Source organism: Pogoniulus pusillus, chromosome 1 (genome assembly GCF_015220805.1).
Source record: "Pogoniulus pusillus isolate bPogPus1 chromosome 1, bPogPus1.pri, whole genome shotgun sequence".
In the NCBI taxonomy this organism is placed as follows: Eukaryota; Metazoa; Chordata; class Aves; order Piciformes; family Lybiidae; genus Pogoniulus; species Pogoniulus pusillus.
In genome coordinates this window covers 2,468,648-2,606,147 of record NC_087264.1, presented here as the reverse complement: position 1 = coordinate 2,606,147, position 137,500 = coordinate 2,468,648, and the positions used below count along the sequence as shown (strand labels likewise).

Below are 137,500 nucleotides of genomic sequence, written 5' to 3'. Positions count from 1 at the left end.
TTCAGGACTAAAATTCTCCCCCAACGCTGCCTTCGAGCCTTTGCTTCTCGCTTGTTCCTTCAGCATCAGTCATGTAATGGTAAAGATTATTCTGAAACCCAAGCAATTGATTGCCCCCATGAGGGTTTGGTTTTGGTTTTTTTTTTTTAAGGGTCTGTTCTTTTCTACCACAAAAAAAAACTAAATTTGTATTCTCTCTGAGTTGCCTGATGCAAAAACAAAATGAAGTTTTATTAATCATACAGTCACAGAATCAGTCAGGGTTGGAAGGGACCACAAGGAGCAACTAGTTCCAACCCCCCTGCCATGGGCATGGATACCCTACACTAGATCAGCCTGGCCAGAGCCCCATCCAGCCTGGCCTTAAACACCTCCAGGGATGGGGTGTTCATTACCAAAGGATTCCATTTTCTCCCCAGCATCTTAGAGCATATTGCAACACTGCAATTAATATTAACCCCAGCACTGACAGTCCTGCTCAACTTGGTAACACAGGCAGTAGATGGTAGGAAGAACTTCTGCCACACTGAGCAGCTACTCTCATTTTCTCCAAAAGCCTAATAAAAAAAGCTTGAATGGACAGAAAAATGTTCAGGTGGTTTCCATGCAGAGGGACCTGAACAGGCTGGATGGGTGGGCAGAGGCGAATGGGATGAGATTTAAAAAGGCCAAGGGCAGGATTCTGCACTTTGGCCACGACAACACCAAGCAGTGCTACAGGCTGGGGCCAGAGTGGCTGGAAAACAGCCAGGAGGAAAGGGACCTGAGAGTACTGATAGATAGCAGCTGAAGATGAGGCAGCAGTGTGCCCAGGTGGGCAAGAGAGCCAATGGCATCCTGGGCTGGCTCAGGAGCAGTGTGGGCAGCAGGACAAGGGAGGTTCTTCTGCCCCTATGCTCAGCACTGCTCAGGCCACACCTTGAGTGTTGTGTCCCATCTTGGGCTCCTGAATTCAAGAGAGATGTTGAGGTGCTGGAAGGTGTTTGGAGAAGGGCAGCAAGGCTGGGGAGGGGCCTGGAGCAGAGCCCTGTGAGGAGAGGCTGAGGGAGCTGGGGGTGTGCAGCCTGCAGCAGAGGAGGCTCAGGGCAGAGCTCATTGCTGTCTGCAACTCCCTGAAGGGAGGCTGTAGCCAGGTGGGGGGTGGCCTCTTCTGCTAGGCAAGCAGCAATAGAACAAGGGGACACAGCTTCAAGTTGTTCCAGGGCAGGTCTAGGCTGGCTGTTAGGAGGAAGTTGTTGTCAGAGAGAGTGATTGGCATTGGAATGGGCTGCCCAGGGAGGTGGTGGAGTCTCTGTGCCTGCAGGTGTTGAAGCCAAGCCTGGCTGGGGCACTTAGTGCCATGGTCTGGTTGTTTGGCCAGGGCTGGGTGCTAGGTTGGACTGGATGAGTTTGGAGGTCTCTTCCAACCTGCTTGATTCTATGATTCTATGTACTTTCACAGAATGTCCATGTGGGATGGTTTGGGTGTAACCTGCCCTCCCCACTTGTGAATAAATCACCCAGACTACACTCAGCCAAGCTGGCAATCAAATGAAGCTTTATACTAACAGCTTAGCACCATCTACAAGCAGATGTTTACAATATATCTGTAGCTATATACAGAAATATGTGAGTTAAAAAGTAGTACAGAAACACAACAGCCCTCCCAGTAACCTGAGTACCCAGGAGGGGGATGGTTGGAAAGGTTAACCCTGGCAAAGAGAGATCTTACAAATCAAAGTGGCTGAGGGCACTCATGCATCAGCTCGTTTGATAAGACTGATAACTGTAACCACCCTTCCACCTTCTTCCCACCCCTCTACCTTGCCCCAGACTTTGCCTTATGTTCAAGATGAGTTTGGAGGGTCAGCCAGGGAGGTTAGGAAGCAGAAGGATTAGTCAGGCAGCAAGTTGGGTTACAGAGAGAAGTTCATGCAGCCCCAGAGCCCAGAGAGCAACTCTGTTATCTATATTTATGTTCTTGTTCTTACACATTTCAGCAAGCCTATGAGTGCAGCACCCATCAGCATTGTTTCCTTTTCCCAGCCTAGCATCTAGTTCTTCTCAACAAAATATCCCACCTAGGCTCAAACCAACACACCATGCCCAGCATATTTGCAGTCATAGAATCAAGCAGGTTGGAAGAGACCTCCAAGATCAGCCAGTCCAACCTAGCACCCAGCCCACCCGGTCAAATAAATGTATTTCATATATGCCACCTTCTACTAAGGCACCTCCTGGCTTGACAGGTTGGGAGCTGAAATTCTGCCTGTCCTATATAAAATTCCTCTTTTCATGCACATATGCCATTGGAATGGGCTGCCCAGGGAGGTGGTGGAGTCACCATCCCTGGAGGTGTTCAAGAAAAGCCTGGATGAGGCACTTAATGCATTGGTCTAGTTGACTGGCTAGGGCTGGGTACTAGGTTGGACTGGCTGAGCTTGGAGGTCTCTTCCAACCTGCTTGATTCTGTGATTAAGCAGTGTCCAAGGACTTTGAGTGGCTTTTAAGAGCAGGTTAGGCAAATATCCATCAGGGGTATTTACCTAGTACTTATCCTGTCTTAAGGGAAGGGATAGGTGATGTGGCCTCATTAAATCCACCTTTCCTGGTGTCCTCTGGCTTTGAGTACTTAGATGTTTCCACTGCAGAGGAAGCTACCATAAAGAACAGGCTGTGGTTATTGCTTTGATGCCATCTTCTTGGTGATGCTTGATGACAGGACAAGGGGCACTGGGTGGAAGCTGAGGCATAGGAAGCTTCATGCAAACATGTGGAGGATTCTGCATAACCCCACCTGTGATATGGAATTGAAGGCTTTCAGCTCCTACTGGATTAAATACTGTTTCAGATTTACTGCATGGAAGTGGAACATAGAATCATAGAATCAAGCAGGTTGGAAGAGACCTCCAACATCATCCAGTCCAACCTAGCACCCAGCCCTATCCAATCAACCAGACATCTCTTGAAGGATATGAGGAGGAAGTTGTTGAGCATGAGAGTGGTGAGAGGCTGGAATGGGTTGCCCAGGGAGGTGGTTGAGGCCCCATGGCTGGAGGTGTTTGAGGCCAGGCTGGCTGAGGCTGTGTGCAGCCTGCTCTAGGGTAGGGTGTCCCTGGGCATGGCAGGGGGGTTGGAACTAGATGATCCTTGTGGTGCCTTCCAACCCTGACTGATTCTCTGATTCTATGTATCCCTTGGGGGGACTATCCCAACAGAACATCCTTTGGGTTGTGGGTTTTTTTGGTTTGGTGGTGGTTTGGGGTTTTTTTTTTGCACTGTGCTAGATGCCTAAAATGTGTTTCTTTTTTTAATCTGCAGCTCAAGCAGTCAACTTCTGGGGGGGGAAAAAAGTCACTGACAGTTGTGGGTTTTATGCAAGTGCTGGCATTAAACAGCATTATTTAAATTTGCCTCTAAATACTTGCTTGATAAGTAGGAATGTGTATGATTTATTCATATCACAATTCACTGAGCCATGTGAGCTTGGGCTGGGGGTTGGTCGTTGCTTCTCATTTCTACCCTCCTCTCCCTTTGCTTTTATATATATTAGTTTTGAAACCAGGAAAAAAAAAAAGCCTTTGCCCAACATAAACAAGAACAATTACAGAATTACAGAGCAGGATTACTACTGGAGGGGGGGGGAGGAAGGGGAAGAGAAGGGGGGGGGGGGGGGTGGAAGGAAAAAAAAGATGAAAAAGAAAACCCAAGCAAATCATGGCTTGTATTCTCCTTGGCTATTCTGTTTGACTTCATCATTAGAGGAAAGTATTTAGAGTGTCTGAAGGGTGAAGAGTGGAGAAGTGTGTTTTCTTTTCGATATGATAGCGGCATTCAAGTTATTCTTCCCTTTACAATAGATTTTACCTAGCTTTATCTTCATAGGAAGCTGCTTTCAGCTGAAAAGCAGAAGTGAATAGGAGTGTCATGACATAGGATTAACAGTACAACCGGGTAGTAAATCAAATGTTTGAGATGAAGAAATGTAGAATGTGACATGCATCAGGAGAGTGAAACCGGCAGCGCTTCGCCGAGACCGGCGAGCAGATCATGTGTAATTATCTGGGGAGGTTCTTGAGACCCAGACTTTAATTCAACTTCCAGAAACACACACGGCCCATTTTAACCACTCAATCTCTGTAATGAATCTAATCACAATGTAAAACATTCCCAGGAACTGCAGGCTTTACAGACTGCTAATTACAGATGAAACTAGCCTAAGCCTTGAAAAAACAACGCGCACGCACACACAAAAAAGAGAAGGCATAAAGAGGGACAGGCAGAGGGGTTTGGCTGGACCTGTGATTCCAATTCAGGGCAAGCAACACATCTAAAGAGAAACCCAACAAGTGCCCAAATTGAAGAAGAAAATTAGCTTGTAAAGTCTGGTCTAGTTTATTATTGGACAAAACCTTAATATCCTTACAATAAGGAGGAATGGTGACCTCTGGCTCCGATCAACAATGGCTATCAGAAAACACGTACTGCCATCAGATTCCTCTGTGACATGGCATAGGAATGATCCCACCCCAAGGATAAATGCATCTGATCTTGCTGTATGGTTTGGATGCGTTTGTGGCTCTCCTTGTGGGTTAAATCCAGCCTAGAGAGCCGCTCGCGACACTTTTCACAGGCTCTAATCTCTGGTTTCAGTTTGAGACCAAGAGAGCCATTTCGTAGCATCAACAGTGGATTTAGACATTGTATGCTCAGGAAAAGAAAGAAATGGATTTTCCAGGGAGTTTAATTTATCAATACCCAGTCCTTATTGGGGAGGGGGGGGGGAGGGATAGTAGCTGGCATAGGAAAAAGGAGGTTAAAGGAAGGTTTAAATTATGTCTCTTAATATTGCCTGAAAACTTTGTACCAAAAATATCCCCTGCCACAAAAGCCCCATTAAATATTCCAACTTTAATATACATTCCTCAGTAACAAATGTACAGTTAGATAACACATAAAGAATTATGAATGGCTAATTATATTTTGCATATTTACAGCAAAGACAATTAGCAAATAGCTTTTATATGCAAAATAAATGAAAAAGTAATTAAGATGCACTAACTAGAGCAGCAATATCAAGTCTGTTGTCTTGTGATTCACTCCTAACAAACATAATAATTATGCATTCATTGTCATATAATTAAAACAGCTCTGTCCTTTAGAAAACTGGTTATTTACTGTATAATAACCTGAAGAGTGGCAGAAGTTCCTCATAATTGTGGGAAGGATAATTAAATAGTTCTTCCCGGTGTCCGTTTGCTCAGTTGAGTTTATCATCTTAAGCTTGTGCCAGAAAACATTTCCTGTGTGGTTCTAAAGCTCACATATTCACCACCAAGAAACTTATGACTTTGCCATGGCCCATTCCCAAGCCAGGTACTCAAAGCCTCCCCAGGCATGGCAGTCAAGCCCATACCAGGATGAGGACGGGGTCCAGCCTAGACACGATATAGTCATGTAGCCTGTGGGGTCCTTTCTCCTCCATGCTATGACCTTGGCTGAACTTCTTCACTGTCACTGCAGGGTAACTTCATTGCTGTCTACAACTATCTGAAGGGAGGTTGTAGCCAGGTGGGGTTGGGCTCTTCTGCAAAGCAACCGGCAACAAAAGAAGGGGACACAGCCTCAAGCTGTGCCAGGGTAGGTCTAGGCTGGATGATAGGAGGAAGTTGTTGTCAGAGAAAGTGATTGGCATTAGAATGGGCTGCCCAGGGAGGTGGTGGAGTTGCTGTGCTTGGAGGTGTTCAAGCAAAGCCTGGATGAGGCACTTAGTGCCATGGTCTAATTAACTGGCTAGGGCTGGGTGATCTTGGAGATCTCTTCCAACCTGCTTGGTTCTATGATTCTATGATTTCATTTTGTGCATGGAAAATATCCTCCAAACATGAACACGTGGATAGGACTAGGTCCTTGTAGGAACCAGAGACTTATTTGTCTCACACCACCCCATCAGCACCACAGGCACCTCTGTTCTCTGTCCTTCCCTATTCCCTTCATTTCCCAGCTCTTATTAGATCTCAGTAACAAATTGTCCAGCCTCAACTGGAACCCTTAATCACTCCTGAACAGAACAGTAATATCCAGCACCACAAAGCCTTCTTTATAATACTAATATCATCAAGCACTGTTTTTATTTGCTTGTTTGTTTTGCTTTTTGTCTTCAAATTCTGCTCTCTGCTAAATCTCAACTGCAGAACCCAGCGAGCTGCTGGGGAGGAAAAAACAATGTAATTGCTTGGCTGCACGTACGGCTGGCCTGGATCAGTAATCGGATTTCCAGGGACTCAATAGGTAAGGAACAGGGCAGAGGGAGCCAGGTTCAACTACACAAGCTGGGGCAGACAGACTTAGCTTGTGCTGCCAGACAGACCTCATAGTCCTTCTCCAAGCCCTTGACATCGGTTCTTGCCCCTGTCCTAGATGCTCACCTTCATGTGGAGGGGAGGGGTAACAGTTCCTTTTAATGCTTCTCCACCAGATGTTATTTACTCTTATTATTTGGGCAAAATGTGGTGTGTTTTGCTGGTAGACGGAGAATTCCCAGGCATGGAAGGATCTGTGGCAGGAATAGAAAGGGTTCTATGGGGCCACAGGGATGATTAGAGGGCTGCAGCAGCTCTGCTGTGAGCACAGACTGAAAGAGTTGGGGCTGTGCAGGCTGCAGCAGAGGAGGCTCCCAGGTGACCTTCTTGTGGCTTTCCAGGATCTGAAAGTCCCTCCAAAAAAGCTGGGGAGGGACTTTTTAGGCTGTTGGGGAGTGCCAGGACTGGAGGGAATGGAGCAAAGCTGGAGATGGGGAGAGTGAGGCTGGAGGTGAGGAGGAAGTTGTTGGTGATGAGAGTGGGGAGAGGCTGGACTGGGTTGCCCAGGGAGGTGGTTGAGGCCCCATGGCTGGAGGTGTTTGAGGCCAGGCTGGCTGAGGCTGTGTGCAGGCTGCTCTAGGGTAGGGTGTCCCTGGGCATGGCAGGGGTGTTGGAACTGGCTGCTCCTTGTGGTCCCTTCCAACCCTGACTGATTCTATGATTCTATGGGCAGAAAAGGACCCAGGACCAGCCACGCATAGCCCTCTGCAGAGGGATCCATAGTGCCTTTTATTGCCTTTGATCCCCATCACTTCGCCCTGATTGCTAGGAGTATTTGAGGTATGCTGATGGGTCAGCTAAACCTTGCTGAAGGAAAGAAATAAAAGGAGCACAGCTTTCAGGCACACTGCAAAGTGCACTGTGCTGTACACACTGAGCCCTCCAGGCAATGGGAGTTTTGTACTGATTTCTTAATACTCTAGGGAGTTAAAAAAAAATAAAAACAGAGTCCTTTTGGACTTTGTTACACAATTAATTTACTCAGACTTTCTCATCTGCTGGCCCCCGTGGCAGCAATGCAGTGGGAATTCACCTGACTTACATGAAGGGACCCCACAACCTCCTGCCAAGTTACTGCCCCACTGTGTGATATATTTATTTTAAGAGAATCGTGCATTCCATGAAGATTGACTCCCAACAGGTCTCCATCCCACCCCACTTCTAATTCAACATCTGGTGTTGAGAACAGGGAAGTGGACAGGTTGTATTTCCTGTGAAATCCTCCAGAGCAGGTCTCTGCTGCTGCAGAGATTTCAGTGCCTTTGGGTTGTATTTACACTCTGTAAGGCTGACCTCTTGCTTAGATGGATTTCTCAACCACTTTGGCTCTCTCTATTACCCCCTGCAAATTGAGCTGAAGCATGATTTGTACCTCTGTTGACCAACAATCCAAGTGAGCATAGCCCATACCCAATCCAACCCTGCAAGTTGATCTGAAGCATGATTTGTACCTCTGTTGACCAACAATCCAAGTGAGCATAGCCCATACCCAATCCAACCCTGCAAGTTGATCTGAAGCATGATTTGTACCTCTGTTGACCAACAATCCAAGTGAGCATAGCCCATACCCAATCCAACCCTGCAAGTTGATCTGAAGCATGATTTGTACCTTGACTAACAATCCAAGTGAGCATAGCCCATACCCAATCCAACCCTGCAAGTTGAGCTGGAGCATGATTTGTACCTGTGTTGACCAACAATCCAAGTGAGCACAGCCCACACCCAATCCAACCCTGCAAGTTGATCTGAAGCATGATTTGTACCTTGACTAACAATCCAAGTGAGCACAGCCCATACCCAATCCAACCCTGCAAGTTGAGCTGGAGCATGATTTGTACCTCTGTTGACCATCAATCCAAGTGAACACAGCCCATGCCCAATCCAACCCTGCAAGTTGATCTGAAGCATGATTTGTACCTTGACTAACAATCCAAGTGAGCACAGCCCACACCCAATCCAACCCTGCAAGTTGATCTGAAGCATGATTTGTACCTTGACTAACAATCCAAGTGAGCATAGCCCATACCCAATCCAGCCCTGCAAGTTGAGCTGGAGCATGATTTGTACCTCTGTTGACCAACAATCCAAGTGAACACAGCCCATGCCCAATCCAACCCTGCAAGTTGACCTGAAGCATGATTTGTACCTTGGCCAACCAGCCAAGTGAGCACAGCCCATACCCAGTCCATTGTTTGAGCTAGAGAAGGGTGGAGGGGAAATAAGTACAGACAATTCAGCTATGATCTCTTTGAGATCCTGACACATTTTCTTGCTTCTGCAAATCATTTCTACTGCACGTGGATGAACTGAGATCATTAGCTACCCTACAGGTTGAAGTAGCCATCTTATGGGGTGCAGTAGCCACCCTATGTGGAGCATTAGCTGCCCTAGGAGGATTGTGAGCTCCCCAGAACCAACGAGGTGTCAGGATAGAGCAGTCTGATGCCCAGCTCTGCACTGAGCTGTCAGGATGACAGACTTAACCTCCCTCTGTCCCTGTTTACCCAAAGTAAGAAGATTGTAAGGCTTAGTTAATGTTTGTAAGTGCCTCAGGGTTCTTATATGATAGGCTCTATGTACATGCAAAGTGTATTATAATACCTGTCATAAGAAGAATTAATAAACCCTAATGTATTAATTTAGAGGTAGCAGACACTTGTGTGTGATGCCTTCCCAGCTGTTTCTTTGCCAGCATCCAGAAACTGACATTTAAGTTAAAATCAGGTTAAAGGGGGAAAAAAATGACAGCAAATCACTACTGAATGCTGCCTCAGTGAACATCAATTACTTAGAACAAGTCACTGATAAGGACCTGGATAAAAGCAGGTAGGGAAAAGACACTTGGAGAACCTGATTTGACTCATGTCTTCGTTTCAGGAGTGAGACTGCTCTTTTTGGAAACCTGGTTTTTATTCTCTGCACTCCTGTTTCCTTCATGGCCTCTCAAAATATTGGGGATCTCCCAAGCAGCTGGGCACAGAACCAAGAGGTTGGCCCTTTTGCCTAAACATTTGGATGGCAGACAAATGTGAACTCCCAGGAAAGAGCCAGGATGTCTTCTATGACCTTACCTGGAATCAACAAAAGCCCTTTAAGCATTTCCAACAGAGGCATACATATGTTTTCAGTACTGGGAGAAGGTAAAATACATGGGAAGTGAGACAGGCTCAGGATGCAGTCATGGTGAGTCCTAGGCTTGTTAAATCAGGGATGGCTCTGACTTCAAGTATGATGGGCTAAGATTTGCCTGTGGCTCAGATTCAGCAGAGTTTCAAGTGCTGGAGGATGCCGTGGAGAGCTCTGGGACCTCGCTGGTGCTTACAGAGGCATGTGCATGTGCTTAAAGACATTCTCAAATGAGAGTCAAGAGGCCAAGCCATTAATAAGAAATGAGTGCTCACATTTAATGTGTTTTGTGCATGCAAGCCAAAGCCACCAAGAAGGTCTCCTGAAAGCAGAGCTGCTGAAATGAAAACGCCACCTCTACCTTGGCAGTGAGCTCTTGCACCTGACGTGAAGATGATGGAGCAAGGCCAGCTCCCTATCCCAGCTTTTTCTTTAGTCTTATCTCAAAAGCTGGTCTCTTTTACCTTTCCAAGGTGTTGCACTCCCTCTATGCCTCCTGCTGCTGAAGTCATCCCCTGGCCACAACCTACAAAAAAGCTGGGGAGGGACTTTTGAGGCTGTCAGGGAGTGGCAGGACTGTGCTTATGAATAAAGATGTAGTGTTTCAGGTGTGGAAAGGAAGGGGCAAGATTTGGGTAATAGGTTGGATGTGATGATCTGGAAGGTCTTTTCCAACCTGGTTAATTCTGTGATTCTGTGACTGGGGGGAATGGAGCAGAGCTGGAGGTGGGAAGAGTCTGCCTGGAGGTGAGGAGGAAGTTGTTGAGCATGAGAGTGGTGAGAGGCTGGACTGGGTTGCCCAGGGAGGTGGTTGAGGCCAGGCTGGCAGAGGCTGTGTGCAGCCTGCTCTAGGGTAGGGTGTCCCTAGGCATGGCAGGGGGGTTGGAACTAGATGCTCTTTGTGGTCCCTTCCAACTGATCCTATGATTCTAACTCTCTGGGCACAACCTCAGCATGGCAATGGGCCCACAGCTGGGCTTTACCTACAGTCTAGGTATATATAGCTAGTCCTACTTCTGGGTGAGGATAAGAGGCCTTTGATAAAAGAACAAAATGAGCTCATTCTCTCTCTCTCTGCATAAAAGAAAGAGAGTAAACAAAATTCCAGCAGCTACAAGCTGGCAACATTATACTGTCATAATCCAGAAATGAACACTGATTCTGAAGAAGTCTCTTCTTCAAACTTTAACGCAACAATTAAGTATTCCATTGTCATGGCTCAATTAAATGGTATGGCCTGAGAAAATTGGGGATTGTAAAGTGAGGATGGAATGTGCTTTGATCCTCTTTCCAGGGTTATTGTTTCATTAATAAATGAACATGTCATTTGTCTCACCAGAGGGAGCTCCTGCCCTCCAGGCTTTTTCCCTTTTTTGTTCAGGTTTTATAAAGATGAATTTCCAGTGCTCTGAAATACCATGGATTAGTAGTTAAGCCTGACAGCACTTCGGGGAGTAGTGGGCTTAAAGTGCCTCACACAGGTCTCCAAAGCACTTGTTTACTAATAGAGGAAATCAGCGACCGTCTGCAGCTGCTGATATCGCATTACCATTTGGAAAGACAGTAGCTGAGATAACAAATCACACAGTTTTAATAATTACTCCTACATTCCAGGTCTTTTTTTTTTTTTTTTTTTTTGTTTCCTGCATAACTGCAAAGGCTGGATGGCTTCCAAATAAACAGATAAAAACAGTATGGAACTTTTATCTTTTAATGATAATGACAGCACATCATGTTGCACTAAAAGTTTCCTGCTGGATTTTTTTTTGGTGGGGTTGGGTGGTTTGTTTTTTTTTTTTTGAGCCTCCTGATTTCTAGAGTTTCAATAAAATGTAATTATACTTTCTAATTTCACTCTTTTAATCTTCACTTCAAAAAAAAAATAAAAGAGAGAGAGAAAAACTATTCAGTTAGCAAGTTTGCTAGGCACGGGGAGAGAGAAAGAGAGGAGGAGAAGGGGATGAAGAGCAGGAGCGGACTTCCCCCCACGTCGCGCTCTTCATCAATTCTTGTCTGGGGGTAAACCTGTCATTGAAACGGCACAAACTGAGCTGCTTTGCATTCAAATTAATACCTAGTTTAATTTGAATATAAAATAGCTCCATTTACGGGGTTATTAAGAAAAAGTAACAAAACCATTTGGCAATGAATGGGATGGTTAAGATAGGATACACTTGCAAGCTATTTCTTTTCCCTTCTTGGAGGGTTGGGGTGGTGTTTTTCCCCCCCCCCCCCCCCCCCTTCCCCTTCTTTTTTTAATCCTTTGGCTACTTTGGTGTCAGGATGTTTTCCTAGTGCCTAATAAGGCTTTTGAAGGCTAATTTAACAGGCTGTTTTAAAAACAAAACCAAACTTATCCAATCTGAATAGCTAATATATACTCCGGGCGTCAAAAAGTTCCCATTATCCCCCCCCCTCTAGAATTAGACTTGATGGTTTTTGGTCGTGTACATCTTCCCCCCCCCCCAACCTTGCTCTTTGCTGTGCTCAGTGAAAAGTGGTTTCAGTAAAAGGCTTTGCTTACTAAATAATTTCATGGACTTGTTTAGGAGAGAAGTGGAGAAAGAGAGGAATACCGCAGCTGTACCTTCCCCCTCCAGCTCAAAATGTTCAGGCTGAAAGGTAAGGTAAAACTTTTCTCACAGCTTTTAGTTTGCTTACCATCAGCCCATGTTCCACTGGGTGATTAAAGAAAGCTTTTTAAAAGCATTACTTCAGAATGATCTTAATTGGTGCAAGGTTGAGCCCTTTCTAGGAGGGGAGGGAAAAGGTTGAATAGCCTTTTCAAGTCACATGAAAGTTTCTAGGATGAATGTACGATAATTAGATTAATAAGTAGCTTAATTTATCACAGCTAAGGATTTCAACAGCCACACATTAGAGCAAGGGAGGGGGGAAAAAAAGAAAGATTAGTGTGATTCCAGTTTGTTCAAAAAAAAAAACTGTACTGAAACTTGATTAACCTTAAATACAAAGTGCTTTTCTTTTTGAGTGTAAATTCAGTAGTTGGAGGGGAAGGGGGGGGGAGGAGGAACAAAACCCCAAACACCCAACATTAAAATAATCAGAAAAGTCCTGCTCCATTCCTTTGTGTTTGCTAGCTAATGAGAGGTGTCGGGGGTTATACAAAACAACTTTTCCCCCGTGAGGTTATTCTTCCTGGAACACGGATTTAAATGGAATCTACAATTCCTGCCACTGTTGCAGACCCAGATGATCCGTGTGGAGTGCAGGGTAACCTATGCAAGGGTTTAAAAGCATCTCTAGCATCAGCCATGTTCATCTTAAAAGCAAAGGAGGAAGAAAGAAAACAGGTGAAAGAGACGTTTTGGCGCGACGCGAAGTCGAATTCACCTCAGTCCTGGTGATGGGAAAGGAGCGAACAGGAGCCTGTGCGCCAGGCAGAGGTGTGGAAAACAACTGTAGACAAAGCTAACATGGAGAGTGTGCAATTAGGGATGACAATTAGCCCCGCAAGATTCCCTGAGCACAGTGTCTACCACACAGCATCTTTTCGACAGCGCTCTCCATCACCGGCGTTAGCCTAAAATCAAACGTGGCAAAGGCAGGAGCAGAGCAGCAACTACGACTACAGTGAAAGAAAAAAGCCAGGCTCAGCGTTGGGAGATTTGTGTTAAATACTGCCAGACCATCCAGCTTTTCCCCTGGCCACCATCTCTGCTGCCTTACAGGACAATCCCTTAATAGAGAGCGAAATCTGATGTGCTGTTTGATGTTGCCATCCACCGCCGAGGTTGCTTTCGGTGGTGTCATTATTTATCAGCGCCAACGTCAGATTTCATTAATGTAGCTCCTTAGCACTTGTATCAGAGCAGACAAAAATTCCCAGTGCTTTGTATGAAGGTGGCTGGCAGCAGGGCTAGCACAGCCCGTGGAAAGGTCTGAAGGATGGCTGGTATGGTTCCTGTCAACGCTCAACAGCCATCATCATTCTGAGGAGGCCTAATGCAAACCCAGCGGTTGCAAGATGCGAGCTGCCGGGTTTGTGACTCCTTGTCCTGAATCCCTCGCTGGGAAGGGGATGGGAAGGGGGAAGGTTGGTGGGGAAACCACAAATGAAACTGCTCAGAGTTAACTGCTTGAAATAAAATTGAAAGAAAAAAAAAAAACAAACTCAAAAAAGTCATGAAATGAGGAAGGAAGGAAGGAAGGGAGGAAGGGAGGAAGGGAGGGAGGAAGGAAGGAAGGGAGGGAGGGAGGGAGGGAGGGAGGAAGGAAGGAAGGAAGGAAGGAAGGAAGGAAGGAAGGAAGGAAGGAAGGAAGGAAGGAAGGAAGGAAGGAAGGAAGGAAGGAAGGAAGGAAGGAAGGAAGGAAGGAAGGAAGGGAGGGAGGGAGGGAGGGAGGGAGGGAGGGAGGGAGGAAGGGAGGAAGGGAGGAAGGGAGGAAGGGAGGAAGGGAGGAAGGGAGGAAGGGAGGAAGGGAGGAAGGGAGGGAGGAAGGAAGGAAGAGAGGGAGGGAGGGAGGGAGGGAGGGAGGAAGGAAGGAAGGAAGGAAGGAAGGAAGGAAGGAAGGAAGGAAGGAAGGAAGGAAGGAAGGAAGGAAGGAAGGAAGGAAGGGAGGGAGGGAGGGAGGGAGGGAGGGAGGGAGGAAGGGAGGAAGGGAGGAAGGGAGGAAGGGAGGAAGGGAGGAAGGGAGGAAGGGAGGAAGGGAGGAAGGGAGGAAGGGAGGAAGGGAGGAGAAAGATAGACAAGAAAGGAAGGGAGGAAGGAAGATAGGAATGAGAAAGAAAGATAGACAAGAAAGGAAGGAAGGAGAAAGAAAGACAAGGAAGGAAGGAAGGAAGGAAGGAAGGAAGGAAGGAAGGAAGGAAGGAAGGAAGGAAGGAAGGAAGGAAGGAAGGAAGGAAGGAAGGAGGGAAGGAAGGAGGGAAGGAAGGAGGCTTCTTTCCTTTGGCACTTAAGAGATGAGTAATAGCGCTAATGAAAGGCAGCGTAATTAGAGCCCCGCTAGCGCCTATTGCGCACGCCGTAACGTCGGAAAGGTTAACCCTGGCAAAGAGAGATCATACAAATCAAAGTGGCTGAGGGCACTCATGCATCAGCCCGTTTGATAAGATTGATAACTGTAACCAGTAGCTTAGGAGAATCGATTTCCACTTCTCTCTGGACACTCTCATCTTCTTTTCTTCTGTTTGTATGAAAGTGAAGCTTTAAAGATGGGTTGGGTTTTTTATTTCCTCCTCTGGTGTCGCATGTGACACAGAGTTACAAATGGAATCTTTAGTTTTTTATCTCAGAAGGGAAAATTTAAGCAGGGCAGCGATTCCCTTCAATTATGTACATTGAACAAATTTGAAGAGATGAGAAGAAACTTGTTTTTCAGCCCACTGAACCCAAGTGCTTGCCTGTAATCTAAAATGGGCATCTCATTATTGTTCAACATTATTTATTTAGGAGGAGTTACGACCTCTAATTTGCCTTTAAATGATTAATTTAGTGTTTAAATAAAGCTCCTTTTATTTAATAATGTTTTCTTTAAGCAATCTTCACTAATGTCAATAAACTCTTTGTTTAACCTTCTTAAAGGAAACATTTTCTCAGCGCTGAGACAATTATGAATTGCCAAAACCCAGACAGAAAAAAAATGAGCTAAGTAATTATCTAATATTATTGCAGTGTGCTTAAGAAGAGAATATTCTGCACCAATAAGGCAAGAGAGAGGAAACAAGCTTCTCTAAATACTGAGCATTTGAAGCAGTCTGCCTCTTTACGAGGTGATAAGGCAGCAGAGAAATTCCTCAGCTGAAAAAAAACTTCACTTCTAGTAGCATCCCTAAGTGGTGCTTGGTTCAGGGCCCTGGCACAAACCAAGCAGCAGAAACATCCCTGCCCCATATGTAGAAAGATGATCAGATGAAATGTGTCTTCATACTGTGCCCAGCCTTCAGCAGAGCACTCTCACCCATGGTGATTTTGCACCCCTATGGTGTTCCCTCACTATCCAGGACCAGAGGGGATGAGCTCAGATATCACAGTATCAGAGTATCACAGTATCACAGTATCACCAAGGTTGGAAGAGACCTCACAGATCATCAAGTCCAACCCTTTACCACAGAGCTCAAGGCCAGACCATGGCACCAAGTGCCACATCCAGTCCTGCCTTGAACTGCCCCAGGGACGGCGACTCCACCACCTCCCCGGGCAGCCCATTCCAGTGTCCAATGACTCTCTCAGGGAAGAACTTTCTCCTCACCTCCAGCCTAAATTTCCCCCAGTGTAGCTTGAGGCTGTGTCCTCTTGTTCTGGTGCTGGCCACCTGAGAGAAGAGAGCAACCTCCTCCTGGCCACAACCACCCCTCAGGTAGTTGTAGACAGCAATGAGGTCTGCCCTGAGCCTCCTCTTCTCCAGGCTAACCAATCCCAGCTCCCTCAGCCTCTCCTCGTAGGGCTGTGCTCAAGGCCTCTCCCCAGCCTCGTCGCCTTTCTCTGGACACGCTCAAGCATCTCAATGTCCCTCCTAAACTGGGGGGCCCAGAACTGAACACAGTACTAAAGGTGAGGTCTAACCAGTGCAGAGTACAGGGGCAGAATGACCTCCCTGCTCCTGCTGACCACACCATTCCTGATGCAGGCCAGGATGCCACTGGCTCTCTTGGCCACCTGGGCACACTGCTGGATCATGTTCAGGACCCACAATACCCACTGGAGTCCTCTGAAAGTTAGAAGATGAGAAGATAAAAAGTGAGAAGGTGAGAAGATGAGAAGAGGAAGCTCAGAGAAGAACTCATTGCTGTCTACAACTACCTGAAGGGAGGCTGTAGCCAGGTGGGGTTGGGCTCTGCTGCCAGGCAAGCAGCAACAGAAGAAGGGAACAGAGTCCCAAGTTGTTCCAGGGCAGGTCTAGGCTGGATGTTGTTAGGAAGTTGTTGTCAGAGAGAGTGATTGGCATTGGAATGGGCTGCCCAGGGAGGTGGTGGAGTCTCTCTGGCTGGAGGTGTTGAAGCAAAGTCTGGATGAAGCACTCAGTGCCATGGTCTGTTTGCTTGGCTAGGGCTGGGTGCTAGGTTGGACTGGATGCTCTTGGAGCTCTCTTCCAACCTGGTTGATTCTATGGTTCTATGATTCTATGACATGGCTTGACCCAGCAGACAGGGAAGAAATCTTACCAAGAAAACACTGAAAAACTTCTTCTGTGACCTCCAGGAGGCAAATCACAGAACCATAGAATGGTTTGGGTCGGAAAGGACTTTGAAGTATTCTCCAGTCCAATCCCCAAGTCCTCTCTGTCAACCTATGTTCAATCCAAGAGGTATAGGCCACATCAAGCTTTTTTTTTTGTTGTGATGATATCCAACCCATGGCATTGCAACTGCCTTTGAATCCCAGAGGGCTAAGAACAAAGCAAAGGATTTCTTGCACCACCTCTTTAGACAAAACTTGCACTGCACTCCCACCTGCTAGAAAGCCTTTCTAAACTAAAATGAACTAAAACTTTATCAGTCTAATTAAAACTACTGGGTAGGAAAGAATTCATTGTGGATTTTTTTAAAGCTTCTATCCAGTAGTTTTAATTAGATTGATAAAGTTTCAGAATCATAGGATCAGTCAGGGTTGGAGGGGACCACAAGGATGCTGGGTTGAAAGCAGCATCAGCAACTCATTTCCACACAGGTAAGTGTTGCCAGTATGGAAATAAGGTGGGAAATGAAGCATAGAATCAGTTAGGGTTGGAAGGGACCACAAGGATCAGCCAGTTCCAACCCTCCTGCCATGGCCAGGGACACCCTACCCTAGAGCAGGCTTGCCAAAGCCCCATCCAGCCTGGCCTTAAACACCTCCAGGGATGGGGCCTCCCTGGGCATATTTACTATTATAGAAGGAAGAAGCAGGGTAATAAGTAGGTGGTGGTTGGACTGGATAATCTTGGAGATCTTTTCCAACCTGGTTGATTCTATTCTATTCTTTTCTATTCCAACCCTGGAGTTCTGCTGGGCTAACTTTGTACTCTTCAGAGATATACTTGCAGGAATCTCTTGGGCTAAGGCTGTAGCTGGTAAAGGAGTCTGAGAAAGTTGGTCAGCTTTTAACTGCTGAATGAAAAGGCAGCTCTGAGAACTGAGGATGAAGAAAAGGCAGTTGCTAAATATGGGTTGCCTCCCTGGGCAGCCCAGTCCAGCCTCTCACCACTCTCATCACCAACAACTTCCTCCTCACATTCACTCTGAATCTCCCCACCTCCAGCTTTGCTCCGTTCCCCCCACTCCTGTCACTCCCTCACAGCCTCAAAAGTCCCTCCCCAGCTTTTTTGGAGGCCCCCTTCAGATCCTGGGAGGCCACAAGAAGGTCCCCTGGAAGCCTCCTCTGCTCCAGCCTGCACAGCCCCAACTCTTTCAGTCTGTGCTCACAGCAGAGCTGCTGCAGCCTCTGAACATCCTCCTGGCCCTGCTCTGGACACACTCCAGCATCTCCACATCCCTCTTGTTCCCCCCCAGTCCTGGCACTCCCTGATAGCCTAAAAAGTCCCTCCCCAGCTTTTCTGGATGCCCCTTTCAGATCCTGGAAGGCCACAAGAAGGCTCTCTAGCAGCCTTTCTAAACTAAAATATGTGGAACTTGTATCATTGTGGGTTTTTAAGCTTCTGCTTGCTCTCAATCAGCCCTACAGAATTCCCCCTTGCTCTCATGGTTTGGAATAGGTAATATTGTTTGATGAATGAATAAAATATCAGGTAGGAAGTGTCTTGTTTGTCTGTGTCTTCATTATCTCTTTCCCCATCCTGCTGAGGCAGTGCATAGATTGTGTGTGTCTGGACCAGTATGTTCTTTACTTGGTCATTCACTGTTTGGTTTGTACTAGCAGCTACCAGCTGGGAGCTCCAGGCATAGGTTAAGATCGAAGGTGTTTGACACTGTCCAAATAACAACTGAAAAGAGATAATCCTTTGGGAATAAGTTGAGAGTTTTGCCTGATTGGGGGGGTATTGCTGAACACCTTTCCCTTGCTTGAGCCTTCATAAAGGTTTTTAATCTAAAGCAGGGCACAGTCTTGCTAATAACTCATTGCTTGTCTCTTTTCCCCCTTCTGTAATCATTTAAAATGCCAACATTATGGATTGTTCTCTGGGGCTGTTGGTCAGCTTTGACAGAGAAGTGCAGAATTTGGAGTTGTTCTGGGGAAGGGCAGGGGGAAGGGGAGGCAAAAACCAAATCCAGCTGCAGGAGTGAAAAAATTGATAGAAAATATCAAAAGAGAAAGCCTTTTTTTGGATGGCCTGCAAAAATCCCTTGGGAATTCTACACCACTCTCACTGGAAGAGGTGAAGGAGCATCCTTTGTCTGGATTCCCTGTGTACCCCCTTCCTTGGCTAGCAGGTTATTTACCACCACCTCATTTCCAAATCATAACAAATGCCTCAAAGGCAGGGAGGGGGGGGACGAAAAATGACTCTCCCTCAGCCTGTTTTTGTGTTTTGCTCTCATTGTTTATTTTCATCTTAACATTAATTGCCCCCATAATGTCTGCTTGGTTTTATCAATTAGCCTTTGCAGTGGGAAAATATTTTAGCTCCTAATACAGCATAATGATTTTTTTCCCCTTATTTGCCAAGGGGGTTATTAATAAATGTCCCCACTGGGGTTACAACTCTGGTGCTCTGCTGTTTGCTTTAGGGGAAATGAGGGATTGGAGGAAAATCCTAACCAAACTGAGCTATAATTAGAGTGAAAGCAGCTGCAATTAGAAGTATATATTCAATGACACCCACAGCACTGGGGGACAAACCTCCCCTCAACTCAGGCGCGGGTAGCAGCACAAACTCTGTTGCTTGCATCAGGGGAAAGCTTTTGGGTTTCCTGCTTTTCCAGGTGGTGCAGCACAGATTTGCATCACATGCTGGGCATATTTCTCTGTTGAGGAAGGGTATTTTTTTTTCCAGTAGAAGAGTGATGGTCCAACAAAGCCAACGGCAGACCAGGATTTCACCCTGATCTCATAGAATCAATTAGGGTTGGAGGGGATCACAAGGAGCAGCCAGTTCCAACCCCCCTGCCATGCCCAGGGACACCCTACCCTAGAGCAGGCTGCACATAGCCTCAGCCAGCCTGGCCTTAAACACCTCCAGCCATGGGGCCTCAACCACCTCCCTGGGCAACCCAGTCCAGCCTCTCACCACTCTCATGCACAAAAACTTCCTCCTCACTTCCAGGCTGGACCTAACCACCTCCAGGTTTGCTCCATTGTCCCCAGTCCTGTCACTCCCTCACAGCCTCAAAAGTCCCTCCCCAGATTCTTTGGAGGCCCTCTTCAGATGCTGGAAGGCCACAAGAAGGTCCCCTGGGAGCCTCCTCTGCTCCAGCCTGCACAGCCCCAACTCTTTCAGTCTGTGCTCACAGCAGAGCAGCTGCAGCCCTCTGAGCACCTCTTGCTCCTCACTGTTTATTTGGCCTGAACCACTGCCACCAGGGCTGCTGGGCTTTCTGTTTAGCTGCCAGTCAAGCAGGCCTTTCCAATGACACATCTCAGTGCACATCAGACATTCCCATGGAGTCCACTCCTGTGGCTGCAGGTATTCCAAGGCAGGATGGTGAAGCCTGGCAAGCCTTGGTTTCCTCCCCACTGCAGCAACAGACTCTGCTCATGGAGGATAAATCAGGCATTTATTTTGGCTTTTCTTTCTGCAACAAATCTACATTCTGCATCACTGGGAAAGGAAGCAACTAAGAGGCTGTGCTAGGAAAATTCAATCCTGCCTTCAACGGCAAACCAAGTGATTGGCATTGGAATGGGCTACCCAGGGAGGTGGTGGAGTTGCCATCCCTGGAGGTGTTGAAGCAAAGCCTGGCTGAGGCACTTAGTGCCATGGTCTGGTTAATTGGATAGGGCTGGGTGCTAGGTTGGGCTGGATGCTCTTGGAGGTATCTTCCAATCTGGTTGATTCTACGATTCTTAGTGCCATGAACTAGATCACAGTATCACAATATTATTAGGATTGGAAGAGACCTCACAGGTCATCAAGTCCAACCCTTTACCACAGAGCTCAAGGCCAGACCATGGCACCAAGTGCCACGTCCAGTCCTGCCTTGAACAGCTCCAGGGACGGCGACTCCACCACCTCCCCGGGCAGCCCATTCCAGTGTCCAATGACTCTCTCAGTGCTTCAATAAGGCTGGATGCTAGGTTGAACTGGATGAACTTGGAGGTCTCTTCCAGCCAGATTGATTCTATGATTCTTAGTGCCATGATATTGCTGATTGGGCAGGGCTGGGTGCTAGATTGGACTGGATGAGCTTGGAGGTCTCTTCCAACCTGATTGATTCCATGATTCTATGATTAAACACAAGTTTCTGGAAAGCCAAACTGGAAGGAGTTCTGCAGCCTGAGTTAAAATATTAGGGTTTGATGCTACCAATTAGCTGAGCAACACATTTCACCATAAACACTTTTGATCCAGCAAGGACACATACAGGATTTTAAAATGCAACAGATGTGTAATGCTGCTTAATAGGGCTTTTAGCTTAATTCATCTCATTGCTGAAATCTGTCATTCTCATGGCGTGGCTTCTGAATGATAGCTACTGAGGTAACCTTTTGTCTTTCCCTGGGATTTTTTGGGGTCAAAACAAATAACCCCCCCCCAAACAATTACTATTATAGGACTATTAAATTTGAGGATTTACATTTCAAGGCAGAGCTCAGAAGTAATAGAATTTGCTCTGGGAAATCTTTCAAGTCTCTGTGGAGTTTTATTCCTATTGGGGTCTTGTATGGACATCCCATACAGCCCTGTGTAGGAAACAGGTTACTGCCAGCATAAGCTGCATGGTTACTGAGGGCTGTGTTGGAGGGTAGGAGAGCCCTGCAGAGGGACCTGGCCAGGCTGCATGGGTGGGCAGAGGCCAATGGGATTTAACAGTCAAGTGTAGGGTTCTGCACTTTGGCCACAACAACCTCAAGCAGCACTGCAGGCTGGGGCCAGAGTGGCTGAGAGCAGGCAGGCAGAGAGGGACCTGGGGGTGCTGGGAGAGAGGAGCTGAAGGTGAGGCAGCAGTGCCCAGGTGGCCAAGAGAGCCAGTGGCATCCTGGGCTGGCTCAGGAGCAGTGTGGGCAGCAGGACAAGGGAGCTTCTTCTGCCCTTGTACTCAGCACTGCTCAGGCCACACCTTGAGTTCTGTGTCCAGTTCTGGGCTCCTCAATTCAAGAGAGATGTTGAGGTGCTGGAAGGTGTCCAGGGAAGGGTGAGAAAGCTGGGGAGGGACCTGGAGCAGAGCCCTGTGAGGAGAGGCTGAGGGAGCTGGGGGTGTGCAGCCTGCAGAAGAGGAGGCTCAGGGCAGAGCTCATTGCTGTCTACAACTACCTGAAGGGAGGCTGTAGCCAGGTGGGGTTGAGCTCTTCTGCCAGGCAAGCAGCAACAGAAGAAGGGGACACAGTCTGGAGTTGTGGGGGGGGGGGAGGTCTAGGCTGGATGTTGTTAGGAAGTTGTTGTCAGAGAGAGTGATTGGCATTGGAATGGGCTGCCCAGGGAGGTGGTGGAGTCTCTGTGCCTGGACGTGTCCCTCGATGAGGCACTTAGTGCCATACTTCACTAGGGCTGGGTGCTAGGTTGGACTGGATGATGTTGGAAGTCTCTTCCAACCTGCTTGATTCTATGCAATTAGGAAGTACATCTTCAAGTAGATCAGGTTACTCAGAGCCCTATCCAACCTAATCTGCAACGTTTCCAGGGTTGGGTTATCTACTACCTCTCTGGGAGACCTGTGCCAGTGTCTCACCACCCTATTGTTAAAGAAAAAAACCCACACAACGAAACCCAAAGTCTTCCTTACATCTAGTCTCATAGCTAGTCAGTGTCACTATGCCTACATGTACACAGATGCACACTATAAACATCCGAGTCCCTGTGTAGCTAACCACAGAGCTCAACACTGTCCCCTTTCCCCACGATGCTTAAGGATCTAAAACCACCTCCAGCCTTCTAAAGTGACTTTTCTTACCTTACTCCCACCAGAAACAGCCCAACCTCGGGCAGCTGCTTTGACACAGACGTTAATTTTCACTTGCAGCTGTGGCAATTAGAAAGTGTGCTTAATAGAGTGTCATGTTAATTGTTGCAGAGTTAACCAATTTCTCCATTTAATTGTCAATTGATTAACCTATTGAAATGGTAAGTGACTCAGTTTCCTTCCCGAACAAACAGCAGCCACATACTGTAGCTTCATCCAGCTGGAGGGGGTACTCTGTGATTTGCTCAGCCTCAATGTGCTGGTATTTTTCTACACCTCCCTGAGCTTTTAATTAGATGAGCCAATTTTACATGTATTTGTCTGCTGGAAAGGTTATCTGCGCTGGGGCTGACCTGCAGAGACAAGGTTGAGCCTAGCAGTCTTAATAGAAAAGGATTTCAGCTATGACTGCTGTACTTGATTGCATTGTAATGGTAATTAACTTGAGACTTTGCCTCCCTCAATGTTTTTTTGTAGCTTTAACTATGCAATGAGATGTTTCCTCTGTCATATATATGCACTTATTAAGCTCTCATTGGATTCTAATATGCATGCAAATAGTCAGGAGTTTCTTAAGGCTAATACTACACTATGTAGATTGTAGAACCATTAAGGCACTACAAAGATGTTGCCTGCAGCAAACTTAGAAGTGGGGTTTTTTTTTCCTTCTTTCTTCCCCCCCCCCCCCCCCCCCCCCCCCCTTTTTTTTTCCCTGTCAAGGTTTGATTTTCCATTTTCATGCCTTCCCACCCCACCTTAAAGGAGGAAGAATCCTCTCTCCATCCTTTCGCTCCTTCATTTTTGATTAGCTGAAGGATTCTGCACACGAGAACCCGCTTGAAGGACCTCATCCCCGGCGAGAGTGGGAAAAAAACCTGCTCGCCTTGCAAAAGGAAGATCCCGATGTCCTTCATTCGGGTTTTTCAAGGCGGGTTGTAATCCATCCTCGTCCCTAGCCCTTCCTCTGAGCGGCTGGTTTGAAAGCCCTCTCAATCTCCTGCCTTCCCTCGTGTTCTTTTACAGCGCGGCGCTGCCGCTTCATTACGAGACAACCCCCCGCAACCCAGCGAGCATCCTTGCTCATGTTGGTCGCAGGCAACTGAAGACAAAACGATTACAAACCTATGTTGTGCTCAACAGTCCTTTAGAGGATTTCTCTCTTAATAGTCCTGCCTCATTCACGTTTGGTTGGGTACATTTGTTCTTTAATAACCACCTCCCCACCACCCCCCCCAAAAAAAAAGAGGCATAGATTAGAAGAGTTTCAGGGTAAGGTTAATAACTCAACTGAAAATGGCTGCTTGCATTGTCCAAGCCTGTTCCTGCAGTTGCCTGGTGCTTTCTTCAGTTCTTCCACACTGCAGCTTTGGCCCAGTTGGTAAACAGCTTAAGTCCAGACATCCTTTCATTCTCCACGCAGCGGATTGAAATCAAAATGCATATAAGTGGCGACTGACTGGCGCTGGGCTGACAATAGCCTGGAACATTATGCAAGGGTATTTACATAGGAATAAGGCCTGGGTAAAAGAAGGCAGGGGCAATTAATGACCAGGGCCACACATAGAAGGAAAGTTTGTCCGATCTGTTCCTTCAATAAAGGTCTTTTGTAAAGTGCTATGGAAAACTTCGTGGGGGCCTCCCAAACAGAGTTAGGAGAGGGATTTTGGTGGTGGGTTTAAAAAAAAACCCATCATTATAGTTGTTGTTATTATTATTATATTTATTATTATTGCTTCATGTTGTGGGTTTGGTTTTCTTTTTTCTCCTCCCCCCCACCCCCCCTAAAATTTGATTTGAAAGGGGCTGATTTTGGGAAGGTAGAATGTAATTCATCTCTGGGGTTGACTTTGTATAATTGTGATTTTTTTTCCCCTTTTTCCTGCCTCTCCCCCACCCCAGAGGAATTGTTTGGTTTTTGGTTTTTTTTTTATGTGGCTTTTTCCTCTAGGAGAACCCATGGAATAAAGGAGTAAAGTGATGTGCCTCAGCCAGGCAGAGGCAAAAGTCTCAAGTTGGGCCAGGGGAAGTCTGGGCTGGATGTTAAGAGGAAGTTGTTGTCAGAGAGAGTGATTGGCATTGGAATGGGCTGCCCAGGGAGGTGGTGGAGTCACTGTCCCTGGAGGTGTTGAAGCAAAGCCTGGCTGAGGCACTTAGTGCCATGGTCTGGTTGCTTGGCCAGGGCTGGGTGCTTGGTTGGCCTGGATGCTCTTGGAGGTCTCTTCCAAGCTGGTTGATTCTATGATTCTATGACTCAAAAGGGTTTGGAGGTGACCTGTCACAGCACTTGTCTCCTGCTAGCACGGGTTTGGAATTTAAGCTAATTTGTAAGTGTGTAGGACCTGATCCTGATCTCTCCTACAGCCCAGCAGCTCTGCTAGGGCTGTCGCAGCATTCCTGGCAGATGGAAAACAGGCAACTCAGCCTTCCAAATCCTGCTTTTTCCTTCGTTTTGTCCTGGTGAATTTAGGCATGAGTGATTTTGACAAACGCAGAAAGCCTCCCTCTCTGGCTCTCAGTTGTGATGCCGACGGCAGAGCATCACCACCAGCAGCAGCAGCAGCAGGTCTTGCAGAGACATAGCCCAGGGCAGAATTTAACCCCAAGACTCCATCCTGCCAGATGGGATGCACTCCCTAGGGCTTGCAGACACAAATAACGATCCCATCCTCCTGGGGCAGAGCATCTCGCATCCCCCCGGGGCGAGGATGGCAGAAAAGGGTCACAGCTGATGGTGCCTCTTGCACCTGCTGGGAACCTGGGTGGGTGAGTTTGCACATCTTGATGCAGTATGGACATGTCACTTCGAGTCTGAAGCCCTTGCCACCACGATGGTGCTCCTGAGGCCTTCTTCATCATGCACATTCCTTTGGTGTCTCCTTTTCCTTCTCAAGAAATTTAAGCCACTGCCTCTTAAGTTTCACCTGGAAGTGTCTCAAGACTGTGTTTTTTGAGGGCTGCCACGACACATCTGTTGAGGTCAGCTTGAATATCCCCTGCCAAGTGAGCAATTTTAGTTTCAGATTTATTTGATGATAATGATGAAGGAAGTCTCCTTGATTTTTGCTTGATGTTGTAACTGTTTTGACAGACTACTCAGAAAGCTGCAGGTCTCCATCTCGAAAGCAGAACAGGGATTCTACTGCTCAATGCATTGTATGTGTTCAGGAAGTCAGTTCTTTGGCAGGCATGAATAAGGAAAGACCCATGCATTCCTTACAGTCTTGCCAAACTTGGCACCTGAAGGAAGGTTGTACCCAGGTGGAGGTCAGGCACTTAGAGCCATGGTCTAGTTCATTGGACAGGGCTGGGTGCTAGGTTGGACTGGATGAGCTTAGAGGTCTCTTCCAATCTGGTTGATTCTATGATTCTCCCAGGCAAGCAGCAATAGAACAAGGGGACACAATCTCAAGTTGTGCCGGGGGAGCTATAGGCTGGGTGTTAGGAGGAAGCTGCTGGCAGAGAGAGTGATTGGCATTGGAATGGGCTGCCCAGGGAGGTGGTGGAGTCACCGTGCCTGGAGGTGTTCAAGAAAAGCCTGGATGAGGCACTTGGTGCCATGGTCTAGTTGACTGGATAGGGCTGGGTGCTAGGTTGGACTGGATGAGCTTGGAGGTCTCTTCCAACCTGGCTGATTCTATGATTGATTTCACAGAACCATTAAGGTTGCAAAAGACCTCTAACATCATCATGTCCAACTGTCAGTCCAACTCCACCATGACCACTAAACCATGTCCCCAAGTTTCATGTCTGCCTGATTTTTAAGCACTTCCAGGGATAGATGATTTCACCATCTCCAATGTTCCAATGCTTGACCACTCCTTCAGCAGAGAAATCATGATCATAGAATCACAGAATGCTCTACTACTTTCCTCCTGGACAGAGCTTTTTGTAACAGAATGGATGGTCAAGAAAAGACTGGATGAGGCACTTAGTGCCATGGTCTGGTTGACTGGCTAGGGCTGGGTGCTAGGTTGGACTGGATGATGTTGGAGGTCTCTTCTAACTGGATTGATTCTATGATTCTAAGAGAAGAGCACATTTAAAGGAGGTTATTCTTTATGGGAGGTTATTCTTCCCTTGTACTCAGCACTGGTCAGGCCACACCTTGAGTGCTGTGTCCAATTCTGGGCTCCTCAATTCAAGAGAGATGTTGAGGTGCTGGAAGGTGTTCAGAGAAGGGTGACGAAGCTGGCGAGGGGCCTGGAACACAAACCCTGTGAGGAGAGGTTGAAGGGTGATCTCATTGCTGTCTACAACTCTCTGAAGGGAGGCTGTAGCCAGGTGGGGTTGGGCTCTGCTGCCAGGCAAGCAGCAACAGAACAAGGGGACAGAGTCTCAGTTTGTGGCAGGGCAGGTCTAGGCTGGATGTTAGGAGGAAGTTGTTGGCAGAGAAAGTGATTGACATTGGAATGGGCTGCCCAGGGAGGTGGTGGAGTTTCTGTGCCTGGAGGTGTTGAAGCCAAGCCTGGCTGAGGCACTTAGTGCCATGGTCTGGTTGACTGGATAGGACTGGGTGCTAGGCTGGACTGGACGATCTTGGATGTCTCTTCCAACTTGGTTGATTCTATGATCCTAAGAGAAGAACATATTTCCCAGGACTGCCTGTTGTACCAATTATTTCCTTCCAAGTAATTAAAAAAAAAATCAACTCTCCCATGGAAATTGGTTCCTAAAATACTTGCTGGATGTGGGAGAGGAGGAAATAAATGTTAACAGCACAAATGCATGGTTCCTATGAACGAAGCGTGTGCAGAGCAGAGAATGTGTTTCTGCTGCCTGGAAAGCTGCAGAAATCAATGCTTCATTCAAGGCTATTGATCAGTACTAAATTAATTAGACTTCAAGGCTTATGGCAGTTGATAAGGCAAGTTGTTAATTTAGTCAATGATAGTGTTTTCCCTAAAGCAGCAAATACCCTCTTTCTCAGAAAAGACATTTCTAGCACTTGCTACTCAACTTTCTTTTATTCCACCCTCTTTTATTAAAAAAAAAAAAAAAAAAAAGAAAATCACTTTACATTTAAATTAAGATAAGAATTGGAGGGGGAGATACTTTCTGTTTACCCCTATTTTCCTTCTAACATGGAAGCAGGGTGTCGATAGCATCTGATGTAATTTAATAGGATGGCAGCGTAACATTTAGCTTCTTCGACCCTGGCCCATCGATGGCAACGCTTGTTTGGAGGAGCTGGTGGGGAGACAAGGGTGGGAGGGAATAAGGCCACTTCCTACATCTGGAGGGGAGGCAAGGGTGGGAGGGAGAAGAGCCACTTTCTACATCTGGAGGGGAGACAAGGGTGGGAGGGAGAAGAGCCACTTTCTACATCTGGAGGGGAGACAAGGGTGGGAGGGAGAAGAGCCACTTTCTACATCTGGAGGGGAGACAAGGGTGGGAAAGAGAAGAGCCACTTCCTATATCTGGTGGAGAGACAAGGGTGGGAGGGAGAAGAGCCACTTTCTACATCTGGAGGGGAGACAAGGGTGGGAAAGAGAAGAGCCACTTCCTACATCTGGTGGAGAGACAAGGGTGGGAGGGAGAAGAGCCACTTTCTACATCTGGAGGGGAGACAAGGGTGGGAAGAAGAAGAGATATTTTCCACATCTGGTGTATTGAGAAGGGTGGGAGGGAGAAGAGCCACTTTCTACATCTGGAGGGGAGACAAGGGTGGGTGGGAGAAGAGCCACTTTCCACATCTGGAGGGGAGACAAGGGTGGGTGGGAGAAGAGCCACTTTCCACATCTGGTGTAGAGAGAAGGGTGAGAGGGAGAAGAGCCACTTTCTACATCTGGTGTAGAGAGAAGGGTGAGAGGGAGAAGAGCCACTTTCCACATCTGGTGTAGAGAGAAGGGTGGGAGGGAGAAGAGCCACTTTCTACATCTGGTGTAGAGAGAAGGGTGGGAGGGAGAAGAGCCACTTTCCACATCTGTTGTAGAGAGAAGGGTGAGAGGGAGAAGAGCCACTTTCTACATCTGTTGTAGAGAGAAGGGTGGGAGGGAGAAGAGCCACTTTCCACATCTGGTGTAGAGAGAAGGGTGAGAGGGAGAAGAGCCACTTTCTACATCTGTTGTAGAGAGAAGGGTGGGAGGGAGAAGAGCCACTTTCCACATCTGGTGTAGAGAGAAGGGTGAGAGGGAGAAGAGCCACTTTCCACATCTGGTGGAGTGTTTTCAAATGGCAAATGCAGAGCTTTCACATCCCAGGCAAGAGGGATGCTCATGGCTACCGACAAAGACACAGGCGCTGCTGGTCCTGCGAGCAGTGAATGAGATGAAGGTATCCCAGAATACCCTGGACATGAGGCTGTACTTCCTGCTGGCTGGCTGGGAAGGACAATAGAGACAAAACCCAATGGAGTGCCAGGGTCCCACCACCACCACCAGCTCTTGGAGGCACCAGTCTGCTACCAGCAGCACTCCAACCCTCAGAGAATGCTAATAAGCCCCTGAAGAGCTCGGCTTTCCTGCCATAATTCTATAGCCCTGTGGAGGACCCCATAGTGTTCACTAAATAAAGACAACTAATTGAGAATTTTTTGCACATTTTGCTCAGTGGACTTTGTTGTTCAGGAGGTTGGTTGGGGAGAATGTCCCCTACTGACAACAGGCCCTGATTGTTTTGGCAGCCGCCGGGTTAGCGCCATTTCCCGGCTCGCAGGCTGACTTTCAAAGTATGACAAAAATGTTTCAGTTTGAACCACAACCAAAAAAAATACTTTTATTATTATTATTATTTAATTATGTGCCTGGGAATGCTTTGGGCTTCGTAGAGAAGAAGTGGTCAGGTGTTGGCTGAAAGAAACCATATCAAAAGCAAAACTCTGGCTGGCGGAGTTAGTCGGAAGCAAAGCTTTGGGTTTTTCTCTCTCTCTTTTTTTTTCCTTCTCGCCCTCTCTTTTCCCCAGCTCTGTTTTGCTGTTGTTGGGGTGTTTATTTTTGTTTGGTTTTGGGGGGGGGGGGTGGGGGTCGGGGGGCTTGTTTGGGGTGGATTTTTTTGCACTGTGCGGTGTTTGGTTTGGGGTTTTTTTTTTTTAACGGCATTTTCTGTCGTGTGTGTCTGCAGGTGACGCTTTGATTGAAACTAAAATTAATAAATCAGCTGAAAAGCTCACACCTACAGCTCACAGCAGGGCCTTGAAAACACGTTTATAAAGGGAGCTTTATGCCCTTGTGTATAGAAGGAATAAATTACAGAAGCACTTGTTGCCCTTGGACTCGATTTTGCTTTGCAGGCTGGTATCTTATTTTTGGAGCTTATTGTTAATCAACAGGTTCCTTGTAGGTTTAGCAGGTGACTTTGCTATTAATCTCCTATTTGACCACTATAGCATATTAATGAGGTAGGCTTCTGGATGTGGCTATGTCCCCAGACCAAGGAATTAGTTTTAAAAGGTGCACTCTTTACTCAATTGCTCACAGTTAACGATGCTGCAGCCCAAATGCAAAGCAGCGTTTTCTAAAGCTTGTGTAGCATTAAGAGTGTTTTACTAACATTATGTTCCTCACTGTGCTTTTCTTCTGTTGTATACTTATTTCTTCTCCGTGGAGGGCTATTATCAGGCTTACTGGTCCTTCCTTTTCTTTGTATTTTTGGAGGCTTTCTTCATTTGATTTTGTTTTTTTTTCCCCCTATCCCCTTAACAGAAGAAAGAAATTACATAGAAAATGGCCAAAAAAATGATATCCTTTCTTATTAATGTGCACTTTGGTTTTAATTAAACAATTCCAGAGCTCTTTGGAGGTACCACAGGATTTAAATGAAACACCCTGCTCAACATTTTCTCTTCAAAATCCATTAAAAAAAAAAAAAAAGCTTAATAAATATCATTATAAAGTGCAGGAATTCAACCAGCCTCATTTCACCTTGTATTTTGGGTCTGATTTAAGCTTGGAGTGAGGATACCTATAGGGGTACTTTAAGAACATAAAGAAAAGCCGAGGATTTAAGACTTAAATTTGTAATTACAAGGATCTGCTGAAATCCATAATATTATGAGCCAGGCTCCAAAACACCCTGGTGGAAACAACAGCTTTGTTGTAATACAGTAATTTCCACATTCCAAGGAACGTGCTCTGCCATAGATGGTTATTATTGGTGTTTCCTTTCATAACTTTCAGCTGTGTGGTCTACCTCCCAAACAGATACATTTTCCTGCTCAAATTAGCACTGTCAGGCTTATGCCTGCAGATTCCCAGCATTTTCATAGAATCAAGCAGGTTGGAAGAGACCTCCAAGAGCATACAGTCCAACCTAGCACCCAGCCCTATGCAGTCAACCAGACCATGGCACTAAGTGCCCCAGCCAGGCTTGGCTTCAACACCTCCAGCCATACAGACTCCACCACCTCCCTGGGCAGCCCATTCCAATGCCAATCACTCTCTCTGACAACAACTTCCTAACAACATCCAGCCTAGACCTCCCCTGGCACAACTTAAGACTGTGTCCCCTTCTTCTGGTGCTGATTGTCTGGCAGCAGAGCCCAACCCCACCTGGCTACAGCCTCCCTGCAGGCAGCTGCAGACAGCAATGAGCTCTGCCCTGAGCCTCCTCTGCTGCAGGCTGCACACCCCCAGCTCTCTCAGCCTCTCCTTATAGGGTTTGTGGTCCAGGCCCCTCCTCAGCCTTGCTGCCCTCCTCTGGACACCTTTCAGCACCTCAACATCTCTCTTGAATTGGGGAGCCCAGAACTGGACACAGGACTTAAGGCGTGGCCTGACCAGTGCTGAGCACAGGGTTGTTGGGTTTTGGGTTTTCTTAACAAGGACTCTTACACACAACAGCATATATGTGTGAGGTTAAATGTCAGCCTTCAGTTTTAGCCTGAACTGTAAAAGATCTCTCTTTTATGGATTAAGGTCAAAGTTATCATGTTACTTTAGCTTGGTATTTTGGTATTCCTCTTACTCCTCTCTTTTAATTGGGATTTTCTTTTTCACTTTGATAAACTCTCCAAAACTAGGGAAAAAAAACAGCTGTTAGAGCAACTTTTAACTTTAAGTGCAAAGACATTTAGGATATTAGTAATACATCTACCATAGGCAGAAGCCAATGGCATGAGATTGAACAAGGCCAAGGGCAGGATTCTGCACTTTGGCCACAACAACTCCAAGCAGGCTGGGGCCAGAGTGGCTGAGAGCAGCCAGGAAGAAAGGGAGCTGAGGGTACTGGGAGAAAGGAACTAAAGCTGAGGAAGCAGTGCCCAGGTGGGCAGCAGAGCCAATGGCATCCTGGGCTGGCTCAGGAGCAGTGTGGGCAGCAGGACAAGGGAGGTTCTTGTGCCCCTGTGCTCAGCACTGCTCAGGCCACACCTTGAGTGCTGTGTCCAGTTCTGGGCTCCTCAATTGCAGAGAGCTGTTGAGGTGCTGGAAGGTGTTTGGAGAAGAGCAGCAAGGCTGGGGAGGGTCCTGGAGCAGAGCCCTGTGAGGAGAGGCTGAGAGAGCTGGGGGTGTGCAGCCTGCAGCAGAGGAGGTAGAGGAGGTTCAGGGCGAAGCTCATTGCTGTCTGCAGCTGCCTGAAGGGAGGCTGTAGCCAGGTGGGGTTGGGCTCTGCTGCCAGGCAAGCAGCAACAGAACAAGGGGACACAGTCTCAAGCTGTGCCAGGGGAGGTCTAGGCTGGATGTTGTTAGGAAGTTGTGGTCAGAGAGAGTGATTGGCATTGGAATGAGCTGCCCAGGGAGGTGGTGGAGTCTCTGTGCCTGGAGGTGTTGAAGCCAAGCCTGGCTGGGGCACTTAGAGCCATGGTCTGGTTGCTTGGCCAGGGCTGGGTGCTAGGTTGGACTGGATGAGCTTGGAGCTCTCTTCCAACCTGCTTGATTCCGTGATTCTATATATTTATATTTTATCCTGTTTTCCCTTCCCTATACCTCTTTGTAACTCCCCTACCTCAAATACCTTTTATTTATAGTTAAAGTTTTCTCTTTTAACTTCCACATCGAAGTGAGACTCTTTATTTGGATGTGTTTTATCTTTTCCTCTCTATATCTAATTCCTTTTCTTTGAAAAAGGAGGGGTTGAGTGAAAAGCATCCTATAAATTGTTATTGGTTCTATTAACTATATTTGAGTCTCTGGGAAATTCAAAGCAGAACTGAGACATTGAGTTTGTTGTTGTTGTTCAGAGGGGTTTTTGTGTTGTGGTCTTGTTTGTCAGGGTTCAAGGAAGAGTGATTTTTTCCTGCACAGGCACAAACCCCTGTAGATCAGGGTTGGTCGTTAAAGCACTAGCAAACCCTTCACTGAAGTGCTGTTAGCAGGGGCTGCCCTACAGCAGATTTCTAAGGAGGAATAGTTAATGCAACACAGTTTGGGAGCCCTTCCCATCCCCCAGCCCCCATCTCCCCCAAACTACTTACAGCACAAGGAGGGTTGAGCTTATTTTTGTCTTTTCACAACTTAGCAAGATCAGACACATTGCTTCAATGCATATGCAGATTTTACCTCTTGTTACTTTCTCTAATGAGCTTTCACTTAATCAATTTGACAGTAGCCTTTCTTCCTTTTCCCTTGGTATCCACTAGGAAAGTATTCAGGAAAAGTGTTAACAGTTTCAAGGGGTATTAGAGAAATGAAATGGTGGCACAGCCAAATTTAGGAAGATGGCAAGAGGGTTTTGCAAAAAAAAAAGGAAGGGAAAAACAACCTTAAAAGAAGGTAAAGCAGGGGATGTGGATTTAACAGGGATGTTTGCCTAGGAAATGAGCTGGGCTGCAGACACTGCTTTTAGTTCCCTGCAAATGATTTTAGAGCTATGCTAATAAAGGGGAGAGAAACCCTGATTTTATGTCATTATCTGGCTTATGGAAACAAGAAGATCATGGAGCAGATCCTCCTGAAGGCACTGCTGAGATAGGGGAACAGTGAAGAGGTGATTGGCTACAATCAGCACAGCTCCATCGAGGGCAAATCCTGCCTGACAAACCTGGTGGCCTTCTATGAAAGGGTCACAACGTTAAGAGATGAGGGGTGAGCAACTGATGGCATTTACTGGGCCTGAGCAAGGCCACACCATATCCTGGTCTCCAAGCTGGTGACATGTGGGTTTGATGGGTGGAACACGAGATAGGTACAGAAGCGGCTTGATGGCTGCACCCAAAGAGTGGCTGTCAGTGGCTCCGTGGCCAAGTGGAGGTCAGTGACAAGCAGAGTCCCTCAGGGATCAGTCCTGGCACCAGTCTTGTTCAACATCTTTGTGGCTGCCGTGGACAGAGGCACTGAGTGCAGCCTCAGCAAGTTTGCTGCCCACACCAAGCTGCAGGCAGGCTGGAGGGCAGGGATCCATCCAGAGGCACCTGGAAAGGCTGCAGAGGTGGGCACAAGCCAAGCTCAGGAGGGTCAACAAGAGCAAGTGCAAGGTCCTGCAGCTGGGTCAAGGCAATGCCAAGCACAAATGCAGGCTGGGTAGTGAGTGGCTGGAGAGCAGCCCTGAGGAGAGGGACTTGGGGGTGCTGCTGGAGGAGAAGCTCAAGAGGAGCCAGCAGTGTGCACTTACAGCCCAGAAAGCCAAGCAGAGCCTGGGCTGCAGCAGCAGAAGTGTGGCCAGCAGGGACACGGAGGGGATTCTCCCCCTCTGCTCTGCTCTACTGAGACCCCACCTGGAGTACTGCATCCAGTTCTGGAGCCCCTGGGACAAGAGGGATGTGGAGGTGCTGGAGAGTGTCCAGAGCAGGGCCAGGAGGATGCTGAGAGGCTGCAGCAGCTCTGCTGTGAGCACAGACTGAAAGAGTTGGGGCTGTGCAGCCTGGAAAAGAGGAGGCTGCAAGGTGACCTTCTTGTGGCCTTCCAGCATCTGAAGACAGCCTCCAAAGAAGCTGGGGAGGGACATTTTAGGCTGTCAGGGAGTGCCAGGACTAGGGGGAACAGAGCAAAGTTGGAGGTGGGGAGATTCAGACTGGATGCAACATCTTCAGGCACTTGCCCACTAAAATGTACATGCAGAGACAGAAGTCAGTATGGAAAGTAAAATGATGCCAGGGAATTACTCCCAAGTGGAAGTGTTGCATCTTTCTGAGTCATTGCTTGTACACTCAATGGCATCACTAAGCTGTGTCATCTCTGAGGACATCACTGAGGCATTAAGTTCATAACAGCAAAGTGCCAAAGGACTGCTGACACATCCTTACTGGCAACAGTCTCAAAGCCTTATCTGGGGCTTTCATGAGAGGTGTATTGCCAGGGCTCCTTTGCACTCCTCCTATGGACACCTTCCAGCACCTCAACATCTCTCTTGAATTGAGGAGCCCAGAACTGGACACAGCACTCAAGGTGTGGCCTGTGCAGTGCTGAGCACAGGGGCAGAAGAACCCCCCTTGTCCTAATTTTCTTAAATTACTCATGTGGACTTTTAAGAGGGGAAAAGAAACTACAGGTCCATTTAACAGAAGGCATGGACTTGTTGGAGCAGGTCCAGGACAGCCACTAAAGTAATCTGAGAGTTGAAACCCCTCTTCTGTATGAACAGGCCAAGGCAGTTGAGGTCATTCTGTCTGGAGAAGAGAAAACTCCAGGAGGATCTTGCTGTGGCCTTACAGGACTTAAAGGGAGCCCTGAAGAAAGATGAGGACAGACTTTTTTGCAGGGCCTGTTGCAACAGAACAAGGGATACTAAATCAGCTTTACTAGTTTGTTTGTTTGTTCCAGGTTGGAAGAGACCTCCAAGCTCATCCAGTCCAACCTAGCACCCAGCCCTAGCCAGTCGACCAGACCATGGCACTAAAGCTTCATCCAGGCTTTGCTTGAACACCTCCAGGCATGGCAACTCCACCACCTCCCTGGGCAGCCCATTCCAATGCCAATCACTCTCTCTGCCAGGAACTTCCTCCTAACATCCAGCCTAGACCTCCCCTGCCACAACTTGAGACTCTGTTTCCTTCTTCTGTTGCTGCTTGCCTGGAATGATGCTTTTAAACTAAAAGAGGGGAGATTTAGACTAGGTAGAAAGTTTTTGCAGCAAGGGTAGCAAATCACTGGAACAGGTTGCCCAGAGAGGTCATAGATGCCCCATCCCTGGAAGCATTCCGAGTCAGGTTGGAAGGGGCTCTGTGCAACTTGGTCTTGCTGCAGATGTCTCTACTGACTGCAGATGGGTTTGAGTAGATGACCATTAAAGGTCCCTTCCAATCCAGAATGTTCTATAATTCTAAAACCTGCAGTAGGTTTGTGTTACTCTTCCCAAGGAATTGAGTCTCCAGTTCCATTCTCTCCTCTGCCAGTTTAAATCCATTACCCTTCCTCATGTCCTTACAAGACCTTGTAAATAGTCCCTCCCCAGCCTTGCTGTAGGCCCCCTTCAGGTACTGGAAGGCTACTACAAGTTCTTCAGAAAGTCTTCTTTTCTCCAGGCTGAAGAGCCCAAACTCTTGTAGCCTGTCCTCAGACAGAGCTGCTGCAGCCCTCTGAGCATCTTCATGGCCTCACTCCAATAGTTCAATGTTCTTCTTGTGGTGGGGGCTCCAGAACTGTACACAGTTGAGTCTCTTTGCATCCTTTTCTCATTTCAAAACAAAGACAATAATTTTTTCCTGCCTTTTTGAGATATGAAAAACAAGTGTGGACACAACAAGGTGGTTGCAGAAATAGGTATCCGAGCCATTTAGTCTGAAACTAAGGAAAGGATGCTTGTGTTGGATGTGTTTGTCTCCATGCTTGAAAAGCAGTGACATTTCTAAAGGAATGGACTGAGGTGAGGACCAAGTTGTTCAACATGTGGGTGGTGGGAGCCTGGAATGGGTTGCCCAGGGAGGTGGTTGAGGCCTCATGGCTGGAGGTGTTTGAGGCCAGGCTGGCTGAGGCTGTGTGCAGCCTGCTCTAGGGTAGGGTGTCCCTGGCCATGGCAGAGGGGTTGGAACTGCCTGCTCCTTGTGGTTCCTTCCAACCCTGACTGATTCTATGATTCTAAAGTGCAAGGCCATCCCCTCCTTCTAACTGATATTCTGTTTCTTCTCTAAAAGAGATTCCTCCTTGCCCTCCCAATGCACAAAAGGATCATTTTCCCACCCAACACTGACCAGCTCCATCTTGAGACCCACCCAATCTAGCAAAACATGAATTTCCCCACTGGCAAAGCAAGCTGCTGTGCCCAGAGAACTGGTACAAAAACCTGGCTGTCATTAGTTGACACTGAATCTAGCTTTCAGCATCATTGCCTACAAACTGAAGGATTATGTCCCAATAAATGCTCCAAGTGTCTGCTTCAGTAAGCGGGACACTAATGGCATTGCCTTTACATATTTTCACTGAATCACAGACTCAGAGTTTCTTAGATTGGAAAAGACCTTCAAGATCATCGAGTCCAATCATTAGCTTCACCCTGACAAGTCCTTGGCTACACCAAATCCCTCAGCACAACATCTAATCACTGTGAATCATAGAATCAGTCAGGGTTGGAAGGGAGCACAAGGAGCAGCCAGTTCCAACCCTCCTGCCATGCCCAGGGACACCCTACCCTAGAGCAGGCTGCACACAGCCTCAGCCAGCCTGGCCTCAAACACCTCCAGCCATGGGGCCCCAACCACCTCCCTGGGCAACCCACTCCAGCCTCTCACCACTCTCATGCTCAACAACTTCCTCCTCACCTCCACTCTCAATCTTCCCACCTCCAGCTTTGCTCCATTCCCCCCATTCCTGTCTCTATCTGATAGCCTAAAACCACTATAGTTGGAAAGGACCACCAGGATCAGCCAGTCCGACCTTCATCCCAGCAGCCTTCATCAGTTCTTCACAGAGAGAGTGATTTCCCATTGGAATGGGCTGCCCAGGGAGGTGGTGGAGGCACCGTCCCTGGGGGTCTTCAAGAAAAGACTGGCTGAGGCACTTAGTGCCATGGTCTGGTTGATTGGATAGGGCAGGGTGCTAGGTTGGACTGGATGATCTTGGAGGTCTCTTCCAACCTGGTTGATTCTGTGATTCTATGATTGATCACTAGACCAGAGCCTCAAGCACCACATCCACTCTGCTTTGAAACACCTCCAGGGATGGCAACTCCACCACCTCCCTGGGCAGCCTGTTCAGTGCCTGACCACCTGCTCAGGAAAGAACTTCCTCCCAACACTCAACCTAAACCTCCCCTGATGCAACTTGAGGCCATTACTATCATTAGCAATTTGGGAGAAGAGACCCAGTTATAACTGAAGAGTAGTATTTGGACAACATTTGCTCAGCAGGAGAAACAACTCAGCATTGAGGCACCATGCAGGTCTGCAGAGCAAAGAGCAGCCCAGACCTGGTGGGGGTTTTTAGCTAGGCTTTGCTTTCCTGGCCCTATTTCCATCCCAAAAGAGGGGAGCAAGAGAATGCACTCCACTTTGGCTTTTGCAAAAATCACTCTTTTCAAATATTTCTTTCCCCACCTTACTTTTAAGCTGGGGTCCAGACCCTTTAAATCAGAGGCAATTTTGTTTTCCTAGCTGTCAGCAATATTTTGGCTATTTTAAGAATGTAGGACAGGGTTAAGGATTAGTCCCAGCATTTCTTTTCTGTGTATCAGAGCTGCTTAGCAGTAATTAATTAGGACATTGGGTTTTGTACTCTTGGTTCAGGTCATTTGCCTATGAGCAGCTCAAGCCTTTTACAAAGGCACTCTGCATATGTTTCTGGGTACCTTTTTGAGAGAAGATTTAAATTGGCCAGATGAATAATACTTTGCTACAAGTGTTTTGCCCTAGGCAAAAAGGTTTTCTTCATATTATCATTGCCCGGAGCTGGAATCCTCCAGCTTGATGTGACTGGTGTTACACTGTCACATGGCAATGATGTAAGAACAGGAGCTCTCTGTGTCAGACAAATCTGGATTTAAGGGAATTATAGCAGATGTTGCAAAATGGCAACAGTTTAGCAAGTTCCTTTCATCCCGAGGTTGAGAGGCAGGTCCACAAAGTAGACCCAGACAGAGAAGAATGTTATCTTTGATCCCTTTCACTCCAGGGCAAGGAGGCTCCAGCAGATGAGAGACAAAACGAATTGACAGTAGGTTGTTTATTTAGCAGTAGGGAAATAGGTCATTATTTATTCATACCCTTTGGCCAAAGAGGTAGAAAAGATTTTTTTTTTTATGGGGGAGTAGCACTTATTGTGGGTTGTAAACAGATTAAAGCACTGGAAATTGAGAGTAGTGGCACGGAAAAACATTTGGATGCTTGCGCCTGGTTCAGTTAGAATCAGAGAATCAGGCAGGTTGGAAGAGACCTCCAAGCTCATCCAGCCCAACCTAGCACCCAGTCCTGGCCAATCAAGCACTAAGTGCCTCATCCAGGATTTTCTTGAAGACCTCCAGGCACAGCAACTCCACCACCTCCCTAAGCAGCCCATTCCAATGGCAAATGACTCTCTCGAGAAGCTCACAAGAAGGACTTGTAAGCTTCTTTCCATCACACCACAGTGGATGATGGCACAGGAGTAGTCTCATGCTGAGGAAGGAATGAGGGCCAGGAGGATGCTCAGAGGCTGCAGCAGCTCTGCTGTGAGCACAGACTGAAAGAGTTGAGGCTGCGCAGGCTGGAGCAGAGGAGGCTCCCAGGGGACCTTCTTGTGGCCTTCCAGCATCTGAAGGGGGCTCCAAAAAAGCTGGGGAGGGACTTTTGAGGCTGTGAGGGAGTGCCAGGACTGGGGGAAATGGAGCAAAGCTGGAGGTGAGGAGGAAGTTGTTGAGCATGAGAGTGGTGAGAGGCTGGAGTGGGTTGCCCAGGGAGGTGGTTGAGGCCCCATGGCTGGAGGTGTTTGAGGCCAGGCTGGCTGAGGCTGTGTGCAGCCTGCTCTAGGGTAGGGTGTCCCTGGGCATGGCAGGGGGTTGGCACTGGCTGCTCCTTGTGGTCCCTTCCAACCCTGACTCATTCTGTGATCTTCTAGTCAGGGCAGCTGACGGTCTCACTTCTTCCTCTCATCTCCAACAGCACCTAGCCAAGGGGCTCCTAATAATGCAAGATGTAAAAGCCATTTATGCCAAACGATGGAAGCAGTTTAGCCATGTCAAGAATAGAATTGCCTCTGATACAGTGATGGAGAACAGCCCTTAAAAACAAAGGGGTGCATGAAGGTTGGACCTACTTCAAGAAAGAACTCTTGAAGGCACAAGGACAGGCTGTTCCATTGTGCTGGAAGATGAGACCATTCCAATGCCAATCACTCTCTCTGACAACAACTTCCTCATCACATCCAGCCTAGACCTCTCCTGCCACAACTTGAGACTGTGTCCCCTTGTTCTATTGCTGCTTGCCTGGCAGAAGAGATCAACCCCACCTGGCTACAGCCTCCCTGCAGGTAGCTGCAGACAGCAATGAGCTCTGCCCTGAGCAGGCTGCACCCCCCCAGCTCCCTCAGCCTCTCCTCACAGGGCTCTGCTCCAGGCCCCTCCCCAGCCTTGCTGCCCTTCTCCAAACACCTTCCAGCACCTCAACAGCTCTCTGCAATTCAGGAGCCCAGAACTGGACACAGCACTCAAGGTGTGGGCTGATCAGTGCTGAGCACAGGGGCAGAAGAACCTCCCTTGTCCTGCTGCCCACACTGCTCCTGAGCCAGCCCAGGATGCCATTGGCTCCCACCTGGGCACAGTGCTGGCTCATGTTCATCTGCTCTCTCCCAGCACCCCCAGGTCTCTCTCTGCCTGGCTGCTCTCCAGCCACTCTCTCCCCAGCCTGTGTCCTACACACAGACAACAGTCCTGTCCACCTGGGCACACTGCTGGCTCATTGCTAATTCTTCTCATGAGTTTCAATCTGATTAGAATTTGCTCAGAATATACAGGATTTTTCTAAAAATGGCCAATTCATTAAAAAAGCAAAATATCCATTTGGCAACAGGCACAGAAGAAGCATCCCAACACCCCAACACCCCAGCCTTTGAGTAGATTTGCATAAAGGATCCCTCTCACCATCTCACAGTAGCAGGGACTCAGAGTTTTCTGACACAGACACAGCTGCTCATGTTGCACTGATGAAGCACAACCCCTTCATCCAATGTCCTGTGGCCATAGAATCAGCCAGGTTGGAAGAGACCTCCAGGCTCATCTAGTCCAACCTAGCACCCAGCCCTGGCCAATCAAGTAGTCTCATCACTCAAATCCACCTTACCCCAGGCTTCCATGGGCAGTCATACTGAGTTTGCATCCCCAGAGGAGATGAACTGGAGTGCTTTATGCACATGCACAATAACAGCTGTGCTTTGTATCGAGGTGAGCCTTGCCTGAGCAGAAGCCCATTTGGATTCAGTTCAGGAAGGTATTTAAAGGCATGCTTAGATTTAAATATTGGAGCCAAGACACCATGTTTCAGGTCACACACGAGCTTAAAATCTCCCCATCCTTTCATGCCTGCCTGAGTTTGTGATTCACCATGTTTGATCCATACAGAAGACAATGATGGAGAGGAAATAAGACAATGATGGAGAAGACAATATCAATCTTCTGATGCACCTTTTCCAGGAGTGCTCCCAGTCATCTGGGCTCCTTCCAAGTGTGAGAGATGTGACAGGACTGAGGTATAAAGACAACTGCAAAAGAGGAATTTCAGGGATGACCTCGTTACTGTCTACAACTACCTGAAGGGAGGCTGTAGCCAGGTGGGGTTGGGCTCTTCTCCCAGATAACCAGCAACAGAAGAAGGGGACACAGTCTCAAGTTGTGCTGAGGGATGGCTAGGTTGGATGTTAGGAGGAAGTTTTTGGCAGAGAGAGTGATTGGCATTGGAATGGGCTGCCCAGAGAGGTGGTGGAGTCTCTGTGGCTGGAGGTGTTGAAGCAAAGCCTGGCTGGGGCACTTAGTGCCATGCTCTGGTTGATTAGATAGGGCTGGGTGCTAAGTTTTGCTGGATGATCTTGGAGGTCTCTTCCAACGTGGTTGATTCTATGATCCTGTAACTGTTGTGTCCACCATGCACATTTGTGACCTTTCAATACCATCTTGGGGAAAGCAGACCCAGGTAGTTCTCCCAGGAGAACAAAAATGTTCTTCACCATCTCCATGCCCACTTTGAATGCCCCAGGCCAGAAAAGACCTGCAGAAGCCAAGCCAAAGCAATCTCAGCACCTTCTTTTTTCTGTCTCTGTGCTGGCCTGCACACTGGGATGTCTCCTACTCTGGTCCTTCAGACCAAGGTTTTTTTGCAAAGCAAAGTCATAACTTTTGTCATCCCAGAGGAAATATCTGCCCATTAAACTGCTTGCATGGGCACTTCTGCTCAGAGAGAGCACCACAGAGCCCATGCAATCAGTAAACCTGTTTTGCAGGAGACTCTTGGAGCAACCTTGTGACACAGTATTGATCACTCTGTGTCTTCTACATCCTCTACTAGTACCAAAATACTACAAGTGTAAGGCTGCAATGAACATTTCACCAAGCAGGAGAGACCAGCTGAGAAAAAGCCATCAGGCAGATATTGATTAAAGCAGCTCAAGGGTACCATTACAGCACGGCCACAAAAAATGATACCAGGCACACAACACTCAGTTGCCCAACTTAGAGTCCCAGCCTTGTGATCTGGGAATCAGAGGTGTTACAAGGAAAACATGGGATCAGCACAGATTCCCATTCAAGATGCCTAATCTTGTCTACACTCAAAATGGTACTGGCTAAAATTGGTTTTCAATTGATTTAAGTTCACTGGCACAAAGCCTTGTGTAGACATTCTTAAATGGGTTTAAAAATGGCTTATCAATTTAGCTTAAGACACTTAGTAGCTAAACTAAGCTAAATAGGCATAAGCCAGGTTTAAATTGATTTATGATGTCCACAAAGAGTTTTGCACTGGTTTAACTAAATTGCTTTAAAAACACACCACCACTTTAGCCTTCAAAAGTGAGTGCCTATGAGTGTGAGGATTTAGGGTAAATGTCTTTAAAAGTGCCTAAATATCTGAGGAGCTTAGGTCCCTTTTTCCCTAAACAGACTTAGTCTTGTCAAAACCAGAAACTGCCCTTTGTAAATTCTACTCTAAAGTACTGAAGATAAAACATAAAATAAAAAAAAAAAAGAGGAAGAAAAATAAAAGGAAAAAAAATTAAAAGAATAGGAAAAAAAGAAAAGAAAAAAAAAGAAGGGGAAAAAAGAAAAGAAAAAAAGAAGAAAAAAAGAGAAAAAAGAGGGAAAAATAAAATAAAAAAGAAGGGAAAAAAAGAAAGGGGGAAAAAGAGAAAAAAAAAGAAGAACAAAAAGAAGAGGAAAAAAAGAAGAAAAAAAAGAAGAGAAAAGAAGAAAAAAAGAAAAAATTAAAGAAAAAAGAAGGGGGAAAAGAAGGGAAAAGTGAAGGGGGAAAAAAGAGAAGAAAAAAAGAAGAAAAAAAAAGAAAAAAGAGGGAAAAATAAAGGAAAAAAGAAAGGGGGAAAAAGAGAAAAAAAAGAAGAACAAAAAGGAGAGAAAAAAAGAAGAAAAAAAAGAAGAGAAAAGAAGAAAAAAGAAAAAATTAAAGAAAAAAGAAGGGGGAAAAGAAGGGAAAAGTGAAGGGGGAAAAAAGAGAAGAAAAGGAAGGAAAAAAAGAGAAAAAAGAATAACAAAAAGAAGAGAAAAGATGGGAAAAAAAGGAAAAAATAAAGATAAGAAAGACAAATAAGAGGAAAAAATGAAAAAATAAAAAAGAAGAAAAAAGGCAGAAAAAAAGAAGAAAATATAAAAAGGAAGGGAAAAAAGAGAAAAAAAGAAGGAAGAAAGAAGACAAGAAGAAAAAAACAAAGGAAAAAAGAAGATACAAGAAGAAGGAAAAAAAGAAGGAAAAATAAGGATGGGAAGAAAAAAGAAGGGGAAAGAGAAAAATTTAAAAGAAGAGAAAAGAAGGAAGAAAAGAATAAAATTTAAAAAAGGAAAAAAGAAAAATAAGAAAACAGAAAAAAAAGAAGGGAAAAAAGACAAGGGAAAAAAGAAAAATGAATGGAAAAAAAAGAAAAAGGAAGGGAAAAAAAGAAGAGGAAAAAAGAAGAGAAAAAAAGAAGAGAAAAAAGAAGAGAAAAAAAAGAGAAAAAAAAATTAAAAAAAAAGAGAAAGAAAAGAAGGGAAAAAGAAGGGGGAAAAAAAGAAGAAAAAAGAAGAGGAAAAAAAGGAAGGAAAAAGAAGAAAGAAGGGGGAAAAAAGGAGGGGGGGGGGAAAGGAAGAAAAAAAAAGAGAAAAAAATAAAAACGAGAAGAAAATAAGAAGGGAAATGGCCATATCCTCCATGGAGTAAATTTAGGAGGTATCCCATTTTCCATTAGCTGGAGGAAAGCCAAGCTCTGCCTCAAATTATTTTAAAGGGAAAGCAAAGCCATCTGAAATCCCAGGATTCAGAGGGGGTCGTTCAATTCTTTTTCTGCTGGATTCGTCGTGTTTTGGGGTTTGGTTTGGTCTGGTTTTAATTAACCTCCTTAGGTGCGCAGCAGCGAAGTACGGTACCCACACACTGAAATGCTCACATCACTACTCACAGCATCCCTCGCACATGACGGCCATGGAGGCTTTTATGTCGACGTGCATAGCTAGAGTTTGGAAGGTATTTCAAGTGATGGTAGCCACATCTGTTGTTCTGTCTCTTAATGATTTGTAGGTAGCCAAAACAACAGAAAGCAGGCAGAGGCTTTGCGCTATTGGCTTGCCTGACATGAGCCCGTCTTAGTCAAAGCGTTCATTCTGCGGCGCACCCGCTAGGCTCTGGAAATTCATGTATCTAGATGTGTTTGCGTGGTTTGCTTGGCTGGGCACAAATTATGCTCTCAACTGGAAATATCACAAGTGTAAATAATTTGGAGACGTAAAGTGCCCGAGCGAAAACTCGTGTAAAAGCTATTTGTTTTATGGATTTTGATCTCCAAAGTTTAAAATATGAGCAAACTTTTCATTAAGGGTTTTGCCATTTGTTTGAACACTCCTGTAGTAATTGGAAATGCAACAATTGTTTAAAAGTGGCATTGTCCATGAAAAGATTTAGTGAGGGATGAAGAAATTTCTTGAACCTAAAGACATAATCTGGTGATCCAATTCTCCCCACTGTGTCCATTCCCGTGAAACTCCATTTACTTTCTCCTATCCGTCACCAGCTCCCCCGCATCCCACCTAGCCAATCCTCTAGGTTTCCCACATTGTTTCCCCTTTTGTCTTTTCAGTCCAAACAGAAGAACAACAGACAAGGTTTCGAAGGGCAGGGAGCATCAGGGGCTGGAAGAGAATGGCTAAGATGAGGGTCAGAGTCCTAGCCCTACTGCCAACAGTTACTAGGGTTTGTGCTGCCTGGCTGGGCAGTGTTCAAAGACTTTGCTGGGCTTTGTTCCACTGTGTAGGGATTAGGCCTGGCGGTCTGAGAATTTGCCTTCTAATTAAAAAGGATAAAAGATAGAAGTAGCATTAGACTAAAACATAGCAGTGATACTTCACAGGCTTTTTTTTTTTTCCTTTTTCCTGCCTTTTTTTTTTCCCCCTCCTTTAGTCACAAGACAACGCACGAACTTGTCAGGTTGGTTTATTTCTTTTGTTTTCTGTGCCTATGGAGAGAAAAAAAAAATATCCTGATAAAGAGAAGGAGGAGGAAAAAGTTTTGAAACTCTTCCCAGCTTGTTCCATATGGTAGAGCTGAATTTCTGTGTGCCCTGGGATGATTTTGCTCGCTGGCTATCGCGTTTATCGACGAGGATTACACCAGCATCCTTTTAACGTTGTACCAAAAGGTGAGGGGAATTCCCAACGTCATCCTCCCTGGCCGAAAGAGCCTACGAGAAACCTGAATTTCTCCTCACACAACCTCTATTCTTTTTTTTTTTTTTTTTCCTTCTCTTTTCCCTTGTGCTTAGCCCTCTTTAAGGGCCATTCAAAAGCAGCCACAAACCCTCCCCTCGAATTAAGCGGAGCATATTATTTTACCCGTGTAATGTGCAAACCGCCGGAGGCTGCACGCAGATAGCCACTGCTTTTAGCATCGCTTTAATTATGCTTTAAAAAAAAACAACAACAACCCCAAAACAACTCTCCTGTGTTTCGAGCAGGAAGGGGAAGCCAAATCCCCGCAAGCTGTTACTCGTGTGAGTAATCCCGGCTCCGGCAAAAGCCCTATTCAGGGCAGCCACCGAGATCCAGCCCCACGCAGGACGTCGAGGACAGGCGTAAATCAAGGGGTCTGCCAGCCCGACAAGGGCTGTTGGAAGAAATCCCTGCCGGTTACAACTTGATCTGCCTTTAAACACATCCTCCGAAGCCATAGCCGGGGCAGGGGGAGAGCGGTGGTGTTTTAGGGCAGCTCTGCCGGCTTCCCGAGACGACTGCTTTTACCCTAAGAGAGAAGCTGAGGTGAGCAGTTGCGTAAGGACTGACGATGATGATGAGATTATATTAATTACTTTTTCAGAGGAAGGGAGGGGGAAAAAGAAAGGGGGGAAAAAAGAAGAAGAGGGGGTAGGAATTTGGTGGAAGACCTGAGAGGCTTTCAAAGACTCTGAGCTCGGGTTGCAGGCAAGGATAAAGGAATGCCCTTTTGTTCCCACACATCTCCTGTTACGTCACGATGAGTCCAATTTCTTCTGAATTCTGGCTGACTTTGCACACAGTAAATAATTTGGAAGCAGGGGAAAATGATTCACAGCAGAGAGTCATGGCACTCCACCGTAGAGGATCCGAAGAGGAAAGGGTTTCTCACAGGAAAGCCTTTTCATTCATGGCCATTTTTGCACAAGTTTGCTTGCACCCGAGCCAGTAAAGATGATGTTTGTCCTGTGCCACAACAGGAGAAGAAAGAAAAGGGGGAGGAAAGCCTTATGAGCATCACCTGGGCAAAAAAGTTGTTGTCTTTAACACAAATAAACACTGTTAGGCTGCTGTGAGTCAGCTCGAAAGCAATACTAATGTGGCAAATTATCCCATTGATTTTAGGCAGGGTTCTTCATTGATTTTTGCTTTAGAAAAGAAAAAAATGGTGGTATGATACAGCTAACTTCTTCATATCAGAGTGTTTGTGAGAGGTTAGAAACAGGCTTCTGCTCCTGCCCTTCTGTTGAGTTTTAAGGGCATGGAAATGTTAATAAAAACCTCTGTGCCACTCTCTGGATGTCAGCGTTTCAAATGAGACCTGCTCTTCTCTTTGGTGGATTTAGAAGCAAATAGATTCAGCATCCCTGTAGGACAATATTCCCAATTCCCTCCAGGCTTGCAGTCAGCTCCTTTCTGCTTCCACCCCAGAGAGCCAGGTGCAGGATCAGGCCATGCTTTGGTGCTGCAAACCCTCTCGTATTGATTGATGTGCTTAGCGTCGTTCCAGGGAGGCCGAAGGCAAAGGTATCCTCTCCCGTTTGGTGTTGCAGAGGACCAGTGATAACCAGGAGGAAATTTCCACTTTGCCCCATGATGGACCTCACTCACCCTCTTGCTTTTTTTTTGGCTGGTTTTGCTGCGAGGAGCAAGGGATGAAATCCCCCTCGGAGGAGCACTGTTCAGCCACTGCACATCCAGACTTCCCCACACCTCCTCCAGCATTGCTCTTTCCGTGGGGCTCATCCTGCTTCCATGACACAAACCGGAGGAAGGATTTCATCCTACATTCCACAGGGGGAAGGGGTGGGGGGGAATTGCAGGGAATATAATATTTTTAAATATAGAATCTGGGAAGAAATAAACCAAACCTATTTCCACGGTGTGACAGCAGCACTTAGCATGAGCTGGGGCATCTTGAATACCCCAAGAGAGGCACACGGGCAAGCGCTGTTTCCCTCTTACCCTTCCCCATACTGGCTGAAGGATGGATATGATCTGAGAAGGGCTTTATGTTGGAAAGAAGGTTTCTAATATTTGCATTACTGTCACTGAAAATATTTTTAAAGGCCAAACGAATATTCATTTATATTTATTTGCTTAATCTAATGATCTATTGTGATTCTCCCTTTCATCTATTCTTCCCTTGATGAGTGTGTGGCACTCCCATTAAGATTAATAGCGGTTTCACATGCACAGTCAGGGGAGATTAGACCCCTGCCCCGGCCTCCTGCCAGCCCCATGTATGTCTTTGGATTCAAGCTCGGAACCCTCACTGATGTCAGTGAAAGCACCATGTGTACAAAAAGGCCCAATCCTGCCTGGGGCTGAACCAGCCCAGGCGTTTAGGAGCGGTAGGGCACAGCGTCTCCCCAAACACATTTATTATGCTGTAAAGTCTGGGTCTGTCTGGGGAGCATATGTTTCTGTGGGGTCACTGTTTTTGTGAGCACGAAGGGGGGGATTTTTTGTGACAGCCCAGTCTAGAATGGCATATGGGGACCAGTGCAGGATGTGCTGGAACCGTTTTCTAGCAACATGAAGCAGGCGAAACCTGCCTCTGAACATGTACTTTGTCATCCTCTTAATGCAAAGTTAATTCCTTGCACTGAAATCACACTGCCTGACCATTTAGATGCGTGCAACATGAAATGCCTTTGCCGTCAGACTGGCCCAGAGACACGTTGAAGCCACCTCAGTTTAAAAATTAGGTGTAGAATACATGAAGCTTCTTTACTAGGAGGGTGGGCTCCACGGGAGCCCTTCAGCAGGATTCAAAGAGAGGTCTTTCCTCCAGTAGCATAAGAAATACTTCCCTTGCAGGCTGGGCTTTGAGTTTGGTAAGAATTTATGGGTTTGAGAGGCAATAATAATAAAAATAGGAAGCATAGAATCACAGTACCATAAAAGCATAGAATCATAGTAGCATAGAAACATAGTAGGATAGAATCACAGTATCATAGAATCATAAAAGCATAGAATCGTAGTATCATAGAATCATAGAATCACAAAAGCATAGAACCATAGTAGCATAGAATCTTAGTAGCATAGAATCAAAGTATCACAGAATCATAGTAGCACAGAATCACAGCATCATAGAAGCATAGAATCACAAAAGCATAGGAGCATAGAATCATAAAAGCACAGAATCATAGAATCACAAAAGCATAGAATCATAGTATCATAGAATCATAAAAGCATAGAATCATAGAATCACAAAAGCATAGAATCACAAAAGCATAGAATCATAGTAGCATAGAATCATAGTAGCACAGAATCAAAGTATCACAGAATCATAGTAGCACAGAATCACAGCATCATAGAATCATAAAAGCATAGAATCAAAGTATCATAGAATCATAAAATCATAGTATCATAGAATCATAAAAGCATAGAATCAAAGTATCATAGAATCATAAAATCATAGTATCATAGAATCATAAAATCATAGTATCATAGAATCATAAAATCAAAGTATCATAGAATCATAAAATCAAAGTATCATAGAATCATAAAATCATAGTATCATAGAATCATAAAATCATAGTATCATAGAATCATAAAATCATCATATCATAGAATCATAAAATCATCGTATCATAGAATCATAAAAGCACAGAATCAAAGTATCATAGAATCATAAAATCATAGTATCATAGAATCATAAAAGCACAGAATCAAAGTATCCTAGAATCATAAAATCATAGTATCATAGAATCATAAAAGCATAGAATCAAAGTATCATAGAATCATAAAATCATAGTATCATAGAATCATAAAAGCATAGAATCAAAGTATCATAGAATCATAAAATCATAGTATCATAGAATCATAAAATCATAGTATCATAGAATCACAGTATCATAGAATCATAGAATCACAGTATCATAGAATCATAAAATCATAGTATCATAAAATCATAGTATCATAGAATCATAGAATCATAAAATCATAGTATCATAGAATCATAGAATCACAGTATCATAGAATCATAGCATCAAAGTATCATGGAATCATAGAAGCATAGAATCATAAAAGCACAGAATCATAGGATCATAGAATCAGCTTTTGAATAGCTGGTGCAGAAAGCTGCTCATAGCTACAAGGCTTTGCAGCACCTCAGCAGATGGAGTTGATGTTGCATGCAGGGCCTGATGCAAGAAAACATTTCTTTTTTTCTGTCACTGCCTGATGAATTTGTATCATCTTTTTATTTGCAGCAGTTTACCACTATCCCCTGCAGCACCCCCATCCTGACCTTGTCAGATTAAGCACACCAGCTGCCTCAGTCCTTCTACCAGGAAAGATTTTTTTCCCCCCTCCTATTTTCATGTTATTTCTGGGGGAAAAAAAGAAGAGAAACATTTGTTAATTGCTAGCACAGAAGCTGAGCCACAGCTTCCATGTGTGACTACCTGAAAATTACTCACACAGCTTTGTGCCTCAGTTTCCCTGAGCATATCTTGAGTGGTGAGAGCCTGGAATAGGTTGCCCAGGGAGGTGGTTGAGGCTCCATCCCTAGAGGTGTTTAAGGCCAGAATGGCTGAGGCTGTGTGCAGCCTGCTCTAGGGTAGGGTGTCCCTGGGCATGGCAGGGGGGTTGGAACTGGCTGCTCCTTGTGGTCCCTTCCAACCCTGACTGATTTGATGATTCTATGGCTCTAAAGTGCAAGGCCATCCCCTCCCTCTAACTTATGCTGATGATTCTATGACTCTATGATGATGTGGGGAGTATGATACCTCTGGCTTTGCAGCAGCAGCACAAGAAGTAAGTGAAATGTTTATAAAGCTTGTTGAGGCTGACAGGAATAAAAAGCATTTATGATGATGTCTATCAGGCTACTTCCCATCTTCATCCAGATTCTCTAATAGCAATACTTATTATTACTGCCTTTACTACAGCCTGCCTATTACTACACTCTGCCTTTACTACATTACTGCCTACACTATTATTGTATCTTTACTTCCTCAAAGCACTGAGAAGTACAAAGATCCAGGCTCAGCAATGTGACTGAGGCAGCCATAAAGAGTAAGGAAGAGCCAGAAAGTGAGCAGGAGTCAGAGGCTAGCATGGAAACCGCTACACCATCTGTCCTCTCGGCTTGCTAGGAAGACATTTGACAATTAGAGTACAACTGAGTAGATGACATTGTTTTCCTGCATTGTATTCAGGCTTCCTTCTCCCTTGTTGCAATGACCTCGTTATTGATTTGTGGGGCTTCCACTTAGAGCTTCTGCAGCTTTCACCAGACGTAGCTTGCATACGTGCTACAATGTGTGAGTTTGAGCTAGCTGGGATGCTTTGGTGAGAAGAATTAGATGCTAGGCTGTGAAAAGGAAACAATGCTGATGGCTGCTGCACTCATAGGCTTGCTGAGGTGGAGAAGAACAAGAACATAAACATAGATAAGGCAGTTGTTTGCTCTCTGGCTTTGGGGCAGCACTTTTTATCTAACCTAACCTGCTGCCTGTGTGACTAATCCATCTGCTTCCTAACCCCCCTGGCCAACCCTCCAAACTACCTTGAACATAAGGCAAAGTCTGGGGTAAGGTAGAGGGGTGGGAGGAAGGTGGAAGGGAGGTTGGGACCCCCTCCAGGGGACTCTGGTTTCTGGAAGGGCTGTTGTGTGTCTGTATTATCATAGAATCATAGAATCAAGCAGGTTGGAAGAGAGCTCCAAGAACATCCAGTCCAACCTAGCGCCCAGCCCTGGCCAAGCAACCAGACCATGGCACTAAGTGCCTCAGCCAGGCTTTTCTTGAAGACCTCCAGGGACGGTGCCTCCACCACCTCCCTGGGCAGCCCATTCCAATGCCAATCACTCTCTCTGTGATTGCAGTGATTGCCTGTCAAAAGCAAGTGTCAGGTCTATTGGGGTGCCAATCACTCTCTCTGCTAACAACTTCCTCCTAACACCCAGCCTAGACCTCCCCTGCCACAACTTGAGACTCTGTCCCCTTCTTCTGTTGCTGGTTGCCTGGCAGAAGAGACCAACCCCACCTGGCTACAATGTCCCTTCAGGTAGTTGTAGACAGGAATGAGGTCACCCCTGAGCCTCCTCTTCTCCAGGCTAAACAGGCCCAGCTCCCTCAGCCTCTCCTCACAGGGCTCTGCTCCAGGCCCCTCACCAGCTTTGTTGCCCTTCTCTCGACATGTTCCAGCACCTCAACATCTCTCTGCAATTGAGGAGCCCAGAACTGGACACAGCACTCAAGGTGTGGCCTGAGCAGTGCTGAGTACAGGGGCACAAGAACCTCCCCTGTCCTGCTGCCCACACTGATGCAGCCCAGGATGCCATTGGCTCTCTTGGCCACCTGGGCACACTGCTGCCTCATCTTCAGCCTACTCTCTATCAGTACCCCCCGGTACCTTTCCTCCTGGCTGCTCTCAGCCACTCTGTCCCCAGCCTGTAGTGCTGCTTGGGGTTGTTGTGGCCAAGGTGCAGAACCCTGCACTTGGCCTTGTTCAATCTCATCCCCTTGGCCTCTGCCCACCCATCCAGCCTGGCCAGGTCCCTCTGCAGGGCTCTGCTGCCCTCCAACAGCTCCACACCTGCTCCTAGCTTGGTGTCATCTGCAAACTTACTGATGCTGGACTCATAGCTGTAGGTATTGTAAAGATCTGCTTGTATATTGTGCTGAGCTGTAAGTATAAAGCTGCATTCCTTAATTCCCAGCTGGCTGAGTCTAGTCTGGGTGATTTTCCAAAGTGTGTGTGGGAGGCAGGTAACACCCAAACCATCACATCTAAGTGTTCTGTTTACGTCATGCTACCTACATCATGACACCCATCACACATTACCATACACCACACAACCATATCCTGGTAGCATTTGCAGGTGTGTCCACATGCAAATATTTTGATAACTCCTGTTTAAATATATCTAGAGCTGTTTACAATATCAGGCTTTTAATCTGTTTGATTGATTAGATAGATATGAGCACATGATGAATATGCATCTTTGTCAAGTGACTTCCTGAACATAGCTCTTCCTCCGGATTTTCTAGCAAGTGACAGTAACAGTTTAAACAGATATGGAAAGGCTGCAATTTACAGTTGTGGCTCAGGAGATGTTTTAATCAGGGAAAATGATAGAATCACAGAATCAACCAGGTTGGAAGAGACCTCCAAGAGAATCCAGTCCAACCTAGCACCCAGCCCTAGCCAGGCAACCGGACCATGGCACTAAGTGCCCCAGCCAGGCTTTGCTTGGACACTTCCAGGGACTGTGACTCCACCACCTCCCTGGGCAGCCCATTCCAATGCCAATCACTCTCTCTGACAACAACTTCCTAACAACATCCAGCCTATACTTCCCCCAGCACAACTTGTGACTCTCCCCTTGTTCTGTTGCTGCTTGCCTGGCAGCAGAGCCCAACCCCACCTGGCTACAGCCTCCCTGCAGGGGGCTGCAGACAGCAATGAGCTCTGCCCTGAGCCTCCTCTGCTGCAGGCTGCACACCCCCAGCTCCCTCAGCCTCTCCTCACAGGGCTCTGCTCCAGGCCCCTTCCCAGCCTTGCTGCCCTTCTCCAAACACCTTCCAGCACCTCAACATCTCTCTGCAATGGAGGAGCCCAGAACTGGACACAGCACTCCAGGGGTGGCCTGAGCAGTGCTGAGTACAGGGGCAGAAGAACCTCCCAATAACCTGTAGAACTTCAGCTATTTCAGTAGATGCTTACAATGTGTATTTTAATCTCTCCAAGTTCATCATCCTCGTTCTAAGCACAAAGTTCCTAAAAAGCCTGTGCTGCGATTTGCTTTTATTTTCAGTTTTGGCTTAAGCAAGAGGCTTGAAAGTGGCAGCTCTGAAAACAGATTTCTTTATCCAGTAGCCAGTTTGGAGAGCCTCCACACAGGCTGCTATTCTAAGGCAGCATTTCGAAGACTGCCATCTCTACGATGGCATATGAGATGTAATTTAGTCTCTGTGCTAATTTAGCCCAGGGTCTCTCCTGAACAGAGAGGATTGGCCATGCCAAATTGTGTTAAACTAGGGATGGTGCTTTTGTGATATGGACAACTGCCTACCAGGGATTGAGCTGAGACCACCAAACTACTTTCATTTAGATTCTCAATTTAGTCTTGAACCAAGGTCAGAAGGTAAATAGCCAGGGCTTTATCTTCCCAGCCAAGTCCCTGGTAGAGGGGCTCTTTGAAGTGGAGTGTGATCACTGGCAGTTTCAGAACTACTGTCCAAGACAGTGATGTATAATACATTTGCTTCCATTTTACATCTGCTGGTATGATTGCAGGTTAATTTAAGTATGCTCTGCCTACAAAGCAGTGTTTCTACTCGCCTCTGGTCTTAAAATCAAACCTGAAATTAACTCAAGATGCCCTCTTGACACCACCCCCTCCCCAGAGCATGCATGTTGGGTTGGTTTTTTTTCCCCACTGCTTTGAATGCCAGTTGCTGTGGGGCTGAGCCTGCTCTTATTCAAGTCAATGGCATCACTCACGTTCACTTCAGTCCATAGAATCATAGAACCAAGCAGGTTGGAAGAGAGCTCCAAGCTCATCCAGTCCAACCTAGCACCCAGCCCTGGCCAAGCAACCAGACCATGGCACTAAGTGCCCCAGCCAGGCTGGGCTTGAACACCTCCAAGGATGGCAACTCCACCACCTCCCTGGGCAGCCCATTCCAATGCCAATCACTCTCTCTGACAACAACTTCCTAACAACATCCAGGATATATCTCCCCTGGCACAACTTGAGACTGTGTTCCCTTGTGTCCAGGGAAGGCACTCTGAAGATGGCTGGTGTCTCTGGCTGCATATCCTCCATGTGGTCAGTGGGAAGGAGATTTCCATTCACAAGGACATTTTCTGCCATGACACTCCAAGACACATCCATACAGTGGTGTTTGGTGGCAGGTACCACTGTGTGGGCAGGCTCTATGCTCACCACTTAAGCCAGTCAAGGCACAAACCTTGAGCACAGGAACACATTTGTGGTCATCTAGAAATCCTAATGTAAGGACTCTCATGATTTTCCTTCTCATGATTTTCCTTCTGTGCCACCCTATTTATTTGTACTAAACATACTGATTTTTAAGGATCTGGATTCAACCTCCTGAACATTTCTGCAAGGTTTACTCCCAGATGAGGTCCCTAAACCATTCATATCACTGCCCTGGAAAGTAAGAGCCTCACTCCTGTGTGGGGCACAGTGAATAGTTTGATGCAAGAAGATGGCCATCAAATATCCTACTTTTTCCACCTGTGGCCTAAAACTCACATTGATTGATTCCCCCTCCCCCTTGAAAGACAATTCAAGAGAGATGCTGAGAGACTGGAACGTGTCCAGAGAAGGGCAATGAAGCTGGTGAGGGGCCTGGAGCAGAGCCCTGTGAGGAGAGGCTGAGGGAGCTGGGGGGGTGCAGCCTGCAGCAGAGGAGGCTCAGGGCAGAGCTCATTGCTGTCTGCAGCTGCCTGCAGGGAGGCTGTAGACAGGTGGGGTTGGGCTCTGCTGCCAGGCAAGCAGCAACAGAAGAAGGGGACAGAGTCTGGAGTTGTGGCAGGGCAGGTCTAGGCTGGATGTTGTTAGGAAGTTGTTGTCAGAGAGAGTGATTGGCATTGGAATGGGCTGCCCAGGGAGGTGGTGGAGTCTCTGTGCCTGGAGGTGCTTAAGCAAAGCCTGGCTGGGGCACTTAGTACCATGGTCTGGTTGACTGGATAGGGCTGGGTGCTAGGTTGGACTGGATGATCTTGGAGGTCTCTTCCAACCTGCTTGGTTCTGTGATTCTGTGACTGCACTTCATGCACTCAGTACAGACACCCAACCACCCTTCTGACAGCCACTTGCACCACTGCTGCATCTGGCCCAGGAAGCCTTTAGACAAGAACAAACAACATCACTATGCTGCACCTCAAAACTGGGGGAGACTTCTGACATCAAAAAAAAAAAATCCTTATGGCTATCTTTCATGCTGATAAAAACCTCTCTGAGAGATCTACCCTGCAGTGGCACGTTCTAGCCAGAGCTAATTTGATGCTGGCATTGTTAGCACATTCACTGCCATGTGTCTGCACACCTCTCACCTTGGCTTAGTTCTTCACATCAGCATCCCCAGGTGCAGGATCAGGTCTTGCATGAAAAGGAAAAGGAATTGCAACCATTTTACCTTTAGTGTTTATGTTTTGCTGTGAAGGGCTGCTACAGAAGGGGATTTGTATCAAAATATCCTTTTTAACCAAAGGCTTTAACTGAATGCACCTGAAAAAATCTTTCTTTTTCTGCCACAATTTCTTGATTAAAATAGAGCCAGGCTTTAACTGACTGAGTCTGAAGTTTTATGGCTAGCCAAGAAGTGGAATAGAAATGAAATAAAGCCCTTCAAGCTCTAACTACTATGCCTAGGCACAGATGTATGGCATGCAACACCCTCTGTCCCCTGCACCCACGCACTGGCAGGCAATTCTGGATATCATATGGCATGGACTTTTGCAGCATTTGAGCACACTAGGCTGAATTTGAAGAGATTCTTTCTTCTCCCTTAGTTATAGAGGTGAATGCAGTAAAAGAGATGAATAAAACAGGTTTTTATGCAGATGAATTCAAACAACCAACCAACCCACAGATAATTTTGCTATACACAATGAAAGGACGGAGGAACAAGGTTGGGAAAGACATCAAGAAGCCATCTAGTCCGTGCTTCTCCCCCAGGGTAGGGTCACCTGTAATTTTCAGACTGATGATTGTGTAACAAGCAGTTAAAAGGCTTCAAGATCCCTCTAGGCAACCTGTCTCAGAGCTGCTCTGTCTCCACTTGTGGGAAGTGTTTCCTAACATCTAAGCTGAACCTCAGGGCGACACCTGATGCTCTTTCCTTCATATAGTCATAGAATCAAGCAGGTTGGAAGAGACCTCCAAGCTCATCCAGTCCAACCTAGCACTCAGCCTTAGCCAATCAACCAGACCATGGCACTAAGTGCCCCAGCCAGGCTTTGATTCAACACCTCCAGGCACAGAGACTCCACCACCTCCCTGGGCAGCCCATTCCAATGCCAATCACTCTCTCTGACAACAACTTCCTCCTAACAGCCAGCCTGTGCCTTCCCCTGGCACAACTTGAGACTGTGTCCCCTTGTTCTATTGCTGCTTGCCTGGCAGCAGAGCCCAACCCCACCTGACTACAGCCTCCCTGCAGGCAGCTGCAGACAGCAATGAGCTCTGCCCTGAGCCTCCTCTGCTGCAGGCTGCACACCCCCAGCTCCCTCAGCCTCTCCTCACAGGGCTCTGCTCCAGGCCCCTCCCCAGCCTTGCTGCCCTTCTCCAAACACCTTCCAGCACCTCAACATCTCTCTTGAATTGAAGAGCCCAGAACTGGACACAGCACTCAAGGTGTGGCCTGAGCAGTGCTGAGCACAGGGGCAGAAGAACCTCCCTTGTCCTGCTGCCCACACTGCTCCTGAGCCAGCCCAGGATGCCATTGGCTCTGCTGCCCACCTGGGCACTGCTGCCTCAGCTTCAGCTTCTCTCTCCCACCACCCCCAGCTCCCTCTCTGCCTGGCTGCTCTCAGCCACTCTCTCCCCGGCCTGTGTCCTAACTCTTTACACATGGAGAACAGTCCCAACCTCCTCACAAGAGCTTTGCATGTGTTTGACAACTGCTTTCATTTCTCTCTTTCAGGACTCTCTGCTCCACATCGAACTCACCAAGACTTCTTCAGTTCTGATGCTCCACTTCAGCTCAGCTGTGAAGCTGGTGTAGCCACTCTCTGTTCCACTGGCTAGAGCAAGGGTTCAAAGCCTTGAAGGCCTCCATGCAGGACAATCTTCCTTTTTAACACTGCTTATAACTTGTTTCTGGTGGAGTTTTCTGGCCATTTCATATGCAGATCACAGCGTTTTCCTTGGAAGGTTATTCCAGTGCTTTGAAATGGTCTATCATTGACTGGAAGAGTTGTCTTTTTTGTATTCTCAGCAGTTCCACCCCATGACTTAGGCATCTGAGAGAGGACATCCCTGCAAAAAAAAAAGAAAACAAAGCCTGATCACAATCACAGAAGAAGATTTCAAGACCTAGTAGGAAATCAGAACTAGTAGGAAAGAAATGCAACCACAGAAGAAGATTCCAAGACCTAGTAGGAAAGAAATGCAATCCCAGAAGAAGATTTCAGAACTAGCAGGAAATAAATGCAACCACAGAAGAAGATTTCAGAACTAGCAGGAAATAAATGCAACCACAGAAGATTTCAGAACCAGTAGGGAATAAATGCAATCACAGAAGAAGGTTTCAGAACTAGGAGGAAATTAATGCAATCACAGAGGAAGATTTCAGAACTAGGAGGAAATCAATGCAACCACAGAGGAAGATTTCAGAACTAGCAGGAAATAAATGCAATCAGAGAAGAAGATTTCAGAACTAGTAGGAAATTAATCCAATCACAGAAGAAGATTTCAGAACTAGGAGGAAATAAATGCAACCACAGAAGAAGATTTCAGAACTAGTAGAAAATTAATCCAATCACAGAAGAAGATTTCAGAACTAGGAGGAAATAAATGCAACCACAGAAGATTTCAGAACTAGGAGGAAATAAATGCAATCACAGAAGAAGGTTTCAGAACTAGGAGGAAATTAATGCAACCACAGAAGATTTCAGAACTAGCAGGAAATAAATGCAATCAGAGAAGATTTCAGAACCATTAGGGAATAAATGCAATCACAGAAGATTTCAGAACTAGCAGGAAATAAATGCAACCACAGAAGAAGATTTCAGAACTAGCAGGAAATAAATGCAACCACAGAAGAAGATTTCAGAACTAGTAGAAAATTAATCCAATCACAGAAGAAGATTTCAGAACTAGGAGGAAATAAATGCAACCACAGGAGATTTCAGAACTAGGAGGAAATAAATGCAATCAGAGAAGAAGATTTCAGAACTAGGAGGAAATAAATGCAATCACAGAAGAAGGTTTCAGAACTAGGAGGAAATTAATGCAACCACAGAAGATTTCAGAACTAGCAGGAAATAAATGCAACCACAGAAGAAGATTTCAGAAGTAGCAGGAAATAAATGCAACCACAGAAGAAGATTTCAGAACTAGCAGGAAATAAATGCAACCACAGAAGATTTCAGAACCAGTAGGGAATAAATGCAATCACAGAAGAAGGTTTCAGAAGTAGTAGGAAATAAATGCAATCACAGAAGAAGATTTTAGAACTAGCAGGAAATTAATGCAATCACAGAAGATTTCAGAATTAGTAGGAAATAAATCCAAAGGAGACTGGTCCATCTCTTTTAGGCTACAAAATAAATGGCAGTGGTATAGGGAAAAAACAACTACTTTGAGGGAAGATTTGTCCTTTACATCTGATCCTGAAGCGAGGAGTATAGGATGCTGCTTGGCGATTGAGGAAAGGACTCCCTCCCTCAGATTCTCTGCCCAATACCTGGGGTTTAAGTTAGCTGCTTAAATTAGATAGAGTGCATATGGCCTGCAACATCCCTGGTGGGAATTCCCCATCTGTAAAAAAGAAAGCAATTTCTACCTAACAGTGGGCTATGAGGGAAGAATTAATAAGCTAAAGAAGATGAGTCACTCCAATAACCAGTCAAACACTGTAAAGGGCTGTGCCAGGTCACTGCTCTCCAGCTGGAGGGACCAATCCCACAGACTCCTCAGCACACTGGGATAACATGTTTGACCAGACCCTTGGCCACTCAGATACCTCTCTTCTTGAGATGTCAAGGTTTGTCACATCTTATAGCTGTCAACAGCAGAAAGATCAATGCTGAAGTTATGACATGTCTACACTGTGGGTGCAAAGCCACCTGAGCCAGCTTCATGCCTACCAAGCCCAGCAGCAGAAGGAGAACACTATAAAGGCTCCAGGGAAGCCTTATTGTGGCCTTTCAGTTCTTACAGGAGGCTTATAAGAATGATGAGGACAGACTGTTTAATAGAGCCTGTTGCAAAAGGACAAGAGGTGATGGGTTTGAAATAAAGGAGAGAACATTTAGGCTAGAAATAAGGACAAAAGTTTGTAGTTTGAGAGTGGTGAAGCACTGCCACAGGTGGCCCAGAGAGGTGGTAGAAGTCACATCCTTGGTAGCATTCCAGGTTAGGTTGGATGGGTCTCTGAGCAACATGATCCATTTGAAGATGTCCCAGCTTATGGCAAGAGGGTTAGGTTAGATGACCTTTAAAGGTCTCTTTCACAGAGTCACAGAATAGTAGGGGTTAGAAGGGACCTTCAGAAATCACCTAGTCCAACCCCCCTGCCAGAGCAGGTTCATCTAAGGCAGGTTGCATAAGACAGCATCAGGTGAGTTTTGAATGACTCTAGAGGTGGAGACTCCACCACTTCCCTGAGCAGCCTGTTCCAGTGCTCCACCACCCTCAACACAAAGAAGTTCCAACTCTTGTTTAAAAGGATAACCCACTCTGGTTCAGAGACCAGAACAAGGCAAAGCATTCTACGATTCCACGAAAAACAGCTTCTTGACATGGCTAAACTGCTTCATAGTTTGACATAAATGGCTTCTACATCTTGCACTAGTAGGAGCCCCTTGGCTAGGTGGTATTGGAAATGAGAGGAAGAAGTGAGACCATCAGCTGCCCTGGCTAGATCACAGAATGAGTCAGGGTTGAAAGGGACCACAAGGAGCAGCCAGGTCCAACCCCCCTGCCATGCCCAGGGACACCCTACCCTAGAGCAGGCTGCACACAGCCTCAGCCAGCCTGGCCTCAAACACCTCCAGCCATGGGGCCTCAACCACCTCCCTGGGCAACCCATTCCAGCCTCTCACCACTCTCCTGCTCAACAACTTCCTCCTCACCTCCCGCCTCACTCTCCCCACCTCCAGCTTTGCTCCATTCCCCCTAATCCTGGCACTCCCTCACAGCCTCAAAAGTTCCTCCCCAGATTTTTTTGTGGCCCCCTTCAGATGCTGGAAGGCCACAAGAAGGTCACCTGAGAGCCTCCTCTGCTCCAGCCTGCACAGCCCCAACTCTTTCAGTCTGTGCTCACAGCAGAGCTGCTGCAGCCTCTCAGCATCCTCCTGGCCCTGCTCTGGACACTCTCCAGCATCTCCACAGCCCTCTTGTCCCAGGGGCTCCAGAACTGGATGCAGGACTCCAGGTGGGGTCTCATCAGAGCACAGCAGAGCAGAGGGGGAGAATCCCCTCCCTGGCCCTGCTGGCCACACTGCTGCTGCTGCAGCCCAGGCTCTGCTTGGCTTTCTGGGCTGCAAGTGCAAACTGCTGGCTCCTGTGGAGCTTCTCAACATGAGATGTATAATGGGATCCAATACCTGAAAACTCATAACCTCACTGACCCTTATTTAGCCTGTCTGAAATTCCTCCTGAATACCTCAAGGCTCTCAGATGCACCAGAGTAACAGACACCTCCAAGCCTAGGGTCTGGTGTGGGAATGGCCTGCTGAGATGAAGAAGGACTTGGGAAGTAACTAATGACTAGAGCAAATGGCCATGTGGAGTCTCCACTGCTGGAGATTTCTGTCACAAGGCTGCATCTCTTTCCAAGGGAGATTCTCCAATTCAAACATACAGTAATCCACAGGCATCCTCTGGACTGAGTTAAACTGCATGGCAGATGACACAAGCACAGTTGTCCCTCTGGGTTTTGAATCTGTGATTGCACATCGACTCACTCCACCACAGAGCCTCACTCTCTCCCAGTGAGTAACAGCAGCCTCACGTGGGCATATTAACACTCTTCTGGAAGACCTCTCAATGTGTCAGGTTTGCAGTCATTGATGGCACACAGACAGACAACCTCACTTCTCAACATCCAGGAGAGGTATATGACAGTTTGATCCCATTTGGCCTATAGAATCATAGAATCAACCGGTTTGGAAGAGACCTCCAAGCTCAGCCAGTCCAACCTAGCACCCAGCCCTGGCCAAGCAACCAGACCATGGCACTAAGTGCCCCAGCCAGGCTTGGCTTCAACACCTCCAGGCACAGAGACTCCACCACCTCCCTGGGCAGCCCATTCCAGTGCCAATCACTCTCTCTGACAACAACTTCCTCCTGACATCCAGGGTATATCTCCCAGCACAGCTTGAGACTGTGTCTCCTTCTTCTGTTGCTGCTTGCCTGGGAGAAGAGCTCAACCCCACCTGGCTACAGCCTCCCTTCAGGTCTAGGCTGGATGTTAGGAGGAAGTTCCTGTCAGAGAGAGTGATTGGCATTGGAATGGGCTGCCCAGGGAGGTGGTGGAGTCACCATCCCTGGAGGTGTTGAAGCCAAGCCTGGCTGAGGCACTTAGTGCCATGGTCTGGTTGATTGCCCAGGGCTGGGTGCTAGGTTGGACTGGATGATCTTGGAGGTCTCTTCCAACCTCACTGATTTTATAATTCTATGGTCAGGCAGCCAGGAGTGGCCCAAGACCCTCCTCTGGGTCACACCATATCTCCCACCTGGACTCGAGTGCCCTTTTTCTAGTCAAGTAAAAGTGGATAAAGGTTCATAAACCTGGTTGGAAGAGGACAGTATGATGCTTAAATAAACTGGCTGTCATGTTTATGAAGCTGAGGTCCTGCATGAGCTTTCCTTCTCATCCCCTACATCCTCAGAGTGTCCTAGTAACAGAATACAACAAGGCTCTGCTGGGAACACTCATCATCCTCCTAAGGGTAGTAGGTCAACATGCAGAGGTGATGGCAGAAGAGGGAAAGTCACTGTCTTTGGTCACAGCTGAGCACATGTGCTGGAGAAGAAAGATCCAAAACTCCTGCATGTGACCTTTTCAGTGCTCTCACATGCATGCCTCTTCCCATCACTCCTAGAATGCCATGCCACCTCTTTTCATTTTGCACCCTGCCACTTTTGAATGCAGCAGTGTCTGATGGTGGTGGGCAAGGGGTCTGGTGTGGATGCAGTAGCTTCCTGCTAGGAGTCATGAATTTGCTTCACCATATGGTGCAAGTAGGGCTGATAGGAGAGCTGATGTCAAATGAATCACAGAATCATAGGATCAACTAGGTTGAAAGAGACCTCCAAGCTCATCCAGTCAAACCTAGCACCCAGCCCTATCCAATCAACCAGACCATGGCACTAAGTGCCTCAGCCAGGCTTTGCTTGAACACCTCCAAGGATGGAGACTTCACCACTTCCCTGGGCAGCCCATTCCAATGCCAATCATTCTCTTGAATGGTTTAAGTTAAGACTGGATGGGTCACTTAGTGCCATGGTCTAGTTGATTGCATAGGGCTGGGTGCTAGTTTGGACTGGATGAGCTTGGAGGTCTCTTCCAATCTGGCTGCTTGTATGGTTCTATGATTCTATGAAGTTCTTTGTGTCAAGCAGGTTCCATCAGCCCACAGCAGGTGAAGAGCTGCCCTTGCATTTTCAAGCAAGTGAGCACAGACCAAGTCAGAGCTGAACAAAAGTCATTTTTCCACTTCAGATCCAGCACAAACCAAAACAGTGGTATGGCTCTTACTCAGGGACAGACTGACCCAAACCCCTGCAATCACCACGACTCTCAAAAAGATTGCTGCTAAATCTGAGCTGTGAAATTGGAACTTGGCCTTAGACCAAGCCAACATCTTGGCTGGACTGAGAAAAGCCACTGAGTCCACACTGAGAAGTGAGTCGTCTCCTGCCTGTCTGCAGAAATCTTTTCCAAGGTCTCAATCAAGACCCCCCAACATTTCAAACCTTCATCACCTGGTATGAAACAGTAATGCATGCAGTAAAAGAAAATAGAATAAAATAAAAGAGAACAGAATAGAATAAAATAGAATAAAAGAGACTAAAGTAGAACAGAATAAAATAAAATAGAATAAAATAAAAGATACTAAAATAGAATAGAATAGAATAAAATAGAATAAAATAGAATAAGAGAATAGAATAGAATAAAATAAAATAGACTAAAAGAGAATAAAATAGAATAGAATAAAATAAGAGACTAAAATAGAAAAGAACATAATAAAATAAAATACAATAAAATAGAATAAAATAAAATAGAACAGAATAAAATAGAACAGGATAGTCTAAAATAAAATAGAATAAATAAAAGATACTAGAATAGAATAAAATAGACTAAAAGAGACTAAAATAGAATAGAATAAAATAGAATAAAACAAAATGGTATAAAAGAGACTAAAATAGAATAGAATAAAATAGAATAAAAGAGACTAAAATAGAATAAAATAAAATAGTATAAAAGAGACTAAAATAGAATAGAATAAAATAGAATAAAAGAGACTAAAATAGAATAGAATAGAATAAAATAGAATAAAATAAAATGGTATAAAAGAGACTAAAATAGAATAGAATAAAAGAGACTAAAATAGAATAGAATAAAATAAAATAGTATAAAAGAGACTAAAATAGAATAAAATAGACTAAAATGGAATAGAATAAATGATACTAGAATAGAATAAGATAGAATAAAAGATAGTAAAACAGTAACATAAAATAGAGTAACATAAAATTGAATAACATAAAATTGAATAGAACAGAATAAAATAGAATACAACAGAACAGAATAGAATAAAACAGAATCAAATAAAACAAAATTAAACAAAATGGAAGGGTAGAGTTATAAAAACAAAGAACTTTTACAGGTGGTACAGAAGCATTTGTACAGATTTTTATTTGGGAGGGGGAAAGCAGACTTGCAGTGAAGCTCTTGGACCCAACCATCTGCACCACCTGTCTTAGCAATTCAACCTTCCTGTGATTCTCCTGCCAGCCCCAGCCTGCCTTCCCATTTGCCCCCCACCCACCAAGGAAAAATTGAAACCTCCTGGAAGGGAACTGCCTGGAGTTAGAGAGTGAGTCCTGTTAGGCAGCCAGGTCCCTCTAGGCACACGCACACAGGCACACAAAGGAAGCCACGGGAGCTTCTTGGGAAATTCATCTGCTCTGCTGCAACGTGTTTACTGGGACGTAAAGATACAACAGCACTAAGGTGCACCCGGGCCACTTTTCAAGCATGCCTGGAAGAGAGGGCAGGGATTTCTCTCCCCAGTGCCGAATCCAAACCCGAGACACAACGTTTGGTGGGGGGGGGGGGGACAAAAAAAGGGATTGCTATTTTTAATACCCCCACACTTGCCTTGTGCAATTCCAGCTCTCTAAGACCCCAAGACCTTTAAATTCCATCTAGTGTCTATCACATGCCATTGAATTGGCATGTTTGCAAATTGCATGCAGCGAGCTCCTTCCATACCAGCAGCTCTGTCTCAGATTCCCCACCATCCCTGCCAAAGGAGTATTGCCTGCACATTTTTTTCCATCTTTTCATTGAGTTCTGTGTGTCAGCCAAGACATTCTTTAGAACAGGCTTCAGTAGGCATGGTAACTGGTTCCTGGTTGCAAGCTGCCTTATGCATTTGCTCCTATTTCCTTCTGGATCATTTCCCCCCCCCCCTTCTTCTTCCTTAGGTGAGGACTTAAAAACGTGGTTAGCGTTATCCATTCCATCTGGTGATAAATAGGCGAGCTGCAATCAAAAACTCCTAATTGAGGTAGTGATGCGGTGAATAAGCAAAGCTCCTTCATTGGGACGGCGAATCTGGACTGGTGCTAGCCGCAGGTACCTCGGGGCTGCTCAGCCTGACTGCTATGTTGACTTTGTCTAATTGCCGGGGAGGAGCTAGGAAAGCAGTGAAGGGCAGTGGCACACACACAGCAGGACGGCTGGAAAACGCTGGCATAGCCACGCAGAGCTAAACAAACTGACTGACAAAGCTCTCGGTGTATTATTAAAGAATCTGGCAAAATGCTCATCTCTCGACAAAAAAAACCAAACACCCATGTAGAAAGACCAGCAATGCATAACTTCAGCCCGTGTTGGATTTTAGAGTGCCTAATGCCAACTTGTCTGTCAAAATTAATAGGGCATCGCTGCTTCTTATGGAATAAGGAGGGAGGGGGGAGAGAGAAAAAGGAGAGATTGCACAGGCATTTTATTCATTTATTCAGCTCTAACCAAAATAATGTATCTGCTCAAAAAAATTTATTTAGGGAGGGCTTGGGGTAGATGCTGAGGTTAATTCTGAGAAAGCAATACTCAAGGAGTGATGCTAGCTTATGCTTAGTGGGGGTTAAGGGATAAAACCTCCCAGTAATATCAAGGAGGGGGGAAGAAGAAAGCCTGGTGTCATCTCAAACCTCAGCACCAGGAAGTTTCAGAGCCCACAAGACAGTGTTACCGTTCTGCATCTCTGCCCAGATGTACATTCTCCTTTTCAGATGATTTTCATTTAAATCCAAGCATTTCATTTCAAAATGTGCTGCTTCAGTAGAATGACATTGATGCTCAGGGTCTTCACAGGCACTAATCCATAAACAGATTTGTTTACCCTCTGCCATAGTTAAACTTACTCTGCTTTACTGTTTGCAAGGGACTTTTAACTCTGCTGATGGAGCTGCAGATACCTGATTCCTGAGCTATGGCCCCCAGAATATTCTTGGGTGGGGAATGGCTGAGAGCAGCCCTGAGGAAAAGGACCTGGGGATGTGGGGTGATGAAAAGCTCCACAGGAGCTGGCAGTGTCTGCACGCAGCCCAGGCAGCCAAATGTGGGCAAGAGCAGTGTGGGCAGCAGGGCAAGAGAGGGGATTCTGCCCCTTGGCTCTGTTCTGATCAGACCCCACCTGGAGTACTGTGTGCAGCTCTGGAGCCCCCAACACAAGAAGGACGTGGAACTGTTAGAGCCAGTCCAGAGGAGGCCACCAAGATGCTGAGAGGGCTGCAGCAGCTCTGCTCTGAGGACAGGCTATGAGAGTCAGGGCATTGCAGTGCAGAGAAGGCTTCGAGGAGACCTTATAGTGGCTTTCCAGGATCTGAAGGGAAGCTACAGGAAGGCTGGTGAGGGACTATTGACAAGGTCTTGTAATGACAGGACAAGGGGTAATGGGTTTAAACTGGCAGAGGGGAGATTGAAACTGGGTGTTAGGAAGAAGTTGTTTGCAGTGAGGGTGGTGAGACACTGGCACAGGTTGCCCAGGGAGGTGAGACACTGGCACAGGTTGCCCAGGGAGGTTGTGGAGCACAGAAGCACCCAACGTGATCAAAGATCACGTTGGGTGCTTCTGTGCTCCACAACCTCCCTGGAGGTGTTCAAGGCCAGGTTGGATGAGCTCTTGAGCAACCTGTTCTAGTGGGAGATGTCCCTGCCCATGGCAAGGAGTTGGAACAGGATGATCCTTGAGATCCCTTCTGATCTAACCATTCTGTGAGAGTGGTGGAAGAACAGAGCAGGTTTCCCAGGGATGTGTTTGGTGCCCCATCCCTGGAGAGACATTGAAGGTCAGCCTTGATGGGCCTCTGAGCAACCTGATCCAGTTAGGGATATCCCTGCTTGCTTCAGGGGAGGGTTGGACTAGATGACCTTTGCAGATCCCCTCCAACCCAGTGCATTCTGTGATTCTGTGACTCTACATTTCTCTGATGCTCATATTTTTTGAAGGAGAATATGCACAGACCTTCTCCAAGCCCTAGTTCCATTGTAAAAGCCTGTCCCCCCAGTTAAGACAAGCCAACAAACACACACAACAACAGAAGAAATTTGCCTCATTTGCTTTGCTGTCTTTCAAAAGACTAATTTTAGCTCCTGAAACTTTATTAAGACTCTCTCTTTCTGTGCAGAAGTCTTGGGTTTAGGATTTAGGGGACAATCCTCTCCTTCCTGCTCAGGATAAGCAGCTGTATTGACTGCAGACCTTGTAGTGCTTCTGCCAATGGTGCAGAGCACCCAGAGCTCTACTAGGAGCACAGGTTACTGTGAAACCAAATGAATGCCAGGATTGGGGCATTCCATTCTGATTCAAGGGATTTCTGTGTAGCCCTAATAGGGTATTGCAACATGCTACTGAAAATAGCCTTGTGTGGTTGGATGCTTCCAGAAGGGACCAATGTCAGGAAATTATTTTATCAGCAGACCCAAATAAAAGAAAATATTTTTTTTTCTGCCTTAAGAAAGTGGTAGTCCAAGTAGTGATGAATTTTCTCTCCTTTTTACAGAGTAGGTTCTGCCTATCACATACATATCTTGTAAAACTGCAGGGGACTCACCAGTCAGCACTGATGAGCTCCTGCACATGTGGGGTGCAGTGCTTTGTGTCCAGAGTTCATCCACTGACAAATATAGAACCATAGAATCAAGCAGGTTGGAAGAGACTTCCAAGAGCATCCAGTCCAGCCCTGGCCAACCAACCAGACCATGGCACTAAGTGTCCCAGCCAGGCTTGGCTTCAACACCTCCAGGCACACAGACTCCACCACCTCCCTGGGCAGCCCATTCCAATGCCAATCACTCTCTCTGACAACAACTTCCTAACAACATCCAGCCTGTACTTTCCCTGGCACAACTTGAGACTGTGTCCACTTCTTCTGTTGCTGCTTGCCTGGCAGCAGAGCCCAACCCCACCTGGCTAAAGCCTCCCTTCAGGCAGCTGCAGACAGCAATGAGCTCTGCCCTGAGCCTCCTCTGCTGCAGGCTGCACACCCCCAGCTCCCTCAGCCTCTCCTCACAGGGCTGTGCTCCAGGCCCCTCACCAGCCCTGTTGCCTTTCTCCAAACACATTCCAGTATCTCAACATCTCTCTTGAATTGAGGGGCCCAGAACTGGACACAGCACTCAAGGTGTGGCCTGACCAGTGTTGAGTACAGGGGAAGAAGAACCTCCCTCATCCTGCTGGCCACAGTGTTCCTGATGCAGGCCAGGATGCCATTGGCTCTCTTGGCCACCTGGGCACACTGCTGCCTCATCTTCAGCCTACTATCCACCAGTACCCTCAGCTCCCTTTCCTCCTGGCTGCTCTCAGCCACTCTGTCCCCAGCCTGTAGTGCTGCTTGGGGTTGTTGTGGACAAAGTGCAGAACCCTGCACTTGGCCTTGTTCAGTCTCATCCCATTGGCCTCTGCCCACCCATCCAGCCTAGCCAGGTCCCTCTGCAGGGCTCTGCTGCCCTCCAACAGCTCCACACCTGCTCCTAGCTTGGTGTCATCTGCAACCCTACTGATGCTGGACTCAATCCCCTCGTCCAGATCATCAATAAAGATCTTGAACAGGACTGTGCCCAGAACTGATCCTTGGGGTACACCACTGGTGCCAGCTGCCAACTGGCTGTGGCACCATTCAGTACCACTCTCTGGGCTCAGCCATCCAGCCAGTTCCTGACCCAGCACAGAGTGCATCTGTCCAAGCCACGAGCTGCCAGCTTGGCTAGGAGCTTCTTGTGGCAGACAGTGTCAAAGGCTTTGCTGAAGTCACGTTAGCCCAGACTTCACTTAGTCTCTTCCCAAGAAGCCTGATAGGCTTTGCTGGTCTGTCCTTGCAGCAGTGAGAGAGAACACATTTGATTTGAAAACACAAGCATTTTCAAGCAGGTAAGGAGAAAAGTCCTGTCCATCCAGCACCTCCAGAAGCCACATTGACCAAGTATTCCTGCAGCCGAGACATGTACATTCAGACTTTGCTGCTACTTGAAGTCACCCTACAGATTTTAGCATTTTAAACCCCTCCTTTTCCAGATGGGACCTGTGTCTCTAGGAGAGTTGAATCCATTCATTGCTAACGAGCCACCCCCTTGGAGGGGTGTGAGTAAACGTTGACACTCCAAACAGACAACACAGAGAGAGAGAGAGAGAGAAAGATGGTGCAAACGTTCTTCAAAGGCTGATGGAATAAACATGTAAATACAAGATGGGCTGATTTCCTACTGTTTGTGTTTGCTCACTGTGAACATTTGGTTCACTTGGCTTTCCTCATTATTTCAGCTGGGGAAAGTCACTATATGAATTAATGGCAGATTTCCCTGCTGAAAATAAATGTTTACCAGTTGGGTGGTGGGGTTTTTTTTTTTCCCCTCTTCCTTTTGGCAGAGACCAGGCTTTCTTTTTTTTTTTTTTTGTCTGACTGCCTCCTTTTTGGCCTGCACATCCCTGAGGTGTGTAATTAAAGTGAGGGAATTTGCACATAGTGCTTTAGGGGCTTAATGAATAGAAAACACAGGGATATTTCATTGATTTGGTGCAGGCGATATTGCACTGCCTTTGTAAGTGGCAAAAAGAGAGGCATAATAATATATGTGCATTCAACCCTGGGAAAGAAGAAAAAAAAAAGGGAAAGATAAAAAATTAAAAACCAAATAAAAAGGACTGGATCTGTTTCCAAATTCTAATATAAAACACATTCAAAAGAGCAATTTAGATTAAACCAGAAAAAGGCAGGAACTTCGACACGGCTCGGAATGAACAACCAAGCTCTACTTTCCTCAAGATATAATTTCACTTAGAGTAGGTGGGAAAAATCTTTGGGAAATTCATTATACAGAGCCTACCATGTGAAAATAAGATTTGTGTTAGTAAAAGATTCTTTGGCTGCTCTTAAAAAAAAAAGGGACTAAGAAGCCTGTTGAACAGCGTGTGTGCGTGTAACGTAGAAAGAGCGTGCAGCCCACGTGGTGAGTAGGCATCTGTGATAGGTCTCACATGTCCTGTGGGTTGTGTGGTGGAATAATGTCATGTGTTGGGGGTAAGAAGGGATAAAGGAAAATAAATTCTCCTTCCTGGAGAGGTCTCTTTCAGGGATTTCTAAACAGTTCACATAGTGGAACTGCCACGGTGGCCAGGTCGCTGTAAACATGTTTTCTTAGTACAGAGAGGAGGTGGATATGCCTGAGCCAGCAACAGAAGAAGGGGACACAGTCTCAAGTTGTGGCAGGGGAGGTCTAGGCTGGATGTTAGGAGGAAGTTGTTGGCAGAGAGAGTGATTGGCATTGGAATGGGCTGCCCAGGGAGGTGGTGGAGTCTCTGTGCCTGGAGGTGTTGAAGCCAAGCCTGGCTGAGGCACTTAGTGCCATGGTCTGGTTGCTTGGCCAGGGCTGGGTGTTAGGTTGGACTGGATGATCTTGGAGGTCTCTTCCAACCTGCTTGATTCTAGGACCCAAGCTGTGAGCCTTTTGGACCTGATGAAAAGGTACAACATCAAGACCTTCGCCCTGAGGAGGAGGATGACAAGAAGCACAGATCACAGCCACAGCCTTTCATGTGACCCAGCTCAACACAACATCTGCCCTACCAGATAATAAGGCACATGGGACATGTTTCCTAGAGTTCCCTGTCCTGTCTCCAAATGCAGCACCAGCTGAGACAAGAAGGCCAAATAGAACTGAAACAGTCCACTCACATCTCCTGAGCATCGTCAGGAGGAGAGCAGCTCCCTAATGTAGTCCTGTATGCTGCTGATGCTGGTTGTGAATACCAGGCATCCAGCCAGAAGTCTCTGCACTGCACAAGTGCCAAAATACACACCAGCTGAGTGCATGGAGCAGAACAGGTTCACCAACCTCCCATTCAGTGGATAGCAAGTCCTGGCCTGCCCAGCACTGAAGAAGGTCCAAGGCAAAGGCTGATGCTGTGATCCTCTGCTCTAACAGATGGATGGTGACACGCTGGAACAGATTATCTGGTGAGATGTTGCAATTTCCAGCACTGGAGGTCTCTAAGGTATCTTCCAGCTCTAATGCTCAATGAATCTGTAATTCATCATTTCATGAGCAAGTCAAGACACTCCCTCAACTCTCAAAACAGCATGCAAAGGACAAATTGCTCTTTTTTTTGCATCTTTTCCCATCCAGCAGAAAGGGAAATAAGATATGGGATAAGAATGAGGGGAGAAAGAAGGAGAGTTCAGCATCTCCCAACAGCTCCATTCTGCCCAGGCTGCAGAGCTTTCTGCATGTTTATTAATATCCCAAAAGATGCATGTGAAAATAGAATATGAAGGTGGGTTTTTTTCTTCTTTCCTTTGACCCTTCTGATATCTTCTTCACAGCAGAAGATTAAGTTCAATTTCAAGAATCCATTGGAGGAGAAATGCATGCAGAATTGAAAAATAAGCATTTTATCATTAAAGGAAGACATCCCCAGGCATGTTAGGTGATGCCAGCAGGGAGAGGTTGTTTTGTTAGGACCTCAGACCTTATCCTCCTTGAATTCCCTGCTCTGTCTGGCACACTAAAAAAAGCAGCTAATTCAAAGAATTTATTTCAGGTCAGTATTTTTATTACAATGCATTTCTCTAACAGGCAGGATTTGAGGAATGGGATTATCAGTTATCTGAACTTCAAGGTATTGATTCTAACTGTAAATGACCTTCCTGACCTCCTCTCATTCTCACTCCATTAATGTGCTGGACTTCATCTTTTAAAGCCAAATCTAACATTACTTAAAGGCCAAAGCAGCACAATCCACTTGTAACAATGTTACTTGCAAACTGCCAAATAAATAGTTAATTAATCCACTGACACCTCATGCTATTATTTCTTTGATCTAGAAAGAGAGAAGTAAAACCCAAGTATATGAACCCTGCTTTCTGTGGGCATTTATTTCTGTCTTGCAGTCATGTTCTAACACTGTATGAGTCATAGAGTCACAGAATCAAGTAGGTTGGAAGAGAGCTCCAAGAGCATCCAGTCCAACCTAGCACCCAGCCCTACCCAGTCAACCAGACCATGGCACTAAGTGCCCCAGCCAGGCTTGGTTTCAACACCTCCAGCCACACAGACACCACCACCTCCCTGGGCAGCCCATTCCAATGCCAATCACTCTCTCTGACAACAACTTCCTAACAACATCCAGCCTAGACCTGCCCTGGCACAGCTTGAGACTCTGTCCCCTTGTTCTGGTGCTGCTTGCCTGGCAGCAGAGCCCAACCCCACCTGGCTACAGCCTCCCTTCAGGCAGCTGCAGACAGCAATGAGGTCATCTCAGTCTCTGCACAGTAGATCCGCAAAGTCCAGCCAATGTCATCTCAAGTTGTGCTGAGGGAAGTACAGGCTGGTTGTTAGGAGGAAGTTCTTCACAGAGAGAGTGATTGGCATTGGAATGGGCTGCCCAGGGAGGTGGTGGAGTCATCATCCTGGGAAGTGGTCAAGAAAAGCCTGGCTGGGGCACTTAGTGCCATGGTCTGATTGACTGGACAGGGCTGGGTGCTAGGTTGGACTGGCTGAGGTTGGAGGTCTCTTCCAACCTGGTTGATTCTATGATGGATGCTAGGATGAAGGTTGAACTGGCTGATCCTGGTGGCCCTTTCCAACCTTAGTGATTCCTAGTGATTAAATGTTGTGAGAGGGATTTGGTTTAGTCAAGGACTTGTCAGTGTGAAGCTAATGCTTGGACTGGAGGATCTTGAAGGTCTTTTCCAATCTAAGAAATTCTGTGATATGTTTTCCATCAGTTTTGGGTAAACTCTCTAGTATCATGGAATCATAAAATGGTTTGGGTTGGGAGGGACCTTTAAAGATCATAGACATAGAGATCATAGACATTTAAAGATCACAGAATCATAGACATAGAGATCATAGAATACAGAAGGGACCACAAGGAGCAGCCAGTTCCAACCCCCCTCCCATGCCCAGGGACACCCTACCCTAGAGCAGGCTGCACACAGCCTCAGCCAGCCTGGCCTCAAACACCTCCAGCCATGGGGCCTCAACCACCTCCCTGGGCAATCCACTCCAGCCTCTCACCACTCTCATCACCAACAACTTCCTCCTCACATCCAGTCTGAACCTACCTAGCTCCAGCTTTGCTCCATTCTCCCTAGTCCTGTCATTCCCTGTTATCTTGAAAGATCATCTAGTCCAACTCCCTACTTAAAGGGAGCAAGAAGACAAAACCAGCACAAGTGTACTCAAAGCAGAGCTGTGCAAGTACAACCATAGAGCTGGAAAGGAGAAATGTCTTTAATCTCTCCAGCTCAAGGGCTTCCTTGCCTGCTGGCCATGCAGCTGTCTTTGTAGGATGTGGGAACTGCCTTGGGAAGGTAGTTTCTTCTGGCAGCCTAAGGACAAGACTAGCAGTGCTCTTCAGCAGTCAGCACACAGGAAAACTTTGCCATTTCTATCTAATGGTTATGTGACATTCCCTGGTCTTAAAATAACAAAGCATTTTAATCACAGAGACTCTGACCTTTTGGTCAAGTGGAACACTTGCTATTTAATTTCTTTACTTTTCATACAACACTTCAGATCCTCCCTGTGAAGTAACTCAGGAGACTGCACAGCAGAGAAAGGCTGGGTTTGTGGTAAAGGCAATGGCAAAAGGTTTAGCTCATGCCTGGCTACAAGCTTCCCTGCTGGATGCAGGCAAAACATGAGCAAATTAGAACAAGGGGACACAGTCTCAAGTTGTGCCAGGGTAGGTATAGGCTGGATATTAGGAAGAAGTTCTTCACAGAGAGAGTGATTGGCATTGGAATGGGCTGCCCAGGGAGGTGGTGGAGGCACCGTCCTTGGGGGTCTTCAAGGAAAGACTGGATGAGGCACTTAGTGCCATGGTCTGGTTGATTGGTTAAGGCTGGGTGCTAGGTTGGACTGGATGATCTTGGAGGTCTCTTCCAACCTGGTTGATTCTACGATTCTATGATATCTGACTCAGTTTTAGCTGCCCAAGGGCTGACACACAAACGTCTACATCCACTGGTGATTAAGTAGAAAGGAAGGAGCATGTCCACAGGATAGCTTGGGCTATCCAGGGCCTGAAGGGTGTCTTAGAGACACCTCTTCCTCCAGCTCCTAATTTGAAGTGGACTATTGGTCCCCTACAGGCAGGAATTTGCTGCCTTGGTTGAATGCATGAAGATTCATGGGATGCTTCTATCTTCCTTTTCTGACCAGAAAAATCCTTCTGAGGGCCAAAAGCAGAAGTGACTTAGAATCATAGAATCCACCAGGCTGGAAGAGACCTCCAAGAGCATCCAGTCCAACCTAGCACCCAGCCCTATCCAATCAATCAGGCCACGACACTAAGTGCCTCATCCAGGCTTTGCTTCAACACCTCCAGGCACAGAGACTCCACCACCTCCCTGGGCAGCCCATTCCAATGCCAATCACTCTCTCTGACAACAACTTCTTAACAACATCCAGCCTAGACCTCTCCTGACACAACTCCAGACTCTGTCCCCTTGTTCTGTTGCTGCTTGCCTGGCAGCAGAGCCCAACCCCACCTGGCTACAGCCTCCCTGCAGGCAGCTGCAGACAGCAATGAGCTCTGCCCTGAGCCTCCTCTGCTGCAGGCTGCACACCCCCAGCTCCCTCAGCCTCTCCTCACAGGGCTCTGCTCCAGGCCCCTCCCCAGCCTTGCTGCCCTCCTCTGGGCACCTTCCAGCACCTCAACATCTCTCTTGAATTGAGGAACCCAGAACTGGACACAGCACTCAAAAAGCCTTCCTGCCAGACATTTGCCCATACAATTCATGGTGCTGATTAGGTTCAAAAACTAATTTGGCAGCAGGGTGGACTAGACACATCCTGACCTCCCTTCAAATCCATGATTCCATAAGAGCATCCAGCTAGGCTAAAAGAAGTATAGGCTGGATGTTAGGAGGAAGTTCTTCAGAGAGAGTGATTTGTCATTGGAATGGGCTGCCCAGGAAGGTGATGAAGTTGCTGTCCCTGGAGGTGTTGAAGCCAAGCCTGGCTGGGGCACTTAGTGCCATGGTCTGGCTGACTGGCCAGGGCTGGGTGCTAGGTTGGACTGGATGCTCTTGGAGGTCTCTTCCAACCTGCTTGATTCTGTGATTCTAAGGCACATATCTACAGCATGTAGCTGTGAATACTCCTCCAATAGAGCCCGATTCTTTCCCAGGAAGAGGATGAACTCACTTCATCTCAAATCAGCAACAGCCTGGTCACCTAAACAGACAAAACCACACAACAAAAAACACCCCACTGTCTGCTCCTCAACTTTCAGCCTTTCACTCTTCCCCTCCTCCTCCTCTCATTGCAAGCCGATCATGTTCCCGAATACCACAGGTCATTGTCTTCCCACAGCCTCAGGAGCCGCAACCTGCTGAGGCTGCAGTGCCAGAAGGCAGCTCTTTTCCTTCGTGTGCTTCGCAGCTTATTTTCTAACCTGTTCCTAAAGGAAAGAGATGCTCAGACAAGATGTTACCACCGTGCACAATTCTCTTTGTCATGTCAAACTGAAATTCATCACACTTCTGCTTTTCCCTGCTCCTTGCTTTCTGGAGAGGGCTGATGAGGAATGGGTTGAGTGTTTGCAGCTCCGTTTTCAAACCTAACCATTGAGCAGAGACTGCCAAATTTCAGCCCACAGCAAATTCTTATCACGGAGCTGTAGCCCTTCAAAACAGAGACTGCTAACATATGGTTGTGTCAGTGGGAGCTTCTGTAATGCAATTTATTGTGGTGTAGGCTCTTTCAAGCTACTACACATGAAAGGTAAACCAGAACAGTTGCTCTTCGATGGGAATTTAATCTTAGATTTCCCTCGTTTGAGACAAACTCAGCATTTGCATCTCTAATATGTAAGCAATCACCTGTAAAGAGTGCTTGTGAATAGAGACATTTCATGGCTGTCATCAGAGCCTTAGTTCCTGACCTGGAGGGGTTTGCCTAAGAAGGGTAACAGAATTCACTCCTCTTTCAGACACTGTGCATAAACTCCACGGATATCCCCTGGAAAACATGAAGTTCAATGAAAGAAAACATGCTCAAGAAGAGCAACAGGTATTTGCAGCTAACATGGAGTTTGTGTTGGGTTCATTCTGTGATTCATTCTCTTGCATGCATATACAATATATAATTTAATTACTCTGTGTGTTGCCTTCCATGCCCTATCTGTATCTAAGCATTATTACAGGGCATGGTTTAGACTTCAAACATTGAATCAACCAGGTTGGAAGAGACCTCCAAGAGCATCGACTCCAACCTAGCACCCAGCCCTGCCCGACCAACCAGACCATGGCACTAAGTGCCCCAGCCAGGCTTGGCTTCAACACCTCCAGCCACACAAACTCCACCACCTCCCTGGGCAGCCCATTCCAGTGCCAATCACTCTCTCTGACAACAACTTCCTCCTAACATCCAGCCTAGACCTCCCCTGCCACAACTTGAGACTGTGTCCCCTTCTTCTGTTGCTGCTTGCCTGGCAGAAGAGCCCAACCCCACCTGGCTACAGCCTCCCTGCAGGCAGCTGCAGACAGCAATGAGCTCTGCCCTGAGCCTCCTCTGCTGCAGGCTGCACACCCCCAGCTCCCTCAGCCTCTCCTCACAGGGCTCTGCTCCAGGTCCCTCCCCAGCCTTGCTGCCCTCCTCTGGGTACCTTCCAGCACCTCAACATCTCTCTTGAATTGAGGAGCCCAGAACTGGACACAGCACTCAAGGTGTGGCCTGAACAATGCTGAGTTGTGCTAGTTTGAAGCTAGCTAGAATGTTTTGGTGAGAAGGAACAGATTACAGGCTGTGAAAGGAAAACAATGGTGATGGCTACTTCCCTCATAGGCTTGCTGAGATGTGCAAGAACAAGGATCAAAACATAGATAACTCACTTCTCCTGCTGGGGAGCTCCGAGCTGCATCTCTCTCTCACCTCATCCTCCATCTCTCTGATTAATCCACTTTGCTTTCTAACCCCCTGGCCAAGCCTCCATTCTTCCCTGGGACTGGGGTAAGGTTGAGAGGAGTAGGGGGAATGTGGAAGGGTGGTTGGGAGCCCCTTCTAGGGACTCAGGTTTCTGGGAGGGCTGTTGTGTGTCTGTATTACCTTTTACCCTGCATATTTCTGTCTAAAACTGTATATACTGTAAATATCTGCTTGTATATTGTGCTAAGCTGTAAATATAAAGCTTCATTCAATTTCCAGAGTCAGCTGAGTCTGGTCTGGGTGATTTTCAAAGTATAAGGGGGTGGGGAACACCCAAACCATCACCCAACCTCCCTTGTCCTGCTGCCCACACTGCTCCTGAGCCAGCCCAGGATACCATTGGCTCTCCTGCCCACCTGGGCACACTGCTGGCTCATGTTCATCTGCTATCTACCATCACCCACAGGTCCCTTTCTTGCTGGCTGCTCTGCAGCCTCTCTGTCCCCAGCCTGCAGAGATGCTAAAACATTGCCTGGTTTTGGTTTGGTTTTCTCAATAGTTTACACTGCTCTCCTCTGATTACCAAGCTCTGAGCGCCCTGGTTACTATAAAAGTCATGCACACATGTCTTCTGCCAGCATGGTGTCATGTCTTCTGTCAGTGTGTTATTTAGTACTCACTGTTCCTATTATCCTCAAACTGGCTCTGGATTTGTTCCAAAGATCACAATGGTATTCATGAAAACTTTGGAGGAGAGTTTGCAGTCACAGTGAGCAATAGGATGAAACAAATGTGGGGTTTGGCAGGGGGAAGACACGAGGATAGGAGTTTGTATCTATAAGGTGTCAATTATCAATCTGAGAGCCCATCTTAATCTGCCTAGATAAAAGAAATTCTAGGTGGTGAGGAAAATGTGAAGCCTTAACCCCCAAAAGGAGGGAAATTGCTCTCCTAGACAGGAATTTTCAGGTGAACTCCACAGCCAGGTTAGGTCTCCTCTCTACTTTCATTATTTGCCAATTTATTACTGAGCCTTTTTCCCAAACTGAGCAGAAAATCAAAACATATCCATATCAGGATATGGTCAGGCCACACCTTGAGTGCTGTGTCCAGTTCTGGGCTCCTCCATTCAAGAGAGATGTTGAGGTGCTGGAAGGTGTCCAGAGAAGGGCAAGGAAGCTGTGGAGGGGCCTGGAGCAGAGCCCTGTGAGGAGAGGCTGAGGGAGCTGGGGGTGTGCAGCCTGCAGCAGAGGAGGCTCAGGGCAGGATTTACATCCATAACTCCTCATAGTACTCATGGGAATTGCATGCAGAAATCACCATTCAAGGAGGTGAATTCTCACAACAATGTGCTCATGGAGTTTTCCCATGTTCCTCATCCATCATGTTCCTTATCACCAGTCTGCTGGTGATAACTGTTACAATCTGCATGTTCCTGGGTGAAATGTTGATATTTCTCCCAGGCAAGCAGCAAGAGAACAAGGGGACACAGTCCCAAGTTGTTCTGGGGAAGGTCTAGGCTGGATGTTGGGAGGAAGTTGTTGTCAGAGAGAGTGATTGAAATGGGCTGCCCAGGGAGGTGGTGGAGTCTCCATCCCTGGAAGTGTTGAATCAAAGCCTGGAAGGGGCACTCAGTGCCATGGTCTGGTTGATTGGCCAGGGCTGGGTGCTAGGTTGGACTGGATGAGCTTGGAGGTCTCTTCCAACCAAATTGATTCTATGATCAAGCCTCCAGAGAAGAAATTAGCAAAACTGTCCTAAATCTCAGTTTTTCAGAGCTCATTTGGCTACTTCTTCTCTCCTCAAATCCTGTCACACTAAATCAGCACAAGAGCTACCTTCCTGGATGGCTCAGTTTCACTATTACCAGAATTATTCAAGCATATTAGCAGCCTTCTAGTCAAGAATACCTTGTGGTTTGATGGGAAGACTTGTTTTCCTTGATTAAACCCCCATTTCTTGTGTTTGTCAGAACAAACAGGCAATTGAATATTTTATTAGGAAGAACATGATTTTTGTTGTTAGTTAATATACTTGCTCCACACCGGAGCCTCGGGGGATGAATACATTACTGCCTCTGCAGCCCTAAAGGGATGACACTCCCAGAGCCTGATCTCAGCCTGTTCTAGCAGTCAGCAAGCAGCAGAGGTTTTGCACTACAGAAGCAAATTTTCAGCTGCTAAGACAACTTTTGCTCATGAAAAAAAAAGCAAAAATCCAAAACCATATAATTTACACCTTCCTACCTAGGTGCTGTAGTTACAGAATCATAGAATCAAGAAGGTTAGAAGAGAGCTCCAAGCTCAGCCAGCCCAACCTAGCACCCAGCCCTACCCAACCAACCAGACCATGGCACTAAGTGCCCCAGCCAGGCTTTGCTTCAACACCTCCAGCCACAGAGACTCCACCACCTCCCTGGGCAGCCCATTCCAATGCCAATCACTCTCTCTGACAACAACTTCCTAACAACATCAAGCCTGTACCTTCCCCTGGCACAACTTGAGACTTGGAGTCCCCTTTTTCTGTTGCTGCTTGCCTGGCAGCAGAGCCCAACCCCACCTGGCTACAGCCTCCCTGCAGGCAGCTGCAGACAGCAATGAGCTCTGCCCTGAGCCTCCTCTGCTGCAGGCTGCACACCCCCAGCTCCCTCAGCCTCTCCTCACAGGGCTCTGCTCCAGGCCCCTCCCCAGCCTTGCTGCCCTTCTCCAAACACCTTCCAGCACCTCAACAGCTCTCTGCAATTCAGGAGCCCAGAACTGGACACAATACTCAAGGTGTGGCCTGAGCAGTGCTGAGCACAGGGGCAGAAGAACCTCCCTTGTCCTGCTGCCCACACTGCTCCTGAGCCAGCCCAGGATGCCATTGGCTCTCTTGGCCACCTGGGCACACTGCTGCCTCATATTCAGCTCCTCTCTCCCACCATCCCCAGCTCCCTTCCTTGGTGGCTGCTCTCAGCCTCTCTGGCCCCAGCCTGTAGCGTTGCTTGGAGGTGTTGTGGCCAAAGTGTAGAACCCTGCACTTGAATCATAGAATCAGTCAGGGTTGGAAGGGACCACAAGGAGCAGCCAGGTCCAACCCCCCTGCCATGCCCAGGGACACCCTACCCTAGAGCAGGCTGCACACAGCCTCAGCCAGCCTGGCCTCAAACACCTCCAGCCATGGGGCCTCAACCACCTCCCTGGGCAACCCACTCCAGCCTCTCACCACTCTCATGCTCAGCAACTTCCTCCTCACCTCCAGTCTGAATCTCCCCACCTCCAGCTTTGCTCCATTCTCCCCACTCCTGGCACTCCCTGACAGCCTAGAAAGTCCCTCCCCAGCTATTTTGGAGCCCCCTTCAGATCCTGGAAGGCCACAAGGAGGTCCCCTGGGAGCCTCCTCTTCTCCAGCCTGCACAGCCCCAACTCCTTCAGTCTGTGCTCATAGCAGAGCTGCTGCAGCCTCTCAGCATCCTCCTGGCCCTGCTCTGGACACTCTCCAGCATCTCCACATCCCTCTTGGAATGAGGGCTCCAGAACTGGATGCAGGACTCCAGGTGGGGTCTGACCAGAGCACAGTAGAGGGGGAGAATCCCCTCCCTGGCCCTGCTGGCCACACTTCTCCTGCTTCAGCCCAGAATCCAGTTGCTGGCCTTGTTCAGTCTCATCCCATTGGCCTCTGCCCACCCATCCAGCCTGACCAGGTCCCTCTGCAGGGCTCTCCTACCCTCCAACAGCTCCACAGCTGCTCCTAGCTTGGTGTCATCTGCAAACTGACTGATGTTGGACTCAATCCCCTGCTCCAGATCATCAGTAAAGATATTGACCAGGACTGTGCCCAACACTGATCCTTGAGGCACATCACTGGTGCCAGCTGCCAACTGCATGTGGCACCATTCACCACCACTCTCTGGTCCCAGCCCTCCAGCCAGTTCTTGACCCATATCAGAGTGAATCTGTGCAAGCCAGGAGCTGCCAGCTGTGCCAGGAGCTTGCTATGGCCCTTGGTGTCAAAGGCTTTGCTGCAGTCCAGGTGGATTACAGAATCTGCCTCCTTGTGACTGAACTCTCACTTTCCCAGGGGTTGTCAGTGAGACAGCAAACAGACAGAGACTTACATATTGGTAGAGACCTTTGGCCCAGGCATAAGTAGGCCATAGCATCTGTACTGTGGAGAAGGTTGGTGTGCAGGCAGGGACCATGACTCAGGTATGGGATGAGAACATCTTCTAATGAGAGATGTGATTTCCCATTGGAATGGGCTGCCCAGGGAAGTGGTGGAGTCTCCGTCCCTGGAGGTGTTCAAGCAAAGCCTGGCTGGGGCACTTAGTGCCATGGTCTGGTTGACTGGATAGGGCTGGATGCTAGGTTGGACTGGATGATCTTGGAGGTCTCTTCCAACCTGCTTGATTCTATGATTCTAATCATTCATTCTTCACCTGAGACCTGTTTCTTGTCTTGCCCACGTACATAGAAGTAAGCAAGAAGAGACCTTGAGTCTCTTTCTCTGGCCAATGCACACTCCACACAGAGGCTCTCTTCTTGCTACTCCACATTCCCTACCTTCGCTCTCAGCTCCTCACCTCCAGCACTTACAACAAAGGGCCAGCATTTTCTTCAGAGCAGATCACCTTGATACCTGTTTTCATAGGATAATTCCTTTATCTCAGCCTAAGCAGTCTGGGCTTTGATTCATATGCATTATTTGGGCTACTGCAGGCAGAGAGTTCATTGAACCTGTGTGTAGTATATTGATCTGAGATAAAATATTGATGCTAAGTTGGATTTCCAATCAGATCAGGACCCTGCTGAGCTGGGTATGATAGAAACACAATGTAGGAGACATTCTGTGTGATGGAGTTTGAAGGGTGACAGCCCAAAACACACAAAGTAGGATGAGAATGGGCTGAGGGCCACATGAAGGTCCAGCAGCAAAGCCAGAAGAAAACCCAATGCCTTCCCTGCTGAAACATCCTGAATCAGCCTATGAACTGAAGAACAAAAGCTGTTAAAAGGGACATAAAGGGGGATCCTAGTCTGGTTCAACCAGCATTTCACTCTGGTACTGTCTCAGCCAGGTCTCAGCACAGAGATGATGCAATCTGTCCATACCCCACTGTGTGGACAGGTAAAAAGGTGAACTACAAGGATGAATGAAGACAGAAACAAGCAGAGCAAGTGACTGAAGCATAGAATGGTTTGGGTTGGAAGGGATCACAAAGATCACCCAGTTCCAACCCCCCACCATAGGCAGGGACACCTCCCACCTGAACAGGTCACTCAAGGCCTCATCCAACCTGGCCTTGAACAACTCCAAGGAAGGAGCAGCCACAGCCTCCCTGGGCAACCTGTGCCAGTGTCTCACCACCCTCACTGCAAACAACTTCCTCCTAACATCCAGTATGAATCTCCCCTCTGACAGTTTAAACCCTTTGCTTCTCATCCTGTCATTACAGGACCTTGTCAATAGTCTCTCCCCAACCTTCCTGTAGGTCCCCTTCAGGTACTGGAAGGCCATTATAAGGTCTCTTCAAAGCCTGCTCTTCTCCAGGCTGCAGAGGCACAACTCTTGTAGCCTGTCCTCGTAGGAGAGCTGCTGCAGCCCTCTGAACATCCTCCTGGCCCTCCTCTGGACTGGCTCCAACAGTTTCATGTCCTACTCATGTTGGGTGCTCCAGAACTGCCCCCAGGACTGCAGGTGGGGTCTGAGGAGAGCAAAGCCAAGGGGCAGAATCCCCTCCCTTGCCCTGTGCCCACACTGCTCTTGCTGCAGCCCAGCACAGGGTTGTGTCTGGGCTGCACTCACACTGCAGGCTCATGCTGAGCTTTGCATCACCCCAGACCCCCACGAACTGTTCCTCAGAGCTGCTCTCAGCCATTCCCCACCCTGCCTGGAGCTGTGCTTGGGATTGCCCCGATCCAGGTGCAGGACCTTACACTTGGTCTTGTTGAATGTCATGAGGTTGGCCTGGGCACACCTCTGCAGCCTGCCCAGGTTCCTCTGGATGGATCCCTACCCTCTAACAAGTCAAATGTGCCACACAGCTTGGTGCCATCTGCACACTTGCTGAGGGTGCACTGATTGCTCTGTCCATGTCACTGACAAAGATGTTACACAGCACTGACCACTGAAGGACACCACTTGTTGCTGGTGTCCAGGTGGACATTGTGCCCTTGATCACCACTCTGTGTGCCACCATCCAGCCAATTCCTTACCCAGCAGTGCTCCACCCATCAAGTCCATGTTTTTCCAGCTTGGTGACCAGGATGTCATATGGGACAGAGCCAAATGCCTCACTCAGGTCCAGGTAGATGATGTCAGTTGCCCTTCCCTTGTCCACTGTTGCTGTGACTTCATCCTAAAAAGCCTCTGGTTTGTTTCAGGCAACTAAGGCAAAGGCCAAGGTCTTTCCCAAGCATTTATGTCAGGCACACACTTCTGGTCTGCACATCAGCTAGTGCCTGATACTGCAAAGTTGACTCCAGAGGCAGTAAGCTCTGCCAAAGTCACTGTTTCGCTGAGGTCTTGCTTCCTGACAAAAGCTATACCAAACAAAAAACCTAGTCCCAAACCTCTCTAAACCCTGGCATGTACACACTGCAGCTGCCTGTTATCTCTGCAATCAGATCTCGAGTCAAAATGCACAGCTCCTGCTTGTCTTTGCTTCCCAGGAATGACACCAGAAGGGAAGAGGCAGAGTATTTAACAAAGCTGTTGTGCAGTTCACCGATTGTGATTATTCAAGGCAAAGGCTTTGAAGTAAGAGCTTAGTGCAGAGTGACAGTAAACAAGATAGAGAGATATACACCTAGATGAGAAGGAAAATAAATGGCAATTAGAATTGGTATTCTAGGTGTAGGAAACGCCAGCAAGACCTCAGGTCTCCAGCAATGACATTCTGCATTGGCCACTGTAAGAGCTCCAGGGTCAATTACAGATGGCAGTCAGATATCACTGAAGCCCCCAGTGGAGCATGGTCATTGGCCAAGCTACTTCATAGCCAAGGCAAATAAAGAACAAAGAAAAGATGAGTCCTATTTAGACCTCCTGTGCTAATAGAACAGAATCAACCAGGTTGGAAAAGTCTTCCAAGAGCATCCAGTCCAACCTAGCACCCAGCCCTGGCCAAGCAACCAGACCATGGCACTAAGTGCCCCAGCCAGGCTTGGCTTCAACACCTCCAGCCACAGAGACTCCACCACCTCCCTGGGCAGCCCATTCCAATGCCAATCACTCTCTCTGACAACTTCCTCCTAACATCCAGCCTAGACACCCCCTGGCACAACTCCAGACTGTGTCCCCTTCTTCTCTTGCCACTTGCTTGGGAGAAGAGCCCAACCCCACCTGGCTACAGCCTCCCTTCAGGTAGATGCAGAGAGCAATGAGCTCTGCCCTGAGCCTCCTCTGCTGCAGGCTGCACACCCCCAGCTCCCTCAGCCTCTCCTCACAGGGCTCTGCTCCAGGCCCCTCACCAGCTTCATTGACCTTCTCTGGACACCTTCCAGCACCTCAACATCTCTCTTGAGTTGAGGAGCCCAGAACTGGACACAGCACTCAAGGTGTGGCCTGAGCAATGCTGGGGGCTGACCTAATCACCTGGAACAGCATTTAAGTTGAAGACAATGATAAGCAATTCAGGCTCACTCTTGGCTCAGAGTCATAGAATATATAGAGCTGGAAGGGATCTTTAAAGGTCACTTAGTCCAACCCCACTGTAGTCAGCAGGGATATCTTCAATTAGAGGAGGTTGGCCTTCCAGTGTCTGAAAAGGGACTACAAAAAGTCTGAGGGACTTTTTGAGCTGTGAAGGAGAGCCAGGACTAGGGAGGATGGAGCAAATCTGGAGGTGAGGAGGAAGTTGTTGAGCATGAGAGTGGTGAGAGGCTGGACTGGGTTGCCCAGGGAGGTGGTTGAGGCCCCATGGCTGGAGGTGTTTCAGGCCAGGCTGGCTGAGGCTGTGTGCAGCCTGCTCTAGGGTAGGGTGTCCCTGGGCATGGCAGGGGGGTTGGACCTGGCTGCTCCTTGTGGTCCCTTCCAACCCTGCCTGATTCTGTGATTCCCCAACCTGACCTTGAACATTACCAGGGATGGAAATCCCTCTCTGGACAATCCACATCCATGTCTCTTCTGTGCTGAGGGCTCCAGAAATAAATCCAGCACTGCCAATGTGGTGTAAAAACTTTCAACAGAGTGAAAGAAGAAGGTCTGGGAACTGTATTCAGGAAGGACACTCTAAGAAGAGCTTTTTAATTGCTACTTCTCCTCATTTGTTGAGCTGGGAACTAGTTCAATGCGTTTGGACTGGAGGAGCTTGGAGCTCTCTTCCAACCTGGTTGAGTCTATGAAAATTATCTGTTTTCTTCTAATCATTTGACACTGTCTCCCACAGCATTCCCCTGCCTAAACTGAGGCAGTGTGGTCTGGATCATCAGGTAGTGAGGTTGACTGGGAACTGGTTGAAGGAAAGAAGCCAGAGAGCTGTGGTCAATGGGATGGAGTCTAGTTGGAGGGCTGCCACCAGTGGGGTCCCACAGAGGTCAGTGCTGGGAACAGTTCTGCTCAATATATTCATCAAGGACCTGGCTGAGGGCACAGAGGGCACTGCCAGCAAGTTTGCTGATGGCACCAAACTGGGTGCAGTGGCTGCCACACCAGAAGGCTCTGCTGCCACTCAGCCAGACTGGAAGAGGCTGGAGGGCTGGGCAGGAAGAGACTGAATGAAATTCAACCAGGGCAAGTGTAGAGCCTGGCACCTGGGAAAGAACAACCCCAGGGAGCAGGATAGGCTGGGGACTGACCTGCTGGAAGGCAGCAAAGTGGAAAAGGCTTTGGGGGTCATAGTTGATGGGAGGTTGAGCATGAGCCAGCAGTGTGCTCTTGTGGCCAGAAGGGCCAAAGTCATTGTAAGGTGTATTTAAATGGCTGTGAGCAGTAGGGCAAGAGACATTCTCCTGCCCTGCTACTCTGCACTGGTGAGGCCACACCTGGAGTACTGAGTCTAGTTCTGGGTCCCCCCAGTTCAAGAGAAACATAGAACTGCTTGAGAGAGTGCAGCAGAGAGCCACAATGATGATTAAGGGAAGGGAACATCTCTCTTATGATGAGACCCTGAGGGAGCTGGGGCTGTGCTTCTGGGAGAAGAGGAACCTGGGAGGTGACCCCATCAGTGGTTATCAGTACGTGCAGGGTGAGTGCCAGCAGGCTGGAGCCAGGCTCTGCTGGGTGATGCCTGATGACAGGACAAGGGGCAAGGGTGGAAGCTGAGGCACAGGAAGCCTGAGGCATGGGAAGCTCTGTGTAAACACAAGGAGAGTTTTTTTCCCTGTGAGGGTGGCAGAACCCTGGGACAGGCTGCCCAGGGAGGTTGTGGAGTCTCCCTATCTGGAGATACTCAAAACCCACCCACAGGCACTTCTATACACTCTGGTCTAGGTGATCCTGCTCTAGCAGAGGGGTTGGACCAGATGACCTTCCAAGGTCCCTTCCAGCCTCTGATCTTCTGTAAGCCCTGCCTAACCGGGGGGCCACCAGGCCCCCCGGCCTTTGTCCCACTCCCACTCACCCAGTGGGCACCAGGGGTACTCACCAGTGATGACAGGAGGAGGATCCCTCTGCCCACTTGGGCCAGCTTGGGGCTGCTGCCTTTCCTGGGGCTGATTATAAAGGGGAGTGGGCAGGGAGGGCAAAGTGGTCACAGCTGGGGTGGGAGGAGACTCAACAGAGCCCAGGTGCTGTGGGCTTGGGGGGAAGGAGGGGAGAAATGCTGGGTGGGGTGGGAGAGGGGCAGGTATTGTGGGAAAAGGGAGGTGGTGCTGAAAGGAAGGAGATGGAAAGGAAAGGAGGAAGGTGAGGGAAAATAGAATCATAGAATCACAGAATCAGGCAGGGTTGGGAGGGACCACAAGGAGCAGCCAGTTCCAACCCCCCTGCCATGCCCAGGGACACCCTACCCTAGAGCAGGCTGCACACAGCCTCAGCCAGCCTGGCCTCAAACACCTCCAGCCATGGGGCCTCAACCACCTCCCTGGGCAACCCATTCCAGCCTCTCACCACTCTCATGCTCAACAACTTCCTCCTCACCTCCAGCCTCACTCTCCTCATCTCCAGACCATGGCATTAATCATAGAATCATAGACTCATAGAATCATAGAATCAACCAGGTTGGAAGAGACCTCCAAGCTCAGCCAGTCCAACCTAACACCCAGCCCTTTCCAATCACCTAGAATATGGCATTAATCATAGAATCATGGACTCATAGAATCATAGAATCAACCAGGTTGGAAGAGCCCTCCAAGCTCATCCAGTCCAACCTAGCACCCAGCCCTGGCCAATCAACCAGGCCATGGCACTAAGTGCTATTCTATTCTATTCTATTCTATTCTATTCTATTCTATTCTATTCTATTCTATTCTATTCTATTCTATGATTCTATTCTATTCTATGATTTTAAGTGCCCCATCAATCTTTTTTTGAATACCTACAAGGATGGAAACTCCACTACCTCCCATTCCAATGCCAATCACTCTCTCTGCCAACAGTTTCCTCCTAACATCCAGCCCAGACCTCCCCTGCCACAACTTGAGGCTGTGTCCTCTTGTTCTGTTGAATGGAATCTTCTGAAGAACAAAGCCATGACTTGAAGAGAGAAGGAGAAGCTCAAACACCAGTGTTTCACAACACCCAGCTTAGTCATTCGTACTTAGATGTGAAGCAACAGTGCCACATTTAAAAGCAAATGGTCTGTGCTTTTAATAAGGCTCTCCACTTGCAGCTCTTCTGATAGAAACTCTGCATTACCCACCACGTTTTCCTCTACAGTATGCTGGCTTTATGGACTGCTGGCTCACAGACATGTATCTTCACAGTATCACACAGTATCACAGTATCATCAGGGTTGGAAGAGACCTCACAGATCATCAAGTCCAACCCTTTACCACAGAGCTCAAGGCCAGACCATGGCACCAAGTGCCACGTCCAATCCTGCCTTGAACAGCTCCAGGGACGGCGACTCCACCACCTCCCCGGGCAGCCCATTCCAGTGTCCAATGACTCTCTCAGGGAAGAACTTTCTCCTCACCTCCAGCCTAAATCTCCCCTGGCACAGCCTGAGGCTGTGTCCTCTTGTTCTGGTGCTGGCCACCTGAGAGAAGAGAGCAACCTCCCCCTGGCCAATCTTTGTACACAAAATGAATGCTGTTTCCATTTGCTTTTATAGTTTTCACTTATAATAGGAAAAAAAAAAAAACACCATTGCTGCTCTTCATTTCATATGGAGAGCCTCTTAAAATGGTCCAAGCATCATCTGCTTTATTAGTGCCTGCTTGATAAAGCTTCCACGTCCTACAGTGAGCTTGCTTCTGAGGATGCTAAGACTTTACAATATGCACTGAGATTTTGATAAAATCTCATCAAAGCCTGCTAAAAGATCTCCTTTATCTATTTTGATTGGCTTGATTACATTGATTAATGAAACACTGGAGGATTTTATGTGATGGGATTAAATAATGCAATTAGTTTTAATAATTTTCCCCCCTTAAAAAAATAGAATTAAGTAGGAACAAAAGGGGGGAAAAAAAAAAGAGAGAGAGTAATGTTCTGCATACAGCATTGATGATAAGTCATAATTCTTTCCCTTGCCCTTTGGAATGGTGATATTTTATAGACATCAGATGCAGGAATGCCCAGGAAGATATATAAGTGAAGAATGTAACATTGAAGTGAATCTGAACTTGGCAGGATTGTACAGGCTGTGACTCATGTCATGTTGGCACCCTGAAGACAGAGGTTGTTTTACTGTACTGGCTACCTCCTTGCTCATCTCTGGCTGTACAGAGGAGATGGAGCTTTCTGGATTAGAAGAAAACATAGGTAATTGTCATAGAATCAGAGAATCAACCAGGTTGGAAGACACCTCCAAGATCATTCAGTCCAAACTAGCACCCAGGCCAACCTATTACCCATACCAACCTAGCACCCAGTCCAACCTATTACCCCTCCCAACCTAGCACCCAGTCCAACCTATTACTCATCCCAACCTAGAACCCAGTCCAACCTATTACCCATCCCAACCTAGCACTCAGCCCTGGCCAATCAACCGGACCATGGCACTAAGTGCCTCAGCCAGGCTTTGCTGAACACCTCCAGGGATGGTATCTCCACCACCTCCCTGGGCAGCTCATTCCAGTGGCAAATCACTCTCTCTGTGAAGAACTACATCTGTGTACTGAAAGCAGTAGCCCTGCTCCACATATGTTGCAAAATTTGACCTGATATGCCTAAAACAACCTCTTCAAAACAGATCTAGAATTGTGATGGAGCAGCTCTGCTGTGAGCACAGACTGAAGGAGTTGGGGCTGTGCAGGCTGGAGCAGAGGAGGCTCCCAGGGGACCTTCTTGTGGCCTTCCAGGATCTGAAGGGGGCTACAAAAAAGCTGTGGAGGGACTTTCTAGGCTGTCATGGAGTGACAGGAGTGGTGGGAATGGAGCAAAGCTGGAGGTGGGGAGAGTGAGACTGAAGGTGAGGAGGAAGTTGTTGTGCATGAAAGTGGTGAGAGGCTGGACTGGGTTGCCCAGGGAGGTGGTTGAGGCCCCATGGCTGGAGGTGTTTGAGGCCAGGCTGGCTGAGGCTGTGTGCAGCCTGCTCTAGGGTAGGGTGTCCCTGGGCATGGCAGGGGGTTGGCACTGGCTGATCCTTGTGGTCCCTCCCAACCCTGCCTGATTCTGTGATTCTATGATTCTATTTTCCCTCACCTTCCTCCTTTCCTTTCCACCTCCTTCCTTTCAGCACCACCTCCCTTTTCCCACCATACCTGCCCCTCTCCCACCCCACCCAGCATTTCTCCCCTCCTGCCCCCCAGACCCACAGCACCTGGGCTCTGTTGAGTCTCCTCCCACCCCAGCTGTGACCACTTTGCCCTCCCTGCCCACTCCCCTTTATAATCAGCCCCAGGAAAGGCAGCAGCCCCAAGCTGGCCCAAGTGGGCAGAGGGATCCTCCTCCTGTCATCACTGGTGAGTACCCCTGGTGCCCACTGGGTGAATGGGAGTGGGACAAAGGCCGGGGGGCCTGGTGGCCCCCCGGTTAGGTAGGGCTTACAGAAGATCAGAGGCTGGAAGGGACCTTGGAAGGTCATTTGGTCCAACCCCTTTGCTAGAGCAGGATCACCTAGACCAGAGTGTATAGAAGTGCCTGTGGGTGGGTTTTGAGCATCTCCAGATAGGGAGACTCCACAACCTCCCTGGGCAGCCTGTCCCAGGGTTCTGCCACCCTCACAGGGAAAAAAACTCTCCTTGTGTTTACACAGAGCTTCCCATGCTTCAGGCTTCCTGTGCCTCAGCTTCCACCCTTGCCCCTTGTCCTGTCATCAGGCATCACCCAGCAGAGCCTGGCTCCAGCCTGCTGGCACTCACCCTGCACGTACTGATAACCACTGATGGGGTCACCTCTCAGCCTCCAAACAGCACAGTCCCAGTTCTCCCAGGCTCCTTGTAAGAGAGATGTTCCCTTCCCTTAATCATCATTGTGGCTCTCTGCTGCACTCTCTCAAGCAGTTCTATGTTTCTCTTGAACTGGGGGACCCAGAACTAGACTCAGTACTCCAGGTGTGGCCTCACCAGTGCAGAGTAGCAGGGCAGGAGAATGTCTCTTGCCCTACTGCTCACAGCCATTTAAATACACCTTACAATGACTTTGGCCCTTCTGGCCACAAGAGCACACTGCTGGCTCGTGCTCAACCTCCCATCAACTATGACCCCCAAAGCCTTTTCCACTTTGCTGCCTTCCAGCAGGTCAGTCCCCAGCCTATCCTGCTCCCTGGGGTTGTTCTTTCCCAGGTGCCAGGCTCTACACTTGCCCTGGTTGAATTTCATTCAGTCTCTTCCTGCCCAGCCCTCCAGCTTCTCTCAGTCTGGCTGAGTGGCAGCAGAGCCTTCTGGTGTAGCAGCCACTGCACCCAGTTTGGTGCCATCAGCAAACTTGCTGGCAGTGCCCTCTGTGCCCTCAGCCAGGTCCTTGATGAATATATTGAGCAGAACTGTTCCCAGCACTGACCTCTGTGGGACCCCACTGGTGGCAGCCCTCCAACTAGACTCCATCCCATTGACCACAGCTCTCTGGCTTCTTTCCTTCAACCAGTTCCCAGTCAACCTCACTACCTGATGATCCAGACCACACTGCCTCAGTTTAGGCAGGAGGATGCTGTGGGAGACAGTGTCAAATGATTAGAAGAAAACAGGTAATTTTCATAGACTCCACCAGGTTGGAAGAGACCTCCAAGCTCCTCCAGTCCAACTTAGCACCCAGCCCTGGCCAACCAACCAGACCATGGCACTAAGTGCCCCAGCCAGGCTTGGCTTCAACACCTCCAGCCACACAGACTCCACCACCTCCCTGGGCAGCCCATTCCAATGCCAATCACTCTCTCTGACAACAACTTCCTAACAACATCCAGCCTAGACCTCCCCACACAATGTGAGACTGTGTCCCCTTCTTCTGGTGCTACCTGCCTGGCAGCAGAAGTGATAAAACTCAAGACAACTTCCTCCTAGCATCCAGCCTAGACCTCTCCTGACACAGCTCCAGACTCTGTCCCCTTCTTCTGTTGTTGCTTGCCTGGCAGCACAGCCCAACCCCACCTGGCTACAGCCTCCCTGCAGGCAGCTGCAGACAGCAATGAGCTCTGCCCTGAGCCTCCTCTGCTGCAGGCTGCACACCCCCAGCTCCCTTAGCCTCTCCTCACAGGGCTCTGCTCCAGGCCCCTCCCCAGCCTTGCTGCCCTTCTCCAGACACCTTCCAGCACCTCAACATCTCTCTTGACCTATTGTTCATACTCCTCTTAATGCCTGGTTGGCATATTAAGTATATAGTATAGTTTCAAAGAAGGGAATGTTCTGCCATCAACAGAGGTTCTTGCTTGTTCCTTTGAGCCATTACAGTCTGAGGATGAGTTCATTACATTAACTGTCTAATTAACCAATATGCTTATGTCATAACTACTGTCATCAGAAGGAAAATAGTTGTTTTACCTCAATATTTGGCCAGTGGAGAAATAAACTCAGAGATCTGGGGCTTGTGGAAAGAGGTTTTCCACTGTCACAGCTTTGTGATACCTTTTTCATTCTGTTGGAATGAGGTTTTGGGCTTAACTTTAAGGTGTTTAGTCAAATCAAGGTGGGGGTGCGGCTTTTGTTTTTAGAAGTCTTTCTTTTTAATGTAATGTAACATTGATAGGGAGGGAAGAAATTCTATTGGGATGCTGGGATCCCAATCATCTCAGCACACCAGGGTGGAGCTCTTTGGACAGCAATCACAAGAGCCCAGCAGCAAGCTGTGGATGAAGGTCTTCCAAGCAGCAGCATCTGGCTTCCTGGCAGGTGGAGCAGGCTGTCACACTGGTTACATGGGAGTTGTCCCTGAGTTTGCCATTTGGGGAAGCTGCTAATGGACTGTGTGTCCTTGCCTCAGTTATGTTTGCTTTAGACACAGGTTTTTGAGGGCACACAAATCCATCAAAACCCTCTGCTGGTGTTTTCACTTCCTTGTGCTTCTCTGTGCACCGTGGTATAATCAAGTAAATGGTGTTTGAGGCCAGGTTGGCTGAGGCTGTGTGCAGCCTGCTCTAGGGTAGGGTGTCCCTGGGCATGGCAGGGGGGTTGGAAGTGGCTGCTGCTTGTGGTCCCTTCCAACCCTGCCTGATTCTATGAAATGTATTTCCCTGTGTCTACACCCAAAGTGCCCTACAAGCCACATCTCATTTCACACAGAAGGTCAACCACAAAGGATGCTGCTGTGAAGCTGCTGGAGCATGTTTGGAGAAGAGCAATGAAGCTGAAGAGTCTAGAGAACAAGTCTAACGAGGACTGGCTGAGGGGACTGAGATGTTCAGGCTGAAGAGGAAGCTGAGGACTGACCTTATTACTCTCTACAACTACCTGAAAGGAGTTTGTAGAGAGGTAGGGGTTTGTGTTTTCTCCCAAGTTACTAGTGATAGCATGAAAGGGAGTGGTCCCAAATTGTGTCAGTGGAGGTTTGGATTAGATAGTATCAAAAAATTCACAGTATCACAGAATCTCTTAGATTGGAAAAGACTTTCAAAAGCATTGACAAATCAGCAAGCTGAGTGTGGCACAGGCTAATATCCTCCCAAGCCCCAGTCTCTGGGAAGAGAGGGACTGTTGCTGTATTTATCCCAGTGGTTGAGGGAACGAAGGGAGAGAATTGGAGAGAAGATAGAGTGGAAGAGGCACAAAATGAGGCAAGGACAGAAAGAATGAGGGGAAGAAATGGCAGGTTTTGCCATCAGTGGCTGGTAGGTGCTGTCATGAAGGTGTCATGGCAAGAGCCTCCCCATTTCACAGAGTCACAGAATTTCCTAGATTAGAAGGATTGGACTCAAGCTCATTGAGTCCAATCCTTAGTTTCACACTGACAAGTCCTTGACTAAACCAAGTCCCTCAGCACAACATCTGATCACTATGAATTGCTGTGGTTGCAAAGGATCACCAGCATCAGCCAGTCCAACCTCCATCCCAGCAGCCTTCAGCACTAGACCATAGCCTCAAGCACCACATCCTCTCTCCTCTCAAACACCTCCAGGGATGGCAACTCCATCACCTCCCTGGGCAGCCTGTTCCAGTGCCTGACCACCTGCTCAGGAAGGAACTTCCTCCCAACACCCAACCTAAACCTCCCCTGATGCAACTTGAGGACATTTCCTCTCATCCTATCATTAGTAACTGGGGAGAAGAGACCAGCTCCAGCCTCACTACAGCCTCCTTTTAGGTTGCTGTAGAGGGCAATAAGGTCCCTTCTCAGCCTCCTCTTCTCCAGACTAAACACCCCCAGCTCCCTCAGCTGCTCCTCATAGCTCATCTTTGCCAGACTCCTCACCAGCCTTGTTCCTGCCAAAAGTTTGTAAAGCCCTGGATGGGATGGAGCCATCACCCAAGGAGATGTCCAAAATGCATATTGACATGGCATATAGAATCAGTCAGGGTTGGAAGGGACCACAAGGATCATGAAGTTCCAACCGTCCTGACATGGGCAGGGGCAACCTAGTGCATCCCATAGTTTAATGTCCAGTGTGGGGTTGGGCTGACAGTTGGGCTTGATGATCTTAGAGATCTTTTCCAACCTAAAGCCTGCAGAAGAGGAGGCTCAGGGCAGAGCTCATTGCTGTCTGCAGCTGCCTGCAGGGAGGCTGTAGCCAGGTGGGGTTGGGCTCTGCTGCCAGGCAAGCAGCAACGGAAGAAGGGGACAGAGTCTCAAGTTGTGGCAGGGGAGGTCTAGGCTGGATGTTGTTAGGAAGTTGTTGTCAGAGAGAGTGATTGGCATTGGAATGGGCTGCCCAGGGAGGTGGTGGAGTCTGTGTGCCTGGAGGTGTTGAAGCCAAGCCTGGCTGGGGCACTTAGTGCCATGGTCTGGTTGATTGGGCAGGGCTGGGTGATTGGGTTGGGCTGGATGCTCTTGGAGCTCTCTTCCAACCTGGTTGATTCTATGGAATTTAAGGCTGTCTCCAAGGATGCTGTCTTCAATGTCTATGCTTGTTCAAGCTTATTCAAAAAAATAACAATTAATAGTGCAAACACAACTCAAACCTGCTCATATTAAAGCAATTAAGGCATTAAGGGATCTCACAGCATGTGGGGACAAGTAAGCTGTTATTTTCTTTCTTGATATATAGTGAGTTCACTGAAAATTTGAGTATTGTGCTACCCAAAATCATTTGTATCTGAAATTTGGAAAATAAATCAATCTTAATTGGTTTGGATGTTCTTGTAAGGAGCACTTTATTTTGAAAATGTCAGAGTTCTTTTAAGTACTAAATTAAGTTTCTGTATTTTTCTTCATTTTAAAGTAATATTCCAGAGAGATGTTGAGGTGCTGGAAGGTGTTTGGAGAAGGGCAGCAAGGCTGGGGAGGGACCTGGAGCACAGCCCTGTGAGGAGAGGCTGAGGGAGCTGGGGGTGTGCAGCCTGCAGCAGAGGAGGCTCAGGGCAGAGCTCATTGCTGTCTGCAGCTCCCTGAAGGGAGACTGTAGCCAGGTGGGGTTGGGCTCTGCTGCCAGGCAAGCAACAACAGAAGAAGGGGACAGAGCCTTAAGCTGTGCCAGGGCAGGTCTAGGCTGGCTGTGAGGAGGAAGTTGTTGTCAGAGAGAGTGATTGGCATTGGAATGGGCTGTCCAGGGAGGTGGAGGAGCCTCAGTCCCTCAATGTGTTGAAGCCAAGCCTGGCTGGGGCAGTTAGTGCCATGGTCTGGTTGGTTGGCCAGGTTTGGGTGCTAGGTTGGACTGGCTGAGCTTGGAGGTCGCATCCAGCCTGCTTGATTCTATGAATTGGTTCTGATTATGGTAACGAGCCAAATGAAGCCCTTGAAGTTCCTTGTTCTCATGCTTACAGCACAGCTCCCTCCAAATCCAGGACCATAAGGTAAAAGCAACTCGGCACAAATGCCTGTGAGGCTCGCGATCGGAATAAGCACCTTACACTTTTGGTCTGCCACAGATGTGTAGCCACAGGAGTTTCTTCACATCCTTCAGTTAGACCTGAGCAAGATTTAGCACTCTGGGACATCCTATGGAGTTGTCCATTTGCCCATTTCTCCATGAGTGTCCAAGCCACATAAACAGTGCTTATTGAGAGGTGTGGAAGGTTTGTTTGAAATTCCTTGCCTAGAATGATAGAAGCAACCAGGTTGGGAGAGACCTTCAAGTTCATCCAGTCCAACCTAGCACCCAGCCCTGTCTGGTCAACCATGGCACTGAGTGCCTCATCCAGACTTTGCTTGAACATCTCTAGGGACGGTGACTCCACCACCTCCCTGGGCAGCCCATTCCAATGCCAATCACTCTCTGTGGCAACAACTTCCTCCTAGCATCCTGGTACTGGAAGGTGTCCGGAGAAGGGCAGCAAGGCTGGGGAGGGGCCTGGAGCAGAGCCCTGTGAGGAGAGGCTAAGGGAGCTGGGGGTGTGCAGCCTGCAGAAGAAGAGGCTCAGGGCAGAGCTCATTGCTGTCTGCAGCTCCCTGAAGGGAGGCTGTAGCCAGGTGGGGTTGGTCTCTTCTGCCAGGCAAGCAGCAACAGAAGAAGGGGACACAGTCTCAAGTTGTGGCAGTGGAGGTCTGGGCTGCATGTTAGGAGGAAGTTGTTGTCAGAGAGAGTGATTGGCTTTGGAATGGGCTGCCCAGGCAGGTGGTGGAATCTCCATCCCTGGAGGTGTTCAAGGCAAGCCTGGCTGGGGCACTCAGTGCCATGGTCTGGTTGGCTGTATAGGGATGGGTGCTAGGTTGGACTGGATGCTCTTGGAGGTCTCTTCCAACCTGCTTGATTCTATGCTTCCCTCAGCACAACTTGAGACTATGTCCCCTTGCATCTAGAGACTGGGATTCCTGAGTGCTGCTCTTAGCAGGAAAGACTGAGGCAAAGAAGGCATTCAGCAACTCTGCCATCTCTGCATCCTCCGTTAACATATCTGCCATATCATTCAGTAGTGGACCAAAATTTTCCCTGCTCTTCCTTTTGTCATTGATACATGGCTGGAGGTGTTTCAGGCCAGGCTGGCTGAGGCTGTGTGCAGCCTGCTCTAGGGTAGGGTGTCCCTGTCCATGGCAGGGAGGCTGGAACTAGCTGCTCCTTGTGGTCCCTGACTGATTCTGGGAATATTAACCAGCTTTCTTGCCCCACCTTTCTTCTACAGTCCTATCCCCCTGGATACTTCACAGAGTTTTGAAGAGGACAAAGTTATCCCTCTTAAAGTCCAGGGTTGAAATTTTGCTTAGCACCCTGCTTCTTTGTCTAGTGATATTAAACTCTAACACACCATGGTCACTACAGCCAAGATTACCCCCAGCCTCAACATCTCCAGTCAGTCCTTCTTTGTTCATACAAGGTCCAGCATCACACTTCTCCTCCTTGGTTGTTCAGCTACCTGCAGCAGAAAGTCATCATCAGTGTACTGTGAGAATCTTTTTGACTGTTTATGCTTGGCTGTATGATCTTTCCAACTAATATTAGAGTGATTGAAGTCACCCTATGAGCACCAGGGCATGGGGCTGCTTCCAGCTGCCTGCAGAAGGCCTTATCGACAGCTGCTTCTTCAGACAACAGATTTGAAGCTTATGTGGGGAGAGGACACAGCTACAAAATGACAAAAAAAATCACCCAGCAGGCATCTATTTTCCCAAGAATCCTCCCACCAAAGCATCTTAGTGCAGGGTTTATCAGGGAGCCTACACGAAAGAAGAGTTTTTGCTCAACAACCTGTTGAAATCAGATTTACCTACCCTGCCAGCATGAGAACAAACACAGAAGGCAGGCATGGAAAATCCTGCTGCACCTGGTTCAAGATCCTGGTTCTTAGACACAGGCATAAACCAGCCTGTCATTAACATCCCCCTGACTTTAGAGAAATAAGGACACCCAGCTGTCTCCAGACAAGGAAATGCAATCACCAGAAACTCCTCTCCTCCCATCAAACCCCCCTCAGAAGCAGCCATCTGAGCAGCCAGGGAAGAGGGGGAGCTGTGGGAAGAGCCATGATCCAGTGAGGGAAGATGAGAAAAAGGAGGTGGGCATGAAGCTGTCCCAGGAGACTTGCATCCTCCTGTACCATTAAGCCCGCGGGCAGATCAGCCGGGGCTCTGGGAGCAGGCAGGGGAGGGAGATGAAAGGCTCCTGGAAGGAATCAGGTGCAGAGGGTGGGCAGATGCTGCTAAAGAGCAAAGAGACCCGTCCAGGCTCATTTGTCTGGAAGGGAACCAGCAGGAACTTTCTTTTTATCTCCGATTGTGGATGTTAGGGTAGTTCCTAAAGGCCACAGCCAGTTTGGACCCCACCGCTCTGCCTCTCTCTGACTCTACAGGGGAGGAAATTGCAGCCTTATTTTTTCCTGCAGGTAGGAGAATCCCCTGCTGTGATGGCCGTGGACCTGTCGTTATCTCTTCTGCCTGCAGGACCTAGTCAGGCTCTTCCTCTCCCAGCAGAAACCTGCCTGGGTGACGCTTGGCCCATCTGTCCAACAACCAGCTGAACATGGCCAGGTGTTTCTGGGCCAAAACACCACCCTGCCAGAGCCAGCCCTGCCTGTCTACACCAGCCACCAGCCCGAGAATTAGCCACGCTCCACTGGCTCTGCCTGGGATATCAGGGGCACCCCTTTGCCAGGCAGGGTGAGTTCTGTTTGTCTGCCTGGGCTGCCCCTGACTCTGCTCACCTGAAATGTCTCTCCTGTGTGGACTGGTGGGCCACAGCTGTCTGTCTGTCTGTCTCTGTCCAAGTGGTTTGGATGGGCACTGCTCTGCCTATCCAACCACCGTGTCTGTCTGTCTGGGAGGGGCAGCTAGACACCTTTACGTCTGTCTGTCTGGTAGGGCAGCCATACACTGGCATGTCTGTCTATGAAAAGACACTGGACACAGCCCGGTCCATCTGTCTGTCTGGGAGGAGAGGCCAGGCATTGCCGTGTCTGTATGCATGTGAGGGGATGCTGGGCACAACCCTGTCCCCTTGTCCATCCGTTCAGGAGGCCGGGCTCTATCCATCCATCCACCCTCCCCCAGCCGTGCCCGGTGCGGGGCTGCCCAACCCTTCTTCCCTCCCCGTGGGGTGGCAGCTGAGTCGGCGGTGGGGGCGGGCCGGAGAGGGGCAGCCCACACCGCTGGGCACCGGCACTGAGGCCTCCACCTTCCCCCCGCCCTCCACCATCACCACCTTCCTTCCCTCCTTCCTTCTCTTTCCCACCCCCGGCAGAGATTAAAAGATGCCGGAGGGGGAATAGCCGGGATTAGACCTGGGGACCGGTGGGGAGGGGTCTCGGGAGCCCTCCCCACCGGGCAACCAGCGGCCTCATTGTCTCCCCATGCCAAGCGCCGGGCGGGACCGCGGGCAGCGCAGGCACAAAACCCCAACCAAAACAACAAACCACCCCAGCAAACCCTGCTCTTGCTCAATAGGAGGCGGCTGGGAGAGACATACCCCCCCCCGCCCCGCCTCGATCCTTCCTGGCCGGCCGGCTACGCGGGATCCCGCTCGGGAACCCTACCCCCAAACCCACCACCACCGTCGTGAGCCTCCCCCCCGCCCCGTCCCCGGGTTACCGGCTTGCTTTTCGAGGCTCGGGGGTGCCCCTTGCTCCGTGCAGGGAAAGTTGCCCGCAGTGATGGAGCTGGTGGAGGGAAAGCGGTTTGAAGGTGGGGTGTGGGGGGAACCGATTCTCGGGATTTAAGGGTTGGAGGTGGTTTGGGTGGGTTTGTTTCTTTTGGTGTTGCATTTTTTGGGGGGGGGGGGTGGTTTGATTTTGTGTGTGTGCATTTGTTTGGTTGATTGGCTTTGGGCTTTTTTTTTTTTTTTTTTGGGGGGGGGGGCTTGGTTTTTCTTTTCTGAGAAGGAAATCCTTTTCGCTGGTTTAATTCTTTGATTAGTGATTATCAACTCGACTTCGCTGCCGGGGGGGAAGGGGGTTTTGAACAAGACTTTGGTAAAAGTCGGATAAAGATGCGAGAGCCTCTCGGCCCCGCTCCGCAGCCGCGGTTCTGGGTGAGCCTGGGGAGCGGGGGGGGGGGGGTGTTCTGCTTGGGAAAGAAACGAAACAAATAAATAACTGCTCACAAAGCAACCCCTCAGCTGCTAGCTCTCGGTGTAAATGTACCTTTATCAGCAAACCGAGCAAATAAATGATTAACTTTTTTTAAGGGGTGCTTAATTTGTTGAGTTGTTTCTTAAGCCCAAAGAAATGCCTCAAGCGAAGGCGTCGCTCGGGCGAAAACTGGTGCTTGGCAGCGCTGGGAATGAGGGGGGTGGGGAGGGTGAGAGGAGGGAATGGGGGGTGGTGGGGAGAGAGGGGGGTGAGGGGGGGGGTAAAGGACTTTTCCCTTGGCTGTGGGGCACGGATTCGTTTGCAAACTGCAGCTTAAGCGCTGCCACCACTCCGCATTGTCATGCTCTTAAATGTCCTAAATTAGGCAGTTCTTAAAAGTCCTTTTAAAAGCGAGCGGCGCGGGCGAGTCTTATTTGCACAACTTTCTGGAGGCTGTGCTGCCGTTAATTTTTCTTCCTTTTTAAAAGGAAAATAAAGTTTTAAAAACCGTAAAAATAGATGATGCTAAGGATGAGGTGAGGGAAGATGCGGGGCGGAGGGGGGGAGCAAAGCGGCTGGGTTGGCGCTGCTAGGTTTTCTCGGTGGAGCCGGCGGCGATACCCGGGTGCCGGTGCCGGAGGAGGAAGGGCAGCTGTGACCGGGCAGGGCGGAGGGGGACCGGAGTGCGTCCCCCCAGCACCTCTCAGGTACGAGCACTTCCATTGACATTGATGTAACTACATTAGAGTTAATGGCAGCAGCCTGGTCCTCATTATTAATTGTCTTTGTGTTTGGATAAAGTATGTAATCTTCTCCTCAACCACACCATTAAAATAGGTTGCCTTTTCAATTAAGAACTGTCTTGAGCACAGCAGTCAATTTTCCTAATGAAGATGCATTATATTTTCACTTATTTTTTTCCCCCCTTTTTTTCCCCTCTTCCCCCCCCCTCCCCTTTTCCCTCTCGTGTTAATAATAGGAAAATCCCACGTTTTCATTAGGCTTGATTACGGAGAAAGTACAAGAGGGGGGTTTGCCTAAACTAAATGTGGCCCGCGGAGTGTATTAACCACCAGGCTTTTAAATAAATTGAAATTTCATACAGCTCAAACGCGAGGTTGGGGTACAAAATACGGCCACGTTCACTTCCTTCAGATTAAACAACATGCCGGGGCTGGACTCTAAAACGCACTTATCAGATGGGGAAAATATATATATATATGATTTAAAACAACTACATTCGACTCAGCTCAAATTACTCGCCTAAACTTTTCATTCAGCCCAGTTTGCTTACATTAAACCTGAGGATGATGCTTTAAAGCAGACTTGCACCTTCCTCTCCCCCCCCCCTCCCCGCTAATGTGCAGCTTTGGGGAGCAAACAGCGCAGTTTAATCATGCAGAAACACACAGCAACCAGAACAGTCTCACAATTAATTTACAAAAAATAAACCCGGAGCTGCCTGCATTGTTTAATATTTCACTTCCACTCCCTCCTTCCCCTGGAGAAAAACAGCCCTTTAGAAAGGAGGACGGTTGGAGGAGCTTGAGGGGAGTTGGGATTCTTTTTCCTTCCTTTTTTCCCCCTTTTTTTTTTTTTTTTTTTTTTTTTTTTTTTGTTCCCCTAAACATTGAAAAATAAATATTCCCATTCCAGAAATGAAAGAGTTAAATTTTGCATAACGTAAAACACTTAGGGAAGGAAGAGAAAAAGAAAGAGAAGGAAGGGAGGAAAGAAAGAAAGAAGGAAAGAGAAGGACGGAAAGAAAAAGAAGAAAAGAGAGGAAGAAAAGAAAAAGAATGAAAGAGAAGGAAGGAAAGAGAAGGAAGGAAAGCAGGAAGGAAGGAAGGAAGGAAGGAAGGAAGGAAGGAAGGAAGGAAGGAAGGAAGGAAGGAAGGAAGGAAGGAAGGAAGGAAGGAAGGAAGGAAAGAAAGAGAGAGAAGGGGAAAAAAAGTGTTAGATTTGCCAAGTGAAGTTGCTGCAGGAGGACTGTGCCTGGATTTCACCGTGGTGTTGTACTTGTGGGATCTTTGTTACCCGGACGGACAGATAGACAGACAAACAGACAGCCCTGGGAGCGCAAGCCAGACCTTTCCCGCATGGAAAAATATCTTTACTACAGACAGCTTAAGAAAACAACAATTAACTGTGGTATTAAGAGCTAGTTTTAAAGTTTCCCGTATGAAAACTGCCTGGGAGCAAGGGAGAATGAAGTTAACGATGAGAGTAATTTCTCAGTCACAGGGTGACAACAGTTGGTTTCTGATCTTTTGCGAGCATCGTGGCTTTGTTTGCTTTGGGCAGGAGGGTGGTTTGCTGCTTTGGTGTTGTTGGTTTGTGTTGGGTGGGGTGGGTTTTTTTTTATCGGGGGGCGGGGGGAGATATTTTTGTAATGAACATTTGTTTCTCCACCAGCCAGCGGCTAAAGAAGATCTGCAAAGAACGGCAAAGAAGATTTTCGATTAAAACCTTAGCCCATCTCCACGGATTACTTTATATCGATTCCTATATATATGGCGGCGATTGATGGGCTCTAATTAAAAATCCAAAAGGGGGGGGAGGGGGGGAGGCAAAAAGTTCTTTCTGGGTCTCGATAAAGGAGCTTTTCATATACGGGAAATAAAGGCTGTAAAAGGTTACAAACGAAAGACTATTTTAAAGCCTCTCTGCGGTTTTCTTCTTTCTTAGAATAACCTTTTCCTGGCTCTTTCTCCCTCTAACTCCTTCCCTCCCCGACTCCAAGTTTGCCAACGCGCGGGATGCGGGTCTGGGACCGTGATTTTAATATCTGGGCTGGGAGCTATAATCTGATTGCTGCAGGAAGCTGCTCATCAAGGTAACTTCATGGCCTGGAGAGAAAAATTATGTAAACTGGCGGTATTAGCGCCTTTCATCAGCACACACACACCCAGGGACACACACACGCACACACTCACTCCTGCACCAGCCCCCAGGGGATGCTCCACATCAGCCCCCCACGCCCGCACTACCCCACGCACAGCTTCCCCCAAAGACTTTTATTTAATTTAATGCTCTTGATTATTTTTTTTCCCCCTCTCTATTTAAGGACTGTCGATTTGTGGTTGTTTGGTTGGGGTTTTTTTTTTGGGCTGTGAGGGGGGTGGGGTGTACAATTCCTCCTTCTCCCGCTGTATATCAGCCCTGACCTCACTTTCCCTGCTCTCAGGAAAACATTTTTAGGGCTTGTCTGGCTCTGTGAAATTACACATCGCCCGTACATGCCTTCATCATCTCCTCCTCTACCTCCCTGGGCCCCAATTATGAAACTTGGTTTTATCAAGGTGAAAATGTTGCCTCTCTCTATATATACACATAGATACGTATAGATATATGTAAATATCATATATGATATGCGTATATATGATATACATATATTTTTCCCCCTAAAGAATGTGACAGCTCTACCATCCCTCTTCCAGACTCCTGGGAAAAAAAAAAAAAGAGGGAGGTTTTAATTTAATTTTATTGTACCATTCCGACATTTCAGGATGAATCTGACCCTTTCTTTAAGCTTCACCAGTGTCTCTGGCTTCCCACCCCTAAAAGAGAGATTTTTTTTGAGGGTGAGGAAAAAAAATGTCAGCCAAAAGAAAACAAACAGAAAAGGGGAAGGGAAGACAAAAAATAGTCACACACCATCACCCCCCAAACTTAAATAAATAAATAAATAAACCCAACCCACAATTGAATTGCAGATAAACTTCAAGGAAATTCGGGAATATTTTAACTAGACACAAATCCGATGAGGGAAAAGCTTAGAAGTGCGTAGCATGCATCGCTTGCCGGAGCCGATCAGAGATACAAAGATGACAAATAATAAATAAGTTCAATTTTTTTGGGTTTCAGGTTTTGGGTTGTTGGGCTTTGGTTTGGGTTTTTTGTTTGTTGTTGTTTTTTTTTTTCCCGATTTGGGTTTTGTTTGTTTGGGATTTTTCTTGCTTCCTTCCTTAACTCGCACTCGACCTGAATAAATGATTATCTTAATTTATTTTTTCCCCCCCCTTGGTCGTGACATCCAAGGGCAGGAGCTAAGTTTGATCAGGCTGGTGAGCGATACACGCGGCAACAAAACCACTGGCGAAACGGTCGCGTTAGGAAGAAGAAAGTCGGAAATAAAATCAGAAGGAGGAATAGTAATGAGAGAGAAAGAGAAGAGACACAGCTATGACCAAGAGAGAGAAAATGGCTCTGTAATACAATCGGCATCGGAAAGTTGGAAAACTTACTTAGAAGCAGAAGTTACAGTTTTCTTTTCATCCCAGAAGCAGATTTTGGTTCTCTGAGCACAAAGTTCTTAGAGGGCAGAAAAATCACACATCTCTACTCACTCCCCGTTAGCCCCAGTTTTAGGCTGGCTCTCTGGGACCGTGCCTGCTCTTAAACGCTTTCCGAATGGACCAGAAGAGATAGAAAAGTTTTGGTGGTTGTTGTTTTTTTTTTTTTTTCCCTTTAAAAAAAATTCATTAAAAAATAACAACAAAAACCTCTCACACACTCAAGTTCCTGAAGCGGCAACAATAATTATTGATTTGGTTGGTTTGTTGGGGTTGGTTTTTTTTGTCAACTTTTCCCCGAAGCTGCAGAAGTCTGAAGGCAAAGACAGCTGCGAAGTGCGTGCAGGATTGCTCCAGGAAAAGAAGGTTCCCCCTTTTTCCCCCTCTCAGATCCAATCTTTGCAAGAGCCATTCCGACACACTGCTAAGCTAAAGGGAAATTCTCTTTGATAAAGCGGTGTTCCCAGCTTCTGGGTTTTAAAACCTAAATCTATATTCAAATCTGGCTGAAGGTGTGTTCTGGGATTTATGAAAGCCTCTTAAAGGGGTAAATTTACCAAACCGTGACAAAATCATCACAATCTTACTTTAGACATCTGAAGTGGATGAGAATTTTAAAGAGACCCTTGTTTATTTAAGTAACACTGTCCATCTCCGCCACTTGTTTTATTGGCCGCGGGAATTATTCCCAGCTTCTGAGGCTGGGGGTGGAAGGGGGGGGAGGGGGGGGGTGGGGGGTGTGAGGGTTGGTGGTAATAGTGGGGGGTGCAGAGGGAAAGGCTGGGATGTCCCTACCGCTCTGGCACGCTGCAGGCAGGGCAGCAGCTTTGCCTGCCCATTGCCCATGGCCAGGCAGAGCGGGCAGATGCAAGCAGGAATGTCAGAAACTGGCGCTGCCAAACCTGCTTTCCCTGGTATTTTCTCCAGGCACTGAATTTTGTTTCTCTTGGTTTGCTCAGCCCTCCTCTGCCACGGTCCGGCTTCCTCCAGACCCCAGACATCCCTTTCTTTCTTTCCCTTTTTTTTCCCCCCTTCCTTTTATTTTTAATCGATTTCGAAAATACCCTCCTGGTCAGGATACACGGGGACGAATTATCTCTCTCATTCTTCCAAGGTGGATTAAGGTTATTAAATAATATGTGGGGGCGGGAGACGATGGCAAAGGCGGAGGGTTGGGGCGCGGGGGAAGGGTTCAATCGGGATATTTATTACTGGTGCTCTGCTAAAGGAGAGGCTGAAGGGTGGCGTGGCCATGCGACATGAGGGGAGGTGAGAGGGAAGGGTTTGCCGGGCAAGCAAGGGTGGGGGTATGCTGCAAAGAGACGACAGGGGGTCTGCAGCTCCCCGTTATCCCTCCCAAAAGAACTCAACTAAGCAAACAAAAGCACAAAAAGTGCCCCCAAAAGACTCTCACGGCTCTTGGAGGAGAGAGCTCAAAACCTAACTCCAAGGAATGCAGGAGCTAGGGGTCCTGGACAGGCTGGATATACCAACTGGGGGTACCCCGGATACTAACTTTCCTCCAAATCTCCTCGCAAAAGAAAAAGAAACTCGAAGCTGCCAAAGTGGGAGTAGATCCCGACGGGCAGGGCTGCGGCTGCTTTTGTGCGAGGGGTTATTTTATTTGTTTGTTTGTTTGTTTAATTTCCCCTCCTCTTCCCTCCCTCCTTCCCTTCTTGCCCCCTCCTTCCTCCTCCTCTCCGGAGAGGAAAAGAAAATCACCACCAAAAAAAACCCAATCCAAACCCACAACACCCAACCCACAACAACCCCAAGCATCCCAAACCTGCTCCTGCAAACCTCCAGCCCGGGCTGCCACCGCCAGCGCTTAAAGTCCAAGGACAAACCACGTTGGATTGCAGGCAGCCAGACTCGGAGAGAGCCACAAAGAGACGAATTAATTGCTATAACTTCATTAACATAGGTCACCCCATTAAAATGATCGAGCCGCCGCATTTTTTCCCCCATTGTCAGAAGTGAGGGAAGTGGTGTGAACGCTGCCTCCCTCCGACTTCAGCTGTCTCCGTCCTCCTGCTTTTGGCCAAACCTTTATTATCGATGTTTCTCTGACCCGGGGAGAGCTGAGCAGGGACGGGAGGAGCGGGAAGCTTGTCCCAGTGCCCGGTCCCGATGTGCCCGTCTGAGGTCTAGTAGGCGGCGGGAAGCTTCCCTTTCCCCGGCCCTCCTCACCTCCCACCCCTCTTTTAGCAGCCCTGAATTTATGCCTATTAAAACGTGTTCCTATTTTGCACATCCAACTTAAAGCCGATGCCTGAGACCCGCTTCTCCCCAGCTCCTCGCCTCACCATCATCCTTACCTATCTTCTAAACAAAAGAGAACATTTAAAATACATTAATACTCCCTCTCCAGGTGACTCATTTCCCCTCGCTCCGGGCATACTTGGGCCTTGGGAGGTGGAAACGGGGGGATGCGGGCTGCTCGGCGGGGGCGGAATGAGGGTACCTGAGGTTGAGAACACCTCGCTCCCCTCTGTCCCGAGGGGTGCGGAGGAGTATCCCCTTTGCTTCCGCGGATTTCCTCTCCTTCAGCTTCACACTGCTCAGCCAAGGGCTGCTGCCAGGCTCTGCGTTTCGCCCTTCTCAAATATTTACTTATATGTTTTAATATCTTTGGTTGTTGTTGTTGTTGTTGTGGTTGTTGTTGTTATCCCCCCTCCAAGCTATCTGCTGCCCCCCCTCCTCCCCCTTCCCTTCTCTTCTCCTTCCCCCCCCCCCCCCCCCCCCCCCCCCCCCCGGGCAACACGCTAACGCCGTGGCTGCTGCTGTCCATCACGTTAATTTCTACAATGACTTCACAAGCTCCGCTCCAGAATGTATATTTTTTTAAGGCGAGCAGGTCCTTTGAATGTATATTCTCGTGTCATTTCGGTGGCTGTTATTTCTCGCTTGATTGTCCCCCCGGTACAGCAGCGGCCTGTTTTTTCCTCCCCCTCTTGTGTGTTTTGATTATTTTCCCCCTGGCTTAGATGTGTCAATCACTCTCTCCCTGCCATTGGTTGGAGAGTTTGCGTCAAAAAGTTGCCAGAGAAGGCGCTTTCTCAGCAAAGCTCCCCGAGAGAGGTAGAGACCTCAGCTCCAACGCACCCTGCCACCAGTATTCAAAATAAAAATCACTTCACCGGCTCCAGCACCGGCCAGCTCTGTATGTACCGAGCCCAGACCCCCAACATCCCTATATTCCTTTTCTCTCCCCTCCCCCGCTTCTTCCTCCCCCCCCTCCCCATTTATTCTTCTTTTTCGAACATTTTTTTTCATCTCCCCCCAACCCTCCCACCCCCTAACCCCCCCCCCCCCCCTCCCCTTCTCTATGTCTTGGGTATGATGTATGAGGCCAGCTCTCTAACCTCCCTCTTTGCGCTTTCTCTCCCAGATCAGCCCGAGTCCTGAATTAGGCGAGGATACGGGCGGCAGGTTTCACCCCTCGCCCCCCAGCCCTATCCGCGGCTTCGGCGAGCCTCGCAGGTAAGTCCGACCCACTGCCTTCTGCTTTCCTCTTTCTCGGTGGGCAGAAATGCAAGGGAAAGGGGCAATGAAAATCATTATTGCGATGATTATGATGATGATTTAAAAGAGTATTTTTGCGCTGGGCAGTGTTGGTAAGGCAGAGGGGTGCAGGCGGCTGCCCGAAGGAGATGCCTGGGAGAGGCAGGGCCAGGCCGGGCAGAGATGCAGGAGGAGTAGGGAAACGGCCCCGGCTCTGTCGGGAGATCAGCGGGGAGCGGGAGCTGCTGGATGAAAAGACGAAAGAGAGTAAATTCAGGAAGATACAAGGCAATTCCCACCGCATCCCTTTCCCGGCCGGGCTGTCTCCCGCGGGCGGGAGCGGTTCTTCTCCGCGATTCCGTTGGATACGTGTTTTATTCCCCCCTCTCCCCTCACTCCCAGTTTTCCAGTGGTTCCTTAGCAGCAAGGTGGACTTTCAAAATTAGAAATAACCGGGAAGAAATTTCTCCCCACTTTTGGCTGCTGCCTGAAGCCGTCCTCTTCTTCTTCCTCCTCCTCCTCTTTGCTATGCGAAGACTCCGCAAAGTAATTTTGCAAAAGGTGTCTTTGAGCTGGAGAACCGGGATGGGAATAATCAGGGAAAGAAACCTTCGAGGCATTTTAGGGCCGGGGTTTCATGGCTCGATGTGGGTGAAATGGATGGCGAGAACTGCATCCAAGTCGGAGAGGGGCTCGAGTCTTTTTTTCACCTCCCGGCTGCATCTGTATCATCTATATCTATATCACCGATGGATGGATGGATGGATGGATGGATAGATAGAAAGAAATAGATTGCCGCGGAAAAGCTCTTCCCAAAGGCAGGGGTCGGGTATAATGCGCACAACTCCGGCCTCTCTCCTTCGAGCCGACAAAGAGAAAGTCGGGAAAGTCCTGGTGCACCGGCACAAGTTTCATTAGATCTAAAAACCATCACCACCGCCCTGATTTATTTAGATTTCCCCTTCTCAGAGAAGTTGGGCATTACTTCCCCCCTCCCCCTTTTTTTTTTCTTTCCTTGCGGGAAAGATGTGTCCCCACTTTAATAATAATTAAGATTAAATTAGGAAGAAAAAGAAACAAGAGGAATACCCCAAGCCACCCCCCCCAAAAAAAAACCCAACAATTAAAAAATGTTGTTGGATGGCGATGGGGAAGTAGAAATGGGTCAACTTGCTCCACGGCGGAGGTCGCTGCCCGACCCTATCGCTTCTGATCGGCCTTTCAGTTGCCCTCATCGACCGCGAAGGGCTCGGATTTTGGGGTGGGGGGAAGAAGAGCAGGGGGCCGCTTAGCAGAGGCAGGCATGAGTCCATCCCTACCTTCTTTGCACAAGGGGGGAAAAAAAAATTATCTATCTATGAATTTCCGCGTTGGGAAATATCAGCTCAAATCCTTCCTGGTGTGTGTGAAATTAGGAATTAAAGCAAAATTAAAATGAGAAAAGCTGAGGAAAGGAGGTGGAGCCCGGTGCGAGCTCTCGTTTGCAAAACAAAACAAAACAACATTCTTTTTCTCTCTCTGCACCTTCTTCAGCTCCGCGGGAGCTTCTCCTCCGTGTTCCCTCCCCACCCCCCGCATCAAGCTTCCCGCATCCCCCCGCAGCGTGGCCAAGGGCAGAGCCCGCAGCCTTGCGCGCCCGGCCGCGGATGGCTGCCTTGCATTAATCAGGCCGGGCGATCAGCGGAGCTGGGGCCGGTGGCCCGTAATTAGGGAGCGTGTGCCGCCCGGATTATCTCGTTAGTTTATCAAGAAAACATTTATTATAATTAATTCTCGGACGGGGTAATTATTATTGAGTGAGGGCAGAGCAACTGGTAGCCGGTTTCTTTGCGAAGCTGGGGATGGGGGTGGGTGGGGGAGGAGGGGGAAAAAAAGTGACAGATTGCGGAGCGGAGCCGTTGCTCCGCGGGCTGCGAGGGCCACCCCGGGATGCGCGGCCGCGGTGGAGCGGCTCCGCGGGCGGCCGCGCTGGGCTGGATGTTCGGCGTGGTGCCGCCGAGTTTAACAGAGCGGAGGAGGTTTGGGGTTATTTTCTGTTGGCTTCCTCTTTTTTTTTTTTTGCTTTGAGACGGTGTTTGGTTTTGGTGGGGTTTGGTTGTTCGGTTGGTGCTTTGGGGTTTTTTTGGTGCTTCCCCCCCCCCCCCCGCCCCTCGTTTTTAAGCAAGTGACTAAATCAGTTTTTCTCCCCCGCGCATCTTGCGCTCGAGAACAAATTTGTGGCCGAACACCCGGTGCGGACCCGGGGTTCCCTCCTCGCCAATCAGCCGCTCTTCAACCTCCCTCTGAGAATGTGGCTTGTTAAAACCGAGGCACGACCCTGCGCTCCCCGCGCTTGATGCGTGCCCACTCCTCGCCAAAGGGGGGAAAGGGGAAACTCCTCAGAGCGGAGAATCGGCACCGACGAAGCCGGGGAGAGGAGGGGGTTTGCACCGGGACCAGCAGTTCCTGCAGGAGCTCTTCGGCAGCTCTCAGCCCTCCCCGTGCTGTTTGTTAGCTGAGACGCGGAGCTGTGAGGTGTTCGGGGCGAAAAGTTGTGCTAGAGTTCTTTCTTTCGACGGCCGCTGGCAACGGAGAGAAGGGCAACATCTTGCCCCAAAAGACCGACATTTAAGAAAGATTTCCCGCTGGAAGAACTGTCTTAACCTTTTCAAGAGCCCCGGGCTGGTCCCTCGTCGGCCATTTTTTGGCGAAATGTGTGTGTGTTTGGGTCCCCTCTCTGCAGAGGGGATTCCCCCCCCCCCCCCAGCGCTGTAAAGAGCCCGGGACACCGAGAAACCCTACCCGGAGTCTGGGGAGACGTTCGCCCACCTGCCGGGGCTCCTCCCGGGGCCGCTCCCCACCGAGATGTTTGTTTTAGCTTCTGCTCCGTCGTCAAGAGTTCTTTTTTTTTTTTTTTTTTTTTGAAAGCTTAATAAATCTGTTACTTGCCTCCAAATCTAATTACCCGGAGTACTAATTAGGTGCAAATGGCCGGTGGAAATTACTGCAGACGTGGACTGATGGCGGTAGAGCAGAAAGTTTGCCTCTTCCCGAGCTGGCATTTGAGCTCTGAATTGCAGCAAGCGTAGAGGGGGAAGGGAAAAGGAGGAGGTGGCGGAGAAGGAGATGGAGTAGGGGGGAGGAAAGGTTTGAATGTTGCCCAAACCTGGGATAATTAAACTCCTTGCAAGAGACTAGGGGAGAGATAGGTTTCTTGAATTGTTTCTTTGTTTCTCACCCTTGGGCTTTGTTATCTGCATTATTTATTTAGCCGAGGGGTTCTTTGTGCCTGCCAATGGCCCCAATCAAGTTTTGCTTGAGACAATTAGCCGGTGCCCGGCCGGGAATCCTATGCAAATGCCCCGGGCTGCTGTACAATGCGGGCAGTTGAAGGCGTGGGGGGGAGTTTTGTTCGGGCAGTAATTACTGGCTGGGATGTGACCCCCCCTCCCCTCCTTTTCCCTCCCCTCTTCACCTTTTTTTCTTTTTTTAAGATGCATTTATCTAGTCAGTCTCTCCCAGCTCCCAAATCCGTCTAGGGTCCGGCTTTACGAGCTGGAGGTTTGAAGGCAGAGAGGGGATAAAAACTGCGAGGGGGCAGCGAGCTGGCCTGACCCCCCTCCCCCCTCGCTCCCCGCGCCAACGGCCCTCCCTCCTCTTCTTCCTTCGCAGGCACCTGGCGGCCCCCCTCACCCGACGGCACCCCCAGGCACCGCCCGGGGCAGGCAGGGCGCTCGGCCGGCTCCCCCTCGCCCGGATTTCGGCCAACTCTCTTCCCCGCCACAACTTTAGCATGATGTCTTATCTTAAGCAACCACCTTACGCAGTTAATGGCCTGAGTCTCACAACCTCGGGCATGGATTTGTTGCATCCGTCCGTCGGTTATCCCGGTAAGCCAAGTTTTTCTTCCCTCTTTCCCTCCGCTTTACTCCCTCTTATATTTTACCCCACGGAGGAGACGCCACCGGGCTTTTAGAAGGCACAAGGACTGTGATGGCTTGGGTAGATGGAGGGTTTCAGGTCCCACTTTCTCCTTTCCTCCTCACTCTCAACTTTTTACCCGGGGAAGCGTCTGCGAAGCGGGGCCACTCTGGACAGATGCCCCAGACCCATCCAGGGGAGATGGGGAAGTGGGATTCCTGCCCGGTAGCAGCTGAGGACTGGGGTGTTGGTCGCCCAGAAAGATGGGGAAATGGAGGTGCCTCGTCTGGGAAAGGGGCCGGAGGGGACGGAAGGGGCTGAGGGGCCGCTGAATGACATCCAGGGCCTCTGGCTCCTTTCGCAGCCACCCCCCGAAAGCAGCGGCGGGAGCGCACGACCTTCACCCGGGCGCAGCTGGATGTGCTGGAGGCTCTTTTCGCCAAGACCCGCTACCCCGACATCTTCATGCGGGAGGAGGTGGCCCTGAAAATCAACCTGCCCGAGTCCAGAGTGCAGGTAGGAATCAGAGTGACCCCGGAGACTCCTGCCCTGTCCCCTATTTCCATCCTGGTGTGAAAGGTTTGGGCTGGCAGGGAGGCAAGAGGGCTGTTTTAGGGAATGGGGTCAGGCTTTGAGGGAGATCAAGCTCCTGTGTGGTGCAGGAGGTTTGTAGACGGATGAAGGTGCAGAGCGATGGCGTGACAATTTTCCTCCCCGTGGCAGAAGTGCGGCCACCCTCTTCCTCCTCCCTGTGCATTGGCAGGGTTTCAGCAGCTCCCAGGTCTCAGCTCCTGAGTCCTCTGCACCCCTCCCCAGCACCCTCGATTTCTGTGATCTGGGCAAGTCTCACTAGCACGCCCCGGGTACCAAGTCCCGGCCTGTCCTGCAGGCTATTTGGGCCCTTGTGGAAGCTGCAAAGGATCCCCCCTTCCCCAGGTATTCCCGCATCCCTGGAGCAAGGCCAGACTGGGATCCCCTTTCACATCAGTACTGACTGAGGACTTCCTCTCTCTTTGAAGGGACTTTGATTAGTGAGGGGATGTCTCGGTGAAGAGGATCCCTCTCCTGGGGCTGGGCTGCATCTCCTCTGCAAGCAACTCACAAGGGCCTAATCCAGACAGCAGTTTGGAGGTGCTACTGGCAGGGCAAGAGCATCCTGACCCCAGCATGGATCCAGGACACCCCTGCAGCCAGGGCTGCTCCAAAGCCATCCCTGCCGCTTGCCTCCTTTTGAGGCTTCCCTGGGTTGTGTGGTACTGGGGAACATGGAGCATGGTCACTGATAGCCCACACCAAAACCTCATCCTTCTCCGTGAAACCTCTCCAGCAATCCTCCCAAGACCCTCCTCGGTCCCTGCTAAGAGAGGGTGAGATGGGTTTGGGTGCCGACCTTGGTCGGGGTGAGGTGGTGAGAGCAGCGAGCCTATTCAGAGGGTCAATGAGACATCTTCACCTTGTTTCCCCAGCCCCTGCCTGTTACTCTAATTGTTCCCTCCTTTTCTGACACTATTGTTTCTAATTAAGGGCTTGACTTCAATAGGCCTTAAATGGGGATTCCTGGGGGTCCCCGACTGTCAAACAGGAACCGCTTCCCACCTCCCCCTCCAACTCTGACATCCCTTTCTCCCCAAAATGACCTTATTAAGCAGTTTGATTTGCCCATTTCCACTTGTTATTACTGCTAATGATCTCAGGGAGGGGGAGCCCCGGAGCTTTTCTTTGCAGCAACCTGCAGCCCTCTGCTTATAGTGCCTCCTCCCCGGAGAGGGCTCCCCGCTACCGGCTCTTTCCCCGCCTTGGAATTGCCTGCACATCCCTAACATCAGGCTTTTTCTCTCTTCCTCCCCATGTCTGGGTCTCAAGGTGTGGTTTAAAAACCGCCGAGCCAAGTGCCGGCAGCAGCAGCAGCAGCAGCAGAACGGTGGCCAGAACAAGGTACGACCTGCTAAAAAGAAGAATTCACCAGCCCGGGAAGTGAGCTCGGAGAGTGGGACCAGCGGGCAGTTCACTCCCCCCTCCAGCACCTCGGTCCCCACCATTTCCAGCAGCAGTGCCCCTGTATCCATCTGGAGCCCAGCATCCATCTCCCCGCTCTCAGATCCCCTGTCCACCTCATCCTCCTGCATGCAGAGATCCTATCCTATGACCTACACCCAGGCATCAGGCTACAGCCAAGGATACGCTGGCTCGACCTCTTATTTTGGAGGGATGGACTGTGGATCTTACTTGACCCCTATGCACCACCAGCTTCCCGGACCGGGGGCCACCCTGAGTCCCATGGGTGCAAACGCGGTCACCAGCCACCTCAACCAGTCTCCAGCCTCGCTCTCTACCCAGGGCTATGGAGCCTCCAGTTTGGGCTTTAACTCCACCACCGATTGCTTGGATTATAAAGACCAAACCGCCTCCTGGAAGTTAAACTTCAATGCTGACTGCTTGGATTATAAGGACCAGACATCCTCATGGAAGTTCCAGGTTTTGTGAAGAACCTTTGTGATAAGGAGTGACATCGCGACCAGAACGAACAGGCTGGGCTGAGCGCTCTAGTTTTAGTCAGGTCTTGGTTAAATTAAAAGAGAGGAAGAAAAAAAAAACCCCACAAACTTAACTCAAAGGACAAACGAACGAACGACAACAGCAACGAAATATTAAACCGACAGCAACAAGAGGGGGGACAGTGTTGGTGTGATGCTGTTCAGACTCATCTCCTGCTCAGACACTCTGGAAAAGGAATAATAAAGAGGAAAAAAAAACCCAACAAAACCCGACCAACAAAACAACTAAGAGAAGGAAGGCCTTAAACGGACAGATCATCTAGCGAGCAGAAAACAGACAGACCCATCTGCGTTCTTTCTAGTTTTAGGCAAATCGTTGGGGGTTTTCTTTGTTTGGAAGATGTGGGAGATCGTCCCACTTAATGGGCCAGTTCTAAAAACAAGAACAAAAACAAAAACAAAACAAAAACCAAACCCACAACCCAACAAAATCAAAATCACCAAACAAAAAAACCAACAACAACGAAAGAGAAAAACGAACGGAAAAAAAAAAAACCCAACGAAAAAAAAAAAGTTTAAAAAAAAAAGTCTAGGTTTTTATTTCTTTTTTTTTTTCCCCCGTGTGTGTGTGTGTGTGTGTGTGTGCGTGGAAAGTTCCTTCACCCAGAGGTTTCCAGCGTGTTGGCCAACCCTCCGTTAAAATGTTCGGAATGGACAACATCTCTCTCTCTCTCTTTTTTTTTCTCCTTCTTTTTCTCCCTTTCTCTTTGTTTCTCTCTCTCTCTCTTGCTCTTGAGCTCATCCAACTGTTTCATGCCCAACTTGCCCAAGTTGGCACCCCGGAGAACTTGGTTCAGGGCTGCGTGGGTTGTGTGACTGATTGTCCTAGCTGCACTACTTTATTTAAAGATAAGAGAACAAAAGAAAAAAAAATAAAGAAAAAGAAAAAAAAAAAAGAAGAAAAAAAAATAATGTTGATAAGGAGTCAATATTGTAGTTTTCAAGAGACAATCAGTGTGTGTCTTATATAAATGGTACATCTGTGGTTTTTAATCTGTGCTAGACTTCAAAACTGTGATCTCCTGTATTGTATGCAACTTATGAACTCCGGCGCCGGCAGGAGTTCGGCTGTGATTTTAAATAGGTTATAATTATAAGTGAAATTCAGAGCGACTGAGTTAACTATTATCATCCTTTTCCTTTCTTTTTTTTTTTTGTTTTGTTTTGTATTATTATTATTTTTTAAAAGGGGGGGGAAAAAGGAGGGGAAAAAAAAAGAGGAGGGAAAAAAAAGAGGAGGAAAAAAAAGGAGAAAAAAAGAGGAGGAAAAAAAGGAGGAGGAAAAAAAAGAGGAGAAAAAAAGAGGAGGAAAAGAAGAGGGAAAAAAGAGGGAAAGAAAAGAGGAGAAGAAAAGAGGAAAAGAAAAGAGAAAAAAGAAAGAGGGGAAAAAAAGAGGAAAAAAGAGGGGAAAAGGAAAAAATGAGGAAAAAGAAAGATAAAAAAAGAGGAAAAAAGAAGAGAAAAAAATGAGGGGAAAGAAAGAGGGAAAAAAAGAAAGAAAATAAGAGGGAAAAAAAGAAAGAAAATAAGAGAGAAAAAAAGGGGGGGATAGGAAAAAAAAGAGAGATAAAAAAGGAGGAAAAGAGAAAAAAAAGAGGAAAAAAAGAGGAAAAAGAGTTAAAAAAAAGAGGGGAAAATATTTTTTAAAAAGAGAGGGAAAATTAGAGGAAAAGAAAGAGAAACAAAAGAGAGGAAAAAAAAAGGAGAAAAACAAAGGAAAAATTTAAATTATATAACAAAAAAAAAAAAAGGAGGTGAAAAAAAATCACAACCCCCCCCCCCCCAATCACCTTTCACCTGAGGTGAACTGCACTGAAACTTTTTACAACCAAATTCTCTCTGAATTGAAAAAGAAAACCAAAACCAACCCCCAAAAATAAAACAATCCACCCCCAACCCCCACCTTTCCCGAGGACATTAAAACTCCTCTGGAGCTCACTTAACTGCTGGCCACGCCGCCGGCGGCAGCCCTCAAATCCGAGAGGATTTTGGGCAGTTGCTCTGGCTGGAGGATGAATTTAAGCTGAGAAATTCGTTGCCGTTTATGCTTGCAGATGTGAAATGGGAAAAGGAAAAAGAGAGAAGAAAAAAATCAGAGATATATGCATCAACTTTTTTTTCCTTCCTTTTTTTTCCTTCCTTTTTTTTCTTCCTTTTTTTTCCTTCCTTTTTTTTCCCATCCTTTTTTTTTTCTTCCACCCCCGCCCTTTTTTTTTTTTTTCTTTCTTTTTTTTTTCTTTTTATTTTTTTTTCTTTATAATTTTTTTTTCCCTGGATTTGGCAGAATATGTATAATTATATTAAAAAATGGTTCTAGCACACTCGATGGTTGTCTTCCATTTCAATCGTATCCGGCGAGCGGCGGCGAAGGGCGATGCCGTCTGCCGCAGGCGGTGCGGGGGGGAACGGGGACGAACGGACACAAGGAAGGTCCGGGCTGCTTCTGCAGGGGTTTTGCTAGCGGCTTCCCCGAGGTGAGGGAAGTAAAACGAAGGGAGGATTATTTTCTTTGTGCTTCCTTTGTTTTTTAAAAGGAAGCATTCGTTGCAAACAAATCTTGGATAATTTAAACTTCTTCCCCACCCTGCCTCCTTCTCCAGCTTCCCCAGATCCCCAGAGGAGGGGATGCGTTTGCTTTGTGCCCTCCTGGGAAGTGCCAGTCCCAGGCTGTATCTGGGAAGAACTTTAAATTTCCCAGGCTGATCCAGAGATGAGGAGTAGGGAAACTGGGAATGATCAGGTCTCTTCTGCCAGGCAAGCAGCAACGGAACAAGGAGACACAGACTGAAGTTGTGCCAGGGGAGGTACAGGCTGGATGTTAGCAGGAAGTTGTTGGCAGAGAGAGTGATTGGCGTTGGAATGGGCTGCCCAGGGAGGTGGTGGAGTCGCTGTGCCTGGAGGTGTTGAAGCAAAGCCTGGCTGGGGCACTTAGTGCCATGGTCTGGTTGCTTGGCCAGGGCTGGGTGCTAGGTTGGACTGGCTGAGCTTGGAGGTCTCTTCCAACCTCCTTGATTCTGTGATTCTATGATCTGTGCAGAGGTGCTGGGGAAGGAGTAGGACAAAAGTTTAACCTACAGTTTGACAAGTTGAAACCACAGCACCCTGTGATGCAGGATCAGGCCCTTCCCAAGCATCCCTGCTCTTGGCAGCTCTCTTTCTGTTGTTCTCCTGTTTTTTCCCTCTCTTCTTCTCCTGCACATCACTGTGATCACTTCAGCTCTAAACTTCATATGGATTTAACACAGCAATCATAAATGGACCTCTGGAAAGAGAGAGTGAGAGATGCAGAAAAACACCCATCACCATCCTGCTCCTTGTCACCAGCTATTACCTTACTGTCTGCAAGTCACATGGAGACACTACCACGGTCCCCAGGACCAGGGAGCACAAACGTAGCAGCAGCAGCAGCAGCACCTCTCTGGTAGTCTGTCAGCTTTGCATCCCCACATCCCAAATGGGGATGCTCCTGACATACACAAGTAAACCCCTTCTCTTTCTCATGATGGCATTTCTGTCCCCTGCCACCCTGAGCAAAGATTAACCTTTAAAATAAAGGTATTAGGCAGCTCTGAAGGCAGAGGAGTTTTCACTCTTCTCCATGCTAGCCTTTGTCACTGGGTGGTTTTCTCATTTACTTTGATTTAAGGGAGGATTCCTGTGAGGGGGGAGTGGAGGCTGAGGCTGCTGGGTGGCTTAGCTGGGTCCCTGCCACTGGCTGCTCCCAGGCAGCAGCGCGGAAAGTTTCATTTCTTTGCTGATTTGGTTCAAGCCAAACAAAGTTTATTCAGCTAAAAAAAAAATAATCATCATGATAAAAAAAAAAAATCTGGCCAAGTGAAACAGGCTCAGAAAGATCAAGTCCTTGTTGGACCAGGATGCAGAATCTCACTTGCATGGAAGGGCTCTTTGTTTCCTGGGATTTTGATTTTGGTTTGGTTTTTTTAAAGCCTTTTTCAGAATATCTTTTTACCATTATGCTTTTCCACATCTTATCTTGCACTTCTCTTTCCTGTTTCCCTGTCTGTTAGGGATGAGCTCCTCTGGCTACAGCTCGTTTTTTTCAGAAAAAGCTGATTCACAGAGTCATAGAATCAGGCAGGGTTGGAAGGGACCGCAAGGAGCAGCCACTTCCAACCCCCTGCCATGCCCAGGGACACCCTACCCTAGAGCAGGCTGCACACAGCCTCAGCCAGCCTGGCCTCAAACACCTCCAGCCATGGGGCCTCAACCACCTCCCTGGGCAACCCATTCCAGCCTCTCACCACTCTCATCACCAACAACTTCCTCCTCATTTCCAGGCTGAATATCCTCACCTCCAGCTTTGCTCCATTCCCCCCACTCCTGGCACTCCCTGACACCCTCAAAAGTCCCTCCCCAGCTTTTTTGGAGCCCACTTCAGATGCTGGAAGGCCACAAGAAGGTCCCCTGGGAGCCTCCTCTGCTCCAGTCTGCACAGCCCCAACTCTTTCAGTCTGTGCTCACAGCAGAGGTGCTGCAGCCCTCTGAGCATCCTCCTGGCCCTGCTCTGCACACGCTCCAGCATCTCCACATCCTTCTTGTAATTTAGGCTCCAGAGCTGGATGCATGGCAGGAATTTCTCTGAATTTCCCCTGGCTTTTGTAATTTCCATGTTTTCTCTACCTGTTTGTTTCTGATTTTAATTTGAATGGGCACTTGTGTGGGCAAAGGGTAAAATCCCAAGGTGAGCTGGCAACACACAAAGTGCTGCACAAAGAACATTTTAACTCCTTTTTAATTTTTCATGTTTTAGATCTCCCTTCTGGCCAAATTAATTTCCTCTGAACTCAAGGTGTGGGAGGCAATTCTGGATCAAATAAAATCAAGGGGAAAACTGGGGAGACCACTTCAGTTTAATGTTGGGAAGCTGGATTTAGGGACAAAGAGCTGATTAAAAGGGCTGTTTGATCTGAAGTGTCTCCTTTCCTCCCTCAAAATTTATTCATACAAGGGAATCCTCTCCCTCTTCTGCAAGGTGACATTTCCCACCAGAGCTTAAAAAACCTCCAAAACTGAAAAAGCAGACAACCAGGGGGGGAAGTTTTGATCTCAACCACAGCCCAGCTGTCTCCTACTTCTCTGCCTGCCCTCTGGCCGATGTCGTGCTTGCACCCTGCCTCCTCCTTCTCTGATCCTCTCCTGCTCTCCTTCCCTGTGTGACCTCCTCTCCATTCACCTTCCTGCAGACTGCCTGCTCCCCTGCCTGCACCTTGCCCTATCTACATTCCCACCCCATGCCTCATCCCTGCCTGTTCCTTGCCAGCAGCAGCCCACACTGCCCAGTTCCTCCTTAGTAACCAGTGTTCACCAGGGTTTGCTTGGCTCCCATCTCAGGCTGAGCCAACCCAGGGAGCCCCTAAACAAGGGCCGTTTTTTGGGGTGATCATAGTTCCAGGAGGAGGCCAGGGCTGGGGATAACTGCTAGTTTCCAAGGAGACAGGGGAGAGTGACTCAAAATAGGTGGATTTAGGGATTTGCAGAATAACTTCCCCACCTGGAGCTGGGAGGGGGGCACATGAATCCCACAACCCCCCCATCACAGTCCTGGCACCGTCTTATCTGGGCTTTGATTTGAGTGGAGAGTTGGGTAAGGGTTTTGAAAGGCTGAGGATTGGAAATTTTGGGGCATGCATATGGGTTTAGGAGGGCTGTGTGTGGTTTGTGCTTGGGTTTGGGCGTTTTTTGGGTCCTGAATTCATCCAGTTTTGAGGACTGAGAGGGAATCTGGGGCACTAAAAGGTCCCCCCACCCTCTTTTGCTCTCTCTGTCTCCCATTCTTCAAAGAGCAGAGGAAGGCAGGTCCTCCAATTCCCTGGGGTCATGCAGGACTTGGGGGGTGATTGGGAGGCAGCCTCCTGCATTTTCAGGGGGCCACAATTTCCCTCACCCCCAGCCCAAGCTGGCGGCTGTCATGTGGGGAGGGGTCACCTCTACTCTGCCAGCCCTGCAGGGTACAGGGACTAAGGGGGGTGCACAGGGCTCAGAGCCTCCACATAGGCACCCCAGTCCCTGCAGAGCCCCATCCCACATACACACAGGCAGGGTGGAGCTGTGCACAGCTGCAGATGCATCTGTTCTCAGCGCATGTGCACACCTGCATCCAACACAGACCCTCGTGCACCTCGCTGAATGCATCCAGCATAACTGCACCTCTCTGGCACCAGGGCATGCAGCAGGAATGCAGACAGCATATCAGAGCTGTCTGTTGCAGCAATGCACCTAGCAGTGCACCTACCGAAATGCACAGAGCAGAGGTGGATATGGCCATGCCTATGCAGAACCAGTGCCTGCAAGTGCAAGGGGTTCTGACAGCGCTGGGCTGAAGGGGCAGGAGCTGGAGGGGGCTGGGAGGGGTCAGCGCTGTGCTGGTGGCTGTGCTGTGTGGCTAAGATGGGAGGGAGGGAAGAGGGAGAAAAGGAAAAATGTAGAAGGAAGGAATTTGGAAAGAAGGAATTTGGAGGGAAGAAAGGGGGGTGAGGGAGGAAGGAGAGAAGGAAGGAAGGGAAAGGAAGGAAGAAAGAGAAAGGAGGGAAAAGGAAGGAAGGGGGTGAGGGAGGAAGAAAAAGGAAGGATGAAAGAGAGAGGAAGGAAGGAAAAGGAAGGAAGAAAGAGAGAAAGGAAAGAAAAGGAAGGAGAAGGAAGGATGAAAGAGAGAAAGGAAGGAAAAGGAAGAAGAAAGATAAAAAGAGAAAGAAAGAGAAAGAAAGAGATAAAGAGAGAAAGAAAGAAAGAGAGAAAGAGAGAAAAAGAGAAGAAAAAGAGAAAGAAAAAATAGAGAAAGAGAGAAAGAGAGAAAGAGAGAAAGAGAGAAAGAGAAAAAAGAGAAAGAAGGAAAGAAAGAAAGGAAGAGAAAGAGAGAGAAAGGAAGAAAGGAAGAAAGAAAGGAAGAAAGGAAGAAAGGAAGAAAGGAAGAAAGGAAGGAAGGAAGGAAGAAAGAAAGGAAGAAAGAAAGGAAGAAAGGAAGAAAGGAAGAAAGGAAGAAAGGAAGAAAGGAAGAAAGGAAGAAAGGAAGAAAGGAAGAAAGGAAGAAAGGAAGAAAGGAAGAAAGGAAGAAAGAAAGAAAGAAAGAAAGAAAGAAAGAAAGAAAGAAATAAATAAATAAAGAAAGAAAGAAAGAATGAAAGAAAAGAAAGAAGGAAGGAAGGAAAGAAAGATAAAAAGAGAAAGAAAGAGAAAGAAAGAGATAAAGAGAGAAAGAAAGAAAGAAAGAAAGAAAGAAAGAAAGAAAGAAAGAAAAGAAAGAAAGAAAAGAGAGAAAAGAAAGAGAGAAGGGAGGGAGGGAAGTGAGGAAGGAAGGGAGGGAGGAAGGAAGTAAGAAAGGAAAGAAGGGAGGGAGGAAGGAAGGGAGGAAAGGAGGAGGGAAAGAACATTTGGAAAGGAGCAGCACCGTTTGGCAGATCAGCTGCTGGGCTGCTTGCTGCTGCTGCACCTCTGCACTGTGTCAGCAGAGAGAGAGACGACGGCAGCGAGGGAGAGGAGGTGAGGAAGAGCACGAGGCACGTCTGGATGCTGCGGTGCCAACTGCCGTGGTCTGCCCCGAGAGTTGATTTTGGCTTCTGGGCTCACGAACCATGAATACAAATCTCCTTAGAGAGCAATGGCTCTCAAATGCCATGGTAGCAGATCACAAACTCCTGATGGAGATATTGGCTGATCAAATATCCTCTGAGCAGCAAGGTCCAACGTTCTAGGGGTGGCCACCTGATTATCAGCTTATTGGCAAATGCTTCTTAGTGTGGGATATGCCCAGAAGAAAGTGTCCTCCTCACTGAGTGCCCTTCCCTCTTCTTCATTTAACCAGATTGGTGACTGGCATTATGTAGTCTGTGGCCCATGGGGTGACCTGTGACAGTGATACCCTCACACACAGGCTTGCATGCTGCAACACTGTGGGGCTCAACCCTCACTTCTGGTCTTTCCCCAACACCTTCCTTCGGTCTCAAATACCTCCTGGTGATGCTCAGCCCTTGCCAGGACCAAGCCTGAAGAGAAGACTCAGGGGTGACCTCATTGCTGTCTACAGTTATCTGAAGGGAGGCTGTAGACAGGTGGGGTTGGTCTCTTCTCCCAGGCAAGCAGCAATAGAACAAAGGGACACAGTCTCAAGTTGTGTCAGGAGAGGTCTAGGCTGGATGTTAGGAGGAAGTATCACAGTATCAACAAGGTTGGGAAAGACCTCACAGGTCATCAAGTCCAACCCTTTAGCACAGAGCTCAAGGCCAGACCATGGCACCAAGTGCCACGTCCAGTCCTGCCTTGAACAGCTCCAGGGACGGCGACTCCACCACCTCCCCGGGCAGCCCATTCCAGTGTCCAATGACTCTCTCAGGGAAGAACTTTCTCCTCACCTCCAGCCTAAATCTCCCCTGGCACAGCCTGAGGCTGTGTCCTCTTGTTCTGGTGCTGGCCACCTGAGAGAAGAGAGCAACCTCCTCCTGGCCACAACCACCCCTCAGGTAGTTGTAGACAGCAATAAGGTCTCCCCTGAGCCTCCTCTTCTCCAGGCTAACCAATCCCAGCTCCCTAAGCCTCTCCTCGTAGGGCTGTGCTCAAGGCCTCTCCCCAGCCTCGTCGCCCTTCTCTGGACACGCTCAAGCATCTCAATGTCCCTCCTAAACTGGGGGGCCCAGAACTGAACACAGGACTCAAGGTGTGGTCTAACCAGTGCAGAGTACAGGGGCAGAATGACCTCCCTGCTCCTGCTGACCACACCATTCCTGATGCAGGCCAGGATGCCATTGGCTGTCTTGGCCACCTGGGCACACTGCTGGCTCATGTTCAGGTGGGTATCAATCAGCACCCCCAGATCCCTCTCTGTCTGGCTGCTCTCCAGCCACTCTGACCCCAGCCTGTATCTCTGCATGGGGTTGCTGTGGCCAAAGTGCAGCACCCTGCACTTGGAGCTATTGAAGCCATCCCCTTGGACTCTGCCCATCTGTCCAGTTGGTCAAGGTCCTGCTGCAGAGCCCTTCTGCCCTCCAACCCAACCACATCTGCCCCCAGCTTAGTGTCATCTGCACACTTGCTGATGACTGACTTGATGAAGTGTTGGCAGAGAGAGTGATTGGCATTGGAATGGGCTGCCCAGGGAGGTGGTGGAGTCACCATCCCTGGGGGTGTTCAAGAAAAGCCTGGCTGAGGCACTTAGTGCCATGGTCTGGTTGATTGGCCAGGGCTGGGTGCTAGGTTGGCCTGGATGATCTTGGAGGTCTCTTCCAACCTGCTTGATTCTATGATTTTATGATTCTAAGCCACTGTGTGTAACATGTAATTACTTGGTAATTAAATTTGGAAGGCTGAGGTAGCATCATTATAGGGAGAGAGGGAGGAAAGGAGGTGCCTCTGAGAGACCAGAGACCTCCTTAACAGAGATCCCTGAGGAGCTAATTGCTGGCAAAACTGGACTGTGTTTCTGCTGTTTTCTGTTTTCAAGGAGGAGCTGGTTCCCTCCCTGCCTCCCCTCACATGTTCACAGGTAGGGACCATGATATTTATTCTTGTGTGGATGCTGGTAACAAGAGGTGTAAGATTTCTGCCAGAGCTGCTGTTGCTTAGAGAATGCATCATCTAACCTCCATGGTGAGGAACTTACCCTGCAGAGCCTTGTGCTCTTGGAGGGTCTGGGACCAATCTGGAGAGGGAGGAGAGGGCATGAGGCAGCAGGGAGGGGGAAAGATACCTCCTTTATGCTTCTGAAAATGTATCCAATAGTCCTTTCTGGTGTATAACCCTTCCAAAATGGACAGTGGTTTGTGTTTGTGTGTGTGCAGCAGTGGGGCTGCTCCCCTCTCTCACTAGTAACAGCAGCTCACAGCCTGCTCAGAGGTTATTTAACTCTCACTTGGCTGAAGTCACAGTGCAAGAGAGTTTTCAAGCCTCCTTTGGCTTTCCCAAAGGAGGTTGTGAGGTTGGGAAGTCAACATCAGGAAGAAGAAAATTCTTCTCTACCTGCACTGAGTTAGTTGTGACTTCTTGGGAAGGCTTGCCATGCACCTTGTGTTTCTAAGCACCAGCCTTGGGATGCAGAGAGAATGCCCATGCTGGGGCTGCCTTTCTTACCCCTTCCCTGTGCAGTGGGTAGAGGCAGCCCTGGTGTCCATGGTGTTTTTCTCACCAGGGCTAGGTCTTTCTCCATTCTCACTCCCTTTAGAAGTGACAAAGTGCTCTGTTTAAAGCACTGTTTAAAGACATGGTTTAAAGCAGAGTTGAGGCTGATCTATTTCATGATGTCCCTTCTGCATCCTCACTCCCTTTAGAAGTGACAGTGTTCCCTTTCAGACATGGTTTGAAGCAGATATGAGGCTGATCTATCTCATGATGTCCCTTCTGCATCCTCACTCCCTTTAGAAGTGACAAAGTGTTCCCTTTCAGACATGGTTTAAAGCAGAGATGAGGCTGATCAATCTCATGATGTCCCTTCTTCATCCTCATTCCCTTCAGAAGCGACAAAGTGTTCCCTTTCAGACATGGTTTGAAGCAGATATGAGGCTGATCTATCTCATGATGTCTCTTCTTCATCCTCATTCCCTTTAGAAGTGACAAAGTGTTCTCCTCCAGACAGTTTAAACCAGGGATGAAGCTGATATATCTCATGATGTTAAGGTTCAAAACACGATGTGCCTTCATCTATGCAAGCTGGTGCCTTTGTGCCATTGTGTTGGAAGGACACCATTGGAGTTGGACTAGATGGTCTCTAAGGGTCCCTTCCAAACAAAGCATTCCATGATTCCATAACAGATATGTCACTCTGCTGTGTCTCATTGATTTTTGGGGACCTCATGGGCCACAGCTCCTCCATAGGATGTGGAGCTGCAGGTTAGAGCCTTTGGAACAAGCAGGCTCTTCTCCACTAGGGAAACACCTGGAGCCACTCAGCAGCAGAGCTAATGGCTGATGTCAGTGAGAGTATTGTCCTGCAGCCTGGAGACCTGTAAATGGTCCTGGCAGGTTGTGAGGGTCTTTGGTCAGCATTCACGGAGGAGACAGCATGGACTTGGCCTGATTTGCATTTTTCATTCACCTTTATTTACATTTTAAATGACAATGTGAAAGAGCATGCAGGGAGCACTGCACTGAATCACTGGAGGTGGTGAAGGGAGAGAAGAGACAGAAAGAGGCACCTAAGATGGAAAGCTTGGTGAGGAAAACCAGGTCTGGATGGCAAAGGGCAAGCAAATGTATTTGGTGAGGGCATAAAGGTGTGTCTTTGGCCCTTTGGTAACAGCACCCAAACTGACAGTGTGAAAATGAGATCATAGAATGATTTGGGCTGGAAGGGACTAGTTCCAGCTCCCCTGCCTTATGTAGGGAAACATTCCACTAACCAGGTTGCTCAAGCTTGCCCTGTGCACCTTGGCCTTGAACACCTCCAGGGAGAGGGCATCCACAACCTCCCTGGGCAATCTGGGGAGATTAATCTAAACTGGACATCAGATTGAAAATTAAAGGGACCTGGCCAGGCTGGATGGGTGGGCAGAGGCCAATGGGATGAGACTGAACAAGGCCAAGTGCAGGGTTCTGCACTTTGGCCACAACAACCCCAAGCAGCACTGCAGGCTGGGGCCAGAGTGGCTGAGAGCAGCCAGGCAAAGAGGGAGCTGGGGGTGCTGGGAGGGAGGAGCTGAAGCTGAGGCAGCAGTGCCCAGGTGGGCAGCAGAGCCAATGGCATCCTGGGCTGGCTCAGGAGCAGTGTGGGCAGCAGGACAAGGGAGGTTCTTGTGCCCTTGTGCTCAGCCCTGCTCAGGGCACCCCTGGAGTGCTGTGTCCAGTTCTGGGCTCCTCAATTCAGGAGAGCTGTTGAGGTGCTGGAAGGTGTTTGGAGAAGGGCAGCAAGGCTGGGGAGGGGCCTGGAGCAGAGCCCTGTGAGGAGAGGCTGAGGGAGCTGGGGGTGTGCAGCCTGCAGCAGAGGAGGCTCAGGGCAGAGCTCATTGCTGTCTGCAGCTGCCTGCAGGGAGGCTGTAGCCAGGTGGGGTTGGGCTCTGCTGCCAGGCAAGCAGCAACAGAATAAGGGGACACACTCTGGAGTTGTGGCAGGGGAGGTCTAGGCTGGATGTTGTTAGGAAGTTGTTGTCAGAGAGAGTGATTGGCATTGGAATGGGCTGCCCAGGGAGGTGGTGGAGTCTCTGTGCCTGGAGGTGTTGAAGCCAAGCCTGGCTGAGGCACTTAGTGCCATGGTCTGGTTGCTTGGCCAGGACTGGGTGCTAGGTTGGACTGGCTGAGCTTGGAGATCTCTTCCAACCTGGTTGATTCTATGATTCTATATACTTAGCCCAGCTAGGAAGTGGGCTAGTAGAAAGGACCACTGATGGACAGGGCAGAAGCAGTTTGCTTTGCAGCCTGTGTTGGCCTGAGGATTAGCCCTGTCTGCACTATGTCTGTGAGCAGTTTTGATGTCAGGATCATAAAATGCCTGACAATAGAGTCTGAAGAGGCTTTGGCTATGGGCATTATATTTGCTCAGTTCTCAACAAGGCATCAGGACCAAACAAGAGGCCTCCCCCCAACCCATCTAGGTGCTGTCACATATGGTCACATGCAGGTGGGTTCCCAGAATCACAGAACTAACCAGGTTGGAAAAGACCCCTAGGATCACTGAGTCCAACCTATCACCTAACCCTTCTAATTAACTCAACCATGCTACTAAGTGCCTCATCCAGCCTCCCCTTAAACACCTCCATCACCTCCCCAGGCAGCCCATTCCAATGGGCAATCACTCTTTCCATGAAGAACTTCTCCATTCTCATGGGCTGGCCCTCACACTGCAGGGGATCTTGGATCTCTCTAATGTACAGAATCAGAGTCACAGAATTGTTTAGGCTGGAAGAGACCTTTAAGATCAAGCACAATTGTTAACCCAGCTCTACTAGCTCACCACTAAACCATGTCCCTCAGAACCACCTTTCCATGGCTTTTAAATCCCTTCAGGTATGAGAACTCCACCACTGTCCTGGGCAGCCTGTTCCAAGACTTGACAGCTCTTCGAATCATAGAATCAACCAGGTTGGAAGCGAGCTCCAAGCTCATCCAGTCCAACCTAGCACCCAGCCCAGCCAGTCAACCAGACCATGGCATAAGTGCCCCAGACAGGCTTTGCTTGAACACCTCCAGGGACAGTGACTCCACCACCTCCCTGGGCAGCCCATTCCAATGGCAAATCACTCTCTCTGTGATTGCAGTGATTGCCTGTCAAAAGCAAGTGTCAGGTCTATTGGGGTGCTGCCTAGCAGCAGAGGTAAACCAAAACATCAGCAAGTCTTCCTGGACTGTACATCTAGGGAGAAAGCATCCCAGCAGCTAAACAGCCTCTCTGGTTGTACTCTGATCCTTGCAGTGAAAGGGTTGGAGGAGGTGAGCCACGAGGTTGGTGTTCCTGTGCCAGACACAGCTCCCCGATGGATGAAATCAACCAGTTGTGTCTGGCACTTGGACACAGGGCACTTGAGATGCTGCAAACTCAGGAGATGGATTGAGCTGCACGGGGAGGGGGAGTGTGAGACAGAAATCAGCTGTCTGGCCCCCTGGCAGCACCCAGACATGTAGGTCTCCTGATAATCAGAGAGTGCTTGTGAGCCCACAACTGGCCATCTGTGATGGCAACGTCCCCATCAGTATTAGCAAACAACCTCCTCACTCCCTCCACAGTTTAATAGACAATGATTAGATACTACACAGAGTCAAACGAGTCACAGAGAGCAGGAACGATGTGTTTAGGTTTTATTTGCCTTCAAATCATGGAAATCACAGGATGGGTTGGAAATGACCTAAGGAGATCATCGAGTCCAACCCCCCTGCCAGAGCAGGACATGAGCAGTGTGAATTCTAGACCTAGCCCCCTCAGCCTAATTTGGGAGCTCTGACATTAAAGCAATCATTGGGCTGCCCTTGAGTTTCCAGTGGCTTGTACAAGACACCAAACACATAAACCAAAGGACATGTGGAAAAAAAGCAAAGTTCCAGGCTGGAATTCAGCCTTCTTTTTTGGTTTGTATCGGGAGAGATGTGATGGAGTCAACTTTCCTGTGTCAGGAGAGGGGAGAGAGGGTGTTGTCCTGATTAGATCTAATTTCCTACCTGCTTACTGTGGCCATTTGCATAATGATCACCCTGCAAAAAGCGGTTAACATATGCTAACACCGAGTCCTGAACCCGTTAAAACACAACCCCCTGGCAGACTGCTGCTGTTTACAGCACCTCTCTCCTTCCTGATTGCATCCCAGCGGATGTGGCCGGTGCCCCCCCCCTCCACCCCCGCTACCTGAAGTGGCTGGAAGCCTCTTCCAGATGTCATCAGGACAGGATGGAGAGAGATAAACACAAACTGCTTGATTTTCATCCCTAAAGAAAAATCAGAGGGCTGGAAAGGGATTCTTTAGGTGTCATTTTTCACATCACATATTCATAGAATCATAGAATCAAACAGGCTGGAAGAGACCTCCAAGCTCATCCAGTCCAACCTAGCACCCAGCCCTATCCAATCCACCAGACCATGGCACTAAGTGCTTCATCCAGGCTTGGCTTCAACACCTCCAGGGACAGCGACTCCATCACCTCCCTGGGCAGCCCATTCCAATGGCAAATCACTCTCTCAAATATTCCTGGACTAAGTGATAGCAGCTAACAGGTTTTGAAGCAGTGTAAATCAGAATGGAGATAAGGACAGTGATTTGCTCCTCTCCAGTTATCTGAACCCAAGAAGCACAGATGCTTCACCTGAACTTTCACCAAAGCAAATCTCCGTGTGTAGAGTGATGATTTACAGCCCCTCACCCTAACACGGTAGGAAATAGAGCTTACTTGTAAATCATTGGCTTTTAGTGAGGACAAGCACCAAGTGTGGCATTGTTTTGGAAGAGTTTCTTGTCCTCCAGATTACCCAAAAAGATAAAGGAGAGGGATGCAAGGCAGACAGGACCTTGCAATTGCCAAGGAGTGGGAGAGATTTGCAAGGTTTGAGTATCCGGCGGAGAGGTGTCAGCAAACAAAGCCAATCTGGTTCACCTCTCAGCAGATTTGTTCATCACTTTGCTTTGACAGTGTCATGATGTCCTTCCCCACCTCCCCCTTTTCTTCATCTCCCACCTTTTCACAAGTTGGCAGCCACCACAAGCTGGCAGGCAGCAGTCATGTATGTCTTGTGTTACACCTCTAATTGCTGTGTGCTAAAGAGTCATGACCCCTCCATGTGAAGATCTTTTTTAATGGAAGGATTTTAGTAGCTTGTGTGACTCAGTTTAGAAACCAGGCACAGGTGGAGCTGTGCCAGCAGATCTCTGAGAGGATGAGGACATCCAGGGAAGGCAGCTGGTGAGGGGCAATAACCTCTCCTCTGGGATGAAGCAGCCCAGCACATCTTACATGCTTCGTGCCCTGGGTACATTTGTTCTCTACAAATTCACATTGGCTGCTTCTTTACTGACAAAATTAATCATAAACTGGGTAGTCATAGAGTGGAAGAGCTGTTGAACACTTCAAGCCAAGCAGCACAACAGGGTGGGGACAGAGCGGCTGAGAGCAGCCATGAATAAGGGACCTAGGGGTGCTGGGAGAGAGGAGCTGAAGATGAGGCAGCAGTGCCCAGGTGGGCAGCAGAGCCAATGGCATCCTGGGCTGGTTCAGGAGCAGTGTGGGCAGCAGGACAAGGGAGGTTCTTCTGCCCCTGTGCTCAGCACTGCTCAGACCACCCCTTGAGTGCTGTGTCCAGTTCTGGGCTCCTGAATTGAAGAGAGATGTTGAGGTGCTGGAAGGTACCCAGAGGAGGGCAGCAAGGCTGGGGAGGGACCTGGAGCAGAGCCCTGTGAGGAGAGGCTGAGGGAGCTGGGGGTGTGCAGCCTGCAGCAGAGGAGGCTCAGGGCAGAGCTCATTGCTGCCTGCAGCTGCCTGCAGGGAGGTTGTAGCCAGGTGGGGTTGGGCTCTGCTGCTGGGCAAGCAGCAACAGAAGAAGGGGACACAGTCTGGAGTTGTGCCAGGGGAGGTCTAGGCTGGATGTTGTTAGGAAATTCCTGCCAGAGAGAGTGATTGGCATTGGAATGGGCTGCCCAGGAAGGTGGTGGAGTTGCTGTGGCTGGAGATGTTGAAGCCAAGCCTGGCTGGGGCACTAAGTGCCATGGTCTGGTTGCTTGGCCAGGGCTGGGTGCTAGGTTGGCCTGGCTGAGCTTGGAGCTCTCTTCCAATCTGGTTGACTCTCTGATTCTTTGGGACAATTGGGAGGGATTCCCATTGCACCACGCTGGCCCAAAGACACAAGAGACAGTCTCAGTGCCTGAGGTACATCTCTCCCAACCTGGTTGATTCTATGATTCCATGAAGTGGCAGTGTGAGATGTTTACCTCTTCACTTTGCCCTCAGTTCCTGTTTCTCAGTAGTGTTGCAACTGAGGTGTTACAGGCTTTGTTCCCCATCACTCTCAAGGAGCAGTTCTTTCTGCTCTCTGCTTCGTACATGGGATCCTTCCTAGTTGGAGTCACTGCTGTGGGGTTGGTCCATATCCTGGCTGCATGACACAGGTAATCCTGTCCCAAATGAGAGACTTGGTGGTGTCTGCAAGGCAACATGACAATGCCAGAGCTCCCACCTCTGTAATGCAAGTACCTCTTGCCTCTTCTCCTCCTGATTTTGTGTAGCAAACAGTATCTCCTTCTGCCTGGATTCCCACAGCTCATCAAATATCTTTATCAGCTGCTCCAGAATCCCTGGCAGGATTCCTGGAGATGATGTTTCACTCATTCCTCTTCCTTTTTCCCTCTTTAGACTGTTCAAGATTTCTATTTTCTCACATTCATCCCCATGGGCAGCTGCCTATGCAGATGTTCCTGTGCTTGTAGGAGGCTCTTTGTCTAGAAATGCTGCAGTTCCAGTGGCTTGGGATCTGCCTGGTTGCTTGCTTCTCTAATGGCTGAATGTTCTCCATGTCTGCTTCACACTGTGTGGTGCCACCCATCACATTTCTTTTGTCTTGGGCTAGATAGGAAGAAGACAGGAGATCACATTTTGTGAGTTTTTGAGTGACACAGAATCATAGAATCAGTCAGGGCTGGAAGGGACCACAAGGAGCAGCCAGTTCCAACTCCCCTGCCATGCCCAGGGACACCCTACCCTAGAGCAGGCTGCACACAGCCTCAGCCAGCCTGGCCTCAAACACCTCCAGCCATGGGGCCTCAACCACCTCCCTGGGAACCCAGTCCAGCCTCTCACCACTCTCCTGCCCAACAACTTCCTCCTCACCTCCAGCCGCACTCTCCCCACCTCCAGCTTTGATCCATTCCCCCCACTCCTGCCACTCCCTCACAGCCTCAAAAGTCCCTCCCCAGCTTTTTTGTAGGCCCCCTTCAGATGCTGGAAGGCCACAAGAAGGTCCCCTGGGAGCCTCCTCTGCTCCAGCCTGCACAGCCCCAACTCTTTCAGTCTGTGCTCACAGCAGAGCTGCTGCAGCCTCTGAGCATCCTCCTGGCCCTGCTCTGGACACACTCCAGCATCTCCACAGCCCTCTTGTCCCAGGGGCTCCAGAGCTGGATGCAGGACTCCAGGTGGGGTCTCAGCAGAGCACAGCAGAGCAGAGGGGGAGAATCCCCTCCCTGGCCCTGCTGGCCACACTTCTGCTGCTGCAGCCCAGGCTCTGCTTGGCTTTCTGGGCTGCAAGTGCACACTGCTGGCTCCTCTTGAGCTTCTCCTCCAGCAGCACCCCCAAGTCCCTCTCCTCAGGGCTGCTCTCCAGCCACTCACTGCACAGCCTGCATTTGTGTTTGGGACTGTCTCAACCCAGCTGCAGGACCTTGCCCTTGGTCTTGTTGAACCTCCTGAGCTTGGCTTGTGCACACCTCTGCAGCCTGTGCAGGTCCCTCTGGATGACATCCCTGTCCTCCAGCCTGGCTGCTGCACCAGATGGACATCCTGTGGGACTGTTTTGGGACCACTTTGGGATCAACCAGGTATCTCAGGAATATCTAAAGCCTCCAAAGGCAAGAGCAACTGATGATACACTGTGTTTTCCCTCTAGCAGTGGGAGCTGGTGATTCAAATTGAGTTTGCAGATGACACCAAGCTAGGAGCAGCTGTGGAGCTGTTGGAGGGTAGCAGAGCCCTGCAGAGGGACCTGGCCAGGCTGGATGGGTGGGCAGAGGTCAATGGGATGAGATTGAACAAGGCCAAGTGCAGGGTTCTACACTTTGTCCACAACAACCCCAAGCAGCACTAGAGGCTGGGGACTGAGTGGCTGAGAGCAGTCAGGAAGAAAGGGAGCTGGGGGTGCTGAGAGAGAGGAGCTGAAGGTGAGGCAGCAGTGCCCAGGTGGGCAGCAGAGTCAATGGCAGCACTGTGGGCAGCAGGACAAGGGAGGTTCTTCTGCCCCTGTGCTCAGCACTGCTCAGGCCACCCCTTTAGTGCTGTGTCCAGTTCTGGGCTTCTCAATTGCAGAGAGATGCTGAGGTGCTGGAAGGTGTTGAGAGAAGGGCAGCAAGGCTGGTGAGGGGCCTGGAGCACAGCCCTGTGAGGAGAGGCTGAGGGAGCTGGGGGGGTGCAGCCTGCAGCAGAGAAGGCTCAGGGCAAAGCTCATTGCTATCTACAACTACCTGAGATCTCTTCCAAACTCGTTGATTCTATAGTTCTGTGTACAAAGACTGAATGTGGCACTCAGCTCCATGGTTTGGAGATTTAGGCTGGAGGTGAGGAGAAAGTTCTTCCCTGAGAGAGTCATTGGACACTGGAATGGGCTGCCCGGGGAGGTGGTGGAGTCGCCGTCCCTGGAGCTGTTCAAGGCAGGATTGGACGTGGCACTTGGTGCCATGGTCTAGCCTTGAGCTCTGTGGTAAAGAGTTGGACTTGATGATCTGTGAGGTCTCTTCCAATCCTAATAATACTGTGTGATACTGTGATACTGTGATAGATGGTGTTGGCTAATAGGTTGGACTTGATGACCTCTGAGGTCTTTTCCAGCCTGGTTGATTCTGTGATTCTGTGATTCTGTGAAATTCCCACACCAGGAGAAAAAAAAAGGGGGCAGCCTTTGGAAGCTGCTGGCTCTCTGCTGTGTCTCCACAGCTGCAGTGCCTGGTGCAGGAGCTCAGTAGTTCCCGTGCTGGTGCTGCACGTTGCTTTCCCGTTATGCAACTGCTGTATTTTAATAGAAGCTCCTCTTTAGGCAGCCTCAAAAACAGTTGAGTTTTTGGTTGTTTTTTTTTTCCTCCTTCTGTCAAATGACCAACTTAATAATTCACTGGTTGTGCTGGGATTAGGCACTTTGGGCCACACTCTGGATTTCTTATCTCTAATGTAGTTCTCGACGACATCTTCTGCACTTAATCCCCTGACAAAACTCCCTTTGATTCCCGCGACAGTCGCTCACAGAGATCAAACGCATAAGGCTGCTCTGTCAGGTAGAGCTGGGTGAAGAAATTGTGACAAATAATTTACCCACAGACTCTCTCCTCGTTTTCTGTGCACAGATTGTCCCTTTGGTTGAGGCGTGGGACTGCTGCTGGATTTGTTTCTGGCTGCACACATCCAAGCTCAGTGACTTGCATGTGAGAATGAGCCTGCGAGAATGTTTAGAGAGCTTCAGCATGCAGAGAATCAGGGAATCAGGGAATCAAGCAGGTTGGAAGAGACCTCCAAGAGAATCCAGTCCAACCTAGCACCCAGCTGTAGCTAATCACAGAATCATAGAATCAAGCAGGCTGGAAGAGAGCTCCAAGCTCAGCCAGTCCAACCTAGCACCCAGCTGTGGCCAATCACAGAATCATAGAATCAAGCAGGCTGGAAGAGAGCTCCAAGCTCAGCCAGTCCAACCTAGCACCCAGCTGTAGCCAATCACAGAATCATAGAATCAAGCAGGCTGGAAGAGACCTCCAAGCTCAGCCAGTCCAACCTAGCACCCAGCCCTGGCCAAGCAACCAGACCATGGCACTAAGTGCCTTAGCCAGGCTTTGCTTCAACACCTCTAGAGATGGTGACTCCACCATCTCCCTGGGCAGCCCATTCCAATGGCAAATCACTCTGTCTGTGAAGAACTTCCTCCTAACATCCAGCCTATACTTCCCCCAGCACAACTTCAGACTGTATCCCCTTCTTCTGTTCCTGGTTTTCGGGGAGAAGAGACCAACCCCCATCTCCCTACAACCTCCCTTCAGGTAGTTGTAGACAGCAATCATAGAACCAACCAGGTTGGAAGAGACTTCCAAACTCATCCAGTCCAACCTAGCATCCAGCCCTGTCCAAACAACCAGACCATGGCACTAAGTGCCTCACCCAGGCTTGGCTTCAACACCTCCAGGCACAGAGATTCCACCACCTCCCTGGGCAGCCCATTCCAATGCCAATCACTCTCTCTGACAACAACTTCCTAACAATATCCATCCTAGACCTCCCCTGGCACAACTTGAGACTTTGTCCCCTTGTTCTGTTGCTGCTTGCCTGGCAGCAGAGCCCAACCCCACCTGGCTACAGCCTCCCTTCAGGTACTTGTAGACAGCAACGAGACCAAGTTGAATACACTTGCAAAGAACCATCAGCTCCTTCCAATCCTTCACTAGACACCTTAGAACAAGACCAGGCTCTGCTCAGAGTTTCAACCCAGAGCCATTCAGGCAGCTGGGACATGGAAAAGTGGTAGAACATGGAGTAAAAGAACATGCCTCATGCTAGGCCTGGTACTAATGTCTTAAGCCACAATAATATTGGGTTTATTTACTTGACAGCTCAGCCACTAATTTAAGACAGGCACAAATGAACCACCAGCCATGTTACTGTTGCCTCATTGGAATCCCTCTGCTATAATCTCATAGTTTTTTCACCTAATTAATTTCCCCTTTCCTTGCACCACTGTTTCATGAGTGCATCTTGTTTGGAGGAGATTAAGAGTCACACACTTCATTAGGAAGGTGTAAATTATCAGAGAGACCCTCTCCATCCACCTGCTTAATTGGGTTAATGAAGCATCTCTGTGGGCCCTGGTAAGGCAGCCCTGCTTTCTGTTCCCTGCAGGCATCACCAGGGCTGCTTGGAAAATAGGTGGAGACCTCAAAGTTTGTGCTTTTGGGGAGCTGTAGACAGTTCATTTGATTTTGCCCTTTAAAAGGGAGGAAAAAATCTGAAGTTGGCACAAATCTCAGGGTGAAACATTTCTGCCTGCAAAATCCTAGTCATAACCAAACCAAACCAGTCTATACCAGAACTTTCTTATGGGTTATGGCTAATTAAGATGAATTCCTTCTTCTCTTTTTTCTCTCTAAATAAAATACTTGGATTGTGGTGTTGTGACACACACAGAGGTGGCATTAACATTCAGGTAAGTGGTTAAACTGCTGTAGAGGCCAGGGCAAAGCAAAGGTTAGAATGAGAGAGGCATATTCAGGCTCCAGAAGTAACATATGGGATGCAGACAGCTCTGAGGTGTAGAGGTGTAGAGGCCAGGGCAAAGCAAAGGTTAGAATGAGAGAGGCATGTTCAGGCTCCAGAAGTGACATATGGGATGCAGACAGCTCTGAGGTGTAGAGGTGTAGAGGCCAGAGCAAAGCAAAGGTTAGAATGAGAGAGGCATATTCAGGCTCCAGAAGTGACATATGGGATGCAGACAGCTCTGAGGTGTAGAGGTGTAGAGGCCAGAGCAAAGCAAAGGTTAGAATGAGAGAGGCATGTTCAGGCTCCAGAAGTGACATATGGGATGCAGACAGCTCTGAGGTGTAGAGGTGTAGAGGCCAGAGCAAAGCAAAGGTTAGAATGAGAGAGACATGTTCAGGCTCCAGAAGTGACATATGGGATGCAGACAGCTCTGAGGTGTAGAGGTGTAGAGGCCAGGGCAAAGCAAAGGTTAGAATGAGAGAGGCATGTTCAGGCTCCAGAAGTGACATATGGGATGCAGACAGCTCTGAGGTGTAGAGGTGTAGAGGCCAGGGCAAAGCAAAGGTTAGAATGAGAGACATGTTCAGGCTCCAGAAGTGACATATGGGATGCAGACAGCTCTGAGGTGTAGAGGTGTAGAGGCCAGAGCAAAGCAAAGGTTAGAATGAGAGAGGCATATTCAGGCTCCAGAAGTGACATATGGGATGCAGACAGTTCTGAGGTGTAGAGGTGTAGAGGCCAGAGCAAAGCAAAGGTTAGAATGAGAGAGGCATATTCAGGCTCCAGAAGTGACATATGGGATGCAGACAGTTCTGGGAAGTGCTGCCAGAGGAGTGGGTGCTCCTCATCCCCACTGGAGACGAGTCCACATGGAAACCAGGTGCCTTTATCTCTGTGCATCTCCATCACTCCTCCATTTGGGTTTGGAGACTCTTTGGAGACACTTCCCCCTCTTACAAGGGAAAGTGCTAAAACTTGTATCAGGTGTGTACATCATTGCACAGCCCTGGACAGGACATTTTAGATTGATGTTAGAGATGATTTACACTGCCACTCTGCTGGGAAAGTCACACTTTCTGTGATCTGATGCAGAAATACAACTTGATGACTCATGAGCACTGACAACACTGGGGCACTGCTGCCACTCGTGGGGTGAAATGGGCTCAGTGCCGCTGAAATGCAAAGCTGATGAGAGAGGTCATTGAATCATAGAAGCATTCAGGGTTGGAAGGAACCAGAAGGATCAGCCAGTTCCAACCCTCCTGCCATGCCCAGGGACACCCTGCCCTAGAGCAGGCTGCACACAGCCTCAGCCAGCCTGGCCTCAAACACCTTCAGCCATGGAGCCTCAACCACCTCCCTGGGCAACCCATTCCAGCCTCTCACCACTCTCCTGCTCAACAACTTCCTCCTCATATCTAGGCTGAATCTCCTCACCTCCAGCTTTGTTCCATTTCCCCTTGTCCTGTCACTCCCTCATAGCCTAAAAAATCCCTCCCCAGCTTTTTTGTAGGACCCCTTCAGATCCTGGAAGGTCAAAGTTTCATGAATGTTGGATAGCACTCATGAAGACTGTGTCCCCTTGTTCTGGTGCTGGTTGCCTGGCAGCAGAGCCCAACCCCACCTGGCTGCAGCCTCCCTTCAGGTAGTTGCAGACAGCAATGAACTCTGACCTGAGCCTCCTCTGCTGCAGGCTGCACACCCCCAGCTCCCTCAACCTCTCCTCATAGGGTTTGTGCTCCAGGCCCCTCACCAGCTTTGTTGCCCTTCTCTGGACATGTTCCAGCACCTCAACATCATCTTCAGCTACTCTCTACCAGCACCCTCAGGTCCCTCCTGGCTGCTCTCAGCCACTCTGTCCCCACCCTGTAGTGGTGCTTGGGGTTGTTGTGGCCAAAGTGTAGAACCCTGCACTTAGGGAACACCACCAGTGCCAGCTGCCAGCTGGATGTGGCACCATTCACCACCACACTCTGGGCCCAGCCCTCCAGCCAGTTCTTGACCCATATCAGAGTGAATCTGTCCAAACCATAAGCTGCCAGCTGTGCCAGGAGCTTGCTGTGGCAGTTGGTGTCAAAGGCTTTGCTGCAGTCCAGGCAGACTCCATCCACAGCCTGCCCCACTTATACCAGGCAGGGAACCTGATCATAAAAGGAGATCAGGTTGGTCAGGCAGGACCTGCCCTTCCTAAACCCAATGGCTTCCTAAACCCATACCTTCCTAAACCCAATGGCCTCCTACACCCATACCTTCCTAAACCAAGTGGCTTCCTAAACCCAATGGCTTCCTAAACCCATACCTTCCTAAACCCATACCTTCCTAAACCCAATGGCTTGGTAAACCCAATGGCTTCCTAAACCAAATGGCTTCCTAAACCCATACCTTCCTAAACCTATACCTTCCTAAACCCAATGGCTTCCTAAACCCATACCTTCCTAAACCAAATGGCTTCCTAAACCCAATGCCTTCAAAGTTACCAGAGAATGCAACAGAACTGCATTTTATCAGTCAAACTGAAGTGCTGGCTACTGAAAAGTTCCCAGAGTAGCAGATCTCACAAGATTTAACGCTGGAAATTGTATTTTGTCCTCAAAGGAACTCAATGAATCCAAGGATTTGAAAGCTTTTGGCAAACAGGAATTAAATCAGCAATTAATTAAGCTCTGCGGCGCTCTTGTTTGATAAACAAGAGATATATTATGATCACTTAGTATTGCCAACTGCAAGCATTCACAAACTGTGAGTCCAGCTCCCCCTAAAATTATGAGATTGGCTTAAAAAGTCATGAGATTAAAACCCAAAATTGTTGCATTTTCTTTATCCACCATCTGGCTTCTCAGCCTCTAGGGTAAATACGCCTCGTGTTTTCAACTACGAGGGCTAGCCACTTACTTAAAACCATGAAAACTGAGATCCTGGTGCTACAG

At 48.4% G+C, this 137,500-nt stretch overlaps 1 protein-coding gene and 2 long non-coding RNA genes across 7 annotated transcripts; 2 read left to right on the top strand and 1 right to left on the bottom strand.

The window, feature by feature from the left end:
* Nucleotides 1-45,270: 45,270 nt before the first annotated feature.
* LOC135180330 (uncharacterized) lies at nucleotides 45,271-86,052 on the bottom strand. The gene is made up of 3 exons (XR_010304395.1): nucleotides 85,990-86,052; nucleotides 56,762-57,070; nucleotides 45,271-45,628 (listed from the first exon to the last, which is right to left on the bottom strand). It is a non-coding gene; the product is annotated as an uncharacterized LOC135180330 (long non-coding RNA).
* A 3,322-nt stretch (nucleotides 86,053-89,374) lies between these two features.
* On the top strand, nucleotides 89,375-97,483 carry LOC135180317 (uncharacterized). Its single transcript, XR_010304385.1, has 2 exons — nucleotides 89,375-89,413; nucleotides 97,292-97,483. It is a non-coding gene; the product is annotated as an uncharacterized LOC135180317 (long non-coding RNA).
* An 8,828-nt stretch (nucleotides 97,484-106,311) lies between these two features.
* OTX2 (orthodenticle homeobox 2) lies at nucleotides 106,312-114,413 on the top strand. 5 transcript variants are annotated; one of them, XM_064149296.1, is made up of 5 exons: nucleotides 106,312-106,429; nucleotides 106,658-106,749; nucleotides 110,422-110,639; nucleotides 111,035-111,186; nucleotides 112,534-114,413. In XM_064149296.1, exons 3-5 carry the CDS (start codon nucleotides 110,543-110,545, stop codon nucleotides 113,152-113,154), a joined length of 870 nt encoding a protein of 289 aa, XP_064005366.1. In that variant the 5' UTR covers nucleotides 106,312-106,429; nucleotides 106,658-106,749; nucleotides 110,422-110,542; the 3' UTR covers nucleotides 113,155-114,413. The 5 variants fall into 5 exon arrangements, with proteins under 5 accessions (XP_064005366.1, XP_064005191.1, XP_064005279.1 ...); XM_064149121.1 differs by lacking the exons at nucleotides 106,312-106,429; nucleotides 106,658-106,749 and adding an exon at nucleotides 108,641-108,788; XM_064149209.1 differs by lacking the exons at nucleotides 106,312-106,429; nucleotides 106,658-106,749 and adding an exon at nucleotides 108,977-109,463.
* The last annotated feature ends 23,087 nt before the right edge of the window (nucleotides 114,414-137,500 follow it).

Excerpts from the sequence above, each read along its gene's own strand:
- OTX2 (XM_064149121.1), top strand. The coding sequence starts at position 108,700 with ATGCGCGGCCGCGGTGGAGCGGCTCCGCGGGCGGCCGCGCTGGGCTGG. Across the intron at positions 110,640-111,034 it reads TCCGTCCGTCGGTTATCCCG|CCACCCCCCGAAAGCAGCGG; the intron begins GTAAGCCAAGTT and ends CTCCTTTCGCAG. Across the intron at positions 111,187-112,533 it reads TGCCCGAGTCCAGAGTGCAG|GTGTGGTTTAAAAACCGCCG; the intron begins GTAGGAATCAGA and ends CTGGGTCTCAAG.